The 120,364-nt window shown below is 42.1% G+C and overlaps 5 protein-coding genes across 16 annotated transcripts; 2 read left to right on the top strand and 3 right to left on the bottom strand.

The window, feature by feature from the left end:
• The first annotated feature begins 13,905 nt into the window (after positions 1–13,905).
• LOC139754043 (dipeptidase 1-like) lies at positions 13,906–24,182 on the top strand. 2 transcript variants are annotated; one of them, XM_071671036.1, is made up of 11 exons: positions 13,906–14,238; positions 14,951–15,186; positions 15,841–15,997; positions 17,317–17,449; positions 18,311–18,461; positions 18,899–18,962; positions 19,764–19,940; positions 20,719–20,803; positions 21,229–21,304; positions 22,498–22,636; positions 23,399–24,182. In XM_071671036.1, exons 1-11 carry the CDS (start codon positions 14,230–14,232, stop codon positions 23,513–23,515), a joined length of 1,344 nt encoding a protein of 447 aa, XP_071527137.1. In that variant the 5' UTR covers positions 13,906–14,229; the 3' UTR covers positions 23,516–24,182. The 2 variants fall into 2 exon arrangements, with proteins under 2 accessions (XP_071527137.1, XP_071527138.1); XM_071671037.1 differs by having other exon boundaries at positions 13,907–14,075.
• Positions 24,183–41,744: 17,562 nt separating this feature from the next.
• On the top strand, positions 41,745–62,104 carry LOC139754041 (uncharacterized). Its single transcript, XM_071671029.1, has 2 exons — positions 41,745–41,888; positions 58,480–62,104. Exons 1-2 carry the CDS (start codon positions 41,877–41,879, stop codon positions 61,588–61,590), a joined length of 3,123 nt encoding a protein of 1,040 aa, XP_071527130.1. The 5' UTR covers positions 41,745–41,876; the 3' UTR covers positions 61,591–62,104.
• On the bottom strand, positions 58,479–86,365 carry LOC139754042 (uncharacterized). Of its 5 annotated transcripts, XM_071671033.1 has the most exons (13): positions 86,273–86,365; positions 86,060–86,167; positions 83,569–83,634; positions 81,279–81,385; positions 80,647–80,872; positions 78,241–78,380; positions 75,084–75,264; positions 73,900–74,045; positions 72,879–73,133; positions 70,328–70,556; positions 68,958–69,129; positions 67,295–67,557; positions 58,479–65,410 (listed from the first exon to the last, which is right to left on the bottom strand). In XM_071671033.1, exons 2-13 carry the CDS (start codon positions 86,063–86,065, stop codon positions 65,336–65,338), a joined length of 1,866 nt encoding a protein of 621 aa, XP_071527134.1. In that variant the 5' UTR covers positions 86,066–86,167; positions 86,273–86,365; the 3' UTR covers positions 58,479–65,335. The 5 variants fall into 5 exon arrangements, with proteins under 5 accessions (XP_071527134.1, XP_071527132.1, XP_071527133.1 ...); XM_071671031.1 differs by lacking the exon at positions 86,273–86,365 and having other exon boundaries at positions 78,241–78,383; positions 86,060–86,192; XM_071671032.1 differs by lacking the exon at positions 86,273–86,365 and having other exon boundaries at positions 86,060–86,189.
• A 1,782-nt stretch (positions 86,366–88,147) lies between these two features.
• LOC139754044 (U-scoloptoxin(05)-Sm1a-like) lies at positions 88,148–98,927 on the bottom strand. 4 transcript variants are annotated; one of them, XM_071671042.1, is made up of 4 exons: positions 98,793–98,927; positions 93,050–93,122; positions 92,385–92,558; positions 88,148–91,731 (listed from the first exon to the last, which is right to left on the bottom strand). In XM_071671042.1, exons 2-4 carry the CDS (start codon positions 93,117–93,119, stop codon positions 91,532–91,534), a joined length of 444 nt encoding a protein of 147 aa, XP_071527143.1. In that variant the 5' UTR covers positions 93,120–93,122; positions 98,793–98,927; the 3' UTR covers positions 88,148–91,531. The 4 variants fall into 4 exon arrangements, with proteins under 4 accessions (XP_071527143.1, XP_071527142.1, XP_071527139.1 ...); XM_071671041.1 differs by lacking the exon at positions 98,793–98,927 and adding an exon at positions 98,492–98,733 and having other exon boundaries at positions 88,148–91,728; XM_071671038.1 differs by lacking the exon at positions 98,793–98,927 and adding an exon at positions 98,492–98,729.
• A 2,159-nt stretch (positions 98,928–101,086) lies between these two features.
• LOC139754038 (uncharacterized) lies at positions 101,087–120,101 on the bottom strand. 4 transcript variants are annotated; one of them, XM_071671023.1, is made up of 7 exons: positions 120,002–120,101; positions 118,306–118,375; positions 116,254–116,358; positions 115,544–115,695; positions 114,235–114,427; positions 112,919–113,636; positions 101,087–111,320 (listed from the first exon to the last, which is right to left on the bottom strand). In XM_071671023.1, the coding sequence occupies exons 2-7, from the start codon at positions 118,349–118,351 to the stop codon at positions 111,128–111,130; spliced, it is 1,407 nt and encodes a 468-aa protein (XP_071527124.1). In that variant the 5' UTR covers positions 118,352–118,375; positions 120,002–120,101; the 3' UTR covers positions 101,087–111,127. The 4 variants fall into 4 exon arrangements, with proteins under 4 accessions (XP_071527124.1, XP_071527125.1, XP_071527127.1 ...); XM_071671024.1 differs by having other exon boundaries at positions 119,941–120,082; XM_071671026.1 differs by lacking the exon at positions 116,254–116,358.
• Positions 120,102–120,364: the final 263 nt, after the last annotated feature.

Genomic DNA, 120,364 nt, shown 5'->3' with positions numbered 1-120,364 from the left:
TCGAGGTTTCATCAGTCCTCAATCATCGGTGCTGCAACATGTTCTCTCCTCAAAGCCGCAGATCGTCTCGCTGTGCCCGCTGGCTTCCCCCAGGTCGTCTTGGCTGACGTGTTAGATGATGAGAGCCATACACCTCCCCGGTCCTCCTCCCCGACACCTGCTTCAACACTGGTACCCTGAGAGTTGGACTGGCGACTCTTGTGCGAAGGCTTTGCTCTCCTGCAGCAGTTGAGAGTTGTACCTCGCACGTAGATGCCACTGACCGTGGCCTTCTTACGGATGCGCCCGGTCTTTGCCCCGTGTTATTAGCCTGCTCTAGTTTTCCGGACCCGCTTGGAGTCCTTAGCCGCCTGGCTCCTATATTGTAACACGCCCGACGTGGTCTTATGTCCTGCTGTGCGCTGCCTCGCTGGAAAACCACTTTAGCTTTTGCCGCCTTACAGCCGGAGATCCCGTGTCTCTCCCTCCCACAGAATTCGCTGTGGAAGACGCGTCGTTACCTCTTATGATCTGATATGGAAGACAGCTGCCTCATTTTGACACGGGTGTTGTTGCTGCACGTTATCAACTGTTGGAACTCGGTCAGGCTGTCGCACATCTAGTGCTGTCGAGTCGGGTTGTCGGACATTGGATTCAGCTTCGTTGTCAACTCTGCCTGGCTGTGTGAGCTCTGATCCTAAATTGTTCCCAGCACTCTTGATCGTCGTGGGTACTAGCGTGCACTCCCTCCTGATTGCCGTAGATGTACACACTACTCTCAAGACTCCAGACGCCTGTTGTTGCGAGGCTCTGTATCATTTCTGGCTGCGGGTTCTTGTTGAGCCTTAAGTCTGTGTGGAAATCGATGCGAGAAAGGCAGAGGATGAATCAGTCACTTTAAAAACAAAACTAATCTTTATCAAAATGGTTCCTTGTTTATATATACAGTCGGTGTTCAGCGGGGAAACCGTTAATTGCGTTCCTCACAAAACTGACGGTTATCTGCCAGGTTACACTGGCTGTTTATGATACAAGCCTGGGGTATCTGTGGCACTGACACTCACTGCGGCGGAACCACACACTCCTCATAGCTCCTCATGATTGAAATTGAATTATTCTCGGCGGTATTTTCTTTTATGAGCCTCATGGGCGTCCATATTGATTCACTCTTGTTTTTCGTTTACCGCAGGTATTTTCCCTAGCTAAGACAGTAAGGGTAAGCGAGGTCCTGATCAATATATGCCATACTATCATTGAGAAGACTTGCCAATAAGTTAGCTTCCTGTAGCTGAACAGGTATAACAGAGTAATTTGGAATGTGGTTTGTATAATAATTCACTCTCATGATTTGCTTTCAAATCTTGTTATAATGAATAAAGACAGACGATTCCATTTTCGCTTTGTCTCAAATATGAATTCATTGTAAACTTTTATGTTCTTATCTACACATTATACTTGGGTCGATAAGGATTTACGATCCACATCTCACATTGTCTCTCTTATACCACGAAATGATTTCTAGCTTAAGCAAGATGCTGGTGATGGAGTCTTGCTGGTCTCTTCTCCATCAAATCAACATTTAGTTTAAAGAAATGGTTTCTAGAATTCTTCAGTGGCTTCCACTGAATCATAATGACGACACATCACTTGTCAAGACCTTTGACATTTGTATAAAGGAGATGGAGGCATCTGCTATAAAGGAGAGGGAGGCATCTGCTATAAAGGCGAGGGAGGCATCTGCTATAAAGGAGAGGGAGGCATCTGCTATAAAGGAAAGGGAGGCATCTGCTATAAAGGAAAGGGAGGCATCTGCTATAAAGGAGAGGAAGGCATTTGCTATAAAGGAGGAGGGAGGCATCTGCTATAAAGGAGAGGGAGGCATCTGCTATAAAGGAGAGGGAGGCATCTGCTATAAAGGAGAGTGAGGCATCTGCTGTAAAGGAGAGTGAGGCATCTGCTATAAAGGAGAGTGAGGCATCTGCTATAAAGGAGAGTGAGGCATCTGCTATAAAGGAGAGGGAGGCATTTGCTATAAAGGAGAGGGAGGCATTTGCTATAAAGGAGGAGGGAGGCATCTGCTATAAAGGAGAGGGAGGCATCTGCTATAAAGGAGAGGGAGGCATCTGCTATAAAGGAGAGGGAGGCATTTGCTATAAAGGAGGAGGGAGGCATCTGCTATAAAGGAGATGGAGGCATCTGCTAAGCAGCATGTATGTCGCTGAAGAGAGAAGAAAAATGACTGATCTGCAGACGACCTCTCAAGGGCCACTTGACCAATTCTGATCAAATCTGACAAAAAGGATTCCTCGGCAGTACGGCAGAGCAGAACACATGAAGAGCTTGAGAGTCACGTAAGCCCCGAGGTCTTGGAAGACACTCCACCAGCGGTGAAACCAAACGATAGCAGAGCCACCTGTGTCTGGTTTTGTAAACGGTGTTGGCATTTTACTATCTACCGCTTATCGCACGCGTTGTATTCCATCAACAATTGGACTCCCGCAGGCCTCTCCTCTTTCCCCACCTCCTCATCTTGCTCATTCTTCTCCACTCAGTGACTCACTCCCGATAGATAATTCCCAGTCATGCATAGCAACACACACACACAAAGCCTTTCCAAGCATTGATTTGCTAAGGCACCAACCCAATTTCACGCGTCTCTCCCGCCTTCTTATCTCCAGTCTCCTGCATGGAGGACCACCAACTACGCTACATTCATCGCCTCGTCGTCCTCCTCGGTGTTTTCCTAAACACTTTTATACATACGTGTTCCCTGGGTCATCCGACATGAGCAACTTGAGTTGAATATTCACACGTCATATATACTCATCTTTATGATCCCTGGCTCCCGTAGCCTCAGGGGTAATTTGCCTTACGAAACAATATTGTTATGTTTGCTTTCATAGCAAGAGGGGGTGTGTGCGTGTGTGTGCGTGTGTCTATGCATTGTGTGTGTGTGTGTGTGTGTGTGTGTGTGTGTGTGTGTGTGTGTGTATGTGTGTGTGTGTGTGGCTAGCTAGTGGTGGTGACTCTGGGCACGTAGCCTCCACCCTCGCCCTAAGCTGACAGCATCACCCAAAACCTCAGTGATACGTGGATTACTCTCCCAGGATGAACCTATACCAAGAAGTAATCAGACGAGATAAAATCCAGTATCTAACCAACCTCATTGCTAACACTGTCGTGTTGAAATCATCCCCCTCAAAGGATTTGTTTTTCTCCTCTAATTTATGAGACTAAGGATCCTGCCAGGCATCAGATGTGATCGAGGTACACACACACACACGAGGCATCTTTCCTTTTTCTTTCTCTGAGGTTTGCCCCCAAGTATCCTGGGATTGGAATGAAGGACCTGATGGGCCACAGGTTAGCTATTGTACAGCTAAGATTAAGGTTTTAGCTGATGTGACGACGTGAGTGTAGGCAGGTGTGTGCAGGGTTTGAGTGGACGTTAGTCTTGGCAGGTGTGTGTCGTGGGTTTGGCCAGGTACATACATGGCTCAGCAAGTCCGTATATGCACTTTTGTTTGTTTGTTTGTGTGTGTGTGTGTGTGTCTGTGTGTGTGTGTGTGTGTGTTTACCAATTTTTTGTATATTATCTATACGGTACGAGGAGAGAATTTGTACAGTACAATGAGTGTCTTAAGTACGAGGAGAGAGAGAGCTTTAACCTCGTGGAACCACATGTCTCAACCTCACTCCAGCATATAGCAGTATTTTTGAACTACATTATGTTTTCCTCATCCATTACTTCATCGCTTAACGCTGTTCCACTGGTACGCTATTACTGCAGAAGTGTCCCTTCACATCTCCTCTGACTCATCGCGTCAGTTTTCAGTTTCTGAACGCGTCCGCGAGGCGCTCATTTCATGTCATTTCCAAGACCTGCTTTTGTGTTGCCCTCACAAGATGTCATAGGGAACTTAAAAACTGTAATCATGTCTGCCCGTCTTCCTCCCTTCCTACATTACGGACTATGATGGATGGCCTCTGGCCTGACCCCCTCCTACTCTTGCCACTGATCTGTATTTTGTTTTTCCAGGCAAGATACTCGTCTCCTTCCTTTTGTACACTCTCCAGTAAACACACTGTCTCTCCTGCCGGAATGCCCAACATTCGTCTACATTATTAGATCTACTGTTTGTTGTAAATATTATCAAATATGTTTCATCTTTGATGTTTGGAGCTGCACTAATTACTATCTCCATTTCATGATATAAATTCTCAACATTTCTACGCAGAGTCTAAACCCTATTTTCCGCAAGATACACAAGTGATAGTGTGTGTGTGTGTGTGTGTGTGTGTGTGTGTGTGTGTGTGTGTGTCCCCCATCCATACCACTTTGTATTTACTTACGATGAATGTCATCAATCACATACCAAAATGAGAGGGAAGCAATAGAAGTGAACCATACTATACATGGGAGGGGAACAATACCATCTGTCTTGCAGTGAGAGGGAGGGAGCGTTGTTGCAGTAGAAGGGAGGGAGGGAGGAAGGGAGCGTAACTGCATTGGGAGGGAGGGAGCGACCGGACAACCTCCCCTTCCCCCCCACCAAACACACACACACACACACACACACACACACACACACACACACACACTTTCAAGGTCGACCTCCAGAACTGTGGGAATGGATGGATGTTATGGCGGTTCAGTGAGATGACAGCGGAGGTCTCCCAACACCCTCACCATCCACCTGGCACCCCTCGCTCACTCACCCTCCCTCGCTCACCCTCCCCGTCACTGCAGAACCTTCAGCAACAGTTGTGTTTGAGGAGTGGAGGGCGGGGTGAGGGGAGGTATCGTCTTACATGGGTCCTGGGGATGGGACCTGGGGCAGGGGACCTGGGACGAGTCTTGGCCTGAAACCAGGAGGAGGACCTGGGATATAAAGGGCAGGAAGCCCAAACAGCCAACAAACTACCATGACACCACACATTCCCCTCGGCTGAAGTAAACGCTGTATTAGCTTTGGCCAGGTGCTGGGGAGGGAGGGTGGAGGGGGGATGGGGGTTGGGAGATGTGAGAGGATGGCCAGGTCAGGGAGAGTGTCAGCTGAGGTGGTGCTGACCTCGCCCTCCACACCTGAGGTGGTCCGACATCGGACGATCGTCTGCTTGCTGGCCTCCGTCAGCAGTATGTTGGCTTAGCCACACCTGACTCCTCACCCCACACACCTGCCACACTACATCTGCCGCCTTCCCACACACCTGCCGTTCTACCTGTGGTGCATCACACCTAACCCCTCCCCGCACTTCTGCCTCCTTCCTACACAACGGATGCACCACAGTCCTTTCCTTCCCATAAAGACCTGACGTTGCAACTACGTTCTTCCACACCTGCCGTCTGTGGCAGGCTCGGGAGACGGGTGTGGACAGGTGTTTAAGAACTGCTCTGGTTCAGACACAGATTCTGTTAAATGCTAATCTACATCCTCCCGCAAACCACACTCACTGAGGAACTTTTCTTTAACCATGCAAAAATATTCCGAGCGATATGGAATTAGAAATCTCGTTATCAGAATAATGACACCGAGTCTGCTGTTTTTAAAGTTACGTGAAATCATTGTTTGAAGAAGGTGTTTACCTTCATCATCGAGGGTCAGTGAGCCTCGTCATGTACCGCTGAGTGGAGGAGTTTGCTCAAAATGTTATGCAGAACATTATTTACACAACTGAAGTCATGGTGTGTGATGTCAAAAAAAAAAAAAAGGGCATGGCGTGTACTGGGAAAGTAATGTTGTGCACCGGAAAAGTGATGTGTATTGGGGAAGCGGCGGTTTTTACTGGAGAAGGGTGATGTGTACTGGAAAATTGGCGGTGTGTACTAAAGAAGTATTGGTGTACTGGAAAAGCGGTGATGTGTACTGAGAATATGGTGGTTTGTACTGGGAAGAGTGACATGTACCGGGAAAATGAGAGTGTGTACTGGGAAGTGATGGTTTGTACTGACGAAGGGTGATGTGTATTGGAAAGTGATGGTTTGTACTGGGGAAGGGTGGTGTGAACTGGAAAAGTGGCGGTGTCTACCAGGGAAGTCGTAAAGTGTTCTGGGTAGTGGTGGTGTGTACTAGGATAGTGGTGGATGCTTGTGTTTATCGTGGTAAGTGGTGGTGGGTGCTGGTGGTGCGTACTGGGGGAGCGGTGGTGGTGGGTGCTGGTGGTGCGTACTGGGGGAGCGGTGGTGGTGGGTGCTGGTGGTGCGTACTAGGGGAGCGGTGGTGGAGGTGTGGGTGAAGTGTGTGTTTAGACTCGCTAAACAAACAAGAGGATAACACGTAGGTAAGCAAGATCATCAACGCTAATAGTTTGGCAAAGGTTGAGCGTTGATGACAAATGTACCTGACCAATGATGGGCGGGTGTGAGGAGGACAATTTTCTCGTATGGACCAGTAGGCCGCACACACTTAAATATATTCGAATGCTTTTATGTGTCTGTAAGCAGAGATGGTGGTGTGTCGGCGTAGGCGGTGTGGTGAAGCAGGTAGGGGTTTCGACATTACATTGGGTTGGGAGGTAACCCTGAGTGCGTCGAATGTATGCAAGGTGCGTCCAGGGTGTGAGGAGGATTAAGAATGTGCTCATACTAGCGTCTGGGAAGGACATGTGATGGGTTCGTTCGAGGCCCAGAGTCCTATGGTCAGGAAGGCACCCAAGCCTCCAACATTACTCCAGCCTTGCACCAAAACAGCCTCCCACATTGACTACAATGGTTGAAGGTGAATGTTGCCCGTCTGGAGTATCAACACTGGCGTTAAGATGCATACCGGGGCCTCCTCAGACACGTCGGGGGGTGGGGAGTATGCACATACACACACCGTCTGGTTACCACAACAATACATTAATGAACGTATGCTCTCACAGTTTACTTCCGTACTCCCATATTGACCCTAGCATAGGAATTTCTCTAGCTCATCCTGCTCGAGGTTATGAACTAGTAAGAGCACTCTTAAGAACAAATCCCACGTCATGATAGCATATTTCTTGGACAAAACAGCAAATCTATCACTCCCTCAGAATTATCATAGACCTCCGTATCTTCTAAAAAAATAAAGAAATCCTTATTTTCATGTTTACGAAAGAAAAATGCATGGCAAGTTGGTAAAATTATAGGCTCTGACAGTGAAGTGAAGGAAATAGATGCACCATAGAGCAATGAATATATTTCCAACAGTTTGGGTTATGGATCAGGTTCATACAACCTCCTAGAATCATTCACCCACATCCTCACCCCAAGCCTAGTCCTGTCCACAGTTATCAAGTGCTTCTTACATTTAGCTTTTTTTTTTTTTCAATTTACACAGTAGATTCGTCAAGTGAGATTAACGTCTCCATCCACACCACCTCCACACACCAGATACCTCCAGTGCAACCGATTCCCAAGTCATTCCTGTAACATCCTCGTCCGAATCAAGTTACCCAAATATAGCCAAACCTAACCTTGGAATGCACAATAGGTCAGCACAATGTGTAGCGGCCTTTGACTTTCGTAGCTCATGATGAGTTTGTACCCATCATTTGCAGCTGGGTAGACTGGGTAAGTTACCCACTCACCCACGCCTGGAGTTAGGCTCTCGAACCAACAAATGAGATCCTGCAGTCGATAGTCTGTGTCGTCGTCAACACAACTATCAGGTTTTTTGCCGTTAATGCGACTTGAAGTTGTGTCTCACGTACACTTCTTTGTGTTTATTAAATGCATATTATATGTATATATATATATATATATATATATATATATATATATATATATATATATATATATATATATATATATATATGACTGGGGCATACAGTTGCCCGTGTAATGTCAGCTACCATAAAAACACATGTGTGAAGCATGCGTCTCTCCGGAGCAACCCGTTGCCTGATTGCGTCACATCAACTATTTTTGGAAGGGTTGGTTGGTGTCCGGGGGTTGGGGGAAGACATCCCACACTAACAACAGTCGTACGGACGTTCACCTCTTCATAAGCGTAGTGTTGGAAGGGCTGAGGAACGGGAAACATCATCGAAATCACGAGACTGGACAAGGAGGAATGTATGAACGTCTGTATGAACGTAGAGTTGGTCAGTAGGGAATGATGCGCCAGGATGAACGTGTATCCAAGGTCACGCGTCATCGCTTTACTATAAAGGCGGTCGAGAGGAGCGCGTGGAGGAGGGCAAGAGGTCCTGTACCTCGTGAACTTGTGGGCAAAATCCATTAGACTGCAGACCTGATGGCGTGCATCTCTCCCACGAGAGAACAACTTTGCAATTATTTTTCATTTTACAAAAATACACATTGCATTCCTCTCACTATCATAGAGAATGTATCTAAAATCATTTTTGGTTGTGTAAAGTAAACTCATGCCCTACATCATAATTAGTTATATTATTGGGATAGAGGAGAAAAAAGAATACTTCCCACGTATTCCCTGCCTGTCACAGAAGGCGACTAAAAGGGGAGGGAGCGGGAGGCTGGAAATCCTCCCTTCCAGTTTTTACCTCTCCAAAAGAAGGAACAAAGAAAGGGGCCAAGTGAGGAGGATTTTCCGTCCAAGGCTCAGTCCTCTGTTCTTGACGCTATCTCGCTAACGAGGAAGACTACGAAAGTGTATGTTGTTATTAACAAGAGTTCCTGCCAGGCTGGGTTTAGGGGTTAGATATATTATTTTAGTTCGACATTTAATCCAACACTTCTCTGTATGTAGTTTTGTTTCCCCTTCACTTGTCGACTAATTGAGTAAACCTACAGAAGAAAAGTTGTTGCAATCACTGAGACTCCTGCAAAAAATGTACTTTGGTGTACGAACCGGTCAATTTTACCTTGTGTGATTTTCTGATTTTCAAGCGAAAATTGATACTCAAAACGCGTTGTGTGGACTACTGCAAATAAATCTCTGCCCATAAAATCCTTGAGAGATTCCCATCTTTTTGAAATCACGTATGTTGATGTGATGGTTAGGTTTTAGAGTCAAGAGGTGGTGCAAAGAGAACAGGATTCTGAGGGTGTCTTTCTTCCTCCGTCACCCAGCAACAATATCTGGAACTCAGATGCTGTCATCCGGCAGCTCCATTATCCGGCAGTCGGCCAAGACCTCCAGCGGGCGGGTTCGAATGTATGAACAACTTCTAAACAAAGAGAAAACAATTTTTCTCAAAGGATCGGATGATAGTGGACGAGGAGGTAGAGCCGCGCTGAGGTCGTATCTTCACATCTTCGAGGTGAGCTTTGTTTTGTGTTGATGTTTACTGGCTCAAGGCCAGGACGGTCACGCAATGCGGGACACCAGCCAGGAGTATAGCTTTTACTCCTGCAGGGCATCACGTAGCCTAGCCTATTTCAAACAATGGTCATATCGTAAGAAAACTGTTATATGGAAACGAAACAAGTGTCGACGATCATGGTGGCAGGCAGCGTCGTTGACAACATACCTAAGTAAATCCTTTACCAAGAAAAAACCTTGTGTTAACGATACTCGGCCACCGTAACTTGGGAGAGACGACCCCCTCCCCCCGGTTACGCAACTCTGTCGGCGTTCGTTTGAATCATGAGATGAGCTTCTGGCACAATCACAGGCGCCACCGACCGCACCGGACATCACCAAGGGAATGCACAAGCAGCCCAAGGCTGGCTAGACATGGCACGTCAGTAAAAGTCATAAAGACGATTGTAACGTTGCTTTCACATTCTTATCTGTGGCAACGACGCCAGCAGTGTCCTACCTGTCGTAGGAGGTGTACATAAAGCACTCCCGCCTCCTGTGAGGAGTGTGGTACATGAGAGACGTTGTGTTGGGGGTAATGCTAGGCTAATGTTAGGCTATCTTCATGGCTCACAGTCTGGTCAGAACTCACGCACATCAACAGTCGTGTGACCGAGATTTTACGTGCTACGCTCTGAGCGGTGTGACAATGGTATCCAATACGCTGCCCCCGCCCCACCCAACACCACCCCACACCACCCAACAAATCCTCTCCCCCTAGCAAACGCACACCTCCCCCACACCCCACCCCCTACTCGCTATCTCAGTGTGGGTGGTCACTTTTTTTCCACGACAGTTGCGGGTGGGGCGATCCCCAGGCTCCGCCCACCCTACTACCACGACGACAAATGGGCGAATGGGTCGCCTTTTTTTCCCCCCACCCCCCCTGCCGATGCAATGGGTCGAACCACATTTAGGAAGAGGAGACGAGGCTTCTGGTATTCTTAGCAACACGTTGCTGTCTGACTTTTTACCTACGGTGGGAGGACACGTTACACTGGCGTGCTCAGGGAGTCGAGCTGATGCCCTTCTAGTTATTACATCGCCGAGTAATGCAATACTGTCACTGTTGGAGTCCTGACCAGGTTTTTGTACGTGTGTATGTGTGGATGTGTGATTTGTTTCTGTGTGTATGTGTGGGTGTGTGATTTGTTTCTGTGTGTGTGTGTGTGTGTGTGTGTGTGTGTGTGTGTGTGTGTGTCTGTCTGTGTGTTGGAGGGGAAGGGCTGGCGGGGGGACTCATTTGTTTTATTTGTGGTTCTTCTTCAACCTACAGACTTACATAACTTGTTAACTTTATAAGCAATGACGTCGGCAACTGTTGGACTAATCAACTTTAACTTGGTAAGGAAATATAAAAACCCCATGATACTAAATTACAGACGACACACGGTGAAATGACCTCAACTTTAAAAAAAAGAAGAACAATCTAGGTTGATATACACAAGACAAAGTGACCTGTGTGACAGATTCTTAACTGGGTCTTCCTACGGAAGGCAAAGCTGATCCTTTATTCAAAGTCCTCGCAAATATCGAATTGTTTTGCTTTATAACTTCGTCACATTGCTCAACAATATGAAAAAGTTTTAGGCGATCGGGGCCTGAACATGCAAGAGAGTGAAAGGCGTGCACGGGATAGGGTGAATTGGAACTATGTAGTATACAGGGCTCGACGTGCTGTCAATGGACTGAACCAGGGCATGTGAAGCGTCCGGGGTAAACCATGGAAAGGTCAGTGGATAAGGAGCTGTGGTTTCGGCATTACACATGACAGCTGTTCCTGGCGCTGCCTCGCAAATGCGGGGAACAGCAATCACACACAATTCATTCACACAATCACAGCAATACACACACAATTCATTTTGCTTTTGATATGATTAATGAGCTAAATGTTTGACCAAGTTTCTGATGCAAAATGTCAGAAATATGTAGTATGTCAACGAAGGTAAGTACCTGCGACGAGGTTATGCCTGAACGGTTTGGCAAGAGCGTGACGCTTACCATGCAGAGAGAGAGAGAGAGAGAGAGAGAGAGAGAGAGAGAGAGAGAGAGAGAGAGAGAGAGAGAGAGAGAGATGAGTCCCGATAAGTTTAGCAAGTTTGCTTCGTGCGTGTTGTGTGGCGACTCGTGAAGCTATGTGAGAGGCGTGGGTCGGAATACTGCCTCGTGTGTGGAAAGACTACCAGGGTGGGATGGAGGGAGGTAACTCATGCTCATGTGATGGTTGGACCACGATGAGGCTGTGTGACCTGCCAACATCACCACATGACCTCTGACCTCTCCTTCACTTACATCACAAGAACCTTGTCAACTCGTTGGCTTCGACAGTACTTATATATACATATATATATATATATATATATATATATATATATATATATATATATATATATATATATATATATATTCAAAAGGTCAAAGGAATATTGGGGGATTTAATCAGGAGGTTTCAAATGTAACATTTTCATCCGCCTACATATGAAAATAAATGTTTTTAAAAGAACCTGTAAATCGAAAAGTTCTAAAAACCTGCAGTACTACACTTCACTTCACTCGTAATCCGCTTCTCTATATCCCTCAGATTCTGTCTGTCTTATGCAACGAACTGGATGAGTATTTTCAAGAAGAATGAACCTTTTAATCTCCCTCCCTCAGAACTTTCCGAGTCCAGTGCAAATGGACTTTGCATTAGAACGAACTGTATACAAGCTAGTCAACTAATCTGAGATTTGGATCGCTTTTCGAAATGTCAATACTGAAATTATTTTCAACATGAAAAGCATTCTCTAAGATTTGTAAAAGACATAGTAAAACTTGAAAAATCAAGGTACCATATGAGCATGACAGTAAATCTTGATATTCAAATAAGGAAAATAAACCTTGAAAATCAAAATAAATGTTTCAATGGCAAAATACAGCTTTGAGCTTTAATCAAAGTCGTGAAGAAGGAAAAGAAAAAGGAAAGTAGTAGTCCCTAGCAGCATCAATTTGAAAGAGTCTACCATAAAGTTTATTTTGTTTTCTCTCATAGCAAGTCTGTGATAACAGAAAATTGCACTTTAAGCTAGGGGGCCCTACCTCCTGTGAATCACAATCAGCAAAGTGTGTTCGTATGGAGTCACACGTTCTCCATCTGTCATTATAAAGGGTTACCTGAGCAAGGGATGTCTATGTGAGTGACTGAAACCAAAGAAAATATGGTAAATTTTTTTTTTTTTTGTCTCTTTGGCGCATAATTCGATCGAACCGAGGAACAGGAAAGAGATTCTTTCGAATGCCAGAAGTAACTGAACCACACAAGTGTACAGAGAAAACAAATTACCGGAGAAACGAATCAGGAATATATGATACCATATGAAAATATGATATTTTGCCTGGAACTCCAGGCTGGTGAGAAACTAAGCGTCTCCTGTCCCCCAGAAAGCACCACCAGGAGGTGGCTTGGCTGCATGTCGAGTTCCTTACTTTCTATGTGTATAAGACAACGTTATTGAAATGTTAAACAAATCATAGTCCTAACAAGTAATTATAATATCCCAGCTAGAGACTGTGAGCAGATGTGGCCTTTTTCCACGTTTCCTGGCGTTACCTTGCTGACGCAGAGGGTAGCGATGCTGTTTCCTGAGGGGCGGGATGGCTGTCTGTGGCAGCCGTGCATTTTCATGCTGATTGCAGCCGTGATGTACACTCCCACATTATCGGGAACAGTGTGGGCCATACTGGCCTTGAAATGTGCCTGGCATTTCTCGGTGGTCAGAAAGATACCACGGCGCATGAGAGGGTCAGGTACTATGTAACTGATGACATCGGGGACTGCAAGGAACAGTTGGCTGCCTCTTTGAAAATATCATTGACCTGCCTGTCTTGCGACGCCATCTCCATACTGGACACCGCCACCTCAAACAACTTCTACGACAGCACTTCTTCATTACCCATATTTAAGGGATATGGGGCACTACAAGAGGGTGTTTCCTAGACTATTCCCTCCCACTACACTTTGTGAGATCACCCCATATATGCCCCTCGTCTGTGATTATCCGCGAGGCCAAAACCACGAAGAATCCCCTTCCAAAATCTTTCTGGTTACATAAATCACAAAGTGTATTGCCTCAAGACGATGTATTCTTACCAACAACTGAAGTAGCCTTTTATATCTCTTAATATATTCAACAATGCGTCGTCTCTATCCTGAAATATCTCCCAATAAAATGTTCTTCGTATTAAGATATCGACAGCAACATGGCTGCCTCTAACATATTGCCAGTATTTTATGGATGCAAATAAGGAATGATTATAAGACTGTCAATATAAGTTGCCCTGGAACTCGTGAGGATCTTTAAGCATGGAATGAAGGATGAATTCCATTCACTGAATTACATAATTATTTTGATTTACAACAATTACATAATTATATAATTAAATAATTATCCTAACCTAAGATGGGATTATTTACAGTTCAGAGGAACAGTTCTTGTATACTGCTAACGAAATTACGTTCGTTAACTTTGTTAATGAGATACGTACGTAATCACAGAAAACGTAATGGACGACATTAATTGTATTTGAAATGTAGCTGGCCACCTTGCTGGTGCTGGTTGGGTGTATGGGCATGTTAAGGTGTGGTAATGGTGCTGACCATCGATAATGGTGTAGTGGTGGTGGCCCTGGTGGTGGGCGAGACGGGTCGTCGTCAGTGGCGGTGCAGCAGTGGAGGGAGGAGGACGCTGGTGGGCGCGACGCTCCCCACACTACCTCTTGGCCTCCCCGACCCCGTGATCACGTGCCACACACACACACACACACTAGTAACAGGACGCCATGGTTGATCTAAGAGTCATTATCTAGGTATAACTCTTGCCTCTGTCACCATTACCTGCACTTCCAAAACATAGCGAAAAATGGAGAGATTTTTTTGTGTGAAATGACATGTTGTCGTCACGAGTGTGTGTGCGTGTGTAGATACTGAACTTGTGTGTTGTAACCAAGGGGAGGTTCCGGTATGTACCAGGTGGGTGCCTCGTGAAGCTGTGTGGCACCCGTTTGTGTGTGTGACACCCGTGTGTGTGTGTGTGTGTGGCACCCGTGTGTGTGTGTGTGTGGCACCCGTTTGTGTGTGTGGCACCCGTGTGTGTGTGTGTGTGTGGCACCCGTGTGTGTGTGTGTGTGTGGCACCCGTGTGTGTGTGTGGCACCCGTGTGTGTGTGTGTGTGTGTGTCACCCGTGAGTATGTGTGTGTGTGTGTGTGTGTGTGTGTGTTTACTACCTGTGTGTGAGCTTCGAACCAAGGGTAGACGATAGACGTGTGTTACACTTTGCCACGTTTCCTTCCCCTGGTCGGAAGCGTCAGAGCGACTGTTGACTACGAGAAGAAAGGTGAGGGAACGCCACATTCTACAGTCACACATACAGCGACGTGTATGACTGTTGTATGGTGTTGTATCTGCAGGTCACGGGTTACTGTAGCAGGTTTGTTATTGAAGGTGAGCAGCTGGCGATCCAGATTGGTGACTCCGATTCACCGAGTGAGCGAGACGGTTACGACCCCATACTCACGACAGTACGACTCATCAGCACGACAGTACGGCCCTTTAGGACGACAGTATGGCTCATTAATAGCACGACAGTACGGATGTTTTGGCCTCTGGCCGTCAGAGTGTTGCAACATAACGATCCGTCGGATGGATTTGACTCGTGATCAAATTTCGTTTTCTCGTTGATAGAGAGAAATGCACAGTATGGTGATGGTGGCGACGGTGCTGACGCTGGTGAGGGAGTTGGGATGTGACGCCAGCCCCCTACACGTGCGTGCCTTCCCCCAGGCCGACCAGCAGCAGCAGGGGGGCCTCCAGGCTGGGGGTTCCAGCCCCCTGCACGTGAGGGTGTCGCCCCAGGCCACACACAGACAGAGGCTACTGGCCGCCCAGGTGCTGCTGAACCAGTCTCCCCTCATTGACGGGTAAGTTGACCTACTGTGGCTTAACATAATCAATGCCAGTTGTCACGTACATGCACTTCATGGCCTTTTCCTTCTGCAGAAGCTCCACGAGACCCAACATTTACGTACCTCTCGCACGGAACACCTGTTGCTTCTCCCGCCCAGACGCCAGCGGTTTGGGGCGCCTTCCTACATCATTTCACCCTACGTCACATGACCTCGTGTTCCTACCTAAGCCTGCACCACTTGCTCCCTCTCATACTGACCTCGGACGGGAGTAGCAAGCCTGGGTCGCATCGCATGAAAGATGCTCAGTACAATAAAGTGCCAAAGGCAGCGCTGTGTGTGTGTGTGTGTGTGTGTGTGTGTGATATTACATCTATCATCATTTGAACACCAATGTTTGGGTAAAGGAGACTACCATCACTAGCAGGAGTTGGTTGGTCTATACACTGCATAACCAACTCCTACACAATTGGGAGTACTACCAATACTTTACACCCACTACACTACTGATACGTGGGGGTGTATATGTGAGCGCTGAAGACACTTCCCACACCTACATAGCTTCACACAGACGCGCTCAGTTAAGTCCCTCCTCACACAAAAGCGTTCGCAGCCGACTTACTCACATTCAGTTACCCTCGCCTCACTCTGCTGTCGTCCCCTCTACAGACACAACGACCTAGCGTGGAACGTGCGCATGTTCCTACACAACAAGCTGCACTCCTTCAACCTCTCCAGTGACCTGACCCAAGACAAGCCGTGGAAGACCTCGCCCTTCTCCCACACTGACCTACCCAGGCTCAAGAGGGGTCAAGTGGCCGCCCAGGTGAGTCTCATGGTCGTGGCTGTGTTGACTCAGCCCTTCTACCACACTGATGACAACAGTAAACAATCTCATGAACAATTAAGATCCAGGAATGTACTGCTCATATAACACTACCATGTGTTGCATCTGTCAACCTTGCTCACACTAGGATTAGTGAACCATAAACACAATTATCTGACACCCACTAGGTCAATCGGCCACACACACAACACTTCCACTCTCACACACTACCTCAGCTAACCGTACACACCACACCCCACACACACTAGGGTCTTGAAGCATACACACGACACCCCATACACACTAGGGTCGTCAACCATACTCACTACACTATCACTACTTAAATCCCAACGTAGACTAAGGTACTTCACTCAGACACACGACTTACCAACAACTGTCCATCGTCCCACACTCCACGACACGAGAAAATGCAGCCACCTCACTCCCAGTCCTGCAGACGTCCTCTGTACCTGTGGCCTGCCTGATCCAAGCCTCAAAACAGTGGTCTGCACAATGCACCTCGTCCACCACAGCCACTGCGTCCAGTCGCTACAGGATTACAACAACCGTGATAACACGACACGAGAGAGAGAGGTGGCCGATGTCGACCGCGTCTCCAGACGCACTGCTACCCTCCGTCCCTCACCTCCTCCCTCCCTCCCTCACCTCACCTTCCTCGTCATGATTTCTGGTCCAAATAGCAGATTACCCACAAGGCGCTAACCAATGAGAATCCACCTCTGGTGTGATGTTGAGTTTATATTACCTAAAACAAACATTTAAACACTTACCCACCACGAGTTAAACTATCGGAGTTGGTCTTTCCACTCAGAGCTGAACAAGCCAAAGGGTCATTTGCAAGTAAGGCGGACGGACACCTTTCCTGGCAGATCACAGTCATTTGCAACACAAAATCTTACTTTTCGTTTGTTTTCTATACAATGGTATGAAAAGTATATGCATGTATGTGCGTATGTTTGTTTGCAACAGTATGTATGCGTAAGGATGACCTATACATAGATTTATTGGTAGTTCTCAACCCTTTAGACACCTCAGATCATATACTTTCTCGACACCTTACAATTACTTAATACTAGACTCTGTAATTTACATCTTACTGCCCTTTTTCAAGCATTGACTGAACTAGAATAACGTTATGGATATTCTAAGATAAGCTTTCTTCTCCTGGGTGGTTTTCCCTACAGAATAAAGTTACGTTTGTACCATCATTGCAATGATCTGGGACTGCCATGGCAGCCGCGTACCTCAGCAGGTCACATCTCTTCTCCATGAAGTACCCCGTACCGTCTCTCCCACAGTTCTGGTCGGTGTACGTACCGTGTGAGTCCCAGTACCTGAACACGGTACAGCTGCTGCTGGAGCAGATCGACGTGGTGAAGCGGATGATCGCGGCCAACCCCAGGGACACCGTCCTCGTCAGGTCCTCTGCAGGTGAGGCCACACTCCCCAGGGCAGGATACACTCCCCAGGGTAGGCCACATTCCCCAGGGCAAGCCACACTTCCCAGGGTAGGCCACACTTCCCAGGGTAGGCCACACTTCCCAGGGCAAGCCACACTCCCCAGGGTAGGCCACACTTCCCAGGGTAGGCCACACTCCCCAGGGCAGGCCACACTCCCCAGGGCAGGATACACTCCCCAGGGTAGGCCACATTCCCCAGGGGAGGCCACACTTCCCAGGGCAGGTCACATTCCCCAGGGCAGGCCACACACCCTAGGGGAGGCCATACACTCCCTAGGGCAGGCCACAGCCTAGGGCAGGCCACACGCTCCCTTCAGGAGGGTGAAGGAGAGCTTCTATACCGAGGATACTGAGGTGGTACAATATCGATTGCAAAAAAGATTACTGTATCACTGTATTCTCAGAGATAGGCAGAGGGTGGGGGGATAGACCCCAATTACGGTGGGAGGAGCAGGGTTGGGGGGCTGAAGGGAGGTACATTGTGGTGGAGTATGCTGGAGGAGTTGGGGGAGGGGTGGGGGAAGGTAAGAATTTAACAAAGGCACGAATAATACAATTATCAGAATTTCTATGAAGAATCGAGTGAATATTTGATGATATTCCCAGGAATCATGACCCCTGGATCTTATCATCCCTCCCCGACCATAGTGCCGTGACCTCTGACCTCACTGTATCCCAGAGGTGATGAAGGTATTGTCATCCTTGACCTCACCTTGTCCCTAGTGATCATGATACCCTGAGCCCTGGCCTCTCTACACCAGGGATGCCCTGACTCTTGATCCCTGACCATCGTGCCACTGGGATCACCTGACCTTTGACCTGTCTGCCCCAGGGATAATGGAGGAGTTTGGGCGTGGTCGTGTGGCCAGCCTGATGGGCGTGGAGGGCGGACACGGGCTGGCCAGCAGTATGGGCGTCGTGCGGGCGGTGTACGACCTGGGTGTCCGATACGTCACTCTAACACACAAGTGCCACACACCCTGGTAAGTGGCACCTCACCCTGACACACCCTGGTAAGTGGCACCTCACCCTGACACACCCTGGTAAGTCCGGCACCTCACCCTGACACACCCTGGTAAGTCTAGCACCTCACCTTGACACACCCTGGTAAGTGGCTCCTCACCCTGACACACCCTGACACACCCTGGTAAGTCCGGCTCCTCAACGTGACACACCCTGACACGTCTAGCACCTCACCCTTTTTACACAAGAGCCACACACCTTACATTATAAACAAAAGTCGTCAGGACACCAAGTGTACCATTCTCCTTCATTTCAAAGTGAACACAAACACTCGGTATGATGTATCTTTGTATGTTGTATACAGGAGGAGGAGGAGGAGGAGGAGGAGGAGGAGGTGTTGTTGTTGTTCGAGCCGTGTCTGAGGCTGTGATAGTAAACAATGGTTCCTCCCTGACAGGGCTGAGTGCTCGGAGACAGGTCCTCAACCATCTAACTACCACGGCCTCACGCCCTACGGTCAGGTCAGTAACTCTACTCAGGTCAGGTCAGTAGCAGTATTGTGTTAAGTGTAAATTGTGTTAAGTATAGATACAGAGTGTGTTAAGTATATATATATACCGTGTGTGTAAAGTACAGTGTGTTTGGAATAGAGAGTGTTAAATCTAAGTGTGTACATGTACGTGTGCTATATGTACGTTGGTAAAAGAAGAAATTACTTTTTTTCGCAAATTATTTTTGTCAGAGGGAATAGTCGAGTGACGTAGGCTTGACCCTCGTGGAGACAACTGTTAACGACCATTTGACAGCAGCATCAGCAGGTTAGGCCATTAACATCCATGGTTGGTTATTGTGGCAGCCAGACCCATCCTGGCAGCGGCTGCACCAAAAGGATTCACAGAGAACACGAAGGATTTCTCTTCATACAAAAAAAAAAAAAGATACAGAAGTTACAGAGGGTCTTTGAAGAGACACAAAGGGTTACGTGGGTCACAGGTGGTCTTACGCACACCCATAGCGTTACAGAGGTCATAAAGAGCCTGTCATTTACAGAGGTCACACAGGCCCCTTTAACTGTGACCTCGGGTTGAGATGACCTGTACATCTGGCCTAGGGTAGCGGGGTGTCTGTGGCTCTAGCTTCTCGTGTAGAGAAGCTACAATCTGGAATTTATCAAAACATCAAGTTTATTTAGTGTTTATGTCTGTACAAAAAATTAGTTGAGTAACCCTGAATCTAACCCTCACTCCACCCCCATAGAACCCCTACATCAGACCCTCCCCAGGAACACTGCCCCAGGCATCTCCCATCCTTCCCTCCTGCAGGAGCTGGTGCGGGAGATGAACCGCGTGGGTCTGATGGTGGACGTGTCCCACGCCTCCCCCAGCACGGCGCGGGACGTGCTCCGCGCCTCCCGCGCCCCAGTCATCTTCTCCCACTCGGCCGCCCGCGCCCTCTGTGATATAGAGAGGAACGTTCCAGACGATGTCCTCAGCTCCCTGGTGAGTTAGCTCTCTCTCTCTCTCTCTCTCTCTCTCTCTCTCTCTCTCTCTCTCTCTCTCTCTCTCTCTCTCTCTCTCTCTCTCTCTCTCTCTCTCTCTCAACGATGAGGAATCTTTCCCCAAACGAGGAGTTCACGACTCTATGTTTAGAGATGATGGGTCATCAGCCAGCGCCGCCTGTGGTCAGCCCTTCCTCCTCCAGGTATTAACCTGACCGCTCCCCCTCCTCCCCCTCCTCCCCATCTCCTGCCAGCTGCCTCAGACGTGTGTTATCACGTGACTTAGTGACCTCGTGATTTCATCTGACCCAAGCTGAAAAATGGTGGTGTAAACATTCGATGACCTGAGCTAAAGTGAATTTTTATTTAAGTTTTCAAACGACCTGGGTAACTCCAAAAGCTATTCATATGATATCTAACTAATTTCGCTTTGATAACAAATACGACAACAGTATAAAACCAAATCAATTATACATTAACATTGTATTTCAGGTAAAATTAGGGTTTCCTTCGAAAGTTGTTAATCTTAAGGATCATGGTTCGAAACCAATCATGGTTCGAAACCAGTTTCGAACCAATGAACAGTGATACACTAAGGTAAATAAACTCAATAACACATACAAACCCAAAATACATTAAGATAAGGAATATCATTCATAATTACTGATCATACAATTATACACAACTAAGATGTATTATTTCACGAGCGAATCTGACACTCGCTTGACCTCACTTGACCCCAGTGTTTATCTCTTCCCTCCGCCCTTCGCCTTCTGCAGGCAGCCAACGGGGGGATCCTGATGGTCAGCTTCTACAACGACTTCCTCACCTGCAGCGAGGCCGCCTCCATACAGGACGTGGTAGGTACGTGTCCTGCACCTGTACCACCCCAGTGAGAGAGAGAGAGAGAGAGAGAGAGAGAGAGAGAGAGAGAGAAACACTATATGAGGAATGGTGGCGAATATAGGAAAGCTATTGACACACTGGTAGTGTTCAGAGACCTGGACACAACACTCGTGTCTTGAGTCTAAGACAAAGCGTCTTTGTCTTGAGTGGTGGTGGTGATGGTGGTGGTGGTGGGTATTATAAAAGACCATGTGTAAGAAGAAGAGATAATCTAAGGACATCTTAAGAGCTTGAATGCTTGCTTATAAGAAAGGTCATGTGTTAGGTGTTAGGAAAGACCAGAAAAGATGGTTCCAAAGCTTAGCGGTGTAGGGAAAGAAAGAAACGTCACAACCGCTGGTATGTAGATTAATACCAATTTTTCCCCCTATCTTCCGTCGCAGCACACATCAACCACGTGAGGACCATGGCTGGGGTGGACTACGTGGGCCTCGGGGCAGGTTACGACGGTGTCAACAGGTAGGTAGAGGTAGGTAGGCAGGTCCCTCCTCCGCCACATACCATACCTAGGGTTCTTCCCTGTGGCTCGTAAGTCCTACACGGGAGCCACAGCTCTTTTCTAACGCCCTTAGATCCTTTACGACGGCCACATATCCACTCTATGTTCCCTTATATCCTTCACAAGAAGCAGCAGATCCTATTCTAGGCTCAAACGTACTGCATCTCCTACACCGCCAGCCCTCCACACATCGTGGAACATTTTCGAAGAGAGTTTCTTTGTCCCACGAGAACCCTCAGACCTTTCACTATCGCCGCAAAGCTCTACCCAAAACTAAGTCTTCATTCACCTTGAATGGTTCGACTACCTCGTGAGAACTTGATGAGCTGTTGATGTAATTCTTACATGTAATGAAGGGCAATTGAATGCCTCCTTTAGATTCCAGATCCCCTCAGCAGCAGGTCCTTCACATTTCCAGGAAGGCCTGCGGCTTATGTAGAGGCGCCAGCCTCGTTTGAAAGGTTCTCCAAGCCCTTCCCTTAGTGCCATACAACCCCTAGGGCTCCAGGCTCTTACCCAGTGCTGTAGAGCTGCCATACAGACGATGATGCCCTCCAGACATTTCATAATGGTTCATACCCATCCCTTAAGGCGGGGACACTTCTGTAAGAGACTCTATGCATATACTCTCTCTCTCTCTCTCTCTCTCTCTCTCTCTCTCTCTCTCTCTCTCTCTCTCTCTCTCTCTCTCTCTCTCTCAAGTTTCTTTAGTTAGTTATGTTTGTATTTGTGTATATATTTGCATATGTACGTCTGTGTATATGTCGTAGTGTGTGTGTGTGTCTTTATGGGTGTCTATAATCATGCATCTATTTCACTCTTTTTTAACTTGTTTATCGCTTAATTATTTATCACCATTATCACAAATCTGTCACTCATCATCGTACAGACCAACGTAAAATATTCTATTACAATACAAACTTAATTTCCTGACTGGGAACATCCCAACTTACAATTAACAGATAAGTATGAGTGAGTGGAGAAGAGATAAGTAGTTGGTGAAGTGACTGAAGGTACTTAAGTAGAAGTGAGGTTTTGATAGAAGACATCAGATGGTCTTCTTAAAAGTACATTCAGAAATAGTGGCCGATTAATGCTATAGAATTTCTTGTACAGTTCTTGAGACTCAGGGAGCCTGTGGTTCCTTCTGCAGGACTCCTCAGGGGCTGGAGGACGTGTCGCGGTATCCTGAGTTGTTCGCTGAGCTACTGAAGGACCCGACCTGGTCCCTGCAGGACCTGAAGAAGCTGGCTGGCCTCAACCTCCTGCGGGTCCTGAGGAGAGTCGAGCAGGTACTGAGGAGTTTCAAGATGGTCTTGTTGCTGGCTGAGTGTTGGCCAGCTGCCGGCTGGTCGTCAGCTGGTTGTTTGGCTGGTCGCTGGTTGGCTGTTGGTCGACTGTTGCCAGGCTGTAAACTGGCTACTGATTGGCATCTTGATATTGTCATGACATGAGAACACCTGATGGTTGGCTGAACATATATAGAGATACATCAGTTTATACAGCTAGATAATAAAAAAGGGTTTGTGTGTGTGTGTGTGTGTGTGTGTGTGCGACAACCTCTGACTCTGTCAAAGCCTTTTTTCTTCCTCTGTTTTTTTTCCTCAAAGAAACATATACACAAAAGTCCCACACATTTCTTCCTTCAATTCACTTGTTACAAACTCTCCTCCAACGGTAATCGTCGGAAGGTTGTTTCTCTCGTGATGGGAGAGGTATAGCCAGGTCCTACCCCTGCAGTGTGACTCCTATGCCAGACGTAGATGACCTCCTCATTCTGACGGAGGACTGAGGGAGGGAAGGATGCCTGTGGCGTGGTGAGCTATCAAGCAGAGGTGCGGTAAATGTCATCTATAGTTAAAGTGATGTGTGTACATATAGAAAATACACATCTTACCAGTAAGAAAGTAAATATCTTGAGCACAGTAGTACGACCCTTGAACACGACTATACGACCTGTGGGTATGCTGACCTCACTTTTGACCTGACCTGACCTTTGAGGGCTTCCTGTAGTTTTTCCTTCAGTCTGATGGTTTTCCTTACGTGTCTGTCAGGTCCGGGAGGAGCTGTCGGGGGAGAGGCCGTCCGAGGAGATCATCCCCATCCATGACATCGACAGTCGCTGGCCGTGTAGGTACAGGTTCGCCAGCCTGGACCACGCCCGCACCTGACCTTCCTGGCTGGCCACCACAGTACCACCATTACCCACATCTGTAGACTCGAGGCCATAGATAACCACAGGTCCTCACGAGCAGCGTCCTCACCAGACCCAGGCATCTCCCGCCCTACCAGACCCCCGACGTCTGTTTCCCCTCACAACGAACCCTCCAAACCAGGGGTCCGCGGCCTCGACCTGCAGGGCCTGGATGTGGCACCGACCGAGCCAGGAGGAAGTCAGTGCCACCAGCATTGAAGAAGGGAAAAGATACGTATGACAATTATAGTTAGATCAGAGACATGCCTCCTTGTGTAAAGCTTTCCCTATTGTATGTACAAATTGGTAAAAACAAATAGTAGATAATAATACAATGAATACATGATATATATCGAGTCAAACGTTTGATATGATGTGTCTCAGAAATAGTTCTTTATAGCGAGTGTTGCATTGTCTGTAACCTTGTCATATACGTTTTTATAGATAATGCATTCAAAGGTGTAAATCACACCTCAAGACAAACAAATCTCACCCTTCCTCTTACATTAGTCTTCACAATGTTTCCTTGCTGTCTTTTAGCCCCAGTTGTCTGTGTGTCGTTGTATTCACATCGATATACAAATACTAGAAAAAGAAAGAATCGTTGGACATGTGATTTATGTTTTAATAAAGATTTCAATAATAACAAGACTTTTGTCTACTAAATCCTTTAGTTTCGTGACCACGTTGTAAAAAAATGTGCTCTCAGATACCACAACGACACAATGAAGACGGATACGAATCCTTTAAAATGTATATGAATCCTTTTACTTCACGTTTGTAGAATTTATGACACGAACTCGGGTGCAAATTCTTCCATGTGTTAACTTGTGCTCAAGAATGGTTAGACAACGCATTTCTGTGTGGGTTTGGGATGAGGACACATTAGGTAGGGGTGGGTGGAAGCAAGCATAATGTGTACTGTGGCTACAGTAGGCTCTTAAGACAGAGAAGAAAACGTGATTCGACCACCAAATGATAAGTTTTCGAACCCGGGCTCCATGATGGCGACTGAGATGGTCGTCACCACACAGCAGCAAAGGGGCGCTTCACCACGCCAGGTTCGATGGTGCTGGTCAAATGTGTGTCAGGATGATAATCATTATCAGTGACACGGTGTCTTTTTATCCATTATCTTCGAGGCATGATGGACTCTCTCTCTCTCTCTCTCTCTCTCTCTCTCTCTCTCTCTCTCTCTCTCTCTCTCTCTCTCTCTCTCTCTCTCTCTCTCTCTCTTTTCCAGCATCACCATAAATATCAGCCTCGCTTTTCGTACCCAGATGATGTTTGCAACACTGATCTCAGATGTTCCTGGTAACACGACCCTGGAGCACGACGGTACGACTCTTGGGCACGACAGTACGACCCTGGAGCCCGACGGTATGTACGACCCTTGAGCACGGACGGTACGACCCTTGAGCACGATGGAACTACCCTTGAGCATGAAGGTACGAACCTTGAGCACGACGATACGACCCTTGTGCACGACGGTATGTGCGACCCTTGAGCACAACAGTACGACCCTTACTCATAATGGCCTTTCCGTATGACATGAACAAAACCTCAGGGTCAAGTCATACGCCAGGACCACAGACCCAAGGAGTCGTACCGACGTGCTCAGGAGTCGTACCGTCGTGCTCAGGAGTCGTACCGTTGTGCTTAAGAGATTATCTTTATCCAACAGACATATTTTCTATCGTGGCCTTCGAAAATCTCCCTGATATCGCCTCCACCCATTGCCCAGAATTAGATTAATGACGTGATTAATGTAATTGCTCTATAATCGTTTCTGTAATTCCTGCGAAAGTCACACGTATTCTAGATTAATCTAATCACTCACTTTTCTCTTCTTAATGTATTGGTTATTAAGAGTAATTTGGGTCCAGGCTATCAACAACAGTTCTTATCATACCCATAAAGCTAATCAGTAGTTCACAAATCGCTACATTAAGAATTAATTGTTATTTGTAAATCATTTACACAGTAAACAGGGAGGCGGGGTGTTTTGACCTGGTTTACAGCCAATTAATCAACGTGACAATTTGGAATTAGCATGGTAATTTATTTAGCGATTCTTGCTGCACCTCTCCATATTTGCATGTCTGTATACTTAGCGACTTTTGCTATGATACGATGTGTTTATTTACATATGAATACATTCTGAGCTACAGATTTGGAAGCTCTTGCAATTCAATCTCATAATTTTCCCCGCAAAGGTAAAAAAAAAAAAAAAATCTAGCACTGCCTGCAGACCTAAGCGTAATGTTGAAAGTATAGAAAAGCATCATTTATCTTCAACAAGATAATTTGTTGCACAGTTTCATTATTTACGTACCCGAGATATCAAAATCATAAATAAAAATGGTTTAAGGTGGGAGGAAGGCATATAAACAAATTAACTTAGGAGGCAAGATGTGTAGATTAATAAGTGAAATTATCACAATATATATGTATATATTCCTATGAGTCCACGGGGAAAATGAAACACGTGGACTCATAGGAATATCTTGATCACGCGCAAAATTGTGATCCTTTCCAATATATATATATATATATATATATATATATATATATATATATATATATATATATATATATATATATATATATATATATATATATATATATATATATGTAACGTTTCAGCCTGTTTACGAGTCGTAAGAATTTCAAATCGACAACGCTCAACAAATAGCATAAGTAATTATAGTTACCCCAAAAATATGACTGTTTTCTATAATTGAACTATTTTCATTGATTAACATCTATAGCTAACGTCGCACACCTTCAGATGGCGCTGTGGGCGTTACACGTTTGATGCAAATTCGCTACATTTACGATTCTTTAGCGTAGTCTTTTTGACAATGTCAACACAAATCATTGCTCCGTGTTTACATTGAGGTGTGTGTGTCTTTTTCAGTTTTATTACGATAATTAACCTCAGTTCAATGAGGTGTACAAGCAAAGTGACTATGAAGTAACAAGTATTGACAGTGAAGTGATGAAAGTGATCTAGACATGACAGATAATCTGACAAGACAATTGTAAACGATTAATAAACAGCCTGTGCTCGTCGCCAAGCCATTTGTTTACACATTTAAAAAACTCAGACGGACTTAAAATACTCTTAGTATGTCATTGTTGATACGACTGAAAATATTGTGCGAGAGACAAACAGGAAATTATAAACAAACTGTTGAATTAGTGAAAATAGTAAGATGTTAAATACTATATCAAGACCAAGGCACAACCATAGTTGTGGGTGTTGTGATTATTAACTACAATCAAGTCACCCACCTGGAGTTAGGTATGTAGGTGATACATATTATATGTTGATAAGTAAGTGTGGCGTGTGTGATGAGTAGCGTGACCTGTACTTCACCCTCAACTTAAAGGTGAACTTAGAGGTGAACTTTGGAGTGAATATTGATATGGATAGAAATGACTTCGTATGCTATGCCTAGCTAGACATCGTTTTAAAGGGAGTTTGGCCTAGGCATACCTCAATAGTAGCATATCTGAAGCCACACACACTCTTTCTCTCTTCCATCATGTCGCAACCTTTTTATCAAATAAGTTATTGATAATATCTATAACGAATTCATTCCAGCTGTTTCCTTTGGGTCTCATAAGGAGAAAGCCATTGCTCACACCTGCCTCCATACGTGACCCAATATTCTTCCCAGGCCCCGGGAGGCTGTGATGATTATGACGGGCCTCCAGCCCTTATGTCAGCCCTCAGGGCTTGGGCACTAGCCCTAAGGGTAGTCCTCATTTTATAATGGGTCTTCAACAGTCTAGGGGTAGGGGGACTGCGCGAGGGGGACTTACGTATTGATGTTTTAGGTATATGGTAATATATGGCGAGGCTTGATTTGGTTCTGGGTTATTGGTGCTATAATTGTAGTGGTCTGTGTTTGTTGGATACGCCCGTCTTTGCCTGTGTGTGTGTGTGTGTGTGCCTGAGTAAGTGTTTGCGTGTGTACATGTATAACTACTTACTTGTACGATGTGTGGGGGAAGGGCCTCTACATGTGTGTGTACACGTGTATGGTCATCTGTATGTGTATTTATCTTTTTGTCTTATGGGGAGAGAGTTTCACACTTGTGTTGTCCCGTCTCTTGAGCTTGTATATACGTACCATGTCTTTACTCCTATGTAGGACACACACACACACACACACACACACACACACACACGATTCTCTGCTTTGGGTGTTTGACTTTAGGCCTATCAGTTAACAGGGTCATTAAGGCCATCAACGTCAAGATATGGCCAACAATAAAGGAATAATTAACACCTTTACCATGTGGTAAAGATAATTCCAAGACCACGTCCACTCCGGCGAGTGAAACGTATTGGATATACGAAAGGAATGAAATGTTCAGAACCATATGGAAAAAAGTATGTTAGAATTCAGTATTAGTCAAACAACAGCGCCTTGATTTCTTAGAGCTACACAAATTTAAGTCAGTTTTCGTAGAAATTACAAAAATGATTTGAATAATGTTCAAGTGATTAAGGCAGACCGAACGGCCCAGTTTAACAAACAAACTGCCTCGTGGACCAGGCTCGTTCTGCGACGGGCGGTCGTTAGCGCCAGCGAGTTAGCCGTTAATTTTCTCCAGAAAATATAAACAATAAATGGACGGTAACTTAGTTAAGGCAGAGGATAGATACTTCGTTAACGTAGAGGACAGATACCTCGTTAAGTTCCTCCTGTAGTTCAAATATTATATTTAACGTATAACGTTATTGATTGATGATAAACTACTTTGGTGATTGGCTAATGAAATTATTTGGTTATGTGTGTGTGTGTGTGTGTGTGTGTGTGTGTGTGTGATAGACAAGCTGTCGTTTGAGGAGGACTATACAGTCGACATCCGCGCACGACCATCGCTGGAACACACGCCTCCTACCCGTCCCAAAGGTGGTTCTGTGCCACCACTGCTGGCGCGGCACACACGCCCTGCCAACAGTAAGTTATAAATTTCCTTTGATGTAGTGAAGCCATCAAGGGTCGTGCCGTCGTAGTCAAGGGTCAAACCGTTGTGGTCAAGCATCGTGCCGTCGTGGTCAAGGGTCGTGCTGTCGTGTTCAAGGGTCGTGCCGTCGTGGCCAAGGGTCGTGCAGTCGTGGCCAGTAGTTCACCCGATACGAATCGTATAGATCTTACAAGAAGTCGTCGTTGTTCACATGATGCATAGTGGTACTCTCATAAAAAGTCGAAAGAAATATGAATCTGTGTTTTCATGTTAAGGCATGACACACGGCTCTCTCTCTCTCTCTCTCTCTCTCTCTCTCTCTCTCTCTCTCTCTCTCTCTCTCTCTCTCTCTCTCTCTCTCTCTCTATCTATCTATCTATCTATCTATCTATCTATCTATCTCGTCTAATGCGACAAACCTTATATTCCAGATCAAAGTATGTTTCACGTCATGCTCAGAGTTGTACATGATGTACGGAAGAACAAGGAAACAGAAAACAGGAACCAGACGTTTGTTTCGAAGTCCATAGGGAAGCAAAGACGAGAGAAATGTTGGGGAGGGGGGGTGGCGAAAACAGAGGACTAGAGAAAACAGAAGGATAGGAAATGGAAAATGGAATGTGAAAAAGCAGCGGATATGTTTGGGTGAGGGTGAGGGGGAGATGGGGGAACACACAGACCGACCCGAGTGGCGGAAAACAACAGGAATTAAAGGTAAACATTGGAAGTTTTTGGTGGCGGGAGGGAGGCCCAGGAGGAGGTGCGCCGGTGTACGAGTCGCCTGCTGCCGCCATGGGCAGTTTGTAGAGGATGGAAATACGAGTGCCAGAGGTAGCATGATGGAGGGAGACGAGACCCAGCAGTACGTGGGTGAGATGGAGAACCGAGTGAAGACAGCATTGTTGAGGCCACACGGTCCGGGTCGCTGGAGAAGGTAGGACACTGTAGGAGGGTGGGTCTAGCCTAGAGCACTTATATGACCAGTTATGTTCGCCATCTGTTGCGCTAATTGCCAGCCTCTCTTACAGCTCTCCTCGGGAAGCCTTGAGCCCGATGGAGCGTGTTGGAGCTTCCGGGGCAGAACTTCGTGGTAATAAGAGCTCCGTCGTGGCTACGGGACCACGGTCAAGGCCAGGGGTCGACGGTCAAGGCCAGGGGTCGACGGTCAAGGCCAGGGGTCGACGGTCAAGGCCAGAGGTCGACGGTCAAGGCCAGGGGTCGACGGTCAAGGCCAGGGGTCGACGGTCAAGGCCAGGGGACCACGGTTAAGGCCAGAGGTCGACGGTCAAGGCCAAGCCAGACCCTCATCACCACTTCTATATTTGATTTAATCTTTTTACTAATCAACGAGTGAGAAACCCCACATGGCCCTACAACACGAACGAGGGTGGACGTCAGGGGCTGTGGACGTCCGGGTGTAGATGTCAGGGTGGGGACGTCAGCGTAGGGACGTCAGTGGTTGGGAAGCTCGGCAGTCTGGCTGGATTCCGGCGTTGTGTGAGGCCTCACCGGGTGTCCGAAACAATCGAGACTTGGTAATGCTGCTTCAGATCACGAAGACAAATTTCCAGCGTAGGTTCAGTTGAATGAAGCCTCATCCCTTTCGTTTTAAGGCCTCGGATAGGTCTTTCTTGACGCGGACCATCACTGGGAGAATTGGATGGCAAGCGTTTCGTTCAATGGTTCGGAATGGTTCGGGAAGGTCGAGTCTCAATGATGAGTGCTGGTTAATGAGGGCTTTATTGTATTTCGTTTTGATATGTGCGTACTCTCCCTTCCCACTTTAGCGAAGTTCCACCCAAGCGAGGTAATATCTGGCAATATCGTATCAAAGAAGAATGTGGTAATTAGACCTCACCAAGTGAAGAGTGTACAATCCGCAGAGTTAGTTAGGTAGTGACAGCAGCGAGGTGGGACGACTGGAGGACACAGTTGGTTCGTTTATACTGATGCCATTAGACAGAATACGAAGGTCGTCTACAGTAACGCGTCACTTGTGTCTTCACAGAAGAAGAGTAACTGTAATGTTGTTCTTGATTTCTGTTCAGATTTCCAATATACCACGAACTGGCTATCCCCTACATTTGGCACATGATGTTCTTCATGTTCACATCACAGAATCTAAAGTTGAATGTTTTCCTACTACACTTGCTAATACCTTATTGATAAACTCATTAATGGTAATGTAACTCGCGAACCTTTTATTCTAACTCCATATTGACTAGAGAAAACATCGTACATCATCTGGACGAACCACTTGGCTTTATAGATTCCAGTATATAAAAAAAAAAACATGAAGTTTTAAGTTCCTTAGTAAACTATAACCCCTCACTGCTCTCTCCACCATGCTGGGCAAGGTAAAGGCTTTCAACAGCACACTTTACCTCATCTCTCTTAATTCTGGTGACGTGTTTGTTGCCCATCCCTGGACCTTCCATATGAACTCTTTGTACTAATGTAGTTGCATTGACCAAACTTCAAAAAGTATTTTCTGATTTTGGTCTTAGGAGTAGCTTGTGTGTGTGTGTGTGTGTGTGTGTGTGTGTGTGTGTGTGTGTGTGTGTGTGTGTGTCACCTAAACCAGTTCCCAGCGCCGCCAACGCTACAGGTCTGTAAGGGAATCCCTGATTTTGAATTCGGACTTTATAACTTGATAGTTGTGGTAGCTGATGGCACAGTTCTTGCCTTGGTACGCCTGCATTGGCAGTGGTTCCCAGTGGTACAGAGAACAACTCCATCTTACAGAAAGTCTGGCTTTAGCGAGGTAGCATCAAGAACAGAGAACCGAGCCTTTGAGGTCAACAAAGACAGATATACTGGGAAAGTTTGGACAGAGGAACACCTACTGGACAGACAAGAACCAATCATATAAACCAGTTCCGAAGCTTCGTCGACCCTTCCCTACTTACACCAGCCCAGGCCTGGACCCACTGACCATCAGGCCCCACTACCTTACTACCGGACCTCACATGCTCACTACAGGCCCCACTACCTTACTACCGGACCTCACATGCTCACTAACAGGCCCCACAACCTTACTACCGGACCTCACATGCTCACTAACAGGCCCCACTACCTTACTACCGGACCTCACATGCTCACTAACAGGCCCCACTACCTTACTACCGGACCTCACATGCTCACTAACAGGCCCCACTGCCTTACTACCGGACCTCACATGCTCACTAACAGGCCCCACTAGCTAGCTAGCAATCGGGATTCACATGCTCACTGTAGGGCTCTTCTTGCTTACTGACTAGGCTTTGGTGTATAGTCAACTGAATATGAATAGAGTACATATTTGTGAGGCTTCCTTTTTTTCTCCCCTCCCTTCTGTTTCGAGATGTTTTTGTCCTCTCTCTCTCTCTCTCTCTCTCTCTCTCTCTCTCTCTCTCTCTCTCTCTCTCTCCCCCTACTTCATTTCTGCAGAGGTATTGTGCGAGATCTTCCGTGCTTCGTACCGCAGACTTGGCACAAACTCTGTCGCAACCGTAGATCATGCAGAAAACGTCTTGGCCGTTGACGCCAACAGTATGATTAAGTACAGTCAGCTCGGTCAACAGGAGACAACAGAATTATGATCGTAATCACCGTTATGTAACAAATTACAGTCTGGTAACAATGATGGTTATCTGTCGCGTTTGTTGTTACGTTTGTGGTCAGTTGGACGGCCATTTTGCGAAAGGGCTCAGCCATCGTACTCAAAGACCAGGTTGTGTTCTGGTCAGGGGTCGTAAAGTTCAGCGCAAGCATCGCAACGTGGTGTCCTGAGAGTCGTATTGTTACGATCGGGTCGTACCGTTACGATCGGGTCGTACCGTTACGATCGGGTCGTACCGTTACGATCGGGTCGTACCGTTACGATCGGGTCGTACCGCCGTGCTGGAGGATCGTTCCGTCGACTTCAGGTGGTATTAAGACAATGGTATACTGCGATGAGGGAGGACGACTATCAGGAAGTGATTGTCTTGGACGCGTCCTCCAGCCACCAGTGCTCGAACACATCATGGTCAGTGTGAATGATACATCATATCTTCATCTATCTCTCCTCCTCATTCATCATAGCTTTCTATCTTCCATCTTTCTTTTTTTTTTATATTTTCGCGCGACAGCTCTATCATCTGACCCTTGAAATGTGTCGTGATCATAAGACAGTGTCATTCATTCCCATCTTCGGGGTCAAATGCGCCAGCCAGGAGGAGTGTACGCTGCGCGTGATGTGTTAGGTCGTGTGGCTTGAAATTGTGCAGATGAACACGTGCCAGTGTGCCACCTGTCCTGCTCTGTGTGTGTGTGTGTGTGTGTGTGTGTGTGTGTGTGTGTGTGAACGTGTGCAGACATTGAGGTTTTTTTTCGGTACTCTGTACACAGAGAGGAAAGAATGGCGAAAACATTCCTCCGCTACCTTGTCTCGCTCAGCTTAAACGATAACACTCGAGTATTCCAGTATATTTATCGTATCCTCTCTCTCTCTCTCTCTCTCTCTCTCTCTCTCTCTCTCTCTCTCTCTCTCTCTCTCTCTCTCTCGTAGGTAACGTCATGGCCTCTGGCGCTGCAGTTGAACCCTCGCATCTGCTACGGTTTTTGTTGCTGTTCTCTGGACGCATTCTAGCAGATGGCTGTGTTGTACCCACCACCACCGCCACAAGTCAGTAGGCACGATGGCTTGTGTGCGTGAACCTGTTTGGGTCTGATGTGTGTGTTCTGTGTGTGTTTGGGTGTGTCTCTTTATCTGGTTCTTAAGTATGTGTGTGTGTGTGTGTGCGTGTGTGTGTGTGTGTGTATAAGTGAGGGTATGTATGTATGTATGTATGCATGTGTGTGTAGATGTGAGTGTGTGTTTACAAAGGTTAAAGGTTAGGCCTTAGGCGAAGCCCTTATCGTACTCAAAAGTCGTACAGTCGTACTCAAGGGTCACACAGTCGTACTCAGGGGTCGTACAGTCGTACTCAAGGGTGACACACCGTCGTACTCAAGGGTCACACAGTCGTACTCAAGGGTCGTACAGTCGCCGCGCTCAGTACCGACCTGTAAACCCTCTAGCCATTTTCTTCCTTAAGTCAGGCTGACCCTACGTAATGGCCGCCCCAGTTCACACGTCACCCCCCTCGCCGTGACCTCGAGCCTCCGCGGTGATGCCGTCTGAACTTGATCGTCGCACGTCTTCAGTGACCCCCCCTCCCCCCACCCCCCAACACCCCCCCAGCCCCACCCCGTGTGTCCCCCCCCTCCCCACCTCCCCCATCCTCCTGATTGTAGCTCTCTCTCTCTCTCTCTCTCTCTCTCTCTCTCTCTCTCTCTCTCTCTCTCTCTCTCTCTCTCTCTCTCTCACTGTTTACCCACCTAACTTCCTCCCCCCCTTCACTCCCCTCGTCCAGCAGCAGCAGCAACGGACGAAGGCGGAATTCACTGGGAATTTCCCAGTATGAGGTGCACCCCCCCCCCCACCCCACGCCCCCCCCACTCCCTATCCCCTCCCCTCCCCTCCACACTCATTGCCCCTTCCTCACCCCCCCCCCGCCCCGCCCCTCCACCACCACCTCCACCTCTTTTATCTCTTGACACACTCCTTCTCCCTCCCACATCTTGACCGCTGGGTGAACATATTAGAAATGGTCTTAAGAAAGAGTGGATATCCGTACCTCGCACTGTAGGATGCTAGCGAAGGGGTTTGGTTGTTGTTGAGATAAAGGCCAAAGCCCCCCCCCCCCCCGCGTCCCCTCCCCGGGAGTCAGTGTGAGGTGCGCTGTATCGTTGTATGTGATACAGTTATCGCATGTCATTATGTATGTGATACAGTTATCGCATGTCATTATGTATGTGATACAGTTATCGCATGTCATTATGTATGTGATACAGTTATCGCATGTCATTATGTATGTGATACAGTTATCGCATGTCATTATGTATGTGATCCAGTTATCGCATGTCATTATGTATCATCATCATCATAATCACAACATTCATACACCATCATTCCGTTTCATTCTCACGCGACCTCAACCACCACGCACCGTTTTCTATTAGCTTCCGACATAGTGGGAACCTCCGCTGGATTTCTTCGTTAATATCACTCGTCTCGCCGAAGGTTATAATCTCTCGTTACGTAACGTGTTCTCGACGAGAGAGATGAAAGAAAACGTAAGGGTGGCTGGGTAGCGCGCTCGAGTGTCCACGAAAGTTTAAAAAGAAAAAGCAAAAAACCCAGATGTTTATATTTGGGTGAACATAAGAAGCAGGCTTGTTATTCAATATATATATATATATATATATATATATATATATATATATATATATATATATATTCTTTCTTTTCTTTTAAACTATTCGCCATTTCCCGCGTTAGCGAGGTAGCGTTAAGAACAGAGGACTGGGCCTTTTTTGGAATATCCTCACCTGGCCCCCTCTGTTCCTTATGATCCAGTAATGATGGAGAGGTCGGCTTTGTTATTGATAGATTGATTTAAGTTATTCAGTTATTAAGTTATTCTGCTGCTGGAGATCAAAGTTAGGGTAAACGGTGGAGGGGCAAAGCTGGGGAGGGGGCAAGGTTTAGGGTAGGGAAGGGCAAGGGCGGAGGGAGGGGGCAATACGAGGTTGGGAGGATATGGAGTCTTCTCCTCCAAGATGGAGTAGGGAGTGAGGGTGGGATGGGATGGGGTAGATGGTGGAGGGGATAATGTCTAGTACACCCGTGTGTCTCGCCACAGTGTACAACCATGTGTCTTGCCACAGTGTACACCCGTGTGTCTCGCCACAGTGTACAACTGTGTGTCTCGCCACAGTGTACACCTGTGTGTCTCGCCTCAGTGTACAACCGTGTGTCTCGCCACAGTGTTCAACCGTGTGTCTCGCCTCAGTGTACAACGATGACGTCAAGTATCTCGCCAGGTCTCGTGGGGGTGAGGGAGGGTGAGAGATGATGATGATGATGGTGTGTGTTGTCTCCCAGGTCAGGGTCCTGTCCAGGGCCAAACCCCCTCACCCCCCAGCAGCAGGAGGTAACCCACCCCCGCCACCCACCGCCCACCACACGCCGCCAATATCAACACTGTCAGGCTCTCCAGCCCAAACCCCCTCCAGGCCTAGAGCTACCTCTCTCTCTCTCTCTCTCTCTCTCTCTCTCTCTCTCTCTCTCTCTCTCTCTCTCTCTCTCTCTCTCTCTCTTCTCTCTCCATGGCCAGCCCCATGCTCCGCTGTCCATTTGCTGTGTCCACAGACGACACAGACACCAACATTCGCTGTGTCTATATGGCTGGTCATTAGTGCCTCTCTTGGTCATTCAAACCCACAGCAGACAACGTCTGTCTTCATCATCAGACTTGCTAACAAGTTCATCATCGAAAGCAATAATTACCGGTCATGTTCTCACCTTTGTGTCACACACACACACACACACACACACACACACACACACACACACACACACACACACACACACACTACACTTCACAGCCTGGGGAGACCATCCCACTCCCCAGGTGAGGTGGGTTCTGCCATCTGTGGACAAGATGACACGTCTGGACTGGCTTGGTCTCCTGTTGTGTGGCCTGACGACACAGCAAAGCCTTCGTTCGTCAGTAACTTACCCCCTACGGCTCAGAAAGACTGAAATCTTCCACTGGTGTTAAACCAGTCTTCCACTGGTGTTAAACCAATCTTCCACTGGTGTTAAACACAAGACCCACGTAAAGTGAGGGACGTCTATCATACCTGCTGGTCTTTTCAGATAAGCTGCTGCATCTGAGGGTCGGATAGAACATGATGACATTTGTCCCTGACCTCACACCAAGTAACGTCATAATTTCGAACGGACGTAGGGAAACAAACGGGAGATGAGGACTCACGAAGGTTAGAAATGCACGTACAGGGTGGAGATGAAACACAAAAATGTGTACAAACACAAGCTCTGGGTGAGGGTGGAATTGGTGTGGTGATCACAGGCGTCCTGACATGGTCCAGCCTAACACCTTTTTCTTTTTCTCCCTTCCTGAGCATCAGTACGTGGTAGTGTTCCTCCATGCTGACCATCAGTATCTGTCTACTTATGGACCCTAACACGAGACCTGAAGCATGAAGAAATATAAATACAATCATCCTTCATGTCCTTCGACTGACACATGAGAGGATTTCAAGACCTGTTTACCTCTGGCAGTCAAATACAAGTTTTCCTGTAATCTTTCGGTTATCTTTCTTGTGTACCTGTACGGCATATATATATATATATATATATATATATATATATATATATATATATATATATATATATATATATATATATATATATATATATATCTTGAAACTTCTGTGTGTTGTCCACATTCATATTTTTGTGTGTGTGTACTACATAGCCACCCAGCCAGGAGACACCCGGAGTCAGCCCAACACACACACACACACACACACACACACACACACACACACACCCACACATACGTCAGCCTTCACTCTTAAGTTGATATGTGAAAGACAAATTTCATTGACCTTCTCCTGAGTCATGCAGACCACTTAGGAAACACCACTGTGGCCCACCTGGACCACACCACCTGCAGCCCACCTGGGGCACAGGACCTGGGGCCACACCTTGGCCACACTGCCTTCGCGCCACACCTGGGCCACACCGCCTGCGGGCCACACGTTTTAGGAAAACAAAGTCGGGGAATGTACCATCCCGTCCATGCCCCTGGAGGTACATATTTTCCTACTGATGATGGTGATGTTACTGTTGGTGATGGTGATGTTACTGTTGGTGATGGTGATGTTACTGTTGGTGATGGTGATGTTACTGTTGGTGATGGTGATGTTACTGTTGGTGATGATGATGTTACTGTTGGTGATGGTGGTGCTACTGTTGGTGATGGTGATGTTACTGTTGGTGATGGTGATGTTACTGTTGGTGATGGTGATGTTACTGTTGGTGATGGTGATGTTACTGTTGGTGATGATGATGTTACTGTTGGTGATGATGATGTTACTGTTGGTGATGGTGATGTTACTGTTGGTGATGGTGATGCTACTGTTGGTGATGGTGATGCTACTGTTGGTGATGGTGATGTTACTGTTGGTGATGATGATGTTACTGTTGGTGATGGTGATGTTACTGTTGGTGATGGTGATGCTACTGTTGGTGATGGTGATGCTACTGTTGGTGATGGTGATGCTACTGTTGGTGATGGTGATGCTACTGTTGGTGATGGTGATGCTACTGTTGGTGATGGTGATGTTACTGTTGGTGATGGTGATGCTACTGTTGGTGATGGTGATGTTACTGTTGGTGATGGTGATGCTACTGTTGGTGATGGTGGTGCCACTGTTGGTGATGGTGGTGCTACTGTTGGCGCTGCAGTCGGCCCACACTCAACCCAGATGTTCATCCTTCCCTCGGAGCTGGCCGATCAATGAGACAGCGACAAAAAAAAAAAAAAAAATATATATATATATATATATATATATATATATATATATATATATATGCAAACAGATGTTTGAGGACAGTATGTGGTGTGAGGTGGTTTGATCGAATAAGTAATGATAGGGTAAGAGAGATGTGTGGTAATAAAAAGAGTGTGGTTTAGATGGCAGAAGATGGTGTTTTGAAATGGTTTGGTCACATGGAGAGAATGAGAGAGGAAAGATTGACCAAGAGGATATATGTGTCAGAGGTGGAGGGAACGAGGAGAAGTGGGAGACCAAATTGGAGGTGGGAAGATGGAGTGAAAAAGATTTTGAGTGATTGGGGCCAGAACATGCAGGAGGGTGAGAGGCGTGCAAGGAATAGAGTGAATTGGAACGATGTGGTATACCGGGGTCGACGTGCTGTCAATGGATTGAACCAGGGCATGTGAAGCGTCTTGGGTAAACCATGGAAAGTTCTGTGGGGCCTGGATGTGGAAAGGGAGCTGTGGTTTCGGTGCATTTTTACATGACAGCTAGAGACTGAGTTTGAACGAAAGTGGCCTTTGTTGTTTTTCCTAGCGCTACCTCGCGCACATGAGAGGGGAGGGGGTTGTTATTTCATGTGTGGCGGGGTGGCGATGGGAATGAATAAAGGCAGACAGTATGAATTATGTACATGTGTATATATGTATATGTTTGTGTGTGTATATACGTTGAGATGTATAGGTATGTATATGTGCGTGTATGGACGTGTACGTATATACATGTGTATGTGGGTGGGTTGGGCCATTCTTTCGTCTGTTTTCTTACGCTATCTCGCTAACGCAGGAGACAGCGACAAAGCAAAATAACTAAATTAAGCAATATAATATACAAACAGAAATAAATACAAGTTACACACAAGGTTAAGAGGCGGGCATTACGCGTGTAAAACTCTTCCCGGAACACGCAGATAGCAAGATAGTAATTATACACACACACACACACACACACACACACACACACACACACACACACACACACACACACCCACAACCTCAGCCTCTCGTGGCAAAATCTGCAGAGCTCGAATCACAATAATCCAATTCTGTGATTTCGCAACTAAACTTGTCATAGATCACTTCATAATACCTCCTAACGTAGACTTTGAGTTCACTCTGTCCTGTCAGAGCCAGGACCAGGAGGGAAGATAGTGCAACACCACACACACTGTTAAAGCGATAACACCTCAGTTGCCGCCGCGGGCGGGCGGAGCCTGGTGTCCTGTCATTTTCACCGTACACATCACCTCCGGGATCACCTCAGTACAACAGAATCAACTTATCTCTCTCTCTCTCTCTCTCTCTCTCTCTCTCTCTCTCTCTCTGGAGGCGCCACGGCTGCTGCTGTTGTAGTCATTGCTGGTGTTGAGAGAGAGAGAGAGAGAGAGAGAGAGAGAGAGAGAGAGAGAGAGAGGGTGAAGATGACACAAAGAGAGACGAGAAGAGAAGCAGGAAGGCGAAGATTGCAGTGTGTGTGTGTGTGTGTGTGTGTGTGTGTGTGGAGGAGGGGAGGGGAGGTTGTCTCCTGTCGGTGGTGGTGGTGGTGGTGGTGGTGGAGGGGTGGGGAAATGTATGTCCTGGAAGTGGTTGGGGTAGGTAGGTTGGGGGTGTTGGTTGGGTAAAGGATGGGGGGGTGTTCCGGGTCGTTCCGGGAAACACTTAAAGATGATCCTCACACTTAACATTTTCTTTGTTTTGCGACTTATGAATCACGTGTTGCCAAGCTGCCGTAGAGGGCGTGAGCTGTAACCACACCGACGTATATGGACACACACACACACACACACACACACACACACACACACACACACACACACACACTCACACATATATACATATGCACTCTCCTTCGTACAGATATATGCACGTATGCAAGCATACGTGCATAAATCCATATATATATATATATATATATATATATATATATATATATATATATATATATATATATATATATATATATATATATATATATATGTATGTATGTATGTATGTATGTGTGTGTGTGTGTGTGTGTGTGTGTGTGTGTGTGTGTGTGTTGTACAGGATTCCGCATGTTGGAGTGAAGAATCGCCTTCAGCGAGGCTATGTCATCATCGCCCGCTGGGGAAACAGTGTATGTGAGTCTTTCGCGGAATTCCACACGTTCAGAAAGCAGATAACAACAAACCCAGGCTTAAGGTACGCAGCATTGGTCAGTTCATCCCTCTGGAGGGGGTGTATAGAATGAGCTGCTAGAGGAAGTCTAAAGGAGCGCAGCCGAGATCGTACCTGAAGAAGATGGAGTTGAATTATAGGGGGAAACGTCGGAGGACAACATGCGAGTGTCCAGTTTCCTCGGCTGATCTGAGGAAGTGGACACGAAGCAGTTTGTTGTGACAGAGGAGGACCGATCGACAGAGGCATAGTTGGGGACAGAGCGAGAGGAAGATCCAAGTAACATGCAAGGAAATGCTTGTAAAGTACTCGGGTACTGGACCCAGTGGACCAAGTGCACCTAGTGGACCAGTGGACCAAGTGGACTCTGTGGGACGTGGTGGATGAGAGATTGAGTGTGGAAAACATAAGGAAATCAAAGAATCTCTTTGACAGAAATATGTACGAAATATGTTCGACGGTGAAATCCTTCCCTTCACATACACACACACACACACACACACACACACACACACACACACACACACACACATCAAGACATGGCGCGGTTGCCAACCGGCCGTGTGGTGTTGGCCTTACATAATTAAACCAAAAGTTCCAAGTCACCACTGCGCATCGAGAAGGTTTTTCTTCTCATCTTCGTCGCTGCTGCCAGGCACCTCACTCATTCATCAGATCCCCCCACCCATACTCACACTACCATGTACTCCCGCACTGGGTTACCCTCACGGCCGTATCCTTCCTCCGTCGGGTCTTGGTCAAGATATTACTCACCGTCGAGCGTCGGTTTAACGCGGGTGACCTCAACGCTGCGCAGGTAGTGATCCGTCAAACAGCAGCTGGGTACTGGCTGTGTTGCTGTCGATGTGCCACACATTCTTCTCCTCCTCCCTCTCTCCCTCCCTCCCTGGCGGTAATGGTGTGGCTCCGTACAGCGTCATTTCAGTACAAATTTCCGTTTAAGCTCTTGGCATTCCTGTATACTAAAGTCTCTCTCTCTCTCTCTCTCTCTCTCTCTCTCTCTCTCTCTCTCTCTCTCTCTCTCTCTCTCTCTCTCTCTCTCTCTCTCCACCCGGGCAGAACCGGTCCGAACCAAAAGTCTCACATGATTAGATTTTCCCACTGGAACTATTTTACCCCCGTGCGGCCTGAACTATTGAATCAACCAGCCTTGGTCAGGCAGGAGGAATGGGAGTATATACAAGTAGCTTCTTCCCCGGGTCGCAACTGGGGAAACCCTTGGAAGAGACGTGGCAGTTGGGCTTGGGAACACGGCATTAGAAAAAAATAACAATCATGAGGCAGATATTTTTTTTTACCCGAGTGCATACGAGACCCTGAGCTAAGACAGTCGCTTGAGTTCGAATATTTACACACTACATCTACGATGATTTAATTTGGTTTGTCGGTCATAAGATGAGCTGGGTTTTAGGATATGAGATGGTCGACCGATGGGGAGTGACGTCGTCTTTTGTTCATACTGGGGAAATAATGAGCGAGCTGGCCCGGGCGGTCATCGAGGGCACTTGAGCAGTTGGCATGTGATGTTTATACTGAGACATTTGACACCAACTTGCGGTCTTGTTATGTTGCGAAAGGACGCGTAGATCTTCCATTGTGAATTGAGAGTTGATGGTAACTGTCCAGGTGCTTGGACCTCGACTAGCGATCGAGATTAAAAACTGAGAAGATGGCACCTCGAAGTCCGGTATATATGCGACGGTCTCGGGAGGCGAGGCGAGACACCGGCAAGCCGTCATGAGGAGAGCGGTAAGTGCCCTCCCACCAAACCTTGTTCTTCCTCCTCCTCCTTCTGGTGTAGTGATGTCACCTACGGTATTCAGTAACGCAGGAAATAACGTGATCGTCGACGAATTTATAAAGTGTGTGATGATGGGGTGAGGGATGAGACGTGCTCTGATGGGCAGAAGATTATGATGGGAGCTGGGGGGGTGTGTGGGTGTGGGGTCGTCCCCCTGAAGGGTTAGTAATAGCGGCGACCGTCGCGCCCTTGTCTTCAAGCGGCTCTTCTTCCGTGTTGATCGCTGCAGCTTTTGGTTACGGTGCTTTCTTTTTTTTTTTTTTTTTTTTTTGGTTCCCGTCGTAAACTCCTCTTCGTCCCACCGTCCGAGTTTGTGAGAGTGGACGTCCATCAACGTGATAGATTGGTCGGTCACCTTCGAGAAGGCTCAGAGGGAGACACACTCAGACATTCGACGTCAGGATGAATATTAAAGAACCTCGATCACAAAATGAATCATAAAATCTTCAGACGAATCAAAATTTTTGTTCACATTTATCAGTCATTGTCTCTTAACGGATATGAAATGATGCGTCTGGAGGATTTCAAACTTTCTCGGTGTCATTGATGTATGAGATGTGGTTCATTGATGGATGGGTAGGAGTGTAAGGTCCGTGGTGTGACCTGAAGGTGACCTGAGGCAGTAGTGTATTGATTGCTGGACACCTGCCAGAGCCATGGGCTTAGCCAGCCAGCCGGACCCATGGTCCATCCCTTCTTCGGGACGGAAACAAAACCCAAATCGGCAAGAAACAGTCTTGAAGGAAAAGAACAAAGGAAAAGCTACGTAAGGAAAATGTGAACATAAAAGACTAATTTCATGTTTTCGTATGGATGTCCCCCGCTCGTGGTTTTGCTCTGCCGAGCCTGAGTCTTGCCGGGGGTCTGTTGGGAAAGGCAACAGTCAGGGACAAAGGGAGAATTGTAGAAAGGGTGGAGCTTCAGGCATGAGGAAGGTGGGAGGGTTGGGGGCTTGAGGGATGATGGGAGCAGAGGTGAGGTGAGCGTAGGGTAAAAGACCGCAGCACAGCCTCAACCCCTGCCACGTAGATCGGTGTAGAACGTGTGTAGATTTTTGTGTGTTTATAGATGTGTGTATAACGTAATTTCTGATTTGCACCGTACGGGGAGTGAGTTCTCCGACACTCGTGGAGTCACATCTTTTGATCTTTTTCCTTCATACGACTTTTTGAACTCTTCGTACGTTGTCAACATTTACAGCTTAACTACTTGTTGTATTCCTTTCTCGCACTAATACTACAAATGTCCTTTGTGTTTTTTTATTCATTTATCCCTTATTTTCATGCTTCTGGATGTTTTATCGTTGCTTCTTTCGAAAAACTGTTCACTTCTGACATCGTTGAATTGGATTACAAACTTGAAAAACTGTGAATGAATCATTCCTTACTCTTCTCTCTTCAAATGTGGACACATTTTAACGTCTCGCTGTAGCTCAGTTTTATCAGTTTTAGTACCATATTTGCAGACTTTCGCTGTACCTTCTGTATTAGTTCTCTCGCGCTTCTTCAAGTTGAATAACCAAACTAGAGAACTTTATGCTGAATATATCCTTATCATGTCCTCGGATGTAATTCTGATGTAGATCTGCCAAGAGACAATTAATCTCCTTTGCATTGTTCCTTATGTGGAAGTCTACCAAGTCTCACACTATAGTTCCTGATAGATGATATTCATATCGCAGTCATCCACTTCATCCCATCTTCATTTGCATATAGGCTGAATTTCATGGACTTTGGAGGTGTTTTATTTTAGGTACCCACGTGAGCTGATGCAATCCTCCTAATCTCTTTTGCTTCCTTTGTCATCGCTTCGGCATCATCCGCAAATATGTTCAGGCAGGAGTCCAGTTCTGGCAAGTCATCTAGAGAGACGGAGAGGAGCAGTCATTGTCCCAGGAACGAGCCTTGCGGGACGCCATTAGTGAACCCCCAACCCATTTCAGGTTGGCTTCCTTGATGTGTCCTGTGTTCCCTTGTACTGAGATTATCATCTGTTTATCGGAGAAATCTTTCCCATATTCCTTCCTGAAAATCCAGCTTCTATACCAACCTCTGTATAGCACAGTGTCAAATGCTTTCTAGATGGCAGTCCAGAAATACACGATGCACTCAACCTCTTTTGTGAATGTGTGTGTGTGTGTGTGTGTGTGTGTGTGTGTGTTGCAAATTGGTATACCGACACCAGTGCTGAGTCATTGGGTTGCCTTTAAGTTGCGCAGCATCTAATGTTAATCGCGAAGTCATCTATTTACCTTTTGTTTACCTCTTCAAGTGACGTCACTGAGTGAGAAGGACAGATCACAATCTAATACTGGATAAAGAAATATCCTTTTATTTGTCTCCAATAATTTTTGTAGTCTGTAGTCTGCAACGTCAGCAATTTCTTCGGTGTACGTAATACATTATTTCGTAGATTTACACCGTCAATAGTTCCTTTAGTTTATCTTCAAATATCAGGAAACTATTCTCTCTTATCGATTCGATATATAGAGAAAACGGTTGTAAGGACTGACTTGTGATCTTCGATATAATAGTTCTAAGTCGCGGTGATTTGCATGTTGATATAAGAATATTGATAAATTTGTGTAAACTTCATGTGTATATAGAAGCGCAAAAAATAGCATATAAACATTTGTAAGACTAGTGTGTGGTTGAGTTACCAATTCCTGAGTGAATTGCTGCTTCGTCAACCAGAGTCGCGGATGCAAACATGGACTTGTGGCTCAATGACTGGTCGGTACAGGGTCAGGGACAACATTTCCCCCAGGTACACCAGGAAGGCGGCAATTCAGGGACGGCCCTTCCTAAACGCTCAGGGCCTAGGGCCCCTACTCCAAGGGGTACCGATCCCTGGTTCTGACCGTCATGTGGCAGGATTCAGAAAGTAGGAAATGCTCTCGCAAACACCATGAATTCTCATTTTTTTTTTTTTTCTTCCTGGGGCGTACCCCAGGGCCTCCCATAAAGCTCATGATTTACGGGGATGGGTGTTTAATGGGTGAAGGGGCCCCCCCCCGAAAAGGCTATAGGGCCGGCCCTGGGCGGCACCACCATTACCAGCAGCGGAAGCAGCCAGGCCCGGGCCAGTGGGTCAGACGTTCACGGCTTCGCTTCGGCCTCACTGTTGCTCCTCCTACAGTCACCCGGGACGTGGCACACAGCTCACTGTGTCCGTGACCTGTGTTCCACCTGGTCTTGACCTGGTGCCTGATGTCTTTGTACCTACGTTTACTGCGTGTGTGACCTTTTATTTTTCTCTTGTCTTCACCTCGTTACTTGTACTACCAGGAACATACCTGTGCTGGTGACGTGCACGAGTCACTCTTGAAATAATGACCTGAGTCAACCGGCATGAGATACATGGGTGTCATTCAGACCTGATGATTATCTGTAATGATGATGATGATGAGGAGGAGGAGGAGGAAGTTATGGTCGAAGCCTCCCCACCTGCCATGGTCAGGATGGTGTTGAGCCACAGCCTGAGTCTCCACCTGAAGGACCTTGAGACCAAACAGACCAGTTTACCCCCCGTGTGAAGGACCTGGAGACCAAACAGACTAGTTCCTCCCGTGTGAAGGACCTGAAGACCAAACAAACCAGCTCCCCACGTGTGAGGGACCGGACCAAGTTCCCCCAACACGATCGCTCTGGGGATGCACCAGACTACAGTTATCGTCTGGTAGGAGGGCGTGAGAGGGGGGGAGAGGCCCTCAGATCATAGCACCACGCTTGAGGTCTTCCAAGAACTGGTTCGCAGCGGAACGAACAAGAATAGAGAAGGGGGTGTAAGACAAAGACAAGGGAGGCATACCCATGTACACGAGTACGTGGGGAGGAGACCTGATGGTCCATGACGAGGTTATCTGCCTTAGAGACAGGAGAAGGAAAGTAGAGATGTTTGGGGGGTTGAGGGGGAACAAGAAGCGTCAGTCCGTCTGCTGACGAGGTAACGGTATAAGAGCTTCCCAGAGGAGGACTTAATGATGAAGCCCGGCGTTCACCCGTGAAGAACGAGTCGCATCAGAGAGTCAGCGGTGTTCACCTCCGTCATGAGTACCGTACGGAAGGGCCGGAGCGCACTCGAGGGCGTCCCTCCCTCCTCGGGGCCCCGGGCCTCTAACATCACCACCTGCCGTGGCCCACTTGCCTCCCTCGCGCACCGTCAGCCACGCCACCGCTAGCACGGTGTTGCACCGTCAAAAGTACAGATACGTGTATACGATTCTGCTCCAATGGACGGGAGGGGTTGATGATGTGGTAAGTGGCGACGAAGCACCGGCTTGAGGCGGAGGGGAACGTGTGGGTGTCGAAGCCGTGCCCCCTCCCTACCTCATCTTATGGGTCAGGTCTTGAACGTCGAATCATCATAACCTCCAAGGGTTGTAACGTCGTGCTCAAAGGGTCGTATCGTCATGCTTAAGGGTCGTGCCGTCGTGCTCAAGAGTCGTAACGTCGTGCTCCAAGGGTCGTGCTAGGACGACCATTCTTACATTGTTCCCCCGGCTCAAACACGATCCCGTGGGTTTAAGTTACCGTGTCGACCGTGTAGCCACTCAGCCAACGTAACTGTTAGCGAGTGTTGCAGGACCAGGAATGTGTTACTGAATATATAAAACAACCACTTGATAGCTTCTCGGCTCTCTTGAGTTGCTTCAAGTAGTGTTGCTTTCATCCACCCTTCCCTCCCCTCCCTCCACACACACACACACACACACACACACACACACACACACACACACACACGAGCTCATTAAGATCCGTTTGTGTTTGTTTATTTCGTGGCATGAGACCACTGTTACCGCTGGGCTGTTACGCCGTCTCGCTATAACGATTCTCAAGCTGTTGATGGCCGGGTCTGTGTTTACAGACTCCGTCTACCTACTGCCAGTGCTGGTAAGTAAATAAGGAAAAGCTTTGACCATTCGCTGTATAAGCATTTCTGTTGTTGTTTTTTTTAACTCAAAGGTTCCACGTCCAGACAGACGTTCTGTTTGGTCTGTGGAGGAGGTGGATCGTGTTTTACGTCACCAGCAGGAAGTTAAAGGGGATAGAAAACAGCTTGTGGTTGCTTCGTTTATCTCGTAGCTATATTTACGGCCTCCATAGCTATAGCATGTAGGACTGTGTTATGGGTAGACCAAGCTGGTCGGTTATGGGTAGCCCAAGCTGGTCGGTCGAGTGTTTGCTGTCTCAGAAACAAGGAACTAGCGGACTTTTTCTAGTCAGCAGGTCTCTGCTGCCCCTGGGGGAAGCTGTGCCTTCAACACGGTGGGGAGGAAGGGGTTGGCCTGACGGTGGGGAGGATGGGGTTGGCCTGACGGTGGGGAGGAAGGGGTTGGCTTGACGGTGGGGAGGAAGGGGTTGGCCTGACGGTGGGGAGGATGTGGTTGGCCTGACGGTGGGAGAGGGGAGGAGGGAGGAAGGTTGTTGATGTGGGGTGATGGTGTGTGTGTGTGTGTGGGGTGATGGTGGGTGTGTGTGTGGGGTGATGGTGGGTGTGTGTGTGGGGTGGGTGATGGTGTTGACATGGTTGAGGGAGCTGGGTGGGGAAGGATGATATTTCCTCCACTCGCAGTTGCTCTTCAGGTTTCCTCACGTGATATTTTCGCTGGTGTTGCATACGGCAGTTTACCATTCTGCTACTACCCTACTCTCTCTCTCTCTCTCTCTCTCTCTCTCTCTCTCTCTCTCTCTCTCTCTCTGGAACTCAAAGATTGATCCTAGGAAAACGATAGCGTTATAAGACCAAGTAAGGAGCGGTAGTGCGGTGGGAACTTTTGCAATGAGAGACGGCAAACTGAACTAGAAATTATACATGTATAGTTATTGATAGATAGATAGATAGATAGATAGATAGATAGATAGATAGATAGATAGAGATAGATGTCTTCATCGTTTTGGTTCAAAGCAGCAGCACTGTGGAGGAGACTGGACACGTGTCCTGCAGGTGCTTCGTGTGAACCCAAGGAAGATAACTACGTCATGAGCCTGACGGCGGAGGACAACAGTGTTGTGAAACAAAGGATACACACACACACACACACACACACACACACACACACACACACACTAGCTCATGGACATATATTGTCTTAAATACGTACCTCTCTCTCTCTCTCTCTCTCTCTCTCTCTCTCTCTCTCTCTCTCTCTCTCTCTCTCTCTCTCTCTCTCTCTCTCTCTCTCTCTCTCATGCAAGACACTCCAAGGTCTTCCAAGGTCAAGGTGGTGGTGGGGATGGGAGGTGGAGGAGTTAACCGCAGGGCCTGTGAACACACACACACACACACACACACACACACATCCCCCTCCTCCCCCATCCCATGGTCACCTCAGGCAATAACGCACCCCCCCCTCCCACCCTCACCCTCCACCATCACACTCCCCCCTCTCCCCTCCCCCATGCAGCCACCGTGGGAGCCGGTGCACCACTGTGGGCCGAGCGCCCTTACCCGTATCCGGACGTATCCGGACCAAGTAAACTTGGTAAACATGTATCCGGAAACAGTTTGCGTGCCCATCCGAACAATACTCCCACGTATCCGGACGTTGTATACACATTTACGAACGTGAGGTATGTGTGTGAGTGTTTACACGAACATGTGTACCTTTGTGTGTGTGTGCGTGTGTGTGTGTGTGTGTGTGTGATCACTATATGTGTTTTAAGGGGAGTAAGTCTTATACTCGTGTTGCCTTGTCTCTCAGCTTTTATATGTATTAGGTCTTTACTCCTACGTGTGTCACACACACACACACACACACACAGACACACACACACACACACACACACCTCAGGCGAACCCAGGTGTGTGGGTGTGTAGTTGAAGATTTGCCAGTTTATTTTTTTTTTGTCCCGTCTTTGGCAAGAGGGAAATCTGCCAACAGAAACATCGACAGAGGTTACGGGTGTTGGCAGAGGCTACTGGGCATCACGCGGGTGTTGGCAGAGGTTATTGGACATCACACGGGTGTTGGCAGAGGCTACTGGGCATCACACGGGTGTTGGCAGAGGCTACTGGGCATCACACGGGTGTTGGCAGAGGCTAGTGGGCATCACACGGGTGTTGTCACGGTGTTTCAAGGGCGGGTCGATCACCGTGCCAACAACAGCGCCACTTCCCAAGGTCAAGGCTTGCTTGTCGGGCCCTTTTGGAGGTCGACGGTGCAACCCTCGGTTAGGACGGCCCGCCCCCTCTGACCTGACCCTCAAGGATCAGGTCAAAGGCCATGGCAGACCTTTGTTTACCTAAGTAGAGGTTCTGAGCCCCTCGCCTGCGGCGTGGTGGGAGGGAAGATCCACCACACCGTCCCACGTCCCTGTATACATCTTCAGAATATTTGTCGTCGTAGAAAAAGCGAGAGAAACATTGATTATTATTCTTTTGTGGTCACTTCCTGCCTCACACGACAACACCCACACACGTGTGGGCTGCTGGCTGCGTTCGGTGCACCGCCGTGCACTCGCACGCGATACTTGGCAACACGTCACTCGCACGACTCGTCGTTCCTCGTCAGCTGTAGGTAGGTGTTCGTGCTGTGAGCACTACACGCCAGCCAGCCCTATCCTCTGGCAGAAACTCGTCGCAGGTACTCGTTCGTGAGTGACTAGACTCTCTCTCTCTCTCTCTCTCTCTCTCTCTCTCTCTCTCTCTCTCTCTCTCTCTCTCTCTGACTCCAGAGCACTTCAGTCCCCTAACTAGACGCTCGATAACAGCGCTGGTTCAGAGCCCCACGTATACGTACACACACACACACACACACACACACACACACACACACACACACACAGTCATCCAAGGTTTAGTTCCACCTTAAATGAGTTTAGGTGATGAGTGTGGATGGTATCACGAGACAGCGGCAGGTGTGTTAACTCCATGGCAGAGAGCCAAGGAAAGCTAAGGTGTGGCCCGGATTCGCTAAGGCTTTACCATGGGTTCGTAGTAAAGGGGTGAGCCTGCCGTTGGTAATAGGGGACTGCTGCTCACCAGTGACAAATAGGGAGGCGTTCGTCTCGTGAAGTAATGGACAGAAAATTGGCAGCTGAAGGTGGGGGGGGGGGTGTGTGGAGTGGGGGGTAAAAACACATGAGTACTTGCCATGAGAGTCAGGCATTAGGTAGGGCCAGGGGGTACCCCTCACCAGCACGAAGACACTGAGTGACGGAAAACGAGTCGCGTGAATCATGTGTGGCCGAGTGGGATGTGTGGGATAGGAAGATTCCAGCAGCCCACGTGTGGGTGGGGGTAGAAAAAGGACAGCTACTTGGGGGCCCCAATGGAGTGAAATTTGACTGCCGCCGAGATGTTAGCTCACACGGGAGAGAGAGAGAGAGAGAGAGAGAGAGAGAGAGAGAGAGAGAGAGAGAGAGAGAGGTGCAATAACAACGGGGCTGTTGGATGAGACCCACAACCAGATGGTCTCTGAGCATCACAGCGACGTTCAGGTGTTGCGCGAAGGAATGTGGCGTCCATGGGCAGACTTGGGACGGGATAGTCCTGGGACGGATTAGTCTCAGGACAAGACAGACAGACCTGAGATTAGAAAGTTCCCCTAGAAGGGTCAAGACGCAAACCAATATAATGCGACTCTGGAAGGATTCCTCTTTGGGGAAGGACCACCACCACACGACCACACCACCACCACACCACCATGTCCCTCTGTAGCGGAGATCCCTCTCTGGGGAAGGCCCCTCTGTGGGGGAGATCCCTCTCTTGGGAAGGCTCCTTCTGTGGGGAAGTTTCTCTCAGATTCGTATGGACGAGGCGACTCGAAGTCCAGGCGCAAACAAAAGCCGACCTTGATAATGACAGACGTGCAGGAGGAGATGGTCGCAACCCGAGTGTGGGAGATCTGCCAAGACTGATCGACCAGACCCCCCTTCCTTGTCGACGAAGCTGGCCGTCTCTCTCTCTCTCTCTCTCTCTCTCTCTCTCTCTCTCTCTCTCTCTCTCTCTCTCTCTCTCTCTCTCTCTCTCTCCCTCTCTCTCGGCCATGAAAAGTGGTTCAATGTCTGACCTGAATGATATTCCTAGCGACCCCGTGGGGCAACACTCTCTCTGGCCACCGAGCCCCACGGGCAGAGGGGGAGAGAGAGGGACACGTAGGTAGACTTTCAGGTCGAGGGCCAGGTAGGTAGATACGTAGGTAGGTAGACAAGAATGATGGTAGGGAAATGCAAGGGTTCTGACGGTCTGATTAGACTGAGTGAGATGCTTAGCGGAAGGCTGGCAAGCAAGCGGTGTTGGGGCGAAGTGGGGAATGAGGCAGTGGTACCCGGGGAGGGGAACTCCATACGGGGACAGTGACCCCAGCTGGGCCCCGGGGGCGCCCTTGTCTCCTCCTGAGGCAGACCACTCCCTTGCTCCTGCCGCTGCACCTGCTGGGTGTGGGCGAGGAGTCTCTCCAAGCACCGCTCCCGTCACCCGTTACCATGCGCGGAACCACGTGCATCTGACGACGTGTGCGCACGTGTGGTGGCAGGACGGAGGCGCACAGACGTGATGGTCTGTAGCGAGGTTATCTGTCGTGGCAACAGTAGCAGTAGTAGCTTGTGCTCCTCATATAAGTAGATGTAGAGAGGACAGTAGAGTAGAAGGATCTTCCAGACCCGGAGACAGTGGTAGAGGGACACCTGGAGAGCAGTTGGGAACGAGTGGAATACATGTATCTTCGAGCTGTGACCTTCCTAAGGTCATGTGTGTGTGTGTGTGTGTGTGTGTGTGTGTGTGTGTGTGTAGTTACCTATCAGTACATCACTAAAGAACACGTGATTCGAAAATGGGTCGGTGGCCTCAGGGATCTTTGTGTTATGTTGTGGTTAGGTTTTGTGCGTGAGAAGCAGAGTTCAGAAGTGAAATCATTCGTATTGTTTCATGTTTCCATTTTATACATTTTCTGAGCATTTTTCATTCAATGTTTCTATCGAAATGTTGACATTTAATCAGATGGCCATAACATTGATAACTGCATTCAAATTCATTACGTAGAAAGAGAGAATGAATTCGAATGAGGAAAATTAAATGTAATTCATTTTGTATTTGTGGTAAATCGGATCTGAGTTCATCACGCTCGGTATAATGTAATAGATTTGATTTATTTATGTATGATGGTGTAGTTATTGTCGAGTCCTGGGGGGGGGGGGGGTGTAGGTATGAGGGGGTTGTAGGGGCTCGCTCTTGGTGTGTGGAGGGAGCTTGAAGGCTTCAATCAATATTTTTCTCATAAATCTCTTCATTCGTGTACGTGATTTGTGTTTTTCTCAGTAAAACTTAAAGTAGAAGACATTAAAGTTCAAAGCCTCTCTAAGGTCTGCAGGTCAAACGTTCACGTTACTAGATGTTCAAAGCTCGACTTCAAAGTTCAGTAGAGTTCTTAGTCAAGTTCGTAAACTTCTTTCAACAATGTCTTCTTAACATAAGTTGGCAGAACTACACGCCCTTGTTCCATGAAGATCAAAGGTGTCTCAAAAATATCTACGATAACGTCTTGTCGTTTAAACCAGATCTTGGTAAAAAAAAATCTTTTTAAAAAAAAAAAAAGTCTGTGGGGAAAAGATCCATTTACGGAAAGAACTTTCTTGTTGCTGTGTAGAGTTTACTGTTTAGGTTCCGTCGCATCACCGGTGTTGTCGGGAGGGAGAGGCGCTACCAGGTGTGGTTCTGAGGAAAGATGTAGGCCAGACGGGTAATAGATTACGTAACTTGGGTCAACTACTCGTCAGCTCCAGTGTATGAATATGGCCTTATTTAAGGGTGCGGAAGGAGTAGAAATGTTGAGGGGGAGGGGAGGGGGGTGGGGAGAATGGAGAGGGAGAGAGTTGAGGCTGTGGTGATGGGAGTGGAGGAGAAATTTGACGGAGGGCAACGAACGGCTGCAGCAGAGCCGCTGACTGTCCATGGCGGCCGCCAGGGGGGTAAAGAAGGAAGATGTTGCCTGCTCCCTCAAGAACAAGTGTTGAGAGAGAGAGAGAGAGCTGTCACAGTGGCTGCATCTTGATCGTAGGAAGAGAGAAAGATCGACATGACATTGGAACACGCACAGGAGGCCAGGCACATCATACCCAAGGGGTCGTACCGTCTTGCTTCAAGGGTCGTACCGTCATGCTGGTATCAGAGTTGCCAGTATGTGGATTATACAGGAGGTCTGAAGTATCAGATCGGTCAATAAAGGTCTCCAGACAGCTGTAGCTAGAAAGTGTGATGGCCGGTAGAGCCAATATCCAGGTATTCAGTAAATTGAACCTTGACCAGACTAGTAAAGTTAAGTTCCTCGCGTGTAATAAAGTATTGGTGCCTCGTCTTGGTGAATTTGTTTATGCAACTTCCTAGGCCAGTTGTACTGGTTCCGGGACACACTCTCTCTCTCTCTCTCTCTCTCTCTCTCTCTCTCTCTCTCTCTCTCTCTCTCTCTCTCTCTCTCTCTCTCTCTAGCGCCGAGAACTACTGATCTACTCTCTGGTGCGCGCTCCGCAGGACCCAAGGCAACGCCGGGTTCGAGCACAAGACACCACCGCCACCGGAACGCTAGTTTGTCCACCACGAGAGGAATACAGGGAAATTCAGACAGCATCGAACCACTGGGTCCTTCCGAAGTTGTTTGTGATCTTGGAGAAGACGAGAAGCTCAGATATTAGTGAAGTAAAAGTAGACAGAGAAAAAGATGGTTCGGCAGTCACGCCCGGTTCCTCCCCGGACGTTGTGGGGAAAGATTTCAATCTCGGCGGATCCTGAGCATCCTCCTGCCAGGACCTGACGCCTCCAGGTGGGTCCTGAGCACTGCTGCCCGGGGGCAGTACGATCTGCATTATCAGCAACCAGTCACACCGAAATCCAACTAGATAGGAATGATTTATTCATATATATATATATATATATATATATATATATATATATATATATATATATATATATATATATATATATATATATAATCGATATTGCCTGATAAAAGCCCTCCCTCGGCGGTGAGTTGTAAAAGTAGCGTGTAATGAAAATCGAGTGGCCGATTTCTAATTCATCACAGCCTTGTTTAGACCGACGATATTCAGGGTTAGTTGTAGTGCACAAAAGGCCTCTAGCGCTCTGTTGTCGTCAATAGACGGCACATACTAACATGTTTAATATGAAATGATTTAGAAATATGAAGAATGCAGAATCTAAACAGCCGGCCGTATGATGTTTCGGTATCTCCAGTTTAGAAAAAACAAGAATTTCGCCTTATGGAAACGTATTTGACCCGGAATTTGTAGCATTAATACGAAACGTTATTGTAAATCATCATTGCCAACTTCGTATGACATGCAACTCACTCATACAATGCCAGCTCTTGCTTGAGCTTACGGTCCTAGAATGCACCATAATTATATATATATATATATATATATATATATATATATATATATATATATATATATATATAATGTGTGTGTGTGTGTGTGTGTGTGTGTGTGTGTGTGTGGAACAGCATTTCTTTACTTGCGAGTTGTATTATGAAGTAAGATTGCTTTCAAAACAAAAAATAATATAAAGACCTTATCCATATACTTCATCACCATTTATTGGCAACCTCAATGTACAGATATTAGTAACCCCGTATGTCATAATTTCTCAGTTCGCAATTGTTAGTATAAATCTGCTCAAAGGTTTTAGGTCAGGTCTTCAAAAAGAGTCAAACACACCCAACCAGAAACAGAACCCAGTCATACAAGTATTCCGCGGCGTGGTTGGGTGATGGAGAGGTGGCAACACTGTAGCGCGACGACCTAGAATTTTTGTCAGGTCACGCAGTGTGTGGGCGACGTATTTACCAGCTTGAGCGAGTGTACTTCTGTCCATTTTATAGTACATTTGTACTCATGTGTGTGTGTGTGTGTGTGTGTTAAAAACCACTATTCTTACAAGCGTCTGCAGGGAGCCTGCTTGGGTTCCGCATAATTGTCATTTGCTATTTCGTCTTGAGAGAATCTTCACAGATGTCAAGCAGAACTGTAGTGAAGTTTAGGACTAACTGTGCATACACCAATGTGGATTTTTGATTTTCTGTCAGATTAGCATCCCATGCATTTAAACAGGTTTTGTGCGGGAGAAGAGGACGCAAATGTAGCATCATGCTTGGCCTATGGGCAGTGGTAGTGTGCGGAAAGAGTGGGTGCTGTGAGCAATATTAAGGGAAACACGGCTGTTGGAAAATATCTGGTTTCTTGTTAGTTGTTGAAGAGATGTAGTGTACGACCCTGTACAGGGTTCTGTAAGCTCACTGTATGTCATTTGTTCCGAATTTGGGGAGCTTGTGAATACGCTGGGAATCTCATGTTTACCTCGTAGGGATAATCTCGTGTTTGGAAAATACAGACACCTATTGTGGATGTGTCTGGTAGTGGTAGCAAGGTGGAAGAGAACAAAGAAAGTGAATCACAGTTGGGCACACAGGACAGCAAATGGTACTTAAACAAATTTAAAGAAACCGTCAGTTGTGCCGGAAGGCTATCGGTCATGACGCTCTGTCAACTCGAATTCATTAAGTAGTTTTATAAAGGTCTCACGATCTCTTTTTCGCAGTCATTACGCATTATAATCCTGCCAATGACCGTAGTTGTTGACAAGGCAGATAATTTTTAAACGTGCATTTATCTACTTCCGATGAAGATTCTTAATTATAAAATGTGCGTAGGAATCCTCTACCTACATCTTATACTGCTATCCATTTGCTTCGCATCCTCCACTCTTCCTCTTCCACCCTTGAGCCCACACCATCTCGGCCCTGGGCCCAGAATATCCCGTTCCTAAACCTACAATATGCTGTCTCTGGGCCCACAACACAACTGACTCTGGGTACTGCCTCAATCCCTCAACACTGCGGATGGCGGCCGGGCTGTGTGGGGTGCATGTGCTCCTCCGCCCACCCTCCAGATGCGCTGCGCAGTCTGGCGGAGGAACAGAGAACCAGCGGAGCGATGCATCGCTCCAGGCGGATAGCAATGACGAGCAACTCTGAGGAATAACCGGACACGCAGTCTCGAGCTTGGTTGGGCATTGCTAATATTACTACCATGGGCGCCATCTTAATGTGGGTTCTCCCCCACATAACTGACGTGGGTGCCCATATGAGTGTGGAGCTTTCCACACTTTTATTATTAGTTATTGTATCCTCCCGTAATGTCACCTCTACCTAAACAGGCCTTGTGATCGCTCCTGCAGACAGGAATTTTTTATTTGTATTTCTCAAACTGTAGTCGGAGAATGGGTCATAAGAGTTCCCGGTACGTGGCGAGAGCTGTGCCACGCTCCTCAACCACGACCAGAGAGGACCCGTTTTACGGTCAACTTCCACGACCCGGCAACTGGCTGCCGCCTGTCTTACCCTCAGCTCCGTCATCATCACATGCATTACCGTCTAGAAAGTCAGTTTGTTTAGAGATGCCTTAAGCGACACGATTTCTGAAACTCAATTGTCATGTGGCCCAGACATTGACAAGCGTTCCAGTGCTACTAGGTCCCCCTACCTCGATGGTGCAGGCGAGCTACATCTATCCTGGGGACTGATCAAGTCTGGCCAGCATCATCTATGGTCCTCAGATGGTGGTGCTGGCCTGCAGCGATAGGACCGACTTACTGGTCACCAGCAAAAAGCAGCTCTGCTGTCCACCTAGCATAGGCTGGGATGATTATTATTTGATATCTGTTTGTTACGTCTCTTAACCCTGTACATGTGTAACATGTATTTACTCCTATATATGTATACATACACACCTTACTCTATGCCAGAGTGTGTGCGTAAGACAAGGAGTAAATACATGATACATTCATACAGGGGTGAGCCGGTGTAACACGACTGCAAAATTCTCTCCCGTTTCAGTATCCTGTTACTTTTTTCGTTTTATAATAAAACATATCTTTCATATATATATATATATATATATATATATATATATATATATATATATATATATATATATATATATATATATATGTGTGTGTGTGTGTGTGTGTAGTGTTTGTGTACTAAGCAATTTTATTTACTTAGCTTGAACTTGTTAGTGCATATCCGCGAACGAATAAAACTATTTACCTGTTGACCACAATCCTCGACTAATATAGGCTGGTCATCCTTGAGGACGCTGCCTCTTGAGCATGACTTAGGTCTTAAGTGAGGTGCTCAGGGCACTGGCCGTCCGCTCGCCTGCCTCCCTGCTTGGTCGGCTTCACCCCTGCCCGGGGATTCCCTTGTTACTCTACACTCGCTCTCCTGCAGACGCCCTCCTTTAGCATACAAGGTTTCTCTAATTTTACTCCTCTTCTGGCTAGCCACGTGCGACGGACAGATTACATTTAGAATCCAACACCAAGGAACAAGATTAAAAAAAAATTGATAGTGATAGTTTCAAGGTGTAACTACAACGTTCGGCCGAGTTTCCCGCGGCTGTACATCAGTTACCGTTGAGCCTGCTCTTCTATCGTCCAGCTTGTTTGTTCTGTTTCTAAAGCCTTTGAAAACCTCGACTATCATATCCTTTATATATCTCTGACTATTACACTGGCTCTGGGAAGGCAAGATGTACTGTAGTGTAATATCCTTTCATGTCTTAATTTCTCATACACAGCGAGGGAGGAAAATTCTGTTGTCGTCAAAAGCTTTATGAGAGCATGTGGCACCATGGTTTCACCTCCAAGTTCCCTTCATTTGCCTGTCCTTCCTCACTTTGTTCTTTCACATTTAGTTTTTTCCCTGGCCTTCCTACATGTTTGCAGATGGATCACTCTCCTCTCTATCTCTTAACTGCAGTGTTTCTCGTAGTTCTATCTCCTACACTCCTCTTCCTTTTACCAGCTTTCTTATTCTAACCTCAAATTTTGACCCATATACCCTACGTTGCAGTTGTGGTTCCATTTCCCTCTTCTTTAGATATCAATTTGTCTTGTTCCCAAGAGCTGGCTGTTTTGTGTCCCGTCTTTTATCTATTCCACTTGATACCCAACAATTAGAGGGTGCGCCAGAGTGAAGTCATTTTTTCCTTTACCATTGATTTTGTTATCTGCTTAACCCCTCATCTCGTCTAACACCTACAATTTTCCCTTTTTAAAAGGCAGATTTTCCCCTTCTAAAACTCAAACATTTTCCCCTCTTCGTATTCCTTTACTCATGAATATTTCTTTAGCGATACTGATACAAGAAGCACGGGAGGGATACGAAGTGATATGGGAGTGAGAACAGAATGGTCGGTACAGAAGACAGGTGCTGACAAATATGGTCATGTGACGAGTGTGGGTGAGGGAGGGAAAGGATGAAGTGGAGACAGCAGATGGTGGTATATGAAAGATAATGAAGAAATCGAGAGTAAAAAAAATTCGTACGTGGTGCAGCAAGGAATGAATGTTTGAAGCTTCAGGTCTCTGTAGGCCATAACTTCCCACACTGCAAAAGAAATATTTGATATATTTATTGAGATTATGTCTATAGCCTTTACCATCATGATACTCTGACTGAACATTATGGGTGTACCCATTGGTCCAGACCTGTTACAAATCGTGTCTTTTTTGTTGCAGGTACTAATACTGGTGGGGCTGGCAGTGGTGGCCTCACTTCCAACACCAGAGGGCCCGCGCAGTCGAGCAGAGCTTCTGCAGTTGATACTCAGTGCCAGTCCTGAGGAGAACCACATCTCTGACAATGAAAACATTGAAACCGAAGAGGATGTGCTAACTGGTCAAAATCAGATATATGTGTTACCATCTTTCCAGGTTCAGGAACCAACTGTAGTGCAGCTGTCTAAGCCTGTGCAAGGGAATGCAAATGATGCCGGACAGCCAGACCAGGCTCATTCCGAACCTGAGCCACAACAGGAAGATGCTGATGCACCTAAAGAAGATGAACAAGAGCAGGTACCAGAAATGGAGCAAGCAAAGACAGAACCAGAAGTTGAACAAACAAAGACAGAACCAGAGGTAGAGCAGATTCAAGATCAATCAAATCCAGAGTTAAAGGAGGCTGATACACCAAACCTGGAAAAAGAACATATCATTCCACCAGAGCTGGTGGAGCAGATCAATAAGCAACAGATACCAGAAAACGAGCATGAAAATGTACCTCCAGAAGCTGAGGTAGATGCACCTCCAGCTCCCGAGGCAGAGCAGGTGCCACTAGAACCATATGTATTTCAACCAACAACCAGTGAAGAAGCCGAGGGAGATGCAGGGATTGTTGTGGTGGGTCAGGAAGACCGTGAGATTGAGCCATACCTTGTAGATAGACCTCAGCCTGTAATGTTGGAATTCCCAGAAGCATTCGAGCCCCAAGAATATCCTGCCACACAAAAAGAGATGACAGATCTCTTCAGATTGTTTATGCCAAAATTTAGCCAAGAAGAGAACGAGGAACCAGAGGTAGATGTCTTAGAAGAGTTACCTCCATCTGGGCCATATTTTGACTTTGATATAATGACAGAGCCAGAATATGGTACCCAAATCGATGAATACTCTGCAGAAATGCCAGTCATCAACGACGCATCAGGAAAGCCAGAGGATGTAAATCCTGATATCCCTGTTGAGGAGGTTAATGAAGAGAACCCAAAATTTAATACCCCTGATATTGTTCCTGAAGGCCCTGTCTTGCTAAATGGTGAAAATGTTGTGATGGAAGAGAATGTTGCCTTATATATAACTAATCCAGTTCTCCAGGGTACAGACTCCAATAATCCTACAGAGGTAGAGGGTCCTTCATATGAACCACCCATACAAGGTAATGTTTCCCATGTAGCATTTTTCATTCCAAGTCATGAGACTCCAATATATGACGATACTGATGATGAAACTCCATTTGAATTGGCTCCCAGAGAAGAATTATTTCATGACCAGGCTCCTGAGGAAGAATTCTTTAATGTTGATACTCCCACGGTAGAATTATTTCAAGTAGATGCTCCTGAGAGAGAATTCTTTCATAAAGAAGCTCCTAGGGAAGACTTCTTTCATGAAGAAGCTCCTAGGGAAGAATTCTTTCATGAAGAAGCTCCTAAGGAAGAATTCTTTCATGAGGTTCCTCAAGAAGAATTTTATGACGAGGTTCCTGAGGGAGAATTCTATTCTGATGAGGTGGGTGAAGCTCTTCCCATAAATGAACACCTTGTCATAGAAGAAATGTCTTCTGAATTTGGTTCCGACATTTTTGAGGAAGCAGCTGCACCAGCAATTTTGCCAGAGGAAGTTTCTAAGGATATAGTTTACACTCCAGAAGGTGTGATTCCTCAGACTACTTTAACAGTTTTTGATGAAGGTCCAAAAGCAGATTACTTTGTTCCAGAAGAGGATGGACCAATTGGAGAATATGGTGAATTTCAAGAAAGTGTTTCCAACATGGGAGAGCCATTTTTCATAACAAAAGGACAAGAACCACCCAGTAACTTTGACAGTGATGCTGTGGATATATTTGTCATTGATGGCCCTCAGCAAAACTCTGAGGCTACCAGTGCTGTCACTATTCCATTAGCTGTAGAACAAGTATTCACTGAGGAACAACCTGTGCCAATTGCTGAATATTTGGAACAGCCTGTACCACTTGTTGAATATCCAGAGGAAACTTATCACATTCCCATTATTGTACAGGGACGGCCTTACAGGATCCCAAGCAACTACAATAATGATCGCATCATCTTCCCTGACACTGAACCCCCCAGGAGTCTTCCTATATTTCCCCATCAGTGGGATGAGGATTCTCATTCCAAACCACTGAAAGAGCAACACATGCCACAAACAGAAGACACACCATCAACACTCCCTGTCCAGCCTGAAGAACCACAAGATATACCAGACTTTACAAATCTAGGAATTCCTCGAGTCCCCATTAGCAAAGCTGTTCCCTTGTTTAAACCTAACCAAGAGAGAGATGGCACAAACTCGGAAACTTATGTAGGACCAACAGTGTTTCAAGAAAACTTTCAGGTTCCTTTATCTTCCCAACAAAATTTAAAGCACTATAATACAATCAGACGCACACCTGCTGAGTATACTTTTCCACAACACACTCGAAGACCAGTCAACTTCCCAGAACACTTTCATGGACCTAGTAGCTTCCCACAACACTTTCATGAACCAAGTAGTTTCCCACAACACTTTCATGGACCAGTCAGCCACACACACCCATTCAGACCTGAAATATTCTCATATATGCCCACTTCAGACTTTAATGTTTTTGATGGACCAGTAACAGCACAGAACATGGATACAAAGGATTTTCACCCACAATTCCCAACTGGACCTAAAAGCTTAATTCACGAACCAATCACGCGTTTTGAGCCTTTCTTTGGCCCAAGTGGTGAACCTCCCTTGAGGGAGCATTCTCCCCTTTTGAGAACCTCTAGTATACCAGTTACTTTTGATAGGTTAAACCAACATGAACCACAACTCAACATAGATATATATCCTAAGGAAATGCCATTTACCCATGATGTTTCTTTCGACCCTGCCTTCAATTTCCCTGACCGTCCTTACTTTAGGACACAACACTCACCCTCCTATGGAGATCCAGTTTATGCTGGCCCAGTAATGTATCCAGCAACAGGCTTGTATCCTCCTACACGCACCTATAGTAGATATGCTCCAAACTTTGTCGCACAACAGAACAACCCAAATCCTTCCAACCCATACCCAACTCCCACTTGGTAAAGTTTCATAGAAATGATGAGTGCATTTTACAATTAATTCTACTTTTAACCATAGTATAAACAACTATCATCAGGCATACTAGGTTGTTGGTTATATTATAATAAAAAAAATCAGTTTTATAGATAAAAAGTAGATTTAACTAAAATGTATTCTGCTAATACTTTCATATTTTGAATTATTCAGTACATTTCTAGGGATATTTTTATAACTAGCCAAAAAAAAAATGTATTTAATCTTAAGTACAATATAATGGAGTTTAAAATATCAAAATACATTTTTGACAAAGTTGTTGGTACTGTCATGAAAATGATATAGGTGTACCTTTCCGAGAGCACATAAACAAGTTTCATAAAGACATTGATCTAAAAGACACTGTATACATTAAATTCAGCTCTGTAATGCACTGAGAGAAATATACCAGTATCTACACATAACTTAAAATTGTGGCATTTCATACACATTTCACATTAGTGTGAAATGATGTACCCCATATTTAAATATAAAAATAAAATCCTTTGATTGTATTATTACCCTAAATCTCTTGAAAAAGTGTTTTCAGGATAATTGTCTATATTTTTTTGCACAACTTCTACAATTACAGCAAAAAAAAGAGAGAGAAGAAGGGAAAGCAAGAGAAATAGAGACTGTGGGAAGAAAGGCAGGATACAAGGTATCAGGGACAGAACATTCAGGAAAGTGAAAGGCTTGCAATGGACTGAATGAATTGGATTGCTGTGCTATAAAGGGGTTGGGGTAACATGCTGTCACTGGGCAGAACCAAGGCACATGAAATGGAGGAGATAATAATTTCATTAATGCTACATTGTGAGAATGGGAAAGGCAATTAGGCATGGTGAAAAAAAAATCTTTTTTCATACAGCTTGCCATTCCCCACATGAGCAAGGTAGCATCAAGAACATACAACAGAGCCTTATAGGTAAAATTCCTTACTTGACTCCTTGATCTGTTCCTTCTTTTAGAAAGAAACACAGGAAGGGAGGATTTCCAGCAACCTGCTCCTACCCTTCTTAGTTGCTTTTTATGACAAGCAGGGAATAAGTGGGCAGCATTCTTCTCCACATGACAGTCAGAGAATGAGTGTGAACAAATGTGGCCTTTTTTGTCTTTCCCTGGTGCTACCTCACTGAAGCAGGGGGTATTATCCTCCCATATAATTTCCCAGGAAAACTAAACAGACTTATACCTCTGTAATTTGAACACTCACCTTTATCCCCTTTGCCTTTATACAATGGCACTATGCATGCATTCCACCAATCCTCAGGCGCTTCACCACGAGCCATACCTACATTAAATATCCTTACCAACCAGTCACCCCCTTTTTTAATAAAGTTCACTGCAATGCCATCCAAACCCGCAGCCTTGCCGGCTTTCATCTTCCGCAAAGCTTTCACTACCTCTTCTATGTTTACCAAATCATTCTCCCTAACCCTCTCACTTCACACACCACCTCGACCAAGACACCCTACATCTCCCACTCTATCATCTAACACATTCAACAAACCTTCAAAATACTCACTCCATCTTCTCACATCACAACTACTTGTTATTACCTCCCCATTAGCCCCCTTCACCGATGTTCCCATTTGTTCTCGTCTTACGCACTTTACTTCCTTCCAAAACATCTTTTTTATTCTCCCTAAAATTTAATGATACTCTCTCACCCCAACTCTCATTTGCCCTCTTTTTCACCTCTTGCACCTTTCTCTTAACCTCCTGCCTCGTTCTTTTATACATCTCCCAGTCATTTGCACTATTTCCCTGCAAAAATTGTCCAAATGCCTCTCTCTTCTCTTTCACTAATAATCTTACTTCTTCATCCCACCACTCAATACCCTTTCTAATCTGCCCACCTCCCACACTTCTCATGCCACAAGCATCTTTTGTGCAAGCCATCACTTTTTCCCTAAATACATCCCATTCCTCCCCCACTCCCCTTACGTCCTTTGCTCTCACCTTTTTCCTTTCTGCACTCAGTCTCTCCTGGTACTTCCTGAAACAAGTCTCCTTCCCAAGCTCAGTTACTCTCACCACTCTATTCACCCCAACATTCTCTCTTCTTTTCTGAAAACCTCTACAAATCTTCACCTTTGCCTCCACAAGATAATGATCAGACATCCCTCCAGTTGCACCTTTCAGCACATTAACATCCAAAAGTCTCTCTTTCACACGCCTATCAATTAACGAGTAATCCAATAACGCTCTCTGGCCATCTCTCCTACTTACATATGTATTCTTATGTACATCTCTCTTTTTGAACCAAGTATTCCCAATCACCAGTCCTTTTTCAGCACACAAATCTACAAGCTCTTCACCATTTCCATTTAAACACTGAACACCCCATGTACACCAATTATTCCCTCAACTGCCACATTACTCACCTTTGCATTCAAATCACCCATCACTATAACCCAGTCTCATGCATCAAAACTGCTAACACACTCACTCAGCTGCTCCCAAAACACTTGCCTTTCATGATCTTTCTTCTCATGCCCAGGTGCATAGGCACCAAAAATCACCCATCTCTCTCCATCTATCTATTTATTTATTCAAATTCATTTATCTTTTATTATACTAAATCACTGTTTCCCACATCAGTGAGGTAGTGCCAGGAAACAGACGAAAACTGTCCCATCCACTCATATACATGTATATATACATATTCGCCCACATACGCACATATACATATACATATCAACATATACATACACATATGCAGACATATACATACATAACCATGTACATATTCATACTTGCTTGCCTTTATCCCTTCCTGGCACTACCCTGCCCCCACAGGAAACAGCATTGCTACCCCCCTGCTTCAGCGAGATAGTGCCAGGAAACAGACAAAAAGGCCACATTTGTTCACAATCTCTAGCTGTCATGGGTAATGCACCAAAACTACAGCTCCCTATCCACATCCAGGCCCCACAGACCTTTCCATTGTTTACCCCAGACACTTCACATGTGTATATGAGTGGATAGGCCATTTTCATCTGTATGTGAGTGGATGGGCCATTCTTCATGTTTCCTGGCACTACCTCGATGATGCGGGAAACAGCAATCAAGATTAATAATTACAATAATATATATCCTTCCACTCCTTCTTTTTGAAAATTAAAAATGGAAGGGGAGGATTTCAAGCCCACTGCTCCCTCCCCTTTTACTCACCTTCAATGACACACACAGAATACATGGGAAGTATTCTTTCTCCCCTATCCCCTAGGCTCAGTCCTCTGTTCTTAATGCTACCTTGTTAATGCGGGAAATGGTGAATATGTATGAAAAAAAAAAAATGATATATATCAATACCTTCCAAAAAACATTTTTATCAACTACATAATACTCTTTCTCCAGATCTATAAATGCCACTTACATACCCTTCTGTTTCTCAAGTTATTTCTCACACAAATTCAAAGCAAACACCTGAATCATGCATCCTCTACCACTCCTGAAGCCACATTCCCTCCTCCAATCTGATGCTTAATGCATACAACCATTCTCTGAATCACCAATCTCCATCACTATGAAAAGAAAACTTTATTTTGAGGACATGTGGAATTCATGAACAGTACCAGCTGTTGAAGGGCTAAATAATAACCCATTATAAATATACTTATAAAAGTTCTTTTTATTTCAACTGTACCTTCAGTGTTCTAACAGCAAACATGATCACAATGTTTTCCAAACTATTTTGATAACCAACCTTAAAAACTGGCTAAAGCAATTATATCTCTGGCTCCTTGGGGATTATGTCTACCACTACACAGCCTTCCTTCTGGTACTCACGTCGCATTTCCTCCTGCAATACACAACTTAAAAGTACTTCAGAAAAATAATTATACATTTTCACTTGCAATGTAAAGATTAGCATGCAAAAATGTGTAGACACAATAATCTTACTATGTGAAAAATGGTTTTTTGAAAAAAAATCGATCAAGATAATGTTTTTTCAGTTATTAATGAGACACCTTGTTTGTGAAGCTAAAGGAGCATCACATGTACTGTAATTAGAAGTTTAAAGGACAAGAGCTAAGAAACTTTCAGAAAAAGGAATCACCCATGGCATAGTGTCTTTTTATATTCTATGACTTACCCAGCCTCTAATTTAACAGCTCTTTCACACACTCCCCACTATCAGTGGATCTTTGGAATGTAACATTAAGTATAAAATAGTCCTAGAAAAAGTCCTTCTGTCTCCACTCTCTACCATAAGTGTTTTTGACTCAGCATAAGCAATTTCATGAATAAACAGTTGCAACATAAAGCATTCCTATCTTACTCTAATTTTAACCATGAACTAATCCCTGTCCTTTTCTACTACTGTACTTATTTGATTGTCCTCAATCGTTTCTTAAAAGAATCTTTTCAGTATGTATAGCAATATTTCCAGTATAAGTTACTAACACACACATCTACTCTATTTTGCTTTTTCTCCCTTCTTTATTTCATACTACTGGACACCGGATGCATCTCGTACAATGAATGCAAAATTATACAAATGTTTATAGCATTTTATGATATAGAAAGTTCAAGAATTTGTTTCTATGAGTGTAAAACTTCCTCCTTATACTGTAAATTTAGGTAATGTGACCTTTTTTTAATGTTTTTACAAAGCTACGTCCAGTGTATGCATGGATGCATGCATGGATAGTTCGGTATTAGTGTGTGTAGTTACTCAGTGCTATACATTCATGAGGCTCCATCTCTTAAACTTTCTTTGCAATCAAATGATTTCTCAAATTTCTGTAAACTGTTCACAGATTCATTGTTTAGCCTTTTCTGTTCACCCATCGCTAAAGATGAATGTTTAAGAATGAAGTCATTGTTCATCTGTTCCAGATACCAACTTACCAAGGCAGGAGAGGCAATATGATATATAAAAAAGTAAACAATGGAATAACATACACAAATTGTAAGAAAAACTATAGCATCATTAGGTACAAACATTCTTCATTGCATCCAATGTGTACCACTACTAATCATTATATGAAGTTATTATTTGTAACATGATGAATTGGCATTAATGCTTTACCCCAACATACGTGATCACTCCTGATATTGGTGGCAAATTATATTTTCTGTCAAAATTACATTTTCAATAACCAATACATAAATTAAGTAGAATCATTAAGATGGAAAATTCAGCAGGAATTAATTAAAAATGGTCAGTAGTGAACATTAAGTAGGAGACTCTGGAGACACTGTGCTAAATTTGCCCTCTGCCTCTGGCCTGTTAAGGATAAGGCACTAAAGGCTACAAAGTGGCAATGGAGTCAACCATTTAAGGAAAATTTTGCCATGACCACCCCCTTGATGGAGTTCCTTGAGGAAACAGGCATATAGAGATATAGACAGATAGACAGAGAGCACATAAATGCATAATGCCTCCTTTTCACTTAATAATGAATATATTTTCCAATCAAAATTTATACCACACAAAATTTTTGCTGTATTTCTACTTAAAAGCATGAACATCTTCAACAGCATAAAAAGATTTGCATACTATTCTAAGTCAGTCAAAATTCTGGTTAGCTAATATGTTTATAGGTTCTGTTTGCTTATTGTGCTTTTTAGAAATCAGTCAACAAAATCCAGATTTCTTAAGTCTGGTTCTCCCTATTCTTTATTAACTCACCACTTAATGCCTATCTCATGCCCATAAGCTATTGCACCTATCACTTACCATCAATGTTTGGTCAGGAAGGAGTCCTATAACTGCCCCACCACTGCCTGGAAGTTTAACACCAGCTCCAAATTTCCGGCCAATATTAATCATACGAAGATTCTCTTCACCCACAACTGCATGAGTATACAACTGTAGCCGTACATTAAAGTTTTCATTCATCAAATCAGCCAGTGTACACCAATCTGAACACTGAATGGCTTCAGCAGCTCGATCAGTCAAATCAGCCAATTTCTGCATTCCATTTATAACTTCTTCCTCTCCTGTAAAAAATAAATATACACATCAAATATCTTAACCAGGCTTTCATCCAAATACACAACCAAATATACAGTGTAGAACATAGCTTTAAATATGGAGAAACAAGATTATATTCAAATATCTTTATGCTGCAATATCCTTCAGCATAAAAGAGTTGAAGATATCCCACAGAAGCATAGTCTCATTTCTATGAATTTCATACTTCTGTCATCCAAAACACAACTGCATACATTAAACATTTCTACATCACCAAGTCTAAAACTTGTAACAGTAGATCATGGATTCCACTCCTTTAGAAAATCCTTTATGTTATTTTCACATTTCAAAGCAAAAAGTTGATTTAAAAGTCATGAAGTATTATTTTAGAAAAAAGTATGTGGGAAAGCTACATCTATCATGGGTAATGTATTCTGAAAGTAACCCACAGGTGCTGGCAAAACAACACACTTGAAACTTTTCCAAAGATCAAGCCTTTAGCTTTTACTTTAAATTAAAGACAAAATCACATCAATGTAGTTTGTTCAAGGTGCACTAATGGCTACCAGTATTTGCCTTTTGGTAGGATCATGAAATGAGCCAATATTCTATTCATATTGGCAACTGATGTTAAAATGTTCAATTCGTATATCACTGGTTTACTAGCCAGGGCAAAGGGACCTTCTGAAAGAAAAATGAATTGATATTCACTTCCCGTAATGATGATGACAGAGAACTGGGAATAACCTTTTATCTATCTATATCTCTGATGCATGTTCCCTCTGGCAACTCCCTCAAAGGGGTGGCCACAGCAAAAGAGTCTCGATAACTGGTGAACTCAAGTGCTGCTTCTTAGCCTTTAGTGCCTCATCCTTAACAGGCCACTGGCAGAGGGCAACTCCTGGACAGTGTTTCTAGAGGCTCCTCACTTTTGTAACTATCACCAACACCATTACTGTATCACACTGCAACTTGCTGTTTCCTCACAGCAATTATTTCCATATGTATTTCTAAAAGTTTTCAGTAGTGTTAATGTTCTCACCACCATAAATGTTCCCAACTTTCATAAAGAGAAGGATGAAAATGATTGACATCTGCTATATATAGGAGGAAAAATTGTAAGAACGATTATGAATGTGAGTGAAATTATGATCTGTAGTTTCAGTGTGGCAGCTCAACTTTAGGTTATGGCTTGTAATAAAGGTCCAAACTTTTTTGGAACTTAGAAGAGGCAGCTTATATTCATGCAAATATCATAAGATATTTAAGCATTGACTAGTAACTTCCATGTGCACTGCCAGTGTGCTTGGAATTGTCTCTAATCATCTGAAATTTGCAAAGAACAAAAAGTATCACTGGTTAACTAAAATATACCTCTCATGGATACAAATTAAATTATTCAGCCAAACACATCTCTCTCTCAAACCTCTTTGCCAACGCAGTGACATATCTGAGTGAATTCTGTCTGAGTCACTTGAGGTGGAAAGGTATGCAAGGAACAGTGGTGGTAATACAACATTAAGATGGCTGTACAGGCCATGACCTTTCTTCTCCATCACTGACTGTGTGAAGTCCATGTACACCAAACCCTCATAAATCTGAAAAAAAAAATGAAAATGCTAAGTATTAGATCAGTCAAAAAACCATAACAAAGTAAATATTATTTTTTTTAGTTTATAATAAAAGAAATGAGATAAAAGATCTCAACAGAAGTGCATGGTAATGCAGTTTAATATGACCCACTCTATGTGAAATGTAATGAACTTATATAAAATCATATCTGAACTACAATGCAAAATTTGTTACTAATGCAGTCTATAAATAAATCAAACAGCCACATGCATTCATCCAACTAAATTACATTTTGTTGCACAGCCAGCTATCTCAGCACCTTTACTTCAAAGATCCTACTGCTGAATCAAAAACTTCTGCAGATGAATGTCACATACCAGATTGGCTAAAAAGTATAAAAAAAATAGCCTCTTATCTGCATTATAAGGAGTATGTAAAATTAATCATGTTACCTTAAGATACATTCATACGTCCAAATGTGAAAGAAGTGGGGTAACACGAAAAAATAGAAGGTAGATGCGAGAAAAACAGTAAACAGTCATGAGCATGGAAGCAAAAATCACTTCATATGTCCTGGTTCAGCCCATCAAGGGAAACTTCATCCTCAGCACATTGCATCTATACATTTCATTCTATCCCATGCACACCCCACATCTTCCTGAATGTTCAGGCCTCAATAAATTAAGCATCCTTGCTTCCATCTCTTTCTTGGTCCCCCACCTCCTCCAACTACTTTTGATGTGTAGATCATTTTTACGTCTTTTTTCTCATCCTTTCCATATGTGCAAACCACATTATATTCACAAATCTTTCATCTGTGACATTTTGCATAAGGCCATACCACCTTAAACATTTCAGTAGGAGAATTATCTGTGCCCCCTCCACTTTTCTTTTGGGAAAAAATCAAAAATGTAAAATATAAGTGATTAACTTAGACTAACTCACACCCACTGTCAGCACCTTCCTCCTCTACAAATCATCAAAGTAACAATCCATTTTATCAAACCCTCTCACTGATTCCTCTGAGATAATAGCATGCTCTTCATACAACAACTGTGGCAGCTTCAGTTCTGTTTCACCATGGTTGAGCAGTACACTATTAACATCCCACCTCGCTTTCATTTCATGGACTGAACCATCCACAAAACATTGAACAACAAGGGCTTCAAGTGGCAAATACAAGAGTGAATATTCTCAATGTAGGGAAAACAAGATCCAGTTTACCTGTACCACTCTGTCCTGAAGTCCAGCATTTATACGAAGTTCCTCTTTTTCAACATCAAGAATAAACTGAGGCTGGAGAGTCTTGGCCATATCTTGATCAGTGAGATTGTAGAAAGCCATAAGACACTTGAGAGCTGCAGTCACTATAGCTGAGCTGCCTGCCAATCCAATTTGGCGAGGAATATTTGTGTCATATGACAGCGTAAAATTGCGGCGAGTCAAGGCAATTCTGTATCAAAAGCATCTAATGAAATTCCATGCAAATAATAAAACAGTATACAAAATCAAGATGATGCAAATACATTCTGGAGGAAATTTATATAAGATTTTCTATACTTACTTGCTTCTCCAATCTTGGGAAGGTTGCATCAGGGACAAACACATCAGCAAAAGTACAGGGTAATGCAAAAGTTTGATATGGCCCACTTTACACAAAATGAAATAAACTTGTATAAAATAATGTTTGACCTACAATCCAAAACTTGTAATCAATACATTCTACCTAATTCATGCAGCCACACAGATCCATCCATCTAAATTTCAGTGTCTGCAAAAAACCTTGTCCGCTTTCCCATAAATTTTCAATAGCAATGTCACACTCATATGTCATTACCTTGTCATTTCTCCTTTGGCTTTCATTAACATCTTCAGACACCTGGGCATGGAATTGGTAAGGTACCTGAAATATTTTAGGTCCATGTTTAGGTTCCATAGGGTAGTGATCTCCTGAATGTGGCAAGGTGCTGTTGAGGTGCTACAGCAGTCTGATTGCATGTTCTGAGCACATGGAGCACTTGAAAATCTCAATTGCATCCAAATTCTCTTTCTTCACGGTAAGAAATAAGGTTTTCTTTTCCTTAGAAAGGTAAGTGTCAACCATCTTAAAGCACTTGTGGAAGAAATACAGTGCCCAGAAGCGAAATTCCTAAAATGAAGTGGCAGCCTGGGAGCATAAATAAAGGATATCATTCCTCAAGACAGCCTGGGGCATTGTGAGGTGGGTTGGTGGTGCTCACACCATTAGAAACACTAGCCTCAGCGACCAGATGTACAATGATTTCACCCTGAATGCGTCATGTGCTTGCACCCACAATAAACCTTTGCCATGTAATGCCTTTAAAAATATATGGAGTATGGACAAGGCTTTTTGGAGTCACTTTACTTTTTTTTGCACTGCTAACTATCTCAACGCCTTTCTTTAAAAGATCCTGCAGCAAATCTCGTTTTCACACTTCCATTCTAACTGTCAAGTATAATGTACTGAAAACAGAACCTACAATCAACAACCAAGTCCCACAGACCAACCCATGGTTTATCATGGCCATTTCATATGCCCTGGTTTAGCCCTCTGAAAGCAGAATGCCCCCCCCCATGTGTCACATCAATTTAATCTAAGTCTAACCTATGCACACTTCTAATCCACCTGAATGTTCAGACCCTTATAACACAAACTTTCCTTCACTCCATGACCAATACCACCACCACTTAGTCCATTTCTGACTTGCAAATCCTCTTAGTAAGTCTTTCTTTACTCCCCCTCTCTATGTGTCCAGCCCATTGCAGCATATCCTGGTCAACTCCCACAATTAGATTGTATTTATTACCACACCTCACTCACACTGTCATTCTTACATGATCAAACTATCTTACACCTCATATCGTTCATAGATATTTCATTTTTGATATGGTGTATGGAAAGTATTTAGAAATGATAACAGGTAAGGACAGAGGAGAAAAAAAAAGTTGAATATAGTCATGCAGAGGTGAAGTAAATAGGGTACACCAAAAACCCTGAGAGATGAATTTAAGTGCAGAGCATGCAAAATGTTTGCATGACAGAGCTTTTGTCAAAGCTCTAAAACATGTCAGACCAAAATATTTCTAGGATGAACCATGGTCAAAAGAAAGAGTGCTAAAGAGGTTGAAATGACCAGAATTTAGAGAGCAAAGAGCAAGATCCAAAGAAAACGTATGGTATAAATACTTGAATGAAAGCCTTTTACAATGGTATAACTATAAAAGATGTATGGCAGATATCAGATCAGTGAAGGTTGATAACAATATAGCTGAGGGTAAAAGAGTTAACAACAAATGAGATGGACATATGCAGTAAGTGAACTGTTTATGATTAAAGATATTTCAGATATGGAAACCAGGAAAATCATCTCGGCTGTGTGCACTGATAGCCTTCCATGCATTCAGGTGAAGGTATGACTGAAGACAGCCTTCTTTGATGAATCAATGACCAAATGAAAAATCTCAGATTTTACGAAAGTATGGAGGCCTTTGTTTATTTTAGCATACTGAACGTAAGTTGATGTGTGAATGAACAGAGGCTGAATAAACTAAATTCATCACATGGAAGAGAAAGGAGTCTAAGCTAATATATGAAAGACTACAAACTATGATATATCTTAAGCTTTATTTTTTAACACTTTATTTGCAAAGATTGATCTCTGAGTGTCCTTGAATGATGTTTTCAAAGTACTTCACAGGCGAACATTAAATGGTGTTTTATTTCATAAAGTAATCAAAAAGAAACACAGCTTACCCTCTTTTGGCACAATAATGGTAAAATTTCTTGCAAGTAGCCTGTAGTAAACGTAGCCCTCCCAAGTAACCTTCTTTATTACTGATGCCATACAAGTCAGACAAGGAGCCAAACTCAGTGGGATCATTAAGAGGATGAGGAATCAGACGAAGTGTTGAACTCTCTGAGATGGTGGCTTCAGCCCAAAAATTGGATATGGTTAAAGATATTGTTTTGCCAAAGAATCCATCAGAAGGATTCCCCATTAAACCAATCCTACAGAGAAAAAAAAAGAGCATCCTATCAGAAATATTCTAAAGTCCAAAGAATCTGTATCTATTTCATCTATATGCATTCTCCTACTGAACATGACTTTTCCCCATCTTCTTAAATCCACTTCATGTTCATCAACATTCCTTCACCATGACAAAGCACTCATGTAATATCCCACTCTGTCCATTAGTTTCACCTTGAATTTTTTGCATGATTATTCCTGCCCACCTTATGCAAATACTCACACTGATATATTTTCTTCATATTCCTTTATAACTTAAAATTAATCAACAACACTTCTTGTAAAATAATATTGGCTGGTGACTTCCTTGTTCTCCCTGTTCACTAAATTATCCCCCATATTGATTTTTTAGAAAATTAGTTGATCATCTTCCCTATCAAGAAGTATTTTTACTGCCACAGATCCACAATTCACTGACATTTAACAGAAGAAGTTAGATAATCTCTTAAAATACCGACCCACATCTGATGGGTCACATTTTCTTTGATTAGCCTCCTTTTTGCAGCAATCAAAATGGCAAGGGGAAAACATCCCCAATCATGGTTATCTCTGGTGTAAAGCGAATGAAGTACAAAAAGATAATGATGAAATTAATCAAAGCTCCTTAAGTGTTCTTTGATTCTCTCAAAAATGTAGAAATTTCACATGAAGTGGGAAAGATAGCTTCAGTGTTCCAATACTGTGTTCAATCTCTCCTTCCTCAGTCTTTTATTATGCTATCAACATCTTTTTTTATCTGATACTTACCTGGAATAAGCTCTCATAGTAATAGGGTCTCTGCATTCTCTCTCTGCTTGGTCAGCAAAATAAGAAACCCAAGCTTCATAATCCTTCAGTCCCACTTGGCCAATCAGTTGGAATCCTGTGGGCAATTTCATCCCAAACACCATCACCTAAGTATAAAAAATGAACTAGCAGTCATATCTAAAACATAATGAATTTCGTCCTGAAAATTAGTACCTTAGGAACGTGAATAGGGTACAAAAAAATCAGTTCTGAATGTGTGATAAGCAAGTTTTTGAACCAGCATCCTCACTTGTCCTACATCCAAGCCCTCTTATGAAGCTGTAAAAGCTATACACCTGACATCTGTAAGACAGGCAAACATATTAAAAAACCTATCATGCTCAATAACACAAAAATATTATACTTTATGTTTAATCTTCACAGGAGCAAAACATGTCAGGCATTTGACAGTGCCGGGAAATCAAATTTTTGTGATGTCAAAATAGGCAGATGAGTGAAAGCGATAATGGAAGTGAACAGTGTACGGCAGTGTCCTTGGCAGAGGTTAAGTTAAAGTCACTAACAGACGTCTATGGTCTCAGTCTTGAAAACAATGACTTAATCCAACACAACCCTATATCCTATATCACTGAAGCAGGAGAATGGCTGCCCTAGAGCATGTCATCATTAGAGTGAAATCTTGAAAATTATACTGTACCTACCACCACAAGGCAGGCCATCAAGATTAAGAGTCAATTATGATGAGTCATTTCATCTACATGAAGGCTCTGCAAACCCATCATCATCAAACCTTACCAACACTATGAAATTCTCTGCCACTGCTGGTACTACCATAGGTCACATTTCTCTGTGATATGACTGATGAGGTTATTACTACACTCAGGCCAGTTAGTGTTAGTACTGTTACCTGCAAAATGGTCTGGCAGATTTATGATACATGCGATAGTGAGGATTATGAACTATCCCATCCTCTACATACCACAGGGAGTGATGGAAGCATGGTGCTCCTATCATAATGACTTAAATGTGTTCCACCACATGATGAAATTTCTGATAGTGTAAAAGTAGTATGGGTTCATACAGTAAGAGGTACTCAACACTGCCAAAGTTAGTCCACGACCATGTCACTTGTCCCACTTATTAAACTGAACCAATTATCTGAAAGAAAAAGAAAAAAATCCTACCTTTTGCTCATTAATGAGCCACTTCATGAAAGCACCAAAAGTACGTTGAGAAACATCAGGATGCTCCTTTAAATAATTAGGAACTAATGCCGCCGTATCACTTCGGAATGTGTAGAAGACCACACTAGCATTGCGAGATTCAGTCTCTTCTGGTAAGGGCTTCTCTAAAAACTTCAAGATCCTGGGGAGATATATAAGCCATTATCAGACTCAAAAATTCTATGCAAGTAACCAAAAAGGTCCTTCAAGAAAAAAAAGAATTAAAGCACATAACATAAAGGCATTACCCATCCATCCTGCAAATCTAGGTAACTCTGCACCCAAATTTCATGACTGCAGAAATTTGCTTTCCATGTGATTCCGACCATATATAACAAAGCTGTGGTCCTCAGAATTTTCTTTATGGCCAAATGATTGTCACACTTTAGCATTGCAGCATCAAAAACAAACAAAAAAATGGCATCATTTGCCCACATAAACTCTCTCGCAGTTAAGTTTAATGTACTGAAATTAGAGCCTACCATCCAAAGCCAAGTCCCATACACGATTTCATAAACTATCTTGACTATATACTCTCAGTAAACAAGGTTGCCACACTATCTAGAGTGTGACCAAGTACTTTATAAATCATACCAACAAAAGGCAATGTTCAACAACATTGCATTCCTATAATTGGTGTGTAAAAACACTGTGTAGCAAAAATGTTCAGCAATATCTAATCTGATTTGTACACAGTCATGATAGTTCTCTGCCACAAAAAATCAAGCTTAAATGATCAGGCTGAGGTTCACCAGACCATGTGCACCATATACACTACACAGTTTAACACAGCTGATATTAGAAAAAATCTAAATTTAGTTGTGTAAGATCTCTGTTCATGATGATAAAGAATATTGACCTGTTACTGCAAATTATCATTAGAACTTATGATTAATTTACAAGAATTCTTGAGCATCTGATTTTTCATGTCATACTTCATAAAATGAAGCATTATGTCCCAAAGAAAAAATTTAATACAGTACAGTTGCCAACTCGATACAGAGAAAAACATGCCCCAGTCATGGCCATCTTAGATGAAAAGGGGAAATGAAAAGTATGGAGAAAAAAAGCAGAAATTAATATGAGCTCCTCTGATGCTTGTAGACCTGACTCTTTAAAAGAAGAAAGGTTAAGAGATGAAGGGAAGATGAAAAAAGGAAGAGAAGTCAATAGCTTCACTGTTCATGGAATGGAGGTGCTAAAACAGTCACTCATCATGTGGCTGGTCTTCACATAGCAAGTGTGGAAAAAACTGGCCAGCCATGTGTGGTGGGTCTAGGCACATTGAAATCTTAGTCTCCAACTAAAGATTCATTTCAGACTATCTAAAACTTATTAAAACCCTCAAAATTTTGCTTGTGCTGGGCACCTGGGCAGAAACTTAGATGAGCATGATTTTACTGACCTGAAACCAACTTCTCAAGCAAAATCAAATGGATTTTCTGTCTAAAATAGAGAAAAAATCAAATGGTCCATAAATTGTTCATCTATCTATCTATCTATCTATATCTCTGACACTTGTTCCCACCTGGTACTCCCTGAAGGGGGTGTCCACGGCAATAGTCTCCATAACTAATGAACTCCGGAGCTGCTTCTTAGCTTTTGGTGCCTCACCCTTACCAGGCCACTAACAGATAGCAACTCAAGTGCAGTGTTTGCGAGGATCATACTGACTAATTCTACCTAATGAGTCTACCTAATATTCCAACCTACTACTTCTACCTAATGTCTATATATCTAAATATCTGAAACCTGTTCCAACTGGAACTCCCTCAAAGAGGTGACCATGGCAACAGTCTCTATAACGAAAGAATTCCAGTGCTGCTTCTTTGCTTTAGTGCCTCACCCTTAACAGGCCACTGGCAGAGGGCAATTCTAGCAGAGTTCATAATGACTACCTAATGTTCCCAACTAATGTTCCTACTTACTGCTTCTACATAATGTTTCTACTTAATGCTCCAGTCTGAATGTTCCACCTACTTCTACTTCTATCTATTGCTTATACCACTTTGCCAAAAGGCAGGGCCAGCACATGGTGCTCAAAACTGAAAATTTTTGTGTTACAAAGGATGAGCTGTGTGAGTTAAATGTTGTCAAGTGTTATGTGTGACAAGTAGAAACTGTATGTTTGTGGACAAAATACCAGTAATCCACATATAAGAGAAGCAGAAAGAAAAGACAGCTACCTGGGTCAGAGGCAAGCATTTGGACAACCACTGAATTGATGGCTCACTGCAAAGCTATCACTTACCCTCCCAATACCTAGGCAGGCAGTACTGGTAATATACCTCTCTGGTCATTCGTTGCCTACCAACTACTAACTTCTTAGTGTGGTTGAATTTTTAGATCAATAAAAGAACTAAGGCCTTTCCCAGAACTGAGAATGAAGTAATGAAGTGTCATTTATGGGATATGAGGAATGTACTATAAATAGCAAAACATCTTTACAATCAGAAAGGCAAGAGTGCTCCCATAACAATCTAACTGGGATGGTGGCAACAGGGTGACTGATCAGCGACCTCATGTGCTGGTTACCTTGGTTGGATGAAGGCATGTAAAGGAGGAAGAGACACTATATAGGTTGTTCCCTGCACATTCTGTGGCTGGATGTTTTACTTCAAAACCTGCACAGAGAATGGGTCAATGCACACATAAAGAAAATCTTGAAACAAAAAATTTCTATACATGTACCTCCCTATCCCACTTTCATGAGGTACCTTCCATAACAAACACCCAATGGCCTCATTCGCACATATCCAGTCTCTTGACATCATGTGTGATGTACTACAACAAAAACTACTATCCATAGCCGAGCTTTACAGCCTATTCTGTGATTTAGAAATACGACAATAATCACCACAGCTATCTTTTTCTGAGTAAAACATGTACAACCTTTCCCACATTCAGTGCTAAAGCACTTGCAATATTTCCTAAGTACTCCAGTTTCTGTACATCTACATGCATTCAAGCCTTGGAGATTGAACAATAAAGCTTAATCTAGTTGAAGGAATTCTGAATGTCACTTTGGCTACCATTTAAACAAACAATTACATCCTGAATATGCTAATGATTTATTCCCACATATAAAAAGTGGAAAATCATAGCAATCTTCTCTCACCTATTTGACTTTGGACAAACTTCAACAATGCCTCTGGATGTAGTGTGCTCAGACTTTTCCATTTCATAATATATAGCTAAATCCCCATCTGGTTTCCGATGGAAGTAGTCAATCACTTGGGCAATATCAAACTTGCTGTCCTGCTGAGAAAGAAAGAAGTTATATTGGAATCTTTTAGATCACCTAATTCCTTACTTTAACGTTATATCATACTTCCAAGCACCAATATCACTGATCAAACACAAGTCACAGAAAACTTCTCCACGTGATCATACCAATTAAACAAACAAAGCACTCACATCCAAACTGCACAATCCAATATACTCAATATCAAACACAAGATGTAAAAATCATTAGCAAGTAAAACTTACGTACAAGAGCGATACAATATTATCTTATGCATACTTCACCTGAAATACATACAAATCATAAAAACACCTGCCTATGACCTACAGTACTTTGATAACACACATAACTGACAACATGAATAAGTAATCCAAAATACCTAGGAGAATGGCCACCTTCTCTGTGAAGAGCCAACTTGCATTCAAACATCACAAGCCAAGTTGATTAACATTTATTAGTCCTATCACATATCAGCTTCATCTTTCAATTAACATTCCTCCACCTCCAGCTTCAAATTAAAGCAGTTGGGTTTTCATCAATAAAACTATCAGATGGAAAACAGATAAATACTGGCAACTGTTTCTTTCTGCAGTTCACAGACTATTAAAAAACAGAAAAAAAAGAAATGCTTATGAAGACCATGACTCTTTTGGAACTTGTATGGCTCATACAACTGGTAGTGCTTATTAGGCTGCAAAACATTTATCACCAGCTTGCCTCATAAACACACTGAAATACTATCACTCACGGTGAACCAAAGAAATGTTTGGGAAGAAAAATTTCTTTTAACAAATCAAATGTCACCAGACATTTAGAAAGGCTGTATCCTTGTCAATGGATGAAAGGGTGCACTAAAACATCGAAGAATTACAGTATGCTATACAGGATATATGAATTGGGAAATCTGAATGAGTCATTCATATATCTGATGTCCATTCCCTCTAGGAACCTTTTAAAAAGCTCCTGCAGTTCCAAGGCTGCACTCCAGCAGTATATTAGTATTTCTCTGCTTCTGACCGGAGTGCAGCCTTGAAACTGCAGGAGCCTCATAAAATGTCCCCAGAGGGAACAGGCATCAGACAGATGGATGATTTGATTTCCCAATCCATACACTCTGCATAGCATATTGTCAACATTGATCAGGCAAAGTAAAAAAAAGATAAGAAAGGTGAATGGGGAAGAATAATAATCTTAACCCTCTAGCTAAAAGCTGGATGGGACAAGATTTACCTCCAGGTTGTTATCATGAAAGTTGTAGCACCACAAGAATTTGAGTTAAGTATTTAAAGTAGGCTGTGAAACTTTTTTTCCTACTTCCAATCTTTTTGTTCCTCTCTCTTTGAGAAACTTTATGATTTATGACTGAATGACTGAACCTTCCAAGGATAAAAGTATGAACATATTCTGTAAGAATACCGAATTCCACCAGCTATTATAAACTTAAAAGGCCATCTAAGATATCAAAGGAGTACAATGAAATCTTAACTATGGAAAATTTCTATTTTTACGCAACATGTCATCCGTCAAATATGTTTACAGATGCAACACCATCTGACTGAGAGCATATTCTGAAGCAAAAGTGCTATGAAGAATACTAGTGCCAAATGGACCCCAGCAATATTAGCACTAAGGTCAAATCTCACATAATACAGACTGATAGTAGTAATGTACAACTTTTATAGCTGAAGCACTTACAAGGTACAGTTCTAAAGGTGGATTTGAGGAAATTTAAAGGTGTCATAATGCAACCTTGGTTTACTACCATATGAAAAACTAATACATAAGAGGTTTAGAAAGCTGTATTTCTTGGTCTCAATACTAGTCTGTTGTTCTACTGATCTTACAAAGGACAAAATTTCTGTCCACATTTCTTCTGCTTGCAAGTTTGGGATTCCATATTTTGTTCATTATATTTTCAACTTTGTTATTGATATTCTTCAAGTATTCTATGTTTAACTGACAGTACTCATAAAATGTCTCTCACCCAAAAACTTTTCCAGTAAGTTAATAGGACAGGATAAAAAAAGAAATTCTTTTCAGATAGCAAGCTTAAAGAAAGTTATAAAATCCTATGCAAATCTACCAGTCATCTACCATTCACCACTTATTTATAAAGGTTAGAGTAGATAATCATAAAGATTTCATCATAATACAAGAGTTAATCATAACACAGAAATATTTGTGCATGCTTTCTGTTTATATATACTATTTGACTATGATCAGCCCATTACTCTTCATCATCCCTATCAATATACAATTATATACGAGATAATAGTGTACCTGAAAAAGCATATCGCCAGCAATAACAAGGATATCATATTCCCATAGATTCTTGACTTGAAGAGCAAGTTCAAAGCCAGCAGCAGCCCCAATGCTATTTGCTTCAGTAGTGGATCCATCATTTATTATATTCTCTACAGGAAAATCAGAAGCAGTTGCCCAACGTTCAAAGTGTTTGTACTTGTCTGCATTAGTGACCAAGAACACATTAATGAACAGCTGACGCCTGGAAGGTAAATATTTCTATTAATACAAATATCTCAAAATCAATAACATAACAAGCCTACTTTCAAGCATTATACACTTTCTTGTTTCTCACTATCTACTTGCCTTATAAATCTAGGTCAGTTTGCCTAAGGACAAAATTTCACTGTAGGTAACAGTAATGGAACTTACATAGATACACTCTCTCTCTTCTCTCTCTCACCATCTCACACACAACTTTAGGTATGTTTTTTTTAAGTACAAATGTAAAACTAGAGTGGTTAAAATTGCAGCACAAATCCTACCTCAAAAATCTGATTAAATTTATTGACATGATGGAAAGGGTCTCCAAAGTTACATAAGATTTTCAATTACTGCCTTAAGTACTGAGTTGCAACCTTGGAAATATAAGAAAAATATATATTTACGTGTTAATAGCATCCCACCAGTGGTCAAGAATCCTCTTGCCTCGAGGTGATGGAAGAAGAGCCTTAGGTATCCCCTTCAAGTGAGCATATCTGCCACTCTTATCATCCTAAAATGAAAAAGTGTGTGCAGAATAACTATCTTAGCTTCTTATAATTCATTATCAAATCAATAATGACAATTTTCATCAATACTGTATGGCACAGTGGAGCCTTTTACTTTGTTGATGTATTGAATAAACAACACTATAATACATATGCAAAGCTTATGTGATAAAACTTCCACCTACATATTTATCTATGTATCTTTTTGCAAAACAGGATTGCAGTATCAATAAACTCAAACCATCTAGCTTTTCTTACAGGGCAAAAGATATCGTAATACTCGTCTATAAGTCTATCTCATGTATAGGTCGGCCCTTGATTTTTGGCCAAGAAATCATTAATCTATGACAAGCCTCGTGTATAGGTTGACTTAAGTTCTTGAGGGTAAATCAAGGTAATAAAGCACCATATCTTATGGCATATAAAACTCACTTCAGAAAATCGTCACTACACAACTTTACAATGAAATGCAAGTAGTTACAGCAAAAACATTATATATTTCCATTCAAGTCAATTAGGATAGAATATTACTGTAATACAACAGTCTTTTTTTAACTGAAAATCATCCGAAAAGCGATTACAATAACATCTTTTATACAACGAAAGTGAAAGTTGATTGTTTTCGTCATGATTTTATCCCACTTTCCACGAAATATCACAGCATCTTCCACAAGAACTTGATGACAAGGTTATTCAATTTCATAGGTTCATAATCCACCTCCCAGCTCTTCCCAACATGCATGGATTTCACTCTAATGAAACTATTTCCCAAGTACAGATTGACCCCTAAATTTTTTGACAAAATCTGGGGGGAGGGGGGGTGCCATTTCATGTGTGGCAGGGTGGCGGAAAGAATGAATGAAGGCAGCATGTATGAATATGTACACATGTATATATGTATATGTCTGTGTATGTATATGTATGTATACGTTGAAATGTATAGGTATGTATATGTGTGTGTGCGGGTGTTTATGTATATACATGTGTATGTGGGTGGGGTGAGCCATTCTTTTGTCTGTTTCCTTGCGCTACCTCACTAACACAAGAGACAGCGACAAAGTATGATAAATAAATAAATGTACAAATTACAAGAATTCTAACAATCTATTCTGTAAACAATGTAAACAAGCATTAAACTATTTCTTGCTCACTCAAAAATTCCTATGAAAAGTAACAAATATGTCATGTCATCCAATGAAATGAGTCACTCGGTAAATGACTTCTAAATTGAGACATTCACAAAAAACATGCAATGGTAAATGACTTCTAAACTGAGACATTCACAAAAATCGTGCAATGCTCCATTCAAACATCACAGTCAAATGATCTTTTTCTCAAACATTGTAATTTTTTTCTATATTGAAGGCTCCAGTAACAGAGGCCAGGCTTTAGAGAAAACACAAAAAAATGGCTAAACAAATATATAAGATGACTCATAGAGTTTGAACTGGTGGAAAACCTACCCTTTATAGGGGAAAGATTATAACTTCGAAAATCATGTGCTCAAAAAGAGCGCCTAGGCTTAGCAATGAAAGGAAAGTGACAGCCATCAGAATGAAGCATCCTTACACATACCAATGTTCATTACAACTGCATTTCCTTGGGTTGAACTTAATGAACCATGTATGCCCTTTACAGGATGCAATCCTGGTTATTTCTTATTTCTCATGATTTTAGACATTAGGAAAATGAACCATCATATTAAATGTTTCAATCTGTATTATTGTCCCATCTACAAAACGTCATCCTTGCTTTCAATATGTAAAACACAACAAAAACAATCTCTCAGACTCAGATGCCATAAATGAAATACTCTAATACTACATGCACATTATATAGGAGAAAGGATACACCATCTCAGTTCAGATCTTGACTTTTGAACTAAATCTGAGACATAAACAAAGCAGATCTAAGGCACTGTAGACACTGTAGTGCTGCATGGTACAAGAGCTTTAATATCATATATTTGTACAAGTACATGTGTTCACTGTTGGAATACTGAAACATACATTTATAAGTTTTATGAAAAGACTTTATTCTAATATGTTGCTACTAATATTAAGTATTGCATAAACAGAATACAATCACTCACACACTCTTGCCATATCTTTCATTGTCTAAATCTGGCAATGTAGTCCACGTCTCTCAAATCTGTTATAAAATACAACTTAAGAGCATAACTTCTCACCTTAATTTCCTTACTCAGCTTTTGTGCATGTCCAGCAGTTAAAATCACGCACACCAGACCACGCTTCTGAGAAATGGATAAGAATAATGTAACCTTTTCTGTTAATGCAAAGTTAGTAACATATAGATAAACTAAAACATACCATTTACTGGAGACTTTATAACACAATACATTGCCAGGGGAAATTACTGCACATATATTTTCTTCCTGGCTTATAAAAGTATTCTACAGGTCATCACAACTTTGTGATTCTATGAAAAAATTCTTTTCATAATAATAATGAAGTACTACAACCAAGCAAAGGAAGCATGTATCAACAACAACAATATAAATAAAAAGCCTTTCACCTTATCAACATTCATGCTATCACTGTGATCCTCCAATGCTTGTGAGTGGAGACCAGCTAAACAAGGACTGACTGTTCTGATACCTCCCTCTTTCCTTACATAATAAAGCTATGTAATTCTTATCCTTCTTTCATTTTTCTCTATTCCTAGAACTCTTCCACCTTCAAACACCAAGTCTACAAACACCTGAGGAGTTGAACTTCATCCCTGCTGTATTTCTTTTTCTCACTCTCATTGTATCACTTACCAAGTGAGATGGCCATGGCTGGGGCAACAAGGTATGCGACTTCATAAATTTTTCAAAATCAATTTTGTTTAAGTGCAGAAGGAAGTCTGTTTGACTTTGAAGTAAAAAATATTTTTGCTGAAGAAAATAAGCAGGTTTTTGTGAAAATAAAATTTGAATTTTTTTTTTCTAAGCACCAGAGAAAAAATAAAAGGGTTATTGAACTGTGATCATGGGAAATCCTCAACAAACTCATAATTACAGATAAATCTGTCTAAATACAAAGGTAGTCTCAAACTGATATACAGTTTTGTATCGATAATTTCTAGTTGCTAAAAATAATTGAAAATATCAATAAAACAGTACAAAACAGGACCTTTTTGCTATTGTTTTTTAAATCTAAAACACAGCTTGCTTATGTTAGTAAAGCTCTTGGTTGTCTTGCCTAATGTCAGCATGCTTCTGGTATGCACTACTTGTGACTGGAATCCTTCTTCAATTTGATGTCTAGCAAGGAAAAATATTGAATTCACTTTCGGTCACAATCTTATAATTGAAAATGTGAGTGTGATGTAAAGATCATTTGTATATTGTTGATATCAACAAGACCAAGAAATATAAAAGGTGTGGTCATATTTATGAACAGGATTGCAGGCATCTTTCTTTCAAAAGGGTCACTTGTCTAAAGAAAGAACTAACATTATATATGTTCTTTACAACCCAAAAACGATTTTACAAGTGGTACAAGCACTGTTTTTGTCACGAAGTGCATGTGTATTACTGTGATAATTACAAGGCTAAGACTGCAAAAGTTGGTGCAACTGCTGAAATCACCTGAGAAAAGTATGTTAAACAGATGCAGACATAATTTCATCTCAGTGTCACTGGTATATACAGTTATCATTATAATAATCATACGTTAAGTTAGCTCTGGCTTCGTCGGGCTACTTTAGATTAGGTTTGATTACAACAATTCTGGACAGTGTGTGTGTGGGCGTGTGTGTGTGTAATCATGCATTTTGCATAATTATAACTCCGCCTTTTCCCTTAGCTTCAAGACCCAGCCCACTTTGTGTGAACCTCAAAATTCTTGTTGTGTTCAGTATCATCTTATCGTTCACATGTGAACTGTATACAGGGTTTGAGACTCCTGATATCAAATCTTATGAGCTGAGGGCCAGAAATAAAGATGCGGAGATAAACTGGTAAATTACAGACTGCCCAGCATTCATATGGCAAATAAATATTTAGTGTGCAAAGTCGTTCTAGGTTATGATATGCATAAGGTCAGAGTAATAATGTTTGGAAAGAGTAATGAAACTTCTAAAAATCATCTGAATCTGGAAACCTCACCTAACCTACATTACCGACATTTTTGATGTTAAGTGAAAGAGATTAATTTCATTTGCATACAGTTGCTGTGTAGGTCATTCACCTGCAAACAACCATTAAAAAAAAGAATGGCACGTCTGCTACCGTATATGTCCCATTATGCCGATTGTTAATATAGCTATCAGGTCTCTGCCTCTAACTGAAGTCAGATTAGGTTTTAATAGGTTCCCTTGATGGCAATGTTTTATTTCACTTAGTTCACATTCTACCTCATCATCACAGCCCTTTAATCTTTACAGTAGGATAAAAACTGATGTAATAAATCGTGCTCCCTGAGGATGCACCACTTTTGCAAAATATAAGTCTATTAATCAGCTTTTGATACAAATTCCTTTGTATTTTAACTGGTGCCCCTAAACTAAACTTTACCCGTTATCTCTTCACTATCGAATCAAAAACTGTTACCTATAGCGTTAGATTTTTCTCCTTACTACATTGAACTGTCGTCTATCTCTGTTCTGCACTCAACCCTTATTTCAATAAGGACTCTTTTAGAAAATACTTTGTCTCCAGATAAAAAGCTTACCGCCATTACTAATCAAGTCCACATGACCTAGCACTGGCCCGAGGGTTTAGTTGATATGGTCTTTTCTAGGCCCTTTCAGGACCATCCGTAGGGAGGGCTGGGGGACCCCTGTCAAGAACAGCAAAATAGCATCAAACTATGCTATATATATATATATATATATATATATATATATATATATATATATATATATTCGGCTATTTGGTCAATTACATCATAATAAATTCCTTCCGACTACAAGCGGGTCTCCGAGATTCCTGGGTACCCCTGGATGGGTCCTCGGTTCGTAGGGGCCCCGGCCATGCCGAGGGGCCTCTCCCCCTCAGCGGACCAAACAAAATAACCAAAATGTTCTCCTCAGATCAGGTAATTGAATTTATCTTTAGTTTTCTGTATAAAACAATTAAACCATAAATACATTAAATTGTAACATATTTTGCCTTCATGTGGTGTAATTCTTATCATACACATGCAAATGTAATTCTTGTATCAGTGTGCATTATAATAAAGTTCATCACACCTAAACTTTAGAAAACGGGAAGACGTAACCCTGTCATAAAAATGCTTAAGCATCTTATACTCACAAAATGGAATAAGTTTTAAGTCTTTTATACACCATGTTGGATTGAAAACGCTTTCTATGTATTATCAGTTATCTAGCAAAAAATTTTAATCTGCGATAAATGACTGTATAGTGCGTAGAAAAGAAAAATGTAGCGATTAGCGTTCCTGACCGTGATGCATTCACGGGCTGCCCAGGTTCGAATCCTGGTTGCGGCAGTCGGTCCACAGTCAACCCAGCTGTTCATCCGTCCCTAAGGGTTGGTCGATAAAATAGGTACCTGGTTCAGGCTACGGTGTGTGTGTGTGTATCGTTAATGGGATGGCTTTGATTAGGGCCTCAGCTGCCCGTGCCGTCTCGGCTAGCATAAAAAAACGACATATTTTACATAGTCAACATCTAGTAGCATAATAATCTGTCTCTCACCAAAACTGATCGAGATGACGCTCAGACAGAAAATGCTAATTAGCTACATTTCACTCTCATATGCGTGGAAGAGCCAAGATATTGGTGGAAGCTGACCATAAAATAATGGAAACTGTCTTTAAAAAGCCACTCTTCCGTTTCCCCACAGACTGCCACCAATAATATAAGCTGAGATTGCTGAATCACAGGTTGCAGGATAAGTGCATGAAACGTCAATATACTATGTATTTTACCGTTGCACTAAATATATTAGCTTCTCTCAAAGGAGCATTAAACAGTGATGGCACTGAGGTTCACTGAACCGTTCAGAAACATCAATATATGATTTCACTAAAACATTTAATTACAAATCTATTTTTCTATGTAACTTCTAAAATATAAGACACAGGAGGGACAGAATGAAGTGTAATGGCCGAGGATAAAGATGTTATTTGGAAGTCTTGGTTTATAGGTCCTTCAGGGATGGCACACAGTGGACAGGCCTACTGTCTAAAAGTTTAAGTATAAATCCGTAAATATCTACACAAGTCTCACTAAGGAGCAGAAAGATACGACAGATATGCTAGAGATATTGTTTTGGCCTGTCACACCCGCTGAATTTACAGGTCTCACAAGCTTTTGTGATTCATGTAACACTTTCTAATCAATAATAAAAGTCTCATCCCACAAAAGAATCTGAAAACTACCATTTCTGACAATTGGTGTAGATTTGTTTGAATGGTAACAAACAAGAAGTTCCTCAAAAGAAGGGTTGTACCCGAAACAGACAGGAAGTTCCTCAAGCGAAGGGTTGTTCCCGAAGCAGACAGGAAGTTCCTCAAGGGCAAGTTTGTTCGTAAATCTGTGGTGCTGAACCCCTAATAACTTTAGTTTTAGACACATTAGAATTAATTTATCCTTACTTGTAGAAATTCTATTACAGTTCATCTATAACTTTCAAAGTATACCATTAATCACATACATATATACATATTGGCGCTATTCGGATTTGTCAGCAAAACTTTTCCCCCATTTCTTTCACTGTGTGCTTCAGTCAGCTGGACACTTGAGGCAGCACTTCCTGAATATCATAATGTCCTGGTATGAAATAAAACAATATATCTTATACATAATTTTTTATAAACCACATATGAGCTTGGTACGATAACCGATATATCTAAATTCCGTTGCAAGGCTTGCAAAAGTCTTACTCCAGCCAAGAGCTGGATAACATTATAATGTGTACACAAGACATCACACTATGAATATAAAATAAAATAAAAAAAATCGTTGCCTTGCAGTCTTGCATCTTTAGGTAAAAATCAATATGATACACTTTCATGATACATTATTGCTTGTTTCTCGCACAATAGAATTGATTTGATCACATACAATCATACTTTTTTTCGCTCCATGTCATACAATAACACTGACAAAGAACAATCCCCTTGCGGTACAGCAATATGTTCTGATCTAAAAAAATAGCTTGATTATATTTGACTGACCTCCAGGGTAAGCTTTTGATGTCTATAATGCATTGGTGGCATAAAAGTTCTAAGGTAATATAGGAAAATGTGTCAGGCCACACATCACAAGGAATTCAACAGGAAAGGTTAAAAAAAAAAAATAATCTAAAGGCGAGGTCACACGAGCACTTTTCTCTCGAACTCGTTCGAGGCGACAATGAACAGCGGCGAACTCGAGCCACACGAGCCAAACCGTTCACCCATCCATTTGCCGTTCTCAACAGAGTGAGCAGTGGGACTCTCAATATAAAGGGAACAATCTTTATGACTTGTATTAAGAAGGCCGTATGAAACTCCTCATCATTTCCTGAACATGTAATTAAAGCTTGGAGTGAAATGAAAAAACTTAAATCTTACCTCTATAAGGGTGAAAATTCGACTTTGCCAGTTACTTTACGTAGTATTTCATGTCTCTGCACTAAATTATCATGATCACAACCTGAGTAACACTCGGTTCCTAGGAATCTTCTCTTGATTACTGCCGGGCATTTTGGTATGAAAAGATGAAGTGAAAGCACACCTCGAGGCCCGAACCAAACACAGTGTAAACAAATATGGTACATGAAAGTCAAATCAATAGTAAGTAATCTATTTGGAATTTAATATAAAACTATATATTTCCTGCATGTCAGTTCTGTAAAAATGCGTCGTCAAAATGCTATAATTTGAAGATTATTGCCATCTTATTTAAAATAACCCAAATGCTCTCTTGACTTTGGGATTTGCGCAGGTAGAGGTAACAGAAAACGTTCATGGCCAACTTTAGGTTCAAAACCGCAAGGAAAAAAAATGCCCCCCAGAACAATGTCTAGAGCGAGAGAAACGAGTCCAGAGAAACATTTGCTAGAAGTAGTACTCGTATGACACCGCCTTCATTTAGCAGGCTATTCAAAACATACTGTATGTAAGATGTTGTTGGTTGGAGAATTTTCATTGTTCCTTCATGACAGAAATGGTCTTGGTATAGTTGCTATGGTGACCTTTATAAACAAAGAGCAAGGGGACAGTAATGGCCTCAGCCAAGAGCCACTCCTTAGAACTGGGAAAAGTTTCCAAAGGCAGGAGGCCGCTCATGACTAATATTGACAATTGACTTCAACAAATGGGAGGCTGCTATGCTTGCTACTGAGGGGGGGGGGGTAACTGTAATAGAAAGTTTGCCACTATACAGATAGCTGGCTTATATAAAATGATGGTCACTATAGCGAGGCAACTGCCAGAAACAGAGAGCGGCATTAAAAGCCACATTTGCATTTAACTGCCTTTCTTATGCATAGCCTAAAACTGCCAGAGTTACAGCTTACGTGAAGCTCATTTAAAGATGAATTGATAGTGAAAAATACGTGTAACAAAGTTATATCAATGAAAAGAGTATTTTCACGTAACAAAGATATTTCAATAAAAAAACATGATCAATCACAAAAGTTATATACCTTCCACTGAAGAAATAGTTTTACAGTGAAAGTAGTATAACCAATATAGTTAAGGTAGTAGGCCTATTTATTAGTGAATGACTATCCTAGTGTTGATAATATAATCGTTTTGATTAAGAAATACGTAATCATTACAATGCATACAATAGTATTTTGAAACGGCAAGAAGCATAATAAAGTAATATTCAAATTATCAATAGTAGCCACCATGGAAAGTCTCGACCTTAGTGGATAAAATATATTCCAGTGAGTTATCACCCCTTACAATAATGACGTAAATCACATTAAAAGTGAGTCTACGGTACAGACATAATCATAGCATTATCCACATAAAAAAAAAATGAATAAACCAAAATATATCAGTCTGAGAATACGATACTATATTTACAATATGGTGTTTCACTTCACTCAAAGATAAAAGTCACTTTCTACACATTTGGCATTACAACAGCCCACATCCGGTCAGGACACATGATACACCTAGTTTGGTTACTTAATGCACAGTGTGTTAGTATTTGTATGGTTCCCATACTGAAGATACAGAAGTTCTAGACATAAGGTTTCCGCTATCCGTACATCTCCTGACGAAGTTAAAGGAAAACGTCCGCCTGATTCTTCATTGTAGGAAGGTCTTATTCTACCCTCCATGTCACATGTCCTCATTGTTCCCTACAAACGTGACTGTGCGTCTGTAACAACTGTATGTACATCACTAGGAAAGTTATAACATTTGGTGTCTGTATGGATAACGTATCACCCATAGTTACATTTGACAGTCAATATATCTTTTCTTGTAAACATACAATATGGAAAACTGTCGCAGAGATTTTGTTTCACCCCATGTTACGATGACTCACTGGAGCACTATACATGGGTATGCCAGATAACAGAAGACCAAATGGTCTATGATGGGGTTAGCTGCTGAAGGACAGTAGTAGTATCCTTTCATAAATCTTAGTGTATGGTGATGACGATGGCAAAGCAGAATCGCGAGTTAAACTGGCCAGGAAGAGAGAGAGAGAGAGAGAGAGAGAGAGAGAGAGAGAGAGAGAGAGAGAGAGAGAGAGAGAGAGAGAGAGAGAGAGAGAGAGAAGATATATATAGAGAGAAGATATACAGAAAGCAGCAGTGTCTGATCAAATAAGTTGTTTGTACCCGACAAATTCATACCCAACTACTCTTAACTTTGGCACTTTCTTATTTTCCCAGTCTTCATCTGGCCACATCTATTTCTTTTGTTATCCTTCTGCTATTATTTTCTTCACCAGTTTCTTGTCTATTCTTCTTTGCAGGGTAAGTCTGCCTCCATTCACATCCGCCAAACTTTGCCAACGTTATGGTACAATTAGGTAGATGATTAACGCATCCGTAACTGGATTATACACACCGCAGCAGGTGGATGATAAACGCATCCGTGAATGGGTGATGAGCGCAGCAATAGGAGGATGATATGTGAAGTATCTGAATGTTGATCATCGTAGAAGTACGCGGATAATCAGCCTTACAGTAGATGGATGATTCGAGAGAGCCGTTAGGGTGGGTGCGATCAGCGGAGGAGGTGAATGAGAGCAACCAGGACGGGCGGGAGGGTGAAGGTGGCAGCCCTGGGGGCCGGGTTACACCCGTCGTAGTTGCAGGTGAGGATGCAACCCGTAAAATGGTCGCCACCGAACTTGAACACACCACACTGGGAATCCATGTTCTCCAGCACACACGTCCGAATCATCAACGAGCCCTTCGTCGCTGCTGTGGGGAGAGGCCACTTATTAATTCGTGCCTAGAGGGTCACACATGGTAGGTTACATATGGTGGGTCAAATATGGGAGGTCACAAGCAGCAGGTCACATTTAGAGGGTCACACAATGATCACGTCCCGTGGGACAAGTTTAATAAATCAGATATGATGGGTGTTACCTGAGAGGTCACATAAAGGGTCACATCTGGTAGGTCATGCGTGGTAGGTCACACATGGCACTGATAGTCCATACCTGGTCATTCAGACCTGTCTGATCCATACCCGATGCTACACACCTGGTAATCTAAACCTGCTAGACCATACTTGATACACACCTGGAAATCCACATCTGCTGGATCCATACCTGGCACTACACACTTGGTGATTCAAAGTAGGATACGTCTGAGATTCCACATTTGATTCTTTCATACGTGTGAATCACAATTACACAACCGGTCATCCATATCTGCTGGGACTTCACACCTGGTACTCCATACCTGTTTATTATACACACGTGTATGCGCACGTCTTGGTGCTTCAAGTCTACGTCACGGACGAGAGTAACAACACTGACGCATTCAAAATTTATGGAATCTGTGCCACAGAAGTAAAATGGAGAAAATATATCAAGCAATCTATCAGATGTGGATTGCGTATGACACACCTGAAGTGCCGATGATCTTGACGCAGTAGTTGGCGGGGAACTGGCCGATGTGACCCTCTTTCGGCACCTGGCAGTCCTCAGCGAAGGTAGAGAGGGCTGGGTGATACGGGTCCTCGCAGTTGATGTCGCTGCCGTTGGTCGACGAGCAGACGTAACAGCTGATGCCGCCCAGCCCTGTAGCCAAGGGGTTACTAGGTGAATTTACAACGGACATCGGGAGGAAGGGACGGGATCAAATGGGGTCAGGTGACAAGGGGAGAGGGTCACGCACACTAGCAGCTGATGGGGGTCATGTGGCAGGGGAGAGGGTCACACACACACACACACACACACACACACACACACACACAAGCAGCTGACGGGGTCATGTGGCAGGGGAGAGGGTCACACACACCAGCAGCTAATAAGGTGAGGTCACACAGCCCATCACACACGAGTGGTGCAGCTGTGGTAGGTAACAAAGCTACGTACAGTTGTCTGTAGTCGGACCTCAACCCCACCTCGTATATTGCCTGTGACGTATAATTTAGGATCCAGTATTGCATTTCTCTATGGATTTCTAATCTCGGTGAATTTGAAATGTAGTACGTACATGCGTCATGCAGGAAGGAATGTTGATGTTATGTTCAACTTACTGAAACGTGAGGCAAGGCAAGGGTACTCACCTTTGTCTACAAGTACGAAGAAAAATATGGAGATCACTAGATGACAATGAATTATTCTAAACATCGCCATTTTCTGGAAAGAAAATGTCAACAGTAGGTTAAAGAGAACAAATCTCACTCTCTGTAACATCAAGAAGTAAAGTGTACTTGGTTCTTTCCGCACAGTTACCACTCGTGAGCCCCTCCTAGCACACATAATTCCTCCTGCAACACGAACCCCGCAACACACCGAATGACCCCAGCCTCTTGTACTGTACATAACAAGAGATCCTACCCCAACAACTGGTCATAACTCTGTGTGCAGAGGGATTTTCCGATTCTCGTCTGTCCATGTGTGGCTGTCGTTCTGAGAGAGTTATAACTGTAGTCTTGATCAGTATCAATGGTACATCCCTACGGTCGTGTGGGTTACGATTCATGAAGGCCTGACAAAATGCCTTATCTCCCCCAACCCCCCACACACGCATCAGCTGATCATGATACACCCAGCCCTCTGTGCATCACCATGGTGCTGCCTGGCCCACCCTAAATACGCTCGCGTGGCAGTAAATTCCGCAAACAAACACACCAAACAGATCAACAAACAGACGCAGCGACACTCAACAAACAGCAGGCCTGTGCTGGTCTCTCTCTCTCTCTCTCTCTCTCTCTCTCTCTCTCTCTCTCTCTCTCTCTCTCTCTCTCTCTCTCTCTCTCTCTCTCTCTCTCTCTCTCTCTCCATCGCCAGAGGAACCACAGTGTGTCCAGTATGTAGAGGGGACCCTCCCCAGTAGGCTGGCACAGAACCAGCCAGTCGGCTGGCACAGAACCAGCCAGTAGGCTGGAACAGAACCAGCCACTCAGCTGGCACACAACACCACCACCAGCCAGTCAGCTGGCATACAACACCACCAACAACCAGTCAGCTGGCATACAAAAACACGAGCCGGACAGCTGGCACGTATCTTAATAGCCAAGACAGAATAAACAGCCACTGAAAGAAGAGCTGGAGAGACAGATGCAAAAACAGAAAGAAAAAAACGAGATGGGAACATGGACTGGATGGAGGTTATACACACACACAAACATCACACACTTCTCGCAAATGTTTGTCGCTAGGGAGAAACAAAGCCTCCCCCCCCCCCCCCCCACCTTCCCCGCTGTTATAACGCGCCTGGACAATAAACGAGTTATAGGCATCAAAGAAAGACGGATAAACAGACTCACAGTAAAACTAAATGGTTAATTCATAAACGTCCATGGTGTATGGCGGTTAGCGTTCCTGACCCGTGACGCATTCATGGGCCGTCCCATTGTCGAGCGCAAAGGTTCGAATCCTGGTTTTGATAGTCTGTCCACAGTCAACCCAGCTGTTCATCCACCCTTAGCGGTTGGTCAATAAAATGGTTACCTGACTCTGGCGAAGGTATATATATATATATATATATATATATATATATATATATATATATATATATATATATATATATATATATATATATATTATTTCAGTCGTTGTCTCCCACGTTAGCGAGGTAGCGCAAGGAAACAAACGAAAGAATGGCCCAACCCACCCACATACACATGTACATACATAAACGCCCACACACGTATATATACATCCCTATACATTTCAACGTATACATACATATACATACACAGACATATAAATATATACACATGTACATATACTTGCTGCCATCAACCATTTCCGTCGCCACCTCGCCACACATGAAATGGCACCCCCTCCCCCCGCGCGCGCGCACGAGGTAGCGCTAGGAAAAGACAACAAAGGCCACATACGTTCACACTCAGTCTCTAGCTGTCATGTGTAATGTACCGAAACCAGAGCTCCCTTTCTACATCCAGGCCCCACAAAACTTTCCATGGTTTACCCCAGACGCTTCACATGCCCTGGTTCAATCCACTGACAGCACGTCGACCCGGTATACCACATCGTTCCAATTCACTCTATTCCTTGCACGCCTTTCACCCTCCTGAATATTCAGGCCCCGATCGCTCAAAATCTTTTTCACTCCATCCTTCCACCTCCAATTTGGTCTCCCACTTCTCCTCGTCCCCTCCACCTCTGACACATATATCCTCTTTGTCAATCTTTTCTCACTCATTCTCTCCATGTGACCAAACCATTTCAATACATCCTCTTCTGCTCTCTCAACCACAATCTTTTTATTGCCACACATCTCTTACCCTATTATTACTTACTCGATCAAACCACCTCACACAACATATTGTCCTCAAACAAAAGTGAGTACATTTTTTGGGACACCCTGTATATATATATATATATATATATATATATATATATATATATATATATATATATATATATATATCGTTAACAACATAGCCTTGATTGGAGGGATAGGAGGACGAAGGTAGGGGTAATGGCACACTGGATAACACGGTACGAGTCTTGGAAGATAGGTTTATATAATAAGACCACCCAAATGTCGAAACAACGAGAGGGCTCCTTGCATCTACCCAGCAGTTTGGTATCTCACAGTGTGTGTGTGTGTGAGAGAGAGAGAGAGAGAGAGAGAGAGAGAGAGAGAGAGAGAGAGAGAGAGAGAGAGAGAGAGAGAGAGAGAGAGAGAGAGAGAGAGAGAGAGAGAGAAACACCCGCCTACAGAAGCTTTTCTTGGAATTAGTCTGTCAAAATATGACCATTAATCCCTCTAGTGATATCTTGAACGCTTCTAATCCAGCTAATAAGTAAAAGCTGTTTACAGATATGTCTGGGGTCCGGACTGCATACATATATAACATGAATTCTAAATTTCTTAAGCAACGACAAGATGTACTTGCAATATTTTCTAACTTGCCTTTAATCGCGAAATGTTACATTATCATCTTTCCCTGAAAGGGTCACATTTTTATGCAGTTCCCTGCCGTTTCCTGATACTCTAGAGTAAATATGTAAGAATTTGCCGTAAAAATGCAGTTAACATAAATGATAATGACGGGTTATTCGTTAAGTGCAAGATGATATACCAGCGCCAAGCGCAGCTCCACTGTCAACAAACGTACCCACGTCTAGTGCCGAGGCCATATATACTACGTGTGTATGGTCTTATAACTATCTTGAGAACTTGGAGGTTTATAATTTGGCGATGACAGCCTTAAGGTTTTGCCCTAAAGCCCAAATAATCAACCAACTGTGGCTCGCCAAGTTGCGCGTTTCCAACGGCTGGCCCGCCAGACAGTTCACTGACCCAAAGACGGACTTCCACTCATACCCAGAAACATACTGGCACGTATAAAACTGTGCGAAGGCTCTTAAGATCACACTCAGTCATACAATGGCAATCACACATACAACATATTAATAAAAGAATTCGCTAATGATTTGTCAACTTGACTTTACCTGTTCCTCTTCCATACATAGTTAATTATGCAACCCCAAGATCTCATCTTGGGAGGCTAGACGACCTCGACGACGCTGAATGATAGATACACTTCACATCCTCCGACGATGACATGGCCTCATGGAAGCGACTTACGATTGCACGTTGCCATAGGAACTCTTATTTTATGCATATACCCATATATATATATATATATATATATATATATATATATATATATATATATATATATATATATATATATATATAATGTGTGTGTGTGATTGTATTTCTATTTACTTATCTCTTAACTGCCGGGAATACATAATATCACTTCTAGAAACAACAGAAAATGTTCCTTGGAGAAGTCTCAGAAAGGCAAGCAAGTATAAGTCTGACAGATACATATGGAAAATCCATCGGTTGTCCATCACGGTCCAAATCCCTTCCCCATGGTCCATCCTGGTCCAACCCCAGCTCCTGGTGGTACATTCTGGTACATCCCAGACCCCACTGATCCGTCCCGTTCAAACCCCTGCCTTTGGTAGTCCACCAGTCCAAGCCAAACGACTCTTTGGTCCATCCTGGGCTACTTCAACCCCTAATGGTCCATCCTGGTCCAACTCCAGCCCCCATGATGAGTCCCTCTCTTCGTATATTATAGCAATTCGTATAAACTACAAAAAAAAAAAAACTCCCTCTGTTGATGCTTACTTCTAGGGCAATTAAGCATTAAAGAGAAACGGTGATCGCCAATTGGCTGGTCTCCAACTGGTCTCTAACCCTTTGAGCACCACGATATGATCTTTGACCTAAACCTTGAAGATCATGCGATGCGAAGAGGAATTATATGTGAATACCTTCGGGAAATTCATTCATCTCTGTAACACAAGCGACGGTAGGAGTTAGGAGACCCATGCGTAAACACAAATAAACACACATAAACTAGCGCAAGTCCTGTACATACAACAATAACCTCACACATACATACTGAGCCACATACATGACATACGAACATGCATAGTGCCCTCCTTAGCACATATGAAGTACTTTTGCTAACTCTAACTCCATCAAGACGGTACAACCCTTGAGTGGGATGACCTGGCTTTTGACCTATTTAATCTGGTCAAAAGGCTAGGTTATAGTACTTGAAACTATTTTGACGAGATTATTATACTACTAACACCATACCAAAAGTATTTCCCGAGAGGCCTTTGCAACGTTATGTATAAACACATACTATTTTCCAGTATGCAACCTCTGAATCTCACCTTGATTAAAATCCTTTTAATTATTGGTGTGAGAAAGAAGCAAGAAGCCGCTGCCACACTATTATGTGTCTGAGTTGTTATCTGAACATATAATTCATAAATATTCTCCTAAACATTAGATCGGCTTCTTGCTGAGATGATGAATATTGACTTGTTTACAGACTGAACACATCTATGCTCTAGGCAGATATAGGATTCACAAACATACTATAAATATTATAAATATGTATGGTTAACGAATTTCCCTTTACACGTCAGAGTATCCATAGAAATGAAAACTTTTGTGTTCGTTCTTTTATAGATAAACATCTGTTGAAATATACATATAGTAAAAATTGTGCTTTAGCGAGCACAGTATTTACAGTATTCATGCCGCCAATTCCACTTTTTGGTAAGTTTAGCACATCATGAAGGACACGTAACAAGCATCTGATCTAAAGTATTACCCAGTTGCACATAATGGGTGGTGGGGCCGTACCTCTTTACCATGCATTACTATGATATAGATTTCTGAATTCTCTGGATCTCGAACTGTACTTTTTACTACGCCTGGTTGGTTCCATGTCTTCAAAACTGCTGTAGATCATTTTCGGACTCAGTTTCAAATTATGTTCTCTTACTTTGGGTTATCCTCTCGCTCATAAGAGCCGTTCCTCGCCAACGTCCTCACGGGCTCATTTGGATTTGGATGTTGTTAACCAGTATGCTCACATTTAAAGGAGATTCGCCACATGGAGTCGATTAATCAACATAAAAAGCACATAACATTTGAAAAGTGGCTCACTCAGTTCAGTCAAATCCAATGAAAGTAACGATACAAAAACCTGACAGCGAGCCATGAAGGACGAACCACACCGCCATCAGCACAAAGCACTGCCATCTGTTTACATGTCACTGACTGTCACTGGAGAGCAGCACATTAGAGGCAACAGGTAAGGGAGACTGCTAACGCCTTGTTTGCCTGACATAATGAGATTTCACGGATGGTTCACTTCGCCTGAATGTTGGGAAATTTATTTCAGCCTAGACGACAGGAGTTGTAGAGACCCTGTCCCGTAGACAACGACCAACAGTTGGCTCTGGCTACCTTGTTTTGCAGAAACTAGTTTATAGAACAACACTCACTGTATTTTGTCCAGGGTAAAAGGGCGATGGAGTATGACAATTATCTCATGGCACCGAGAACTCTCACACTGTTTGGCCAGGGACAACTGGCATCAAATCTTTGATATTTGAGCGGCTGCGCATATGGACGCGGCATTCATTTATCCCATCTCCCTTAACTGGAAGCTGACAGTTTGTCCTACCGGCGAATATCCATACATGTTTCTATAATCCTCATGCAAGCAATATCACACTTACGGACTTACATAATGTCTAATTAGAAATTCCTGCCTTTAAGGTTCTTTGTGTGGTTATTGACCGATGGAAATATTCTGCCGAATATCATCGTATGCCTGGCAGAACGGTTCTCTTCGATCCCTCGAACATCTTGCAGCAATATTTTCTTCGTGGCATAAATAATGAACACCTTCTTTTATATGTGGTATACTGTGCCAATTGATAAACTGTCCATGCAATACATATTATGCACCATCCCACACATCTCGTTATCAGCCTATGAACTGCCATGACGTCAGAGGTTGCTGTAGCAACGATGATGGGAGAAGCCAGATTACCAAGTACAATGTTGTCCGTATACCACGTACAGAGCTTGTAGAAGAGCAGACTGTGCCATTATATAAAGAGAATGGATTTGTTGGAAAGTGGCATTGCAATATCGTGTTAAATCACATCTAATACATTACAAAACATGTCGTTTTAAAGGTAGTTGTTGTAACGGTGATATACAGACTCCTGATTATAAGGACCAAACACATGTAGTCTGTTCATATAAAACGAGTGTCTGTAAAATCTTGCTTTACCTAACTGATGCCAAAACCAGGATGCAATTCTGCAATTTTACCGTCCTCTAGTCTCAGCCGCAACTTTTGTTTTATCGCATTTATAGGACATTCGAAATATAGGCTAATAAGTCATATAAGAATAATGACGAGGGTAACAAAAAGTAACATATATCTATTTACTGCTGTGTTTCTATTGTATGGTTCAAGTAGATCCCCGTATAATTCATAGTGCCCTTCAGTGAGGTCACAACTGCATGCCAGGTCATGCAAGCTGTAACTGCCTTTCGAGCTGCAAGCACAGCGTCAATGAAGGTTCACGTGAATTACTTATTTATCACGTCGTAACGACTCCTAAGTATGATGGCCATGCATTTGACCTAACCTTTAAGTCAGGCAAAGGCCACTCTATAATACCTAATGATCACTCTCGAGCTTTGAGTTAAACAATTTATTTCCATCCGTTTTTGGCAGGGGTCATCTATCTACTTCTGTAGACTTATTTGGACAGTCTTTTTATTCTAAAAGATTACATTTTTTCTTGCTTCTCTGAAGACATCACAGCCTGTTTTTGTCCCCGGGTTACTGACTACATCCAATCTATTGATACCGCACTTGTGTCGCCAGTGTATCAGTGAAAGTCACTGAGGTGCCGTGCGTCCCTTAGAATTCATACTCTAACCTTCATACCTTCATAAACCTTGGTCATAACTTGAAATAAGTTCAAAATAATACACATTCGATATGAGTGAAGAGTCTGAAATAAATGTGGGAGTGCATCAACACTCTCGGATGCAATCAAGTTTATTCATTGTTTTTATGGAAATGGCATTGTGTAAGAACGAAGTAGAGGTTTTGAGGCTTGACAATATGAAAAAAAAAAATGCTGAAGTAGTTGTATGCTGATGAGTTGTGCGGTTAGCTAAATCTGAGGTAAAGTTGGACAGAATGGTGAACCAGCTTGACATGTTTGTATGAGGAGGAAGCTAAAAGTGAATGGTAACAAATGTATTTGTTTTAAAGAGGAAGGGAGGTTAGACTGTAAAATCATATTTCATGGTGAGGAACTGAACATTCCATAGGAGTTTAAATATTTGGGAGTAAAGTTTAGTATGGACGGAAGTGGGAACATTAAGTTGAAAGGAGTCATGCTGAGAGAAAAATAGAGGGTGCATTGAAAGCTTTGGTGAAAAAAAAAAATAAAGCACAGTATGTGGAAAAAGTTTGCATGAAGGAGTACTTGTCCTAGTCCTGAAGTACAACTATGAAACCCAAGTGTATGTTGGTCAGGACAGATTTACAAAGAAAAGCAAAGGAGATGGGTAATTTGCATAATAGAGATGAAGAATGAAGATGTGAGAGTTAGTGCAAAGAAGTAAATTAAAAGGTGTGTCGTTGAAAACCTTTTACAATTAACTTACACAATGACATAGTCATGTAGAACGTGAGGCAGATGATGTTTCAAAGTTTATTCTAAAAGACCAATGTCCCACTCCATACACCGAAATAATACAATTGTCAACTGTGAATAGGTTATATTATTAGTTCAAATCACTAAACATACAATACATTTATACACTTTAGAGGCTACCTTAAATGACAGTATGACAAGCAGGTGTAAATGACTGCACTACCTCAATGAAATGCATAGTAAATGATATAAACATTAATTTTGCTAACAGAAAGAACACATCATATTTTCTGTTCTTTCAACTCACACAATATTCCATAACATTAGATTATTCTCTAAATTGTTTAACATTCGTTTCTACTGTTCTACAGTATAAGCACATCACATCTACACCAATTGTATTCACATAAACAAAGATACAACATAAATGGAGATGCTGATTTTTAATAATCATGAGAATTTTCCTTCAAAGGTTGAATAGAATATATCAATTTGTGCCCTATTATTCATGCTGTAGTTTCCAGATGTCTGAGCCCAATATTAATTATGCCATGCTTTCCTGGTGTGTTTATCACATTGTTTGTCTACTGTGAACAAACCAGCATTAATGTGCTCTAATCTGAAAAAAGTTTGACTACAACCACACTAATTCAGCAGAATTTACTATCCTACAGAATACAATATACACAAAACTTTATCTGCTGTATATGTGCTGCTTGACATATACATGCAAACTCTACAAGACTGAGTGTCCATCTTCCTAAGTCTTATGGATATTTTGTCTGATATATAGTGTGCCATGAAAAATTAATGTATCAATACACATTTACTAAGCAACACATATGCAAACTTCTAAGATATCTAAAGCAAGAGAAAAACACACAATAATGTATAAAAAAAAAAAAAACAATGTTGGGATATCTTTGGTTTCTTGGGAAGGAATGCTAAAAATCATCATAAAGTTGTTTCACTTTTAGTCTGTAATCATTACTGATCTTACATGAGAGTTTCTAACAAACATAAAACTGTAATACTCAAGTATTGTACACTAGTGACAACAATTCTGAAACATATTATCAAAGTTGATACTAAGGACTTGGTAATATTCATTTAAGTTAACAAGAAATCAAATTGCTAAGTCAGTGATACAGACTGTATATAGCTTTACTAACTAAATCAAAATTACATCAAACTTAGAGAATAAAGTGAAACACAATAAAGATGTATAATCAGCTAATGTGATCCACAAAATATCTATCCACTGTAACAATCATGTTCTATAAGCCACAAAATATCAATGGCATGGTGCCCTTTATGTCTAAAGTCAAAAATATTTCATTCCTGAAAATTCAGTGCAAAAAAAGTAAAGTCAAATGTTAAGGATGAGGTAAGTTTTGCAATGTGTGCTATGATAAGCTACAGTGTGTAAACCTACAACAGTACAATTGAAGAATGTAATAAAAAAATGTAAGGATGGACTTAATATGCAACTTTAATACAACTGCACCTCTCTTATCTGGATGCTTTATTGTATTTGGTCCTTACATTTTGTTGCATTTCTACTTTGCTTATCCCTCATTTCTATTATTTCTTCTGCATCAAGTTACTGAAACACCTGTTTTTGTATCATAGCCAACCCAACTCTCATCTATGCTTCAATCTTAATTCAAAATGCCAAGTTATGGTATGACTCTCAAACCCACTATTTAACTTTGTCCTCTAGGAGTGCTGCAAATATAACCTGTTACACATGATAAAACAAGAGTAAAAATTTTGGTTGTCAATAGTTCTCTCCTGTGCAGCTGACTAGTAAACTCAGTCACCTGATCAGCAGTAATCAATGATTTTATAATTTGTGTATCTCTTCCCATTCCTTACTTCCTCTTACCTACATTCCAAGTAAATCTTGACTTTCAGTGTAGCCCATTTTTCTTCTATCAGGTTATGGGATGAATTATAGATACCTTACACTGGTAGGTATCTCACTGAACCACGATGATGTTTTACCAAGAAATGCCTCCTATAGTTACTTCAAAATTGTGAAAATGTAACAGTGTATATTATTGTACTACTATACATCTATTTATTTATTCAATATACTTAATCGCCATCTCCCACGTCTGCGAGGTAGTGCAAGGAAAACATACGAGGAATGGCTCAATTAAAATTAAAGTGACTTCTTTGTTGTACATTGAGAGATTGTTCCAATCATGTTACAATAAAAGCGACAATTAAGCTCTTTTTATATCTTCATTTACTTCAATAGCATCTTCCTTTGATACATTTAGTTTAGTGGATATATTAATTACGATGATGAAGGGCAAAAGACATTACACATTTATAATTTCATCTTAGTTGTGATTATGAACTTGGTTTAGTATTATATATATTGCACGCCCAAGCCTTTCCTATATCTAGAAGAGTCTTCTGACTCCATGATTACTACACCTTTGCTCCTACTTATGTCAATTTTTCAACTAATTTTGGAAGAGCATCTACACTCATTTGCAACTACTAAATGTAGTCTTCTTAACACAGTAAGATGAATAAGAATAATTCTGGTTACAGTGTTCATATAGTATTATAATCTGACCATACACATATAAACTGCTACTCATAAGATGAATAAATTTTAAAATTATGCATTTTCATATAAAAATAATTTATTGCTGAAACATTCATTCAAGTAATGATCAGCAGAATCTTCTTAAATTACTTCATAAAAGCTTTACAGTAATATTTTGCATCACTTGTGAATAAATGTTACTGATTCAGAGATTAAGAGATGGGTGGACATTACTCAAAGTGCCAAATCTGGTATCCAGTGTATACAGTAACCCTTTTATCACTGTTGTTGTTCGCTGATGATACAGCGCTGGTGGCTGATTCATGTGAGAAACTGCAGAAGCTGGTGACTGAGTTTGGTAAAGTGTGTGGAAGAAGAAAGTTGAGAGTAAATGTGAATAAGAGCAAGGTTATTAGGTACAGTAGGGGTGAGGGTCAAGTCAATTGGGAGGTGAGTTTGAATGGAGAAAAACTGGAGGAAGTGAAGTGTTTTAGATATCTGGGAGTGGATCTGTCAGCGGATGGAACCATGGAAGCGGAAGTGGATCATAGGGTGGGGGAGGGGGCGAAAATTTTGGGAGCCTTGAAAAATGTGTGGAAGTCGAGAACACTATCTCGGAAAGCAAAAATGGGTATGTTTGAGGGAATAGTGGTTCCAACAATGTTGTATGGTTGCGAGGCGTGGGCTATGGATAGAGATGTGCGCAGGAGGATGGATGTGCTGGAAATGAGATGTTTGAGGACAATGTGTGGTGTGAGGTGGTTTGATCGAGTAAGTAACGTAAGGGTAAGAGAGATGTGTGGAAATAAAAAGAGCGTGGTTGAGAGAGCAGAAGAGGGTGTTTTGAAATGGTTTGGGCACATGGAGAGAATGAGTGAGGAGAGATTGACCAAGAGGATATATGTGTCGGAGGTGGAGGGAACGAGGAGAAGAGGGAGACCAAATTGGAGGTGGAAAGATGGAGTGAAAAAGATTTTGTGTGATCAGGGCCTGAACATGCAGGAGGGTGAAAGGAGGGCAAGAAATAGAGTGAATTGGAGTCATGTGGTATACAGGGGTTGACGTGCTGTCAGTGGATTGAAGCAAGGCATGTGAAGCGTCTGAAGTAAACCATGGAAAGCTGTGTAGGTATGTATATTTGCGTGTGTGGACGTGTGTATGTACATGTGTATGGGGGGGGGGGCATTTCTTTCGTCTGTTTCCTTGCGCTACCTCGCAAACGCGGGAGACAGCGACAAAGTATAAAAAAAAAAAAAAAAAAAAAAAAAATTATTGAACGTAATGGTGCCAAACCAAATAAGCGAGGTCCCTGTTCCATATGAAAAATGAAAAATTACACTATATATGTGTTGAAAAATGTATCATGTGACTGGATTTTCAAATCAGTTCTAAATAAAATAGCTGTGTAACATCAAAAATTTTGAAGGACTGACTCAACACCCTTTTTTGTTATTAAATAAAAAACTTGCAATTTGTTCATTTTCATTACTCAAGTACAGACTTAGCTGGAATCGGAATAAATACAAGATGTGAGGTTACGTGGTGGAGATAATCAACTTTAGGTTGAGTGGATAAAAGATTTTGAAGGTATAAAATCATGTAGTACATTCAGTAGATTACAGGTTGGTCCAGAAAATATGAGTAAAAGAAAAGGCAGACCATGAAGAAACCAGTATTTTTTAAGAAAATGCAACATGAATGATTTCTAATGATGGTACAATGTAAATACTTAGTGTAAGAAGGCCATGTTAATGATGAATTTAAGTCTCATGTAATGAACCAATCTTAGTATACTGGACATGTGCTGAGGATGTGTATGAGTGACCTGAGCTGCTTTGTGTACTTGATCCAGCCCATGTGCATGGGATAGGAATTTAAGAAAATAAACAAATTCAGAATATGTACTGAAATAAGTATTTTGGGATGTGTGTGCAGTGAAAAAAGTGGAAGATAATACAACATAAATCCCTATGTATTAAAAGATGACCCCATGACAATTATTAAAATTATTAACATCTCAAGTCTTTCTTCTGTGTAATTTTCTGGCAAAATCAAATAAAAAACCACACTGCCATAAACTGCAAAACACTATAAAGTGAATATATACTTCCTAGTAACACCAATAACTGCATGAAAGGAGCACTACTGCTGAAAAATGTGGGTTTTTCAAGTTTAACCCATTGAGAGTAATGATACATCCACTACTGGGCAGTAATAAATTCAATATTGTAATATCATGTGTGCTTCTTTGTAAATATATTGTAATCCATATTCATATGCATATATATATATAATGATAAAGCACTATAATTCCATAAAAAACATACAAAACTTTTTACTACTGTCTTAACACTGACAACATGTTTCCATTCATCAAAAGCAACAACAGCTAAGTAATGCCTAGCCTTAACTTCAAACATTTACCTACATGAACTGCATTTCTTCGAAAAAAAGAACAAGGAATTTCTCTATGACTGTTTTAGTAGAGACATAAACTACTCATTAACATAAAAATTAATAAAACTGAATTATATATATATATATATATATATCTAACCTCAGATGCCACAGCAAGTACCATAAATTGCTGGTGTATATCCCATTGCTTAATTACTATAAAAGTCTTGTCTCACTACCAAAATGCAATAATTTTACACAAATTATGCCCATATTGTAGGTGTGGCTCTAAGCTCAAATGTACTTGCACATTTCATTCACAGCAGAGCTACAGTATGTATGCCTTTATGATTGCATGTAACAAGTGATTTAGTTTGAATGACTATGCTAACATACAATTAACAGCCTCATCTGGTTTGACTACGTTTGCTTGAATTTAGCCATCTTGAAATGGGTTGAGGTCATTAGTGGCATGCCACAAGATTCTATTTAGGGATATGACTCATCTTGAGCTATGTGAATGAAATACTAGGACCGGATACCTGCCTGAACATGTTTGAAGATAACGACAAAATCATGAGGGAAGATAAAAGTGAAGAGTCCAACTTACAGGGGTACCTAAACAATATCCAAAGTTGATCGGATACACAGTTGATGACATTCAACCCATGTAACTGTAACGAAGATCTGATACATTGAAAGGCCTCAACATCAATGTTATCTAGCAGGAAATAAGCTGCAGGAATCTATGTGTGAAGGAGATTTGACCTTAGAAGAACGGTAAAGGAGACAATTTGTCTACTGACTAAAATTAGATTAGTGCATATGATTAAGGAAATATTTTTCTGCCAAATTTTCACATCCTACATTAGATTAAAAACTAGAATACACTTCTCAAGTATGGTTAGTCACTTAAAGGCAAAAAGACCTAACAAAGAAGTTCCAGAGGAGAACAACATAGATAGCTGCAAAATTGCAAAATTATGAGAGGCAAGTTATCGGAAAAGACTGAAGGCATTAACTTTCCCAACCATAGAAAAGAGAAAAGTAAGGGGTGAACTAACGACAATCTTTAAGTTTCTGAAGCAGCCTGGTGATACTGACAGTGAACAATTCTTTAAAAGATGAAGGAAAAGAAAAATCTGAGGCCATTACAAAAATGTAAACAAGAAAAGCTAAAGTACTTCTGTATCATATGCTTAGTAGATGAAAGAAATAAACAGAGCTATGAGATGGATAATGTGGAAAGCATATGGAACTTTAAAAAGCTGTATGATATTTGAGAAAATTCATGAGTTGGGTCCCCTATACAGAACAAACTGATAATTACAAATAAGTAATTACTACATTTTCATACCTGTATCAACATGCTTATATATACAATCAGTCACAGATTTTGCAATAAAAAGCTCATAAAAGAGCATGAGGATTTACTTTGCTAAATGTGATCAATTAGCACAACCACCAAAATAGAAATGTCCATGCCAGAAACAGATCCAGTCAAGAGAAATTATGAGATTTACAGTACACAAATACATAAAAATAATCCACAGTACACCCAAAATATTAGCTCACCTATGTGAAAGTATACATAATCAAGTATGCATAATAGAAAAATAATAACTACTTTTGAAGTCTATCTATTATGATGTTTAAACATTTTTAATCTGTACAAAAAGAAAATGACAAGATGCCTATGCTCATTTTGTTGATCTATATGCAGTTCATCAAATTACTACAAACCATCATAATACAGTATTTATCAATGTTTTATGTTAGTTTCACAAATTTCACTAACCCCTAGGATTCAACAGATTAAAGATAGGAGTCAATCACACATCAAAAAATCAGACACATAACCAATAAGACTAGAGTTGGCACTTTAAGTCCTAAAATAAGGAACACATTAATGTGAACTCTTAAAATTCCCATACTACAGGATTTGATCTTGACAATGCTTTGCAAAAACATCTTACATTAATGTACTGAAGAAAGTATGATGCTTAACCAACAGACAGTGGGTTAATTCTGCAGACTCTTCCTTGTATGTGCAAACAAATGTTGAAGCATCATATGATAATGACCCTCAACCAATGGTAAACATAGTTTCTGTTTACGAATTAATAGCAGCCTATAATTTTTTCTTAATTCTCATCAAAGTTTATACATTTGCTTGGCCTATTTTTTTCAGCACCAAGTGCAGGCAACAGCTCAGAAGACATACAAGTCTACATACTTTCATTACAATCAAACTTAATACATTTATACTACATAAAACACCTAATAAATGCCTTTAAAATCTTAAAGTTATATATTCTCTAAGTAACACAAAGTAACATACATATACAGTATTACTATTCATACAAAAATGAACACAAAGTAAAGAACTAAAAGCTCCCTCCTACTTAGTAAATCCTTCTCTAAACATGATATAGACCATTAAACATTAGCACTCATCACTAAACACACTAAGCTGCCAATTCCACCATTTCTTTAAGTTTTTCAAAATATTTCAGCTCTTTCAAAGCCCATGCATAACACTGTCAAGTAAAACAGGAAAATTTAAGTTTTCTAATACTGAATATCTTAAAATAAACCATACTCTTCTGTAACTGTAAATTCCCACATTTTGGAGAGTAATAAAAGCAGAAAACACATGGATGAACTAAGAGGCCATAGAATAATATGGAGTAAGGTGCAGTGTTTTTTCTTTAAAAAGAAGGATAGTTTACTTTTGAATAAATGACAATTCTGTTAAACACAAAACAGGTGGCAACCATAAAACACCTTTGATGGTAACCTTCAAGCAGCAAACTTAGTATGGTAAACATAAATTGATAGGCAAGATGATAAACGATTTCTGACATAGCCTTTACCAATACAACAATTGTCATTTCATACCCCTAAGGTTATCTTTCTGAAATGCATCATAAGACCCAAAATTAATTGAACAGCATATCTAATATTACTCATAAACTGTAAATGAAGACTAACCAATATAGACTCAATTATGTAACAAGCACTATCCAGGAGAGGGTTGCCAACTTTGGTATCAGATGATGTGCCTTTGTATTAAATAATAATAAAGAACTGAGAAAAGCAGTGGGAAGGAAGAGTGTATCTAGTGCCTGATAAAGAGAATATGAGGATTTTGGCTAAACTTTTGTTGTGTCCCTTGACATCTCCAAAGTTTCTGATAAGGTGTAAAGCGAGTCTTGCTTTTTAAACTACCTCCCTTTGATACTTATTTCTCTCTGTTCCCTAATGCATAGCTTATTCTATGACCATTCCATTGCAGTACTTAGTATTGGAGATTTCTCCATCTTATCCTATCAGTAGTGGTGTTCCTCAGGATTCAATCTTGTCACTTACTCCCTGCTCTCAATAAATTATCATCTACCTTCAATCCTATTCACACCAATTCCACTTAATACATTTCATTTCATCCCCCCTTCCTATCACTAATTCTCTTTCTTGTAAACACACTGTATTTCCTCCCTCAAATCAAACCTGTGCAACACCTTGGAATGGGAAAGCAGTAGCCAGGTTAAATTCACCTGTGCTAAAATGCAATTTCTCCATATTTCTCATTCCATTTTCATTCATTTTCAAAACACTACAATCTAACCCTATAACAAAATAAATATGTTAGGCATAGTCATATCCTCCATTATATCCTGGAAACCCCACATAATTTACTCCTTAAAGACTGCTTCACAATGGCTAGGGGCTTTGTATGGGTGCTGCAATTATTTTGCTTGTGAATAATCATTTACTTATTAATTTATTTTTGCCACAAGACCCCTTTCTAAAAGAGGGTTCTGGTGTCACTAAAGACCCCATTTTCTGGGGATTCTGCAGCCCAAGGCTGTATTACTTCCCATAGTAAGCATATAATGGACTTGCTATCAATCTATATGAAAACAAGTCCTCCCAGAAAACACTTAAGAGATTCATATATGATTTTCTTTCCATTAATTATATTCAATACCTATATCTGCATCGTTACAATAAATAAAACCAGTTGTGCAAAATCCTGGAGAATATAGAAATATCATATTAATTATAATTCCATAAAAATGTCAGCTGTACATACCTTTCTGACCAAAACCTTAGGAATATCAACTGACACCAGGCCTAGCTACACCTTTTTTGGAGTGGTTGGGTGGTCACGTCAAATGACCCTTTAGAAGTAATAATTCATTTACCAGTACACGTGCTTAACAAATGAATACACTATCTAATCTGGGCTCCAGTATAACTTAAGATAGGTCACATAAAGAGAAACTGTTGCATTAACTTAAATGATGTAAAGAATATCAGGTTACTGGAACATTTTCCCCAGCTTTGTTTACATTTAAGTCATACTGTACCAGCAGATATTTACCAAGGTTAATATGTCTACCTTTCAAACCTTTGTGACCAACTTCAAGAGGAATGAGTAATGATGTGACATAATCATTATATCTTACTATCACTATATCAATAATCACTCTAAGGGTATCACTTATGTACACTGTTTTTTAAATAGATTAGTGCTTTAAAATACAATCACCCTTCCAAAGGTAAGAACTAATATCAAAAGCACGTAGTACTTGCAGCTTCTCAATTCAGGTCCAGTTCATTCTGTCACCTGCATGGTCGCAAACATAGACTGCACAGTTATTTATGGTTGACAAATAGGTATATGACTGACAAATGCCATTTACCTCCAAGAACAGCATTTGGGCACAGCATCCACAATGAAGACTTTATAAAATAATTCTATTGCTTTTGTTTTTTCATGAAATCTTATTAATACCTCCCCTGCTTCTTGAGAAAAAGGAAAATCAAGACTGGCAGGTAAAAATGAATATATCAATTTCAAAGTTGCTGTTAAAAGTTTTTAGCACACTTCATTTATAATTTCTTCAAATACTTGAGAATAACTCAATGCACAGGATAATAAAAAGAAATACAAATTCTGAATGAATTACTTTGTTTCCTGTCTTTGTCTTGTCCTCAGTTCAGTTCACAGATTATATCATCCACATATTACCTGGCAATATTCTTCATATAGCACCCACAGTATTTCTCTCAGACCTGAAATTACAATCCACTGCAACCATATGAAATCTGTATTCCAATAACAACTTCACGAAATGATGTACATACATTCAACATCAACTAACAACTTCACAGATTATCGCATCTCTGACGTCAAGTCCATAGAGGTAGAATCTTCCGAAGATGAGGAAAATGTCCGTGTAGGAACATCAGATGAGGTCGATGAGTCAGATATATCCATACTGAGGCGCAGGTGAAACTCCTCTAGGGTTGAAGTTCTTGCATCTTCTCTCTTAACCGATGAAGGACGATGCTCTCGTGATCGCATTCTATATGAAAAGAAAATTTTTGAGTTAAAAATGTGGTATCATGAAAAAGTATTAATCATTACAATAAATGTCCCATTTTGAAGGCACTATGGCATTGAAAATTCCAACCTAACATAGTAATGAGAAAATGAATTGAGTAACTTTCATTCCAAAGGAATCTAATAGGGTTGAAGATTCCTTGAAATTCCAAAACTGAATTTATAAGTTATAAAATAAAGCTCTCCAAAGAACTGGCAATGAACAAGTTAACTGATTTTCAAACATATAATGCTTTGCACATTGATTCAATATTAAAATGTTATAGCATTATTTGAGCAAAAAATGTTGGACTGATTATACACACAGGTATCTTAATCTAAGTCATCACATGTCTCCTGAGTATCATAAAAAAACACTTTTTCCATCTCTGTTTCCACATCTAGCTGACTTATTGTACCATTAATAGCTAATAAAGGTCTCCTCCACCACCAGGCAGGCAGGGGTAAAACTTCAGCTTTCCTTGGTAGATTGTTGGAAGACCTAAATGGATAGTTGAAAGTATATCAAGCTATATCTCTGATGTCCATTCCCTCCATGAACTCCCCACAAAGGGGGTTGAAACATTTATAATTATCAATGTGGGAAAAGTGAAGAAATAAGTAACTCCAAGGGTGGTTTTTGAAGAAGTAATAGGAGGACGCCAGCATAGGACCCTGGAACGAACCCTCATGCTCAAAGATGGTGGTAATAGATGAGAGCAAAAAGTTAAAATTCATAGAACATACTATGACTGTAAAGTTTCAAATAACGAGGTATCAATTAGTGTACAAAATATAATATTTCTACATATATCCATGTTATTCCTCATCAGAGTAAGAAATAATAATACCGTGTGATACAAACAGAAACTTCACATAATTCCTTCTCATTTCAAGGTGAGGTAAGATCAGTCCAGATGAGCTGGACACACCCACTCCTTCCAATCATTTTTAGTGTGCATAATGTAGTATTTCTAAATATACAATCAAGTTATTTACCATGACAAATGTGTCTGTGTAAGAAATAACAGCAGCTAGTTATTCCAATTTCAAGAGATACGAAAAACAAGACCTTTAAATCTTCCAGTCTTATCTCAAGCCGTCAAACGAGTTACCTACATCCTTTCCCCCCATATACTCAGCACTTAACCAAGATAACATAAAGAAAGTTATAAAATTTCTTGTGTACTTATTTTGTATGCCAATCTTCCAATTAACAATGGAAAAAAATATTCTTTTTCTTTAATTCACTCACTGGGATTGAATTTCCAGCCAAGCCTGCTGTTTAAAGGTTATTAACAGTATGTGAACAATGTTTACTAATTCTCTGTTACCTTCAAACAAAAGTAAATGTTCCCAACATGGATATGACTTAACTATTTCTACTTTGCATTCAACATATTACATAATTTTTCAATCAAATACTTTCTGGTATGTTGCCACTTCAACCCTATAAGCCTTCACATCCAATTTCTGCAGCTCAGAGCTGCAGCTTCCCTTAAACATTTCTCGGGGAGATCCCATGATACTGAGACAATGCATAAAGCATTATCATGCTATTTCCAAAAGACTAACACTTACCTGACAGGTGATGAAGGTTGTTGGTGTACTGCATTCCTGGTGGCTGCCTGTTCAGGAGGAGAACATAGACTGCAGTTAGATTCCCCAGCTCGACATACACATTCTTGCATTGCTATTCCAGGAGCTGCACAAGCAGCCTCACTACAACCTGGCATGGCTTCTCCCAGAACTCTCACTTCTGAACCATGGCTAAGATCATTTAGAGGATGTGTGGGTGGATAGTATGGAGGAGGAAGGTCATCTGGAGTAACATCAACATCTTCATACACTTCATCAGATCTGAGTGCAATTTCACCTCCTTTTGCACCCTCAGGGCTAACACTCGGGGGCACTCGTGATGGTAAACAAGATCTTCTAATGCTGCCACCAATTGCGCCTATCACTGTTAGGGCCCCTCCACTGCTGTCTGATGATTCACCTGGAGGAGGTCCAAGCTGGACCATGAGTGAACCAAAAGCAGGCAGAGAGTTGCTAGCCTCTGACAATCTAAATGAATTACCCACAACTTCACTATATGGTGGTGGAGCATCCTCATGTGGGAAGTAAAAGGAGGGAGGTTTCCAAAGAGAATATGGAGGTGTGTGACCATCAAGGAAGAAATCCACATGATCATTTCCATTGCAATATGCAGCATTATGGCAACAAGCATTGCTGTGACAAGGCTCAGAATTAAGTCCACCTGGAGAGTCCAACTGATCTTCATAATACTGCTGCTGAGCTGTAAAACAAAAATTCAGAATTATTCATCAAAGCTACAAATCCAAAGCATGTGCTGATAATACATATGCTAAGTTAGCATCAACCTTAGCAGATTTTTTAACAGAGAAACAAAAACAATATGAAACACCCAATTCATTCAATCCTAATTGGTGTGACCCACTTAGGATATAACACTGCTTCGTAAGGCTTTTTATAGATAATAAATGGAATCTTTATAATAAGCATCTTGCTGGAAAACACTGTAAACAGACTGGACTAAAAAATACTGGAATCTCTTAAAAGTCTCAAGAGAAGCAAAAAATTTGGTATAGGAATAAACAAAATTACAGAAGAAAGGAGGACAGGCCAGATTTAATGACATTACTGTATGAGCATTACAAAACTAAGCCTTTCAGTCCATCCATGAAAATATAAGATGAAATGGAGACAAAAGTCTAAAGTATACATCACTTTATATGTGAAATGAACGTAAACAAAACATGAATAATATGAAGTCTTGATTTACTGCATTCAGCAAGAGTTATAAAAAGCAATAATTTCACGTCCTTCATCAGAAACAAAATGTAACTACATTATAAGAGTTATAAGGTACACACCTCTAAGCCTGCGCTGCCTTAACCTGTGTATTAGAAACAGCAGGAGAGCAAGAGACAGTATTGCAGTCACTGCAGAAGCCACCATGCGTAACCCTAAATCCGTGGATGGGTTGTTTCCAGGCAGTTCAGGAAGCATATCATCCAGACAGATAAAGTCACAACATGTTCTCCCTAGGCGGAAGGACTTACAATCCTGTTGAGAAAAGTAAGCTTGTTAACAACTTCAATCTAACTAAACTACATACACCATTTCCTCACATTTAATAATAGTGGTGCATGCATAAAATTTTCCAAGTCAGGCACACTTTAACACATAAAATGGAAAAGTCTGTAAGCAAGGAAAAATCCTGTGATATTCTTTTCCTATGTTAAAGTCATTCATTTAATTTGGGATATTGCCTAAAGATGTATTATTAATTGATACTGCTTGTTAAGCATTCTTTGGGAAAGCATACGGGTTAAGCTGAGTGGTGAAAAGCAAATTACCACTCTCAATTCTTTTTAGAGAAGGGGCAAAATCAATTATACAATGCTAATGCAGCAAATAGCATAACGAGAAGTGTGTGGTTGTCAAAGCATGTCTGCACCATCTGATATATGTTCAATACTAATTTATCTTTTATTTCAAGTGTAACTTACCTGTGTTGGTGCATATTATCTAGTTCATCATTTCAGACCACTTCAAAAGCCCATAAGATCATATAAATCAGTGTACCATAATAAGGCTCAAAATCTACATTATCTTCATTGAACATACCATCAAATAAACTATCCAAGGCAAATAATGTAAGATTACAATGACTACTACTGCATAAAAACTCTTCAAAATGTAAGTAAAATGTCTACAGTTTCAATACCCAAAATCCAAATGAATGTGTATTTAAGATTTCCATAAAAAGTGCAAAGGAGTTTCTACAGTTTGAATTCACAGTAGTGCTTTATGCCTTTCTCAACTGTTAGATTATTGTATGCTTTTTTGCTGTTGTTCTGCCCTTACAAAAGTGTAACAAGTGTCAAATCGCAAGCATCTCCTCTTCCATGTAATCACCAAACTATGCATTAGTCTACACAATGCTTATAAAAATTTTGGGTTAGCACAATAAGTAACTGTTCTCTAAATGTTTTTCATAGTAAATATTCATATACAATAAATGCATATACAATTTAAGATCCAAAAAACCTCTACAAAACTTCAAACGTTCTTTGATCCCCATGACTTCAGTCTGGAGACCTTCTACCTGTACCTATACAGTATATATAACTCAAGACAGTACCATTATTAGTGTTGCACAAACCCTGTGTAAAATACCTGGGGGGGTTGACAAAGAACAGCCTGACAAAGACGAGCTATGCCCTCTACACATTTGCAGACAGAGCAGCGATCCGGTCCTGGGACAAATCTCTCCCCATTGGGGACACGTTCTCCATCCAGGGCAATGCATTCCCATGATGATTTACCCCCTATAAGTATAATTGATATTTAGTTAAAATCTCACAATTCAAAAATCTGGTACATTATACAAATACTGTATGCCACAACATCATGCTACTCCAATGTATGGGAGCCCACACTGGTAAAGTACCAAATTTCAAAACATTAAGCTTAATACAAATGGAAGGGCAAGATTTAGCATCAACCAAGTATGACATGGTAACTTAATCAGTTCAATATGATTTTCAGTTATAATAATCGTATGAAATTAAAAAAATTCAATAAAATTCAACATAATGGTGATCAGGTGAAATTCTACCAAACTGTCTCATATGTACTATCAATATCAAAATTCAAGTATATCTTGCATCTTATATACCCAGTTGATTAATAACAGAATAGTCCCATACACTTATTTTTCACTATGGATAAAACGGTGTAAAACGTCTTAAATTTCCCACACATAAAGTTTTCAGTTTTGTGCTAAGTCTTCCAAAACATGTATACCAACATAAAACCACTTCACTTTATAAGAATTCAATATCAAGTCATATGCCTCAAAAAAACAACAGAAAGAATGGCAGAACCTGTAAGTATTTCCTGATCTTCAATAGCAAGTCTACCCGGTGGAACTGAGCGTCCCTGCCCTTTGCCAGCCTGCGGGGTTGGGGTCGGGGCTGGGGACCCCAGTTCTGCAAAATTAATTCCCATAATAGAGGCATGCCTGTATGCACCTCATCCAACCCATATAGATGAGAAGAGGAACAAAATTTATGATAATAAACAGGGATAATAAATGGGAGGAAAAAGAAAAAAAAGTGGGGTTAATACTCTTGACTACTTGATAAGTACAATATTAATATAAAGCACATATATATAAATATCAAACAAGACCTAGTCCATAAGAATTCACAAATAATCATCTAAATTCGTAACTAATTAGCTTCAGAGTATGTCATACTAATCTTAACAGGAATACATAGTTTCTACACACATTAAATATGGGGATAGGGGAGAAAGAATACTTCCCACATATTCCCCGCATGTCATAGAAGGCGACTAAAAGGGGAGGGAGCGGGGAGCTGGAAACCCCCCCTCTCGTTTTTAATTTTCCATAAGAAGGAACAGAGAAGGGGGTCAAGTGAAGATTTCCCTCAAAGGCTCAGTCCTCTGATCTTAACGCTACCTCACTAACACGGGAGATGGCAATTTTCCAAAAGAAGGAACAGAGAATTGGGCCAGGTGAGGGTATTCCCTCAAAGGCCCAGTCCTCTGTTCTTAACGCTACCTCGCTAATGCGGGAAATGGCGAATAGTTTGAAGAAAAAAAGAAATATATATATATATATATATATATATATATATATATATATATATATATATATATATATATATATATATATATATTTATATATATATATATATATATATATATATATATATATATATATATATATATATATATATATATATATATATATATATATATATATATATATATATATATATATATATATATATATATATATATATATATATATATATATATATATATATATATTATCATACATAATCGCTGTTTTCCGCATCAGCGAGGTAGTGCCAGGAAACAATTCAATAAGCTTGATATTACATTCAACAAGAACACAACTTTCTAAATGAAATGATACACAAGTCAAATGCATGAGACATTGTTTACATCTGCTAAGTGCTCTTTAAATCATGCTGCTCTCTGCCAGGTATATGAAGTAACCCAGGAGTATTTTCAGTTATCTATAGTGGTGGCATAAGATACCTATTGCCTCCTATCATAACAACTACATTTGTGTTCTTCATTTACCTTTCAGCCATAGCATGACAAGGATGTTACAGTAGACTACCAAATGTGGATAACATCCAGTGGTATTTGCTCTTTACTGATTATAAAAAGGAAGTACAGACAAGGCAATGACAGGTAAAACATGTGTAACCCAGGATATGTCACATCAGAGATATGGTATCTCAGTAATATGCTTCTACCATAAATTCTTATTCCTCCAGGGTAAAGTTAAGGCCTATTTCACTTGTTTTTGTTTTCCTTGTTTTTCTTATTCTTACAGTCTTTAATTTCATACAATATGTTGTGTTTCCCTTTACCGGCACAGACAGCAAACTCCAGGTGGAGTTTTATGTAGAATTCTTGATTCAGGGCACAAATTCTTGAACAAGTTTTTATTATTCCCAGCACCTTATCAGCCATTTTGATTATTTCAGCAACATGATAGGAAACAGATTACTTTATACTGTAATGCCCAGATCCTTCTCTTTATCTCCTGAAAGTAGGTCTCTCCCATTCATAATTTACATTGTACTTAACAGTAAATCCAATCTGACTGGAGATATCATTTCCTCTAAGACCTCCCTCTCCTTGCCCAACCTTTAATCCCAAAGATAAAGTTTGTTTACTGCACTATAGAATATATTAAATACAGACAAATATTCCTTTTAATACAATCAATATCTTACTGGCAAGATAGCCATGTGGTCTGTTTTCTGTGTACATGTCTGTAGTAATCATACTATCTGTGTACATGTATGCAGAAATCATACAATATAATTTCACAATGTCCTCAAAGAATTACTAATGGTACATCTTCTCACCTGCTCCTTGGACAGTACAAAAGTACAGAAGCAGGATGCATAACATGATTTATGTCACTATCACCCGCATCTGAAATAGGCAAAAACATACAATTACATTCATCTTAAAAAAAAATCTAATACTCAACCTTAAAGCAGTATAAATGCCAGACAAGACGTTACACCATCCAAAAAACAATGCTTTGATTAGCAACCACACATTCAAGTCCAGTAGAATGAAACAAAAATACCTTAAACTTCAGCAACCGATGGTTGCATATTCCCCAACTCCAAACAAATATAACATATCCACACAGTCATAAATTTGACAAGCATTAAAAACCTACCCTCTAAACACTCCCTAGATATGTATAAGTTACACGTAATTTCTATCTGTTCTGGAAGTCATCTTTTTCTCCATCGTATAGCAATACTCTTTTAATCCAAGATGCAACTTTTGTTATAAAATCTTCTTACAAAAATGGTGATCAGGTCAAGTCACTACGGACAATTGCCTGAAATTGAGTGATTCAAAACCATGAAAACACAAGAGTATAAGCAAACTATGGGACTTTTCTGTTTCTGGATTTATAGTCTTCCTACATAAGAAAAAATACTGGTCATAACGAGTCCTTCAAATTGATACTAATATTCTGAAGTTCAAAGAAAGGAAGTTCGACTTTTCATGCACAACAGCTTGTGTATCAGATTAGGGTTAAATGGGGGGGGGGGGGTTAGGTTAGGTGTCAATATACCTGGTTGTTGCATTATGGCAGACTTGAGTAGATCAAGTTTGGTTATGTTAATTTGGCTAAATTACAAAAGGATCAACATTCAATAATTATTCTTCGGCAATAAACCCATAAATAAAAAAAACACAAGATGAGCTTTCCAATCAGTGGCATTCATAAACACTCTATCAACTTGTACTTTAGACATCTATTTTTGGAAGTAACTGCAAACCTAAGTCCTTATCATTATCCTTGGATCAAGGAACATTAACTTCAATTCTAACCACTTCCCTGTGGAGTGACCATACAAAACATTTTTCTTCTCATTTACATTCGTTTTAACCACAATAATACCTGTCATACCTTGCAAAATTAAATTAGAATAAATAATTAAAAAGGTGATAGGAATGCACTGAAACTACTAATTGTATAACATGTAATGAATGATTTCTCTCGATCAAACTTACCATGACAAAAACTTACCATGACAAACAATCTCCTAATATTAGCTGCAAAAATATTACCATCATTAACTCTGGACATAATCACAAATATGTAAAAGGTAATAATTTGCGGTAAAAAACTATAAACAGGCAGCAATTATCATCTCTTAAAAATATCCAGTGTCATTACACTCCTACAAACCATTACTTGAGTGAATAACTAAATTAATAACCAGATTAAAGGTCTTTCCTTTGTATGATAATACCCAAAACTCAAGTTCATACACGCAACAATGTATCCTTTTAGTCATAATTGTAAAACAATACCAAAATCTTGACTTAAATGCCTTGTGTGTTACGCTAGCATGCTACTGTTTATTTGCATTTGTATTATTACCAGCTAATGAACTCTAGTCTCCCAAGCAATTAACTACCGGTACACTTCCCACAGTCGACATTCTACTTAACTATAGGTATCATACCTTCAGAAGTTCATGTTCCGGTTATTCACTATGAAGGTTCACACAGTGCTGAGGAACTAACCTTTATTTATCAAAACATGGCACAGCGTTCCTCCATCAGTGCCAATTGTCAACAACTATTGGGTCCGGGACTCACTCGGGAGGGCGGGGCGGGTGCTGCCCTCTCCCGCCACTCTTATACACTACTTCGATCACAGAAAACGAATGCCTGGTTTTGTAGGGGACACAACTTTGTATCATATTTGCACAATCCCTTTACCTTCCTTCCCCACATGTCCCTTTTGATGGGACTCCCTCAACGCTCAGGAAGCTAGCCACATCCACAGGGTGGGGCCACAGGTCGAGAATTTCGATGGTGTGTGTGATATGATGATGTATGTGTGTGTGTGGGGAAACAATGTTATCTTTAACTTAACAAATGAAG

The sequence above is a fragment of the Panulirus ornatus genome, chromosome 16 (genome assembly GCF_036320965.1).
Source record: "Panulirus ornatus isolate Po-2019 chromosome 16, ASM3632096v1, whole genome shotgun sequence".
In the NCBI taxonomy this organism is placed as follows: domain Eukaryota; kingdom Metazoa; phylum Arthropoda; class Malacostraca; order Decapoda; family Palinuridae; genus Panulirus; species Panulirus ornatus.
This window is presented reverse-complemented; position numbering and strand designations above follow the sequence as displayed.

Bases quoted from the DNA above. Each gene is read 5' to 3' on its own strand.
- LOC139754043 (XM_071671036.1), top strand. The intron at 15,998-17,316 runs GTGAGTCTCATG...TCTCTCCCACAG, and splicing joins GGGGTCAAGTGGCCGCCCAG to TTCTGGTCGGTGTACGTACC. The intron at 21,305-22,497 runs GTAGGTAGAGGT...TTCCTTCTGCAG, and splicing joins GGTTACGACGGTGTCAACAG to GACTCCTCAGGGGCTGGAGG.
- LOC139754042 (XM_071671031.1), bottom strand. The intron at 73,134-73,899 runs GTAAGTATCAGA...TTTTCTCTGTAG, and splicing joins ACTATGAGAGCTTATTCCAG to GATTGGTTTAATGGGGAATC. The intron at 69,130-70,327 runs GTAAACTGGATC...TTTTTTTTTCAG, and splicing joins TTCAGGACAGAGTGGTACAG to ATTTATGAGGGTTTGGTGTA.
- LOC139754044 (XM_071671038.1), bottom strand. The intron at 92,559-93,049 runs GTGAGTACCCTT...CCTTGGCTACAG, and splicing joins CTTCGTACTTGTAGACAAAG to GGCTGGGCGGCATCAGCTGT. The intron at 91,732-92,384 runs GTGTGTCATACG...CTCTCCCCACAG, and splicing joins CAAGATCATCGGCACTTCAG to CAGCGACGAAGGGCTCGTTG.
- LOC139754038 (XM_071671023.1), bottom strand. From the start codon at position 118,351: ATGTTATGCATCCTGCTTCTGTACTTTTGTACTGTCCAAGGAGCAG. The intron at 115,696-116,253 runs GTTCTGCCATTC...TTATACTTATAG, and splicing joins AGATCAGGAAATACTTACAG to GGGGTAAATCATCATGGGAA. The intron at 111,321-112,918 runs GTAAGTGTTAGT...CTTTTCATATAG, and splicing joins CAACCTTCATCACCTGTCAG to AATGCGATCACGAGAGCATC.